This window comes from Phodopus roborovskii, unplaced genomic scaffold (assembly GCF_943737965.1).
Source record: "Phodopus roborovskii unplaced genomic scaffold, PHOROB, whole genome shotgun sequence".
Taxonomy (NCBI): Eukaryota; Metazoa; Chordata; class Mammalia; order Rodentia; family Cricetidae; genus Phodopus; species Phodopus roborovskii.
In genome coordinates, this window is record NW_026126558.1 from 4,276,583 (window position 1) to 4,419,301 (window position 142,719).

At 45.9% G+C, this 142,719-nt stretch overlaps 4 protein-coding genes and 1 pseudogene across 16 annotated transcripts in view; 4 read left to right on the top strand and 1 right to left on the bottom strand.

The window, feature by feature from the left end:
• The first annotated feature begins 28,140 nt into the window (after positions 1-28,140).
• On the top strand, positions 28,141-41,709 carry Fam89a (family with sequence similarity 89 member A). The gene is made up of 2 exons (XM_051201684.1): positions 28,141-28,473; positions 41,386-41,709. The coding sequence occupies exons 1-2, from the start codon at positions 28,201-28,203 to the stop codon at positions 41,644-41,646; spliced, it is 534 nt and encodes a 177-aa protein (XP_051057641.1). The 5' UTR covers positions 28,141-28,200; the 3' UTR covers positions 41,647-41,709.
• A 6,234-nt stretch (positions 41,710-47,943) lies between these two features.
• On the bottom strand, positions 47,944-60,521 carry Arv1 (ARV1 homolog, fatty acid homeostasis modulator). The gene is made up of 6 exons (XM_051201683.1): positions 60,347-60,521; positions 57,611-57,730; positions 54,737-54,890; positions 51,725-51,949; positions 50,053-50,197; positions 47,944-48,258 (listed from the first exon to the last, which is right to left on the bottom strand). Exons 1-5 carry the CDS (start codon positions 60,503-60,505, stop codon positions 50,055-50,057), a joined length of 801 nt encoding a protein of 266 aa, XP_051057640.1. The 5' UTR covers positions 60,506-60,521; the 3' UTR covers positions 47,944-48,258; positions 50,053-50,054.
• Positions 60,522-60,681: 160 nt separating this feature from the next.
• Ttc13 (tetratricopeptide repeat domain 13) lies at positions 60,682-115,535 on the top strand. 13 transcript variants are annotated; one of them, XM_051201658.1, is made up of 23 exons: positions 60,714-60,966; positions 70,723-70,817; positions 72,362-72,437; positions 74,992-75,062; positions 85,971-86,036; positions 87,317-87,409; positions 89,719-89,835; positions 90,547-90,657; positions 95,374-95,456; positions 96,291-96,432; positions 96,803-96,977; positions 99,271-99,427; positions 101,616-101,746; positions 102,208-102,340; positions 103,202-103,294; positions 104,877-104,960; positions 105,838-105,922; positions 109,405-109,514; positions 110,549-110,684; positions 112,070-112,149; positions 112,810-112,888; positions 113,020-113,099; positions 114,668-115,535. In XM_051201658.1, the coding sequence occupies exons 1-23, from the start codon at positions 60,729-60,731 to the stop codon at positions 114,780-114,782; spliced, it is 2,550 nt and encodes an 849-aa protein (XP_051057615.1). In that variant the 5' UTR covers positions 60,714-60,728; the 3' UTR covers positions 114,783-115,535. The 13 variants fall into 13 exon arrangements, with proteins under 13 accessions (XP_051057617.1, XP_051057618.1, XP_051057622.1 ...); XM_051201659.1 differs by having other exon boundaries at positions 109,408-109,514; XM_051201660.1 differs by lacking the exon at positions 87,317-87,409 and having other exon boundaries at positions 60,682-60,966.
• Positions 106,906-107,666, top strand: LOC127234641 (dynactin subunit 3-like; annotated as a pseudogene).
• Positions 115,536-124,391: 8,856 nt separating the features above from the next.
• Positions 124,392-142,719, top strand: part of CUNH1orf198 (chromosome unknown C1orf198 homolog) — a 24,765-nt gene continuing 6,437 nt past the window's right edge. The window contains exons 1-2 of the mRNA XM_051201868.1: positions 124,392-124,754; positions 135,698-135,748. Of these exons, the coding sequence (XP_051057825.1) occupies positions 124,431-124,754; positions 135,698-135,748 (375 nt within the window). The 5' untranslated portion in view covers positions 124,392-124,430. The remainder of the gene's footprint in view (positions 124,755-135,697; positions 135,749-142,719) is intronic.

Consider the following 142,719-nt stretch of genomic DNA (forward strand, 5'->3'; position numbering starts at 1 on the left):
TAATATTTTGATCCAGCAGGTTAGAACAATGAATGGTCATGTATATAAGTCAGGCCTTTACCATGACCTTATATTTTATAATCAACTTTACATTGCTCTTCAGTCTAATGTAAGTTATTATGCTAAAACTACAAAGAAGCCAAAGATTGTGTGGGCATATAAGAAATAATGCCTAACATTCATTAAAATGCAGGAAATTGATCTTAGATAAAATTTAAAATTTTCTGTTTTTCAAAAGGCACTATTTTGTTTGTTTGTTTGTTTGTTTAATGAAGAAACACTGGGCATAGTGGTGCATACTTTCTTATTATTTAGTTTTTGTTTTTATATTTCAAGACAGGTTTTCTCTATGTAGCCATGGCTGTCCTGGAACTAGCTCTGTAGACCAGGCTGGCCTCAAACTCACAGAGATCCACCTGCCTCTGCCTCCTGAGTGCTGGGATCAAAGGCCTGTGCCACCACTGCTTGGCAAGTGGTGCACACTTACAATCCAACACTTAAGGGGCAGGTGCTGGAGGATGAGGAGTTCAAGGTCAGCCTTGGCTACATAGCAAGATCTGGACTGCAAAATTCAAAGGGCTGGGGATGTAGTTGGGCAACGGAACTCCCGTAGCATGGGATCCATCCTCTAGAACCACAAAAACAAACAGATCAAAAATACGAAACAGAAAATCCATTATACACCCAGTCCTGGATTGAGTAGGCATATTCTGGGGTTCTTTGGCCTGCCACAATAGCTGGATAACTCTTTCCTGGAACATTAGGTATCATATAATCACACATTTCCATTGTTGCTCTTTTGAAAAGGATAAAACTATTTAAATTTGGGACCATCTTGGAGAACCTTGTTGTTATGGGGTCTAGTGGCTTTGTGCTATATGTTGGCACAGGATGAGGAGGCACCAGACCAGCGTAGTTTGAAAGGCTACCTTGTGCCAGACACATGCTAGACATCTTGCACATACTGAGTATCAGAGGCAGCTGATCCACAGGATGTGGGAGGAGCAGAGCCAACAGGGCAGGGACAGGTTCCAACTCATAAAGCTGGTATGTGTGTGTGTGTGTGTGAGAGAGAGAGAGAGAGAGAGAGAGAGAGAGAGAGAGAGGGAGGGAGGAAGGGAGGGAGGGAGGGAGGGAGGGAGGGAGAGGGAGAGAGGTACCGGGTACCTCTGCATTTCTGCCCCAACACAGCAAAGGAAAGAAGAACTAGAAGAGGATGACAGCAGTGAAGCCAAGAGTGGTCCCTATTAAAGATTAATTTCCAGCCCCCTCTGTCTTCAAATGTCATCATTTACCTTCAGTTCTGGTGCAAGGTGTAAGACAGTCCCTTGAGGATGTGAGAAGGGGCACCAAGGATGATCCCCTTCCTGACAGAGCCATACCTACCTGCAGAGGTCTCTGGGGAGAAGATTATCTGTTCTCAGTCCCCAGGGGAGATCAGCATATCTTTTTAAAATGTATTACATTTATGTAGTGTGTGTGTGTGTGTGTGTGTGTGTGCGCGCTACAGCACATGTGTAGAAGTCAGAAGACAAATAGAGGGGCTTGGTTCTTGCCTTCCATCATATGGGACCTAAGGATCCTACTCAGGTTTTCAGGATTGAAGGCAAGCACCTTGACACACTGAGCCATCCCTCCAGACCTAAATAATTTTAATTTTTTATAAACTGACAAATGGTATGTATTAATGACATGCAACATGATATTTTTGTATACCTCTGGTGGGCACCTGAAACAGCACAGTGGTGATCCCTGTACGGGGTGAGTTTTCCTAGGCACTGTAACATTGCCCTGGAGCTGGGTCTATACTGAACACAGACAGACTCTTTTCTGGTTATAATTGCCAGGAGCCATGGGTTCTTTATTCCTTGCTCATTTCACCTCATCTCACCCTCTCCTGCATCACCTCCAGCATCACTGGCCACCTTGCTACTCCAGGGATACTCCAAACATTTTCTGAATACTTGTTCTGATACTTGAGGTTCCTTTGCTCAACAATCCCCTGTCCATGCAGCCTCCATGATCACATTGCACATGGGTCAGCCTGCCTTGAGCATATGTGTCACCTCCATTTCCCTGCTTTATATTAAGATGGTTACTCTGCTCTGTCATCTTGACTGGATCTGAGAATGCCTAGGAGACACACACCTGGGTCTGTCTAAGACAGAGTCCGGAGAGAGATAACTGAAGAGGGAAGACCGACAGTAAAGCTGAGCACTATCCCATAGGCATAGGCTGCAGTTTTAGACTAGAGAAAAGGAGAATGTAGGTGGCTGCTTCCAAATTACCACACTGAGGCTTATATTACTTATAAATGCTCAGCTGATAGTTCAGGCATATTACTGACTAGCTCTTACAACTTGAATTAATCCATGTATTAATTTACATTCTGTCACATGGCTCCTGGCTTTACCTGTCCCTCAGTATTTCCCTCTGCAGGTGGCTGGCAATGCCCCAGACTCTGCCCTCCTTCTTCCCATCATTCTCAGTTTAGCTTTCCCCCTAACTTCGTGCCTGGTTACCAGCCTATCAGCATTTTATTAACCAGTGAGAATAATATATATTCACATTATACAGAAGGATTATCTCACAGCAGGAGAAATCAAGCTGATCACCAAAATTCATTGGTCTCTGCTGCCTGACTGTGGATGCCACATGATGTCACAGTGTCTAGAAAGCAGCAAATGCACACATGTTTCCTTGGGGTCTTTTCATAGCCCACTGTCCTGGCTTTCTGGTATTTACTTGTCTGTGGTTTGTTTCCTGACAAAAACGTGCCTTTTGGAGAGCAGAGAGCATGTTGCATGCTGGGGCATGCTTTCAGGCAGTATGTGGACAAGAGCAGATCCTTGGCACTGAGACCAAGGCAAACATTCCTGTGGATGAGTCGGAAGGAAGGCGCTGCCTGTGGCTTTGCTGGGGACTGGCACATTGGCCCCTGCAGTTGTTCAACACAAGGGACAGGTTAGTGTGGGCTTGGGAAGACACCAGGGCTAGGAATGCCCAAGCCTTCCAGGAGTGCAGAACACACTCCTGGGTCAGGACCCAGGCAAAGGGAGATTTGTCAAGCCAACACCCAGACAGAGATGAGAACTCATTGCTGTGGAGCCCACCACTCAGTTTACCCCTGAATCTGAGTGCCAGACATTCTACTCACCCTTTTCTTTGTCTTCAGTAGTGACAAACCTATAAGGGTCTCTTTTACCACAGGTCTGCAATCTGTGTCCCTGCTCAAGGCTGTTTAAGCAAAGTCAGACTGATCACTTGTCAACACTGATGTGAATCTATGTTCACAGCCTGGTGAGGGCTTCCAGCCTTAGCCTTGGGTGGAGGACACCAGCCAAGCCTCAGCCCCTGGAGCTCTGGGTAACACTGCGTAAGAAGTGTGCTTTACAGAACTGCTGACTGCAGCTCTTTGGATAGGCCTGTGGTTCCCTCCATGTCTCAGTGTCTCAGGAAAAGGATATTCTCTTTACTCAAAAATAAAAAAAAAAAAAAGCACTTTTATACAAAAAAAAAAAAAAAAAAAAATCCCAAAGACACCACTAAAAACTCAGTTAAAATGAACAACAAATTAAGCGAAATTGCAAGATACAAAACTAACACATTACAGCCAGTTACATTTCCTTTTTTAAACTTTCTTTTGCATCTATCTATCTATCTATCTATCTATCATCTACCTATTGAGAGGGTCAGAGAGGATGAAAGAGACAGTGCAGTGCCCTTGGAGGACAGAAGAGGGTGCTGGATCTCCAGGAACTGGAGTTACAGGTGGTTGTAAACTGCCCAATATAATACTGGCACTGAGAACTGAACTCCAGTGGTCTAAAGAGCACAAGTATTCTTAACTACTGAGCCATCTCTCCAGGCTCCCTCTACCCAATAGTATTTTTACATAAATAGAAATAATCTAAAATTCATATGAAATCTCAAGAAACTCTGAACAGTCAAAACAATCTTGAAAAAGAACAGCTTGATGTCTCACATTTTCTAATTTCAAAACTCACTCCACAGCTACAGGATTCAAAACAATGTAGTGCTGGCAAAAGGACAGACCAAAGAGATGGGCACTAGGAACCGAGCCAGAGGAGCCTCCTCAGCACCACAAGGGACACTCAGAATGAGAGGGCACCAGGGTCTATATGCTCCCAGGAGCCCAGGAAACCCAGCGTGGAGCTGGAGCAGTGTGTGTGTGTGTGTGTGTGTGTGTGTGTGTGTAAGGGGTGGGCTCTTTGCTCTGCTGCTTCTACAATGACATTTTATGCTGCTCCCTGCTCTTGTCACAATTCTTCTTCCTGCCCCACAGGCAGAGAGGACCATAAGAAGCCCTAGGAAAGCCAGTTGTGAGCCAGGCTCCAGATTAGGGGTCCAGTAACCTGAGGCATGACTCTCCATTTGTGGTCTAACATGTGATGGATGCCTTCAGGCCTTCAGGGTTGCATCACCAGAAGTCTGAGAGCAAATATGCAAATAATGACAGAGAGAAGAGGCAGATGGGGGTGGGAGTGGGTGGTGGGTGGGTGGGGGCATGACACAGACAGGGACAGAGAGAGAGAGATAAAAAGAAATAGAGACAAAGAGAAAGAAATAGAAACAATGGGGAGTCAGAGGCAGGTGGATTAGTGTGAGTTTGAGGCCATCATGGTCTACAGAGTGAGTTCCATGACAGCAGGACAAACTCCAAAGCTACACAGGGAAACCCTGTCTCAAAAAAAAAAAAAAAAAAAAAAAAAAAAAAAAACAACAACAAAAAAAAAACACACACACAGATAAATAAATAAATGAAAGATATAGAAACAATGAGGCAGGTAGATAGAAATACACATACACAGAGAGAGTCAGAGACCAAGATACACACAGAGAGAGTCGGAAAGGCATGGGGCACAGCTCAGCATTACAGTGTTTGTCTAGCTTGCACAAGATCCTGGGCTCCATTCCCAGTGCCATAAAAACAGAAAGAAACACACAGAAAGAGACAAACATAGAGTCAGACACGGACAAAGGTAAAGACAGAGATAAAGAAACAAAGAGGTAAATACACAGACAGGTGGAAATAGACAGAGACAGCGGGCCAAGCCAAGGAGGGTGAGGAGGGCAGTTCGGAGACGTCTGCTGTGATTCCGTTCAGTGGCACTGTCATCACAAAGGATCAAATCTGAATTGAGAACAGCAGCACCTCCAAGAGCAGAAATGCTGCTGACTGGGGAATGACCTCATTAAGAAGCTGCTGTCTGAGGCTGGGTTCTATTTATAGCTGAGCCTGAACCTTCTGACAGGGAGACAAATTGCAGCCTCTATGTCACCAGGGAGGCCAAGTGTGCTTCCTAAGTCAGGGGCTGGAAATGGAGTCAAGCTCTTTTTGATTGACAGGCCACTCCCTTTCTCTGCCTGAGATGAAACCCAGGGGATGTAGTCCTTACACAGAGCTCCGCTGCATATCATCTTAGCAGAAAAGAACACACACTTCATGGTGCTTCATGGTGCACCCCAGCCTTGGTACCTCCGTGTCAGTGACCACTCCTTTGGGGATCACTTTCAACAACCTCATACCTTCCCTGAAACCATGCCCACAGGAAAAGAGAAATTCTAAGGAGCCACTTGCAAAGGTCTAAAGAAAAGACTGAGTCAGGGATGGTGGTACACACCTTTATTCCCAGCACTCAAGAGGCAGAGGCAGGTGGATCTCTGTGAGTTTTAGGCTAGCCTGGTCTACAAAACAGGACAGCCTGAGCTATTACACAGGGAACCCTGTCTCCAAAAAACAAAAGGGGAGAGAGGAGGAAGGGGGAGGGACGGAAGGAGGAAGGGAGAGAGAGAGAGAGAGAGAGAGAGAGAGAGAGAGAGAGAGAGAGAGAGAGAGGAAGAAGGAGGAGGAGGCTGGGCCCGAGAGATGGTTCAGCCTGTTAGGGCTCTTGCACGAAGCTTAGTTCAATTGAACCTACGTTCAATCCCTAGGACCAACAAGGGTGAAAGAGAGAACTGACTCCTCTAAGTTGTCCTCTCACCTTAGCACCAGCATGTACAACATGGCACATACGTCTTTACCTAGTTGTGCACACATAAGAGCACACAGTAATACACATATGTGCACATAAGCAGACATGAACACCAATGTACACACTCACACACCCACATAGCACACAAACACACACATGCACGTATACGCACACATGTACAAGCACAAGCTCTCAAGCAAGAACATATGTGCAGGTAAACACACACATGTGTATGTACACAAGCACTTGCACAAACATGTGCACACACATGTACACATGCTCCTACATACATACTAGCAGGAACACCTTTGCATATGTTCACATACACACTCACACTTATCTTTACTCATGTACATTCATGCAAATGCACACACATAGTACAGTACACTGAGCAGCACACACTCACCCCAGATTGTCTCTGCTGCCTTTCCAAAGAAATCTGGGCTTTTAGTTTTTAAAGGTCATTTCCCATCTGGGCATCCATCAACATGCTGCTGAAGGTTAGACAGCTTCAGCCCAGCTTAGTGCCTGCCAGCTAGCTCCTGCCCTCCCTGCCCAGCATCTCAGGGGAGTTTCTGTCACAGTGGGACCTCAGGACTCAGGCTGCAGAATGGTCAGCAGTGCCCAGGAAGGGGCAGTCAGCAGGGACTGGCTGAGCCTGCTTCAAAAAGCACCCATGTGAAGGCAGCAGGTTCTAGTGAGTGGTGGGGAGTTTGTCCCCTTCTTTTATTCTTTATGTCTTTTATGAAGGTGGCCTTGGAAGATGTTCTCTAGTGTTGCTGTCCTGACATGCCATTTCTCCTAGATCTGGGAGTCAGATGACCCACTTAGGAGGTTTCAAGGGGACAGAAGTAAAGGAAGTCATGTGATGCTTTTAGCAGCTTTATTTATGCAACATCCCCTTCCTGGATGAGGGGAGAGGACCACTGAGGAATGGACCCCTTGTTTAGCCACAGGAAAGCCATGTCCTTAGAAAGTGTCTGGGGCTGAGGGTGTGGCTCAGTGGATGAGTGCTGTCCACATATTTGGGACCTTGGTTTTGGCCTCCAGAATGGCACAAAACAAACACAGGGCTGGGAGATGGCTCAGTTGGTACAGTGCTCTCTGTGAAGGCATAAGGACCTGAACTCAATGCCTAGCACTGATGTAAAAAGGCTGGGCATGGTGGTGTGTACTCATAATCCCAGCGCTGGAAAGGCAGACAGGAAGATCCCGGAGCTCACCAGCCATCCAGCTGGTGGAATTGGCAAATCCCAGGTCCCAGTGAAAGACCCTGTCTCAAAAACTAAGGTAAACAGCTACGAGAGATAACATCTGAGCTTGATCTCCGGCTTCCACATGCATGCGCTTGCATGTCTACACAAGCACATGCAAGCACACACAAAATAAATTAATGTGGGCATATTATAATTTCACTGTCTTGGTCGCTTTCCTATTGTTATGAAGAACACTATGAGCAAGGCACTTTAAAGAAGAAAGTGTTTAATTGGGACTTACAGTTTCAGAGGGTTAGAGTCCAGGACCAACAGGGTGGGAGGCGTGGCAGTAGGCAGGCAGACATGGCACAGGAACAGTTCCTGAGAGTTCATATCCGATTCACAAGCAAGGCAGAGAAAGAGCTAATTAAGGATGCTGTGGCCTTATGAAACCTCAAAGCTCACCCCAGGAATACACACCCTTCAGTAAGGCTACACCTCTTCCCAAACGATTCTACTAACTAGGAACCGAGTACTTAAGCATATGAGCTTAAAGGGGCTGGCTATTCTGTTTCAAAGCACAACAATGACACTGTCCAGAAATAGTTCTGTAAGAGGACTGACTCTCTTAGTGACCTCTGTCTGAGAGGTCATCAGATATGTTGGCACTCTATTCCAGCTCTTTGGAAACACCCACCTGTTAGCCTACACCGTGTGACCTAAATTGCCCTCTCCCCATCTGGGAACCCAGGACTTTCTGCACACTAAGCAAGTTTTCTACCACCAAGTCCCACTGCAGCCTCTGTATTCTTTAAGAGTCACATTGAGCAGGGCAGTGGTGGCATACACCTTTAATCCCAGCATTTGGAAGGCTGAGGCTGTTGGATCTCAGTGAGTTCAAGGCCAGCTTGATCTATAAAGTGAGTTTCAATATTGCTTGCCTCCTGCTACCACACCCTGGGGTGTGGAGCAGACTCTGTGAGCCAGGTGTAAAACAAAAAGCTGATTTCATTTATTGAAGGTATGGGCAGGCCTTTCTACCTCCTCCTGGGCCCCAGAGGTGGTACCAAGCTGGAATGCTGTGTTGTCTCTTCTCTCTCTCACTGGCCCATGTCAACCTCCAGGCAGACTTCAGGTTGGCTTAAGAGGAAGTTGTGGATGTACATGCTTGGCTGGTCTTGAGCCAACTGTTAGCCTCCTCCTATATACCCCTTTTTAATTGTTTTTGTGAAGGGAACTTAGTGGAGTCATGGAGCTATTGCTCCAGCCTTGTTGACCCCACCTCAGGGGCACCCAGCAACTGAACTGTGCCTATCTTCGGTTGGCTTGCCAAACAAGACCTTACTCATCATTGACTACCAGCCCTTTAAAAGTGTTGGTCCTGGAGAGCATTCCCAAGAGGAAGGAGGGCCAGTCAAATGCAGGCTTCTTGGATCTCTGTGAGCCACGCTTGGCTGGCCTCAAGGAAACTGTTAGCCTCCTTCTATATTCCAGGACAGCCAGAACTGTTAAACAGAGAAACCCTGTCTCCAAAAAAAAAAAAAAAAAAAAATTCATTGAAAGAAAAAAAATAATTTCTTTTGGGTTTGGAGAGATGGCTCAGGGGTTAAGAATGCTTGTTGCTCTTGTAGAGGTCCTGAGTTTGGTTCCCAGCACCCATGTTAGGTGGCCCACAACTGCCTGCAACTTCAGTTCCAGGAGATCAGTGGAAATAGCTATCTGTCCTTGTCATTCTTGAATGTTATAGGTGGTAGTTTTCAGAACTATAAATTAAGCATGCCTTGTACTGTTTTACATATGGGGAAACAGCAATAACGATGAAAGCCAAGCAAAGGTGAAATAACTTGTCGGTTCGCAGAGCTACAGAGAATCCAGGACTCTACTGGCAGTGTTGGCCACCCTCATCCTCTCTGCCTGCTGCCTTTCCTGTATCAGTCAGGTCTGACTCCATTCATTCCTGCACACACTTGGACTTACATGAAACCCTTTTGTCATTCTAGTGTAACCCTTTTTTGTTTGTTTGTTTGTTTGGGTTTTTTGTTTTTGTTTTTGTTTTGAGACAGGGTTTCTCAATGTAGCTCTGGTCATCCTAAAACTCCCTCTGTAGACCAGGCTAGTATTGAATTCACAGATATGCACCTGCCTCTGCCTCCTAAATTCTAGGATGAAAGATATGCACTACCACCATCTGGCTCCCCTTTTTCCATTCTGAATAGCCTGAGGGGACATGGACATCTCAGCCCCTCTCTTTACAATGCCAAGAGGAAGGCCATGACTGAGGATCTCAGGGCCCTGTGGCTATGAATCTGTGCTGGGAGCACAGGATTCTCCTGAGAGCCCAGCAGGGGGCACCCACAAGCACTTGCTCGATTTCTCTAGGCAGCAAGCTGACCCCAACCAACACAAACATCAATTAACCTACAGAAGGAAAAGCAAGGGCTTCCTCCATCAGACTAACTGGCAGCCAGCCAGGGTTCAGTGCTGGTCATCTGTGAAGGTGACTTGGAGCTTGACAAGGACAGTTGCTCAGACCAGCAGATCTTGCCTCGCTGCTCCTGGCCATGTGGGATTTTGCAGCAGATCTCTGAAGCACCAATCTCCCAGGACCACCTGGTACTAAACAAAATGCTGAGCTGCCCAGCAGGATGCCTGGACATCAAGCACAATCACAAGTGTTACTTTCAAATCCTGGAGAGAAAAAGCAATGGGTAGAAAGTTAGCCTCTCTCCTGCATCTCTGGGCCACATGCAGCTGCTGGAAAGATGTTTATGCCCAAGGCTCTCCCTTACTGGTACAGGCAGGTTTGCACTGCCCAAGGACTTTACTTGCCTGAGGCTCCTTTCCAACCTGGGTGTTGACCCATCCCTGGACTCCCCATAGGACTATCCCTGCTCTATATGGCCACTGACTGCTGGGAGGCAGCAGCAAAGGTTGGTGTTTGTTTGCTTGTTTATTTATTTATCTGGAATAGGGCATGCCTGCCATTGCAGGTATGTGACTAACTGTGGAGAGCTTTCAGGGATCAGTGCTTTTCCTTCCCCCCATGCGGAATCTGTCTGGAGGTTGAACATATATAGTCTTGCTGGGTGGCAGGCATCTTTACCCACAGAGCAACCCTCAGGGAAAGACAAGCAGGCTTCCTTATGTCCAGCAGCAGAGGAAACTGAGTCATTGTGTGGGCATAGCTGTGAAGGTGTTTCCAGGGAGGAGTAATTGAAGGAGGAAGTTCCCAAGACCAGCTGGCTGGACTTTTGCAGGAGAGCAGGTAACGGGTCCTGCTGTGGTCTCTGCTCTCAGTCCAATAGCGGCCCAATCCCTTTCTTCCCAGGTTCCTCCTTTTGCCCTTAGGGCAAGTTTCATCTTGCCCAGCCTTTCCTCCAAGAGCTTGTGGTGGACCATTCCTGGGAGCTTTCTGTCTGCAGCTGGCCCTTTGCCTGGTTTAGGAGAGATTTTTCCAGGCCCCTGAGAGTGGTTCAGGAAATACGTGAAAATGGGCATTTTTAGAAACAGAAGTCCTGGGTCAGGAGAGAACATCGGAGCTGGCAGTGTATGAACTGAAGATCCCAGAAGAGGAGGCAGGGAGGGAGAGGGGAGGAAGGGGGCAGGGAGGGAGGGAGAGGAAGGGGGCAGGGAGGGAGGGAGAGGAAGGGAGGAAGGGAGGCAGGGAAGGAGGGAGGGAAGGAGGGAGGCAGAGAGGGAGGGGGAGGGATGGTGGGGGAAGGAGGGAGGGGACAGGAGGCAGGGAGGCAGGGGGAGAAAGGGAGAGGGAGGGAGAGAGGGAAGGAGGGAAGAAGTACACTCTTGTCAAAGATTCTGTAAGGCCACATGCTTGGATTGAGAGATTTCAGGGATTAAAATGTTTCCAACCAGAGCCAAAGAATCAGGCTATTTTTAGTTCCTTTGAAAGTCATCAACTGCCCATCCCCAAGTCTGACCTAGTTTAATGAAAAAAAGAAATAAGAAGGAAAAGGAACATGACTGGTCCTGGGTTTTGGCACCAGATGAATGAATGAAAAAAAAAAAAAAAAAAAGGGAAAGACATAACTGCTCCTAGGTATGGTGGAGGAGAAAGTCTATTACAGATATGTGGGGATATGGCCAGACTGAGCTGGTTCCTATGGGAAGAGGGGTGGGGGGAAGGGAGAGAAGAGAAACAGCCACAGCAGCCAGGAGGTCAAAGGTACTAAGAGAGCAGATAACCAGAACAGTTGAATTATATAGGAAAGAGAAGCTCAGCCACCTGGGCTGCAGAGTTCAGGGTAGGGGGTGGGGTATGCCAGCCAGGAGGATCCTGTAGAAGCTTTGGACTGGGGGGGGGGGGGTATAGAGGAAGAACCTGGCAGCCAGTGTCCACTTTGATATGTTAAATAGGCACCTCAGCTATTTGTCCCAGGTTTGAGACCTAACACTAATATTATTGTGGCTGTTGTATTCATAGCAGACACTAGCTCTCCGATAATCCAAACACAAGAAGGCCATCACATAGCATCTGAAACCTATAGCAAGAGTGTCTTTGTTACTTTTCTATTGCTGTGACAAAACACCATGATCAAGGCAATGTATAGAAGGGTTTATTTGGGGTTTACAGTTCCACAGGGTAAGAGTCTAGCCCCATCACAGCAGGGAAGCATGGGAGCAGGCTGCCATGGCAACTGAAACTGGAAGCTGAGAATTGAGAACTTATATCTTGAAGGGCAAGCAGGAAACCAATAGTCAAAGCCTGCCTTCAGTAACATACTTCCTCCAACAAGGCCACACCCCCTAAGCCTCCTCAAAAAGTGCCACCAACTAAGGACCAAGTCGTCAAATTCCTGAAAATATGGGGATAACTCTTCAAAACACTACACAGACTTCCCTGCTCTACTGTACCCTACATATCTGTGTCCCCCACCATTGTAATTGGCAAACACTTTGATTTATGACCTTCTATGTTTTACAACTAATAATATCTTTGGTAATGCTTTTCACAGTGGAGCATGAGATTTTGGGGACACTTGAATCTGTGTTCCGGGGCTATGCTCATTCATGTTTGGCTCAAGAATGAACGATCTGTTATCCACTTTGAGATGAGGACTGTGTTTTTGCATGCAAGAAGCCCTGGGACCTGTCCCTAGCACTGCACAAACCAGGTGTGGTGGTGCATGTCTGCAACCCCAGCATTGGGAGGTGGAAGCCGAAGAATGAGAAGTTCAAGGTCATCCTTAGCTACAAAGTGAATTTGAGGCTTGCCTGAGCTACAGGAGACCCATATCAAAGCAAGAAAAGAGAAGGAGGAACCACAAAAAGGAATATTTGACAAGTGGCTCTTGGTGGCCACCCCTTCCAGATCCCTTAGCATCTCACAGTGCTATATCAATATTCTGAGACATCAGATCAGTCAAGAGGCAACATGCTAGGGTCCCTTCTCACCATGTCCAAGCTGCTTTAGGGGACCCCTCCTCTAAGTGGATGGGAGTTAAGAGGCAGTGCAGCTGGAAGCCAGGCAGGGTAGAGTCTTGATTCTCTGGGTGGGAATTTTAAAGTTACCCAGATAGAAATGGAAGGGAAACGGGATAGAGGGAGGAAGGAGATAGGAAAAGAAGGAAAGGGGGGAAGAGAAATAAGTCCAAAAATATACAGAGGAGAAAATATGTTACATCCCAGGCCACCACACCTGCGCAAATGTTTCGAAATCAAAGCCCCAGTTTTTCCATAGCAAGCACACTCAAAGACAGCAGCAATCAGTTAGAGCTCCTTCCGGCTTCTGAAAAAAGCTTTAATCACACCAGCTGGAAGATTCACAGAGCCCTCTTTCAGCAAAACTGACTGGAGAAGCTGGATATTTTGCCCCAGGCCAGGCAGACAAGGAGACTATCTTGGCACTTGCCCACTGACCACTTCATCCCCTCTCCTACCACCAGCCTCACAGAGTCTGAGGTGCCAGGTCACCAAGCTTCTGCTGAAGAAAATCTGAGAACTGGAGCAGGAGGCGAGGTGTACTGCAAACACAGCTGCCTCTATCCGCGCCTTTACACAGATGGCAGTGTCTGCCAGCCCACCCTTAAAGGCAGCTCTGTCTTCCTCCTGACCGAAGCAGCCACTTCCTGTATCGCATAAGGATGGAAGGCAGCCATCTCTAGGCTGGCTCCACTTGAATAGATCAGTGTGAAAACATAGCTGGCCCTACCCCACCCCACCCCCATTCCAACCACTGGCTGGGATAGAATCCTTGTGTTAGTTATTTCTCCTGTAACTGTGACCAAATACTTGCCAAGAAGCAACGTAAGGGGAAAAGGTTTGTTTTAGCTCACGGATTCTGGCTATGTAACCTTTCGTGACAGCAGGGACATGAGGCATCTGGTCACTTGGAGTCTTTAGTCAGGAATCGAAGAGAGATGGATGCTGGTGCTTATCTGGCTTTCCTCTTTATTCATCTGGGAAGTCCAGCCCATGGAGTCCCCTATATTCACAGTGGGCCTTCCTCAGCAAGCTTTTCTAGAGACACCCTCACAGACATAGCCAGGAGGTATGTTTCCATGCTGATATTGGCTGGTGGCATCCTCACTGTTTACACAGAGTCTTCTCTCTGCAATGTCCAAGTTTCTCTTCACAGAAGGACACGGGTCTTTCTTCACCTTGATGGCTTCCTGAAGATCCTGTCTCTAAATGCTGTCCCATGTTGAAGAAATGGGTGACAGCTTCAGTAAGAATTCTATTCCTACTGAGGGGGAGAGAGATTCCAACCCTTGACTTTGGGAAAGTTAGAACTTTCTTTTGACTTTAGCCCTTTCTAATGTGTAGCATGCCTTTGGATGCTGAAAACAAAAGTCCATTTGAGCAGCTGGGCACCCACAGCTGGGAGGCCTTCCATCTGTTCTATGGGAACTAGCCGTCATAACCATCAGAGGAGGTCTGAGGAGACGATTTCATTGGTAAAGTGCTTGTTGTGCAGATATGAGAAGCTGAGTTCAAACTCCAGACCCCATATAACAAGCTGGGCATGGTAGTGCATGTTCGTAAGCTCTGCCCTGAGGGGACAGAGGCAGGAAAAACCCTGGAGCTCGCTGCCTAGCCAGCCTAGCTAAAGTGATTAGCTCCAGGTTCAGTGAGGGGACCCAGAGAGTGGACAATGACCACGAAAGACACCTGACTGTGATCTCTGGCCTCCACACACAAATACACAGACACACAGAGATACATAGATAGAACCGGGAGATGCATTTCTCATGTGATGTTCATTTCAAGGCCTCATATGACACTCAAGAATGAATGTATGGAAACAATAACTAAAGAGAAAATGGGTTCCCTAAGCACTTAAGGCCTCTGCAGACAGAAAGCCTGGAAAAGCCACCTGACGGGCTCCAGACTCAGAAGTTACAGCTTATGGGGTCTAAACGGATGTCTGTCTGTGATTGGCAAGGTCTCATAACTTTTTTTTTTTTTTGAGACAGGGTTTCTCTGTGTAGCCCTGGCTATTTGGAAGTCACTCTGTAGACCAGCCTGGCCTTAAACCCAGAAACCCACCTCCCTCTCTCCCTCTGCCTCCCTAGAGATGGGATTAAAGTTGTGCACCCCCACCTCATGGTTCATTTTTTCCCCTTCTTGCTGACACTTCTCTACTCAGGCTCATAAAAGACCGGGAACGAAGGCTTTGTGTGACGATTACATAGCATAGAGTTAAGAGAACTCATTACGTGTGGAGTTTCCTCCCTTCCTCTCTCTCTTCTCCCTCCCTCTTTTCCTTCATTTTCCTTCTGTCTTAGTTACTGATCTGTTGCTGTGAAGAGACTTCAAGACTAAGACAACTCTTATCAGAGAAAGCATTTAGTTGGGGGGCTGGCTTACAATTCAGAGACTTAGTCTGTGATCATCCTGGCAGGCAGCATGGTGGCAGGCAGATAGGCATGGTGCTGGAGAGGTGCTGAGAGCTACACCCCCGCAGGCAGCAGGCAATGAGATAGACACCTGGCATATTATGGGCTTTTGAAACCTCAAAGCCCACCCCCGGTGACACACCTCTTCCGACAAGGCCACACCTCCTCATCCTTCCCAAGCAGCTCTACTCCCTGGTGACTAAGCATTCAAATATGAGCCGATGGCCACCTGACAGTGGTGGCGCACACCTTTATCCCCAGCACTCGGGAGGCAGAGGCAGGCAGATCTCTATGAGTTTGAGGTCAGCCTGGTCTACAGAGCAAGTTCAGTATAGCCAAGGCTACACTGAGAAACCCTGTCTTGAAAAAATAAAACGACCAAATGAACTAATAAAATTGCATAAATGTATAATTAATATTTTATGTATTTATATACGGTTACATATAAATATATCTGTAATATAATTAAAGAAATATTCTATATTTATGTTAACATATATTAGTAAAATTTAATATATGCGTCTACCAGCCTATTCTCATTCAAACCACCATACCCTTGTCTCTCCTTTCTTCTACTTCTCTCTTTCTTTTTAAGCAGGGTCTCCTGTATACAAGGCTGACCTTGACCTTAAACCACCACCACCACCACCACCACCCCCCCGTAACAAGGGATGACCTTGAACTTCTGATTCTCCTGCCTGCACCTCCCCAGTACTGGGATTATAAATCTATATCACCATACCCATTTTATGTGATACTGGAACTTGAGCCCAGGGCTGTGTGCACACCAGGAAAACACCACATCAGCTGAACTATATCCCCGACCTGAAAATCAATTCATTCCCCCACTCCTTCTCCTGCTGGAGGTTGAACCCAGGGTTTCTCACATACTACATGAGTCTTCTACTGAGCTGCATTCCCAGATTTCTGTTTGCTATTACATTTTAATATGGGGGTTCCTGTCTCAGCTTCCCCACCAGGCCAGCTCTAATTTCTTTTTGTTGCACTCCATAAATACTGAATCTATTTTGTTCTCAAAGAATTAAAAAAACGAACAAACAAACAAAAAACAAAACAAACCTTCTTAGGCACTAGAAAGATGGTTCAGAAGTTAAAAGCACCCACATGGTGGCATTTGTAACTCAGTTCCAGGGGTGTTTATCACCCTCTTCTGACCTCTGCGGGGACCAGGTGTTTGTGTGGCACATATACTTACATGTAGGCAAATACTCATATACATAAAATAAAAATATAGAAATCTTTTAAAAAAAAACAAACAACTTCAGTCATCAGATCAGATTTGCATAAGCTTTAGCTTGCAGAACCTTCCTCACTGGTGCTCGCCACCGACGACGCCACATTTTTGGTGAAACAAAGCTAAATGATGCTGAGTGGCTGGACTGTCAGCTGGGCACAGTAGCTTATTCCTATAACACCAGCACTCAGAAGACTGCTGAATAGAAAGACTTAAGTTAAATGCCAGCCTGGGCTGCATGCTAACACCCCATCTAAACTAAATACATGAATAAATAAATCTAAACTAAGTGAAAGAAGGCAACTTCCAAAGGCCATCTGTTGCAAGATTCTGCTTCTGTGAAATGTCTAGGCAGTGATTTGATGATCTGGGCTTGAGGAAGGATGAGAGTAACCACAGAGGGATGAGAGATGTCTTCCTGGGAAGGTGGAGTGTTCTAAAGTTGAATCACAGAGGTGCTTGCAAAAGCATACTAAGAAACATTCAACTATACACTGGAATAGTGCATAATATATGCCTAATGTTGTCAATTACCAATGGCTGAGTGGTTTATGAGCAACAGAAATTTGTTTCTTGTGGCCCTAGAAAAAGAACCCTGAGTCTAGGGTGCAGCTCCTAAGAGACCCATCCTAGGTACAAGCTGTTAACATCTTGCTGTGTAGTCACAAGGCAGTGAGAGAATGAGTTAGTGTCCTTTCCTCTTACAGGTCCTAGACCAGTGGTTCTCAACCTTCCTGATGCTGCAACCCTGTAATGCTGTTACTATTATGAATCATAGTGTAAATATCTATGTTACCCAAATGGTCTTAGGCGACCCTTGTGAAAGGGTTGTTTGAACTCCCAAAGGGGTCACCACTCACAGGTTGAGAACTGCTGCTCTAATCCAACCCTTGTTGAATCCATCCTTACACATAATCACCCCCAATAGTCCTATCTCCCAAGAACACCACTTTAGTAATTTTAGCATCTGGAGATGGAGAGATAGGACTGCTTGCTGTTTGTCCAGATGAGCTGATGAGGGGGTTTGAATGAAAATGGTCCTCATAGGTTCATATATTTGAATACTTGGTTCCTAGTTGGCGAAACTAATTTTGAAAGGATTAGGTGTGGTCTTTGAGGTTTCAAAAGCCCATGCCAGGCCCAGTCTCTTTTTTTCTTCTTCCTGCTTCTGTATCAGATGTAAGCACTCAAAACTTCTCCAGCACTGTGCCTGTTGCTACACACCCACCATGATGGCCCTAGACTCACCTTCTGAAATTGTAAACAAGGTCCCAATTAAATGCTTTCTTTTGTAAGTTGCCTTGGTTGGTGTGTCTCTTCACTGCAACAGAACAATAACTAAGACGCTGGAATTCAGTTCCTAGCACCCACCGTAGACTTCAGTAACTCAGGGGACCTCTGTGGATACCTGCAACACATGGCATTAACTCAGATAAGACAGGAATAAAAATGTGAATAAAACCTTTAAGAAAGATAGCAGTGTATGAATTGGGAATGGAGCAGAAACCTTTAATCTGTGATACTGTCTAAAGCTGTTCTCTTAAAATCTTCATGAGATTTCCCCAATGTTACTATGTTCAGAGGGGTATGTCTAAGTAGGTAATGGGCTGAAAGCCTGTCCTCTGGTTTGGGAGTCAAGAATGCCACTTTTACCTGTCTTTAAAAAGTAAAAATAATAATAATGAGAAGGAGAAGGAGGAAGAGGAGGAAGAGGAAGAGGAAAAATAAAGTTAACTTCATTTAAAAAATCCCCGAGAGTCTCCACTTTTACCTGATTCCCTGAACCAAGCCTGAACCAAAGGTATCAAGAAGATATAACAGAAAAAAGTAATCCATGCAGGAGTGGGACCTGGAACAATTGAGGTCTAGACTGCTGCTTCTAACCCAGTGGTTCTCAACCTGTGAGTCACAGCCCCATTGGAGTAGCACAGCAGATATCTACATTATGATTCATAACAGTAGCAATTGTGTTACTTGTTGGGCATGCAAGGCAAGCATCAACCAGCACTCTCACCTCCTGTGGAAAGCTGTTGGTTCCTGCCCACTCTTGTCCTCTACTTTCTGACATCGTTTGTTGTTATTGCTGTTGTTGTTTTTTCACGGGGTCTCTCTGTGTAGCTCTGGCAGTCCTGGAACTGGCTCTGTAGACCAAGCTGGCTTGGAACTCACAGATCCAACTGCTTCTGCTTCCTTAAGTGCAGGGATTAAAGGTCGTGCTCCACCACATCTGGCATACCCTGTGAAATCTTAAGCCTTGCTTGGTACTTGAAGAAGGAGAGACTCCTACTGGCTAGCCCAAACCACAGATTGTCTGTGCAATGAATAGGTATTTCTGGATGTACACTTCCTCTTGCAGATGGCGGGCCATGTCTTAAGACCAGAACAGGATGCTACCTGGCCAGATAGTTACTTTCTTTCTCTTCAGAACCTGAGTTCAAATACAGTATAGTCTGCCCATAGGATGAAAGTGTCTGTGATTGGCAGATCTTGTCTTCAGCTCAGAATGAGGGTTAACACAGTGGGAATGCAGAGGCCATGACAGTTAGTATATGGTTATGGAAGACTTTGGGAATGAAGATAGCTCTTGGCCTACCAGATGCTCCAGTTAACAATGGCAAGCCCACCGGAGAGTGGAGGAGTCTGGGAAAACAAGAAGACCTTCAATCCCAGCAAAGGGGAGTTGACTGTGCAATCCAGGCATTTCTTTATGTGTGAATGTTGGTCCTTATGTAAAACTTCTGGGTGTGAGATTGCTTGTTTATTGTGCTTTGCTTATATATCACCCATCCCATGCCTCCATGCTGCTGACCTCCATGGGTATCTGAACAAATGACATACATATACACAATAATAAAAATACGTCTTTTTTTTGGGCAGTGGTGCCACACACCTTTAATCCCAGCATTCAGCAGGCAGAGGCAGGTAGATTTTTGAGTTTGAGGCCACTCTGGTCTACAGATCGAGTTCCAGGACAGCTAGGGCTAGGCTACACAGAGAAACCGTGTCTCAAAAAGCAAACAAACAAAAACAAAACAACCGATGTCTTTTCTCCTTTTTAAACCACAGCCAGGGAAGGAGCTGAGGTGTCCAGACTTGCCCACATTGTACTTAAAGGTCACGAAGACTGGAACCCTACTTAAATACTACTAACAGAATGACTTAGCTTTAAAATGCAGATTTGAAAGTAGAAGTGAAATTGCTGGGGAACAAAGGAACTAATGAGGGATCTGGAGGAAGAAGGGGGGCAATGGAATATGGGGGAAATATGCCCAAATTATATTATGGATGTACACAAGAATTGTTTAAAAAAGCAAATAAGTAAAGAGGCTGCAGAGATGGCTCAGAGGTTAAGAGCACTGGCTGCTCTTACAGAGGTCCTGAGTTCAATTCCCAGCAACCACATGGTGGCTCACAACCATCTGTAATGAGGTCTGGTGCCCTCTTCTGGCCCGCAGGCATACATGCAGGCAGAACCCTGTATATGCAATAAATAAATAAAATCTTTTTTAAAATGTTAAAAAAAAATATTAAAAGTTGTTTTGAAGCAAATTTGGGAGATGTCCTAGTTCTCTTAGCTTTCCAGAATGACCATGTAAGTATCAGGACCTCCTGTTACCATTTGACTTCTGGGTGCTTAGTAAGCACTGTTCCACTGAGCTACAACACCAGGTCATCCTGGTGTAATTCTTAGAATGTGGAGAGCCTTGCTCTTGTTGTGCCGAGACTCTGAACCCCCCAAACCACCAAGAGACCAGATCTGATGCAAAAGCAAAGGATATTTTTACTTTACCAGTTAACTCTGGTCCTCTGTTCATCCAATACAGCAGGTGGAGTAGGAGGGACCCTGAGCAGCAGTAGGGCAGGGCATATATTGGGGTAGAGAAAGGGGAGTGTCTGGGGGCCAACTAGTTGCATAGCAACAGTCTCAGGATTGGTACACCTCCAGGCTTGGGCAACCTGTCATGAGTTGATTGGTCAGCTGGTAGCTGTAGAAAGGTTGCTCTGCCTAGAGACCATCCCAGGACAGTTGCTACGCCCTACATTTCACTATTATCAGTAAGGCACATCCAGAGCCCATCAGCTAACTTCTGATTGGTTCCTTACCACATGGAGGGTATCTGATGGTTGGTTCCTAGTGATTAGGGCAAGGTTGGGCAAGGTCCCAGGCTCAGCATATGCTGCTGAGTCAGGGACCTATGTCTTGCTGGGTCTTTTTGCATCCTGTGATGGCTGCCAAAGCAGGGGCCTGGGTGAAGGTCTGAGCCCTTCACTCTCTGCAGGTTGGAAATCACCTTTATTGTGAGTAGTCTATAAGCTCTGGTATTCTCTAGCGCTTTGGACACTCCCATATGGAATAGAGTGACACTCAGTCTCGGCTTAACTTAGAGGAAGATGACTGGGTCAGCCACTTTTGTGTCTTGTGGCCACAATGCCTGACTGAAATACCTTCATGGCAGAAAGATTTATTTGAGCTCACAATGTCAAGATGGTTCCAGTCTGTTGTGGAGGGCACAATAGTTGAGTTCACAGTGTGGGACGCAGACTATAGGTTAGTCACACATGAAGGACCAGGAAGCAGACAAGGCAGGGATAATACATCCTCTGGAGCCCTCCCCACTCACCTACTTTTATCAGTAAACCCCCAGCTTTCCAAAGTTTCCAGAACCTTTCCAAATGTCGAATACCATCAGCTGGAGACCAAGAATCCACACACAAGCCTGTAGGGGACAGTTCTGATTCAAAACACAGCAGCAGCTCAGGGACAATGTCGTCTTCTTACTGTCCTCAGGGTTTTCTCTGAGCCTCTTAGGGCTCCATTGCTATTTACAATGCAAGTGTTCTTGGCCTGTTTGCACCTTGTGGGCAAGGCTAAGAGAAGACAGTACGGGCAAACTCCCCTGGGGACTGTGTCTGCCAGAGCCTAGATGCTTCTGTAGTCAGGGTGTCTGGCTCCAGATCTGGTTTCCCGGCCTTGTGTCCTCAGACAGCCACATAACTTCACTTATGGGATGTCGGTAATGGCATGCACTCCACCTTCTTAGTCATTACCACGATGACCAAGTGAGATAATGCATGGAAAGTGCCCCTTCAAAAGGGCATGAGGAATGAGTGGTTATCTGCATGTAAATAGTACAGGCTGTCTTTGTTTCTTCTTCATGTTATCTGTGATTGGCACCTAAAATTATTTTTTTAATTTTAATGGTACATATTTTAAAAGGAATTTATGTAATAACAAACACATAGATGTCATTTACAAATCTTTCTAGTAGGGCATGATGGCTCACACTTATAAACCTATGCGATGGAGATAGGTCATCTTGGTTAACATAGCAAGTTCTAGATTAGCTAGGGAAACATAGAGAGACTCTGTGAATAAATAATAAATACATACATGTTTTATTTTGGTGTTAAGCCCATCTTTCTGTGTACATACATCTTAGTTAATATTCACTGTTAATTTGGTTGCTTTTTAAAGGTTTGTTTTTATTTTATGTGTTTGTGTGTTCTGCCTTGGATGGATGTCACCATGTGCATGCAGTGCTTACAGAGACCAGAGGAGAGCAGCAGATCACCCAGAACTGAAGTTACAGGTGAATGTGCGCTGCTGCATGTGTGTGTCAGAAGTTGATCTTAGGTTTTCTGGAAGAACAGTAAGTTCTCTCAACCACTGAGCCATCTCTCCAGTCCTAGGGTTGTTTTTTGAGACAGTGTCATGTAGCCCAAGCTAACTGAACTGTCTGCGTAGCCAGGAGGACCTTGCACTCCCTATCCTCCCCGTCCCACCTCTTCAGTGTTGGGTTACAACCATGAATCACTAGGCAGTTTATGCCGTGATGGGAATCAAACCCAGGATTTTGTGCAAACGAGGCAAGCTCTCTATTAGCTCAGATGCCCAGGCTCTGAAGGAACATCTCCAACATGCATTTTCTCTATAAGTCTCATGTCAGCATCCTGACCCTCAGGAGCATCAGACAATGAATGGCCACCATAAACAGCAAAATAACCAACAAAAGCACAAGGGTAAGGAAAATGTGGCACTAAAAAGCCTGGAAGGGATATTTGTTTACAGTCTGTCAGCTCAGCTGGGAACAGAAACAGCAGCAAATAAATAAATGTTCATTACTCTATCCTTGTCCACAGATGAGAACATTGCACCGGCCTACCTTGAGTCTTGGATGTTGGTAAGCAGGTGAATTCACAAAAGCAAAACCTGTAAGTACACAATCTGTGGATAATGTGGTTGTCTCCATCTGGAAACTCCCCTGCCTGCATTCAGCATCTTACCTTTGCCCTGAGGGGACCAGGCCACATTTTTGTCCCCATTTCAACCACAAGGACCAATTCAACTTGTGTGTTTAGATCCTGGTTAGTAAATAGTAACCAAGAAAATAGGCAAAAAAGATTAATTATAGAAAAAGCCCTCCTTTTTTCATCCTTGCTCATGGCAACAGAAGAAAAGGCTTCTTTGTGTGGTTGGTACTCTTTTGGTAAGAATGGATGCCCAGGGATCCCCTGCCCATGGCCAGTTGCCTGATGAGGAACATGTTGTTTGTATTGTTTTAGAAGATCAGGCTTTTTTTGTGAATAAAACTGAATGCATGTTTGTGTCATTAAAAAAAAAAAAAACCAAAAAACAAGATTAATTAGTGGGCCAGCAAGATGGCTCAATGGGTAAATGTGCTTGCCATCGAGCCTGATGACTTGAGTTTTATCTTTAGGACACGCATAGTAAAAGGAGAGAACCATACCTTGTCCTCTTAATTAAACACATATACATCATGGGGCATGCATTATGGGTTTGCCTACAGCTGGATCTTTTGAAGGCATTTTCTCAATTGAGGTTTCTTCCTCTCTGATGACTCTAGCTTTTGTGATGTTGACATAAAAACCGTCCAGGCCATAGTTAATCAAACTTTTAAGGCGAAGAATGAAGAGGGTGGAGACCTATTTGCTGAGTCACATAGGTCTTTATTGTCATCAGGGATTGACAGCAGAACCTAGTCTGGCTAATCCATGGAACTGCACAGGGCAGTTTCCTGTGCTTTGCCATGTGGAATTCTGATTACTGTGTCTGAATAAATTCCGTCTAGTCTTCCAGTTCTATTCACAGCCCAATTCCCTTGGTGTGCAAATTCCCAGTGGGTGGATGCTGGAAGCATCAGTGTGCCTCCATTGTGGATGGGCACTGGGAACCTCACCCTCCCTCTGCCTTCTGTTTGTTCCCATAACCTGGTTGGTGTTTGTTGAAACTGTGAGTGATGTCTGGTGGGGATCTCCAAGCTTTCAGTTTCTACAAAGCTGTTATCTAAAACAGGGTTTGCCAAGCATCTAAAGCATTTTTGGACACAGTGAGTGAGTTGGTGAGGGAACTTTTCAAAGGCTGGCCTTGTGTCAACTGAATAACTTTGAATTTTGTCTGGGACTATCAACTCTGTTTCATTCAGGATTTTCAATGGAGAATGTAAATAGGCAGAGTCTGAGGATAATTCTCACATCTCTGAATGCAACCTGCCAAACATGGACTAAGCTCTGTAAAGCATCCCTCAAAACTCTCCACCCACCCCACAGCTTTGGCTCCTACATGGATCCTACATGAGCTTACTAGCCCTCCTTACTAGAGATTAAGCCCATTAAAAAATAAGCAGATGAGATGAAAAGATATTTTAAGAGTATCCAGTTTTTTTGAACATGCCATCAATATAAAAAGGTGCTATGAAGTCATCTTATACTCCTTATTTGGCAACCACTATATATCCTGTACAGCACATCCCAGCGAGGATCAGCCATATCTCAGGACTCAGTTGTATCTCCTGGTTGGTCACTGTCTCTTTGGATGATTCAGTTTTGGGCACTATTTTTGCCCTTGTTGTCAACAGTTAACTGACAGCTAATATACTCAAAAAAGAAAAAGGAAGAAAGGGATGAAGAAAAGAAGAAAGGAAGGAAGGAAGTAGCGAAGGGAGGAAGGAAAATAAAAAAATAGATAAGAGTAAACAGGTTGAGTAGATCACAGGTCCTGCTACATGTTCCAGACTTGCCCCAGGCTTGTTGGTCATTTCCATGGATAATTTTGGAGGTGCCATGGCTGGGAATGCCTGTTCTCTCTGCTTGGTTTCACAAAGTATGAATGGGAATCACTAGACAGACCTCAAGGAGGAAAGAGGGAACTTGATGCAAAGATGTCTCTGTAAAACACTCGCCACGGAGCACAGCAAGCCTTAGCGCAGCCAGTGTTGCCTCTGTGACTGTCACCATAAATGATGAATTCAGTAATTCAGAGGACAAGAATTCAAGAGAGGATTGGCATGAAAATAGGTTAAGAGTCAAAGTTCAGGGTGTGATAGTGTTAATGCCAGCTCTACTGGGCTGAGGCAAGAGGATGTGTATGAGTTCAAGGCTATCCTTAGACACATAGTGAGTTCTAGGTGGGTTTAATTACAGAATAAGGACTCTGCCTCTGGCAAAACAAAACAATAAGGGTTCAAGTAGCTTTGCCCAGTCAGGACTCAATAAGGCAAAGGAAAAAATGGTGGAAATCAATATGGAGAATGTCAATGATAAGTATACTCATCCTTTGTAGGTTTTTAACACTTTGGGTGTAGACTATTGTTCCTTTGTATGACTTCCCAGGAAAGGGGTTAAACTAGAACTGCATTAAAGCTCACTGCTGTTCAGAAGTGTGAAGCATCAAACCAAGCAACATGGGCTTAAACTTTGAAAGGAGCTAGCTCACAGTGAGGTACAGGAGGAAGCCTGGAATGCTCAGCACTTGTTAAATATAGCTGGAATCTTTCTTACACCCACCTCCCCAAGCAAGTGACTGAGCTGTTGGTGTCTAGAGGAGAGTGAGGAAGCAAAGAGGTGACAAGCAGTGTCTTGCCAGACAGCTGTAGGGCTTGCCTAAAGACACTGGGAGGTGTGTGCTCTGGCTGCTCTGTGACAGAAGGGCCACTCTGGCAGCCTTAAAGCAGACGGCTCTAGTGCTTGGGCTGACTAGACTGATGAGAGTGAGTAAGCTGTGAGGCGGGAACCTCATGAATGGAATTAGTGTCCTCTGTGAAGGAGGCTCCAGGGAGTGCCCCTCCACCCTGTGAGGACACACCGAAGGCTGTCTATGTGACACTGTGTGTTGCATGTAGGCTCTCTGAATGCCTTGATCTTGGCATTCCCAGCCTCAGAACCAGGAGTGGTAAACTTGGTTGGTAATAAATAACTAAGCCTGAGGTATTTGGTTAGAGTAGCTCCAGCAGACTGAGACGAGCATATCAGATGAAAACAAAGACCGCATTTTCCAGCATTCTCCAAAGTTGCTTTAATACCCTTTTCTTTGATAAGCACAGACATTAAAAGCAGGTACTAGGAGAAGACTGAGGAGAAGGCTCAGTCGGGAAAATGCCTGTCACATAAGCATGAGCACCTATGTAAAGACCTGTGCTGGAAGGCACCCATAAACCCAGCACTGGGAAGACAGAGACAGAAAGACCCCTGGAGCTTGCTGGCCAGCCAGCCCAGCTGATTGGGCATGCTTCAGGTTCAGTGAAAGGCCTTGTCTCAGAAAAGGTGGAGATAAAAGTGCTTGATGGCAAGTCCAGGGACCTTAGTTTGACCCCTGGCATCCGCACAGTGGCTTTCCTGAAAGTTGCCCTCTGACCCCAACATGTGCACATACACAAAAATAAAATAAAAAACAGTGGAAGATACCTGACATTGATTTCCTGGTTTCTGTTACACAACCCCACACCCAATACACCACACACACACACACACACACACACACACACACACACACACACACGAGTCCTGATGGCATAGTTAAGCAGTGTAACACCTTTCCAGCAGGTACAGTGTTTAATTCCTGTCATGGCTAAACAAATACATAAATAAGTGGAGCAAGCAAGCATTGGCACTTCCCACAGGTATCAAAATATTTGGTTGACTGTTGCACAATTGTGTCTGGTTTATTCATATAGTCCTTATCAGTATTGAATTAATTGTGTAGTGATGTCTATCCATCTTGGGGTATTATTACCTGATGGGGATTTTAATATGTTCACTACCTTGAGTACATACCAGAAGGTAGAGCCCACCTTTAAACCCCATGGCTGCCACTGACCAGGTTGTCCTGACACAAAGGGTCCTAGGCTGTTTCCTAGCCGGCTTCATTCTCTTTCCTTCAGCATCCTCCTGCCTCAGAAGGATGTCTTTAAGATGATTTCAGTACCTCAGAGGCTTCAAAATGCTTCTGTTGCTCTGTCAATTTACTTAACCGTTCTGCTAGGTCTTCCAGAGAGGCAGTAAGGTGGCACATGAAAAAGAATTCAGGCCAGATTGTGAAAGGCAGGTTTAATGTTTTCTGCCCCTCCCCTTCCCGCTGCCTCCCACACAGGTCATCTCAGACTCTCCATTGCTGAGCAGGTAGATGGTGAAGGGCTGCCTAGGGTTTGGAAAGGTGGCTGGGTAATTACTGAAGGCGGGACAGTGAATGCATGGGAACTTGTAAGCAGGTGGGTAGGTGGTCTCCGGGGCCCCCAACATCTCACTGCCTAACCTACAGCTTCTCGCTGTCTGGCTGGGTCTAACATCAACTTCCCAGACTGATTTTGGGGTGAGCTCCATGTACAGCTGCAGAAAGCCCCCAGAGCGAGAGGGTGCCCCTACTGAATTAACTCAGAATCATTCGGTCCCTTCATAACTGAACTCAGTGGTCATGGGCCTTAGCGTTCTCAATCCTGTCTCTCCAGGTTCCTCTGCTATTGAACTGAGCTCTGATTTCCTCATCTTGAATCTGAGTTGGTGGTTATCTTTTGCTAAGGTTGAGTCTTTCTGGAAAGGCAAAGCCTGTCCCTGATTCATTTCTCTTTTCTTTAAGGTGTGTAGTTTTACTTATTTTTGCTGAAGTTGGCAAAGAGTTCCTAAGATTCAATATCTCTCTCTAACTCACCGACACTTCACTTTTAATTTTTTCCACTTGGTTATTTTAGTGTGTATGTATGCTTGTGTACACTTGTGGCCTTGGTGTGTTTAAATCGGATCACAACAGTAGTCGGGTCTCTCCTTCCACCAGGTGGAGCAGGGTCGTTAACTCCTTGCCATTTCTATTTAGAATTCTTGGCTGTGCTGTGAGACAAGTTGGTTCATTTCTTTAAAAGAGTGAACAAAGCGAGCTAGTGCTCTTCTTGACTACTGAAGTTCGGAAAACCTTGACGTCCACAGGGACGGCAAGCAAGTCCCTGTGAATGAGCACTGTGTGCAGTTCTGGCTGTGGCCAGCACTCCTGGTCGTCATGCCCACACTGGGGCACAGGCAGTCCTGAGATTCGGTGCTGGAACTGGGCCCCCTTGGTTGATAGATGCCAGTGAGGCCAGACTCATCCAGCCAGGAGCATGGACAGGGAGTGGAGCAGAAGCCTGCCTGGAATGGAGACGGGAATACCCCTAGAATGCAGAATAGGTGTTGGGGGCAGGCTGGTCGGGTTGGCCTGGGGCTGGAAGTGGGGCTCAAGAAGAGGGGAGGTGGCTAGCTGGAGGTGGGGTGCACAGGGCTGGAGTAGGACTGGAAGGTGAAATATAGGGAGGTGAAGACCTGCTGGAGGTGTGGTGAAGAAGTGAGGGGACTGACTGAATGAGGGGATTCACAGAGCTGAGACTTAAGGTGACCCGTGGGGGCGGGGGAGGCTGGTCCTGGACGCAGATGGGTGGGGATGAAGCTGGAGGACAACCGGCCTCCAGGGCGCCACCTCAGAGCTGCAGGGAGCCGAGGAGTGGGGCGGGCCCCAGGAGGGGCGGAGACCAATGGGTCGGGCCGCGGGCGGGACTCGGGCGGGCGGGAAGTGGGTGGGGACCCGCGGGCTCCCGGGACCTCGGCTGAGCTGCGCGCGCTTGTGTCGGCGCCGGGGCGAAATGAGCGGGACAGGGTCGGCGGGCACGGCCCGGGGGCTGCGGGTAGACGGGCTGCCACCGCTACCCAAAAGCCTGAGCGGGCTGCTGCACTCGGCGGCGGGTGGCGGCGCGGCGGGCGGCTGGCGGCACCTGGAGCGGCTGTACGCGCAGAAATCGCGCATCCAGGACGACCTGAGCCGAGGGGGCGCGGGCGGCGGCGGGGCGCGGGCTGCGGGGACGCGGACCAAGCCCCCCAATCTGGACGCCGCGCTGGCGCTGTTGCGCAAGGAGATGGTAAGGACCAGGCGCCGTGGGTCCCGTCGGGGGACTGTCCCCTCTGGTCCCGGGGAGCCGGTGCTTCCCTCTTGGACTTCCCGCAGCTGCACATCCACGCGCAGGGCAAACCTTAGATTCTGGGGTTTTCCTGGGCCAGCCCAGGGCGCGGCGTGGCCTGCCTGCGTGGTCCCAGGAGGAACAGGCTTCCTGAGAGCCTGCGGGTCGGTGTGGACAACAGATGGATGGCCGGGCCCCTCCCAGGCCGCCCGTCAGGAATACTATTACCGGCTCGGAAGCCGTGCCCTGGCTGGCCTGGTGAAGCTCTTACGTCTGGTCTCAAACAATGGGTTTTAGTTTTTCTCTGTCCTGCGAAGTGCAGTAGGTGTTCCTGGACCAGGACGCACAATTCAGGGTGACGCCAGGGCAGGGATTTGGACCTCAGGGAGCCCTGTCCCAGCATGCTTCCTGTGGCAGGCCAGGTAGGGAGGGACAGAGACATCTACCCAAGACTCTGCCTTCTTTCCTTTCTCCTAGTCCAAGATCCACTGGGCCAGGTAAATATTAAAGAAATCTAAAGTAAGAAAACTTTTTTATTCTAAGAACACATTTGCCAAAGAAAGTTAGAGGAGTTGACTCCTTTAATCATCTAGTGCATCTAGTGATTTCTGCCTTCTTAAAGGAGCATAATCTGCCCTGCAAACTAAGACTTAATGGAATCCACTATGTAGTCTTTTTATGGTTTTCCGAGACAGGGGTTCTCTGTGTAGCTTTGGCTGTCCTGGAACTCCCTCTGCCTCTGCCTCCTGAGTCCTGGGGTTAAAGGGTGAGCCACCACTGCTGGCCACTATGCTGTCTTAACGCCTTTTCATCATGGAAGTGATGTCTAATTCTCTCTGAAAAGATTTCCTGTGTTTCTTTTCTTTCATCCCCTTTTCAGGAGGGTTTCTCTGTGTACCTTTGGAACACATCCTGGAACTCTGTAGACCAGGCTGGCCTCGAGCTCACAGAGATCTGCCTGCCTCGGCCTCCCAAGTACTGGTACTAAAGGTGTGCGCCACCACCGCCTAGGTAGTTTACCTAGTTTCTTACAGAGCCTTTTAAATTCCAAAGTACCCACTTTTCTTTATTGATAACCACTATCCTGAACCTAGTAGCATCTGGCAAGTTGCTTTTGATTAGATACACCCATACCTAGTGTGTTTACAACCCGAATTTGGACAAAACATGAACCTCTTGGTGAAATAAGAAGACTGCCCCCCCCCAGGTGTTTGAGGGTTTTTTCTTGCATAAGATGCAGAGTACAGGGTGACTCCTGGCTGTGAAACTCTGCTTTATAAACATGCTAGGGAAGCTTGGGAGCCCTGCTGCATTCCCCAAGGGATTTCCTAGGTCCCTCCTGGTGTGACTAAAGTACAAACCTTATAATTATGCCTTGGGCGGTAGCTCCCTGTAGCTCAGCTATAGGAAATGAGGGAAATGAGCGGCTGTCAGTCTGCCTGATAACAGTGTTAAAGGTAGGGTTTGGCTACAGGCCCCGACAGGCCTTTCCAGAAAACCATCACAAGGATATATTCAGTCTGTCTTCTAGGTCAAGAGGCTTACTGACCTGGGGGGGGAACAGTGAGGTTTCTGTGACAACTCATGTTTTGCTTAACAAGAATAGGTTTTCATTCCAGAGCCTTCTGCAGAATGTCTGTGTTGATCTATTTAATTTGAAGGTCTGAGGTCAAATCCGTGGTGGGGATATAATTCCATATCAGTACAGAATGTGACAAATGGCTGAGGGGGAAAAGCCCCGGATGAGCATAGAAAGAGGGAGTGACCCCCCCAGATTGATGGATTGATTGAGGGATTCCCTATGGGGTTGCAGAATCATCGGTGGGAAGGTCCCAAGTGACAGGAAGAGAACACCAAGATAGCAGAGTGGAGCAGTGAGCTTCCAGCTTGACTGACAGGAGTTTGAACCACAGGTGATTAGGAGGGTGGCCATGTGGCTACAGGAAGCTTGGGTTACAGACAGGTCATCTGCAGTAGTAGGAACTCTGGTGTGCAACAGGTACCAGAGGCTCCTAGAAAATGTCCTAGGCACACCTGGGAGTATTAGGTACAATGGAAGACAGTCTATTGGCAACAAAACACCAAAAGTCACAAGACTTGCTAATGGGTTCTCAGAGCTGATAAGGAAAAAGTGAATTGAAGATGACTCAAGGTTTTTGTTTGTTTGTTTACTAATAGGAAGTATTTTGAAACACAGCAACTGAAAACTACAGTCCTAAAACTGGAATTGTTGCTCATTGGTAGAGTACCAGCAGAGTGTGAATGAGGCCTGTATTAATTACTTTTGCCATTGCTCTGACAAAAGTAAAGTAAGGGAAGATTTATTGCGGCTCACTGTTCTAGGATACAGTCCCTGGTGAGGAAAGCATGCTGGCAGGGTCATGAGACTGGTGGCATTCTGTCTGAAGTCAGGATTCGAAGAGATTGACTACTGGTTCTCTCCTGATGGTCTCCTTTTTTCTTCAGCCTGAGATCCAAGGCCATGGGATGAGTCTTCCCAATTAGTTAATTAACCTCAATAAACCCAATCTAGATACTCCCTTAGGAATTCCCTTAGGAATTTATCTCGTAGATGGTGGTTCAAGATCCTGTTGACAGTCAGCATTAATCATTCCAAGGCCCTGTGTTCAGGTTCAACACAGCGAATTTCCCCATATCACAGTCTAGCACAGAGAGAGGTGATCACTGCTAATAGTTTCAGATATGTAAATATTCTGGTTGTATGAAAATATTCTGGATTATATATATATATATATATATATCCTGATGTGGTAGGGTGCACCTGTGCTCTCACCAGTAGGGAAGCTCAAGAAGGAGGATTCTAAGTGTGAGGGCAACGTTGGCTATCCAACAAGACCCTATCTTAAAAAACAAACAAAAGACAAGTGCTCTTTATACATTGTCTAAATCCTTGTGCTTTAGTTTTATCTCTGTTGCAGACAAGTGCTTTTTAAACATTATCTAAATCCTTGTGTTTTAGTTTTATCTATGTTGCTGGGATAAAATACCCTCAAAAAGCAATTTAAGGAAGAATTTATTCAGCTTACAATTCCAAGTTACAGTCTATCATTTTGGGATGTCAAAGCCATAAGAACTTGAAGCTCCAAGCAGAGAATAAATGTATGCATGCTGTGCATGCTTGCTAGTGTTCAGCCTCCCTCCCCGCTCTACTTATACTGTTCAGGATCCTCTGCCTAGGCTGGGTCATTAGTGTTAATTCCCACACTGATTAACATTCAGGACAATTCTCTACAGATACTCCATTAGGCCAATCTAATCTAGACAATGTTTGAGACTTTCTTCTCATGGGTACTAGGTTGTGTTACATTGATAATTAGAACTAACCATCACACTTTGTAAATTCTTCATGGGAGAGCACTCTATGAATTTTATATTATTTTTCCTCCTCTTCCTCTTTCTTTTTTGAGGCAGGGGGTCTCACTGTGTAGCCCTTGGCTGTCCTGGAACTCACAGAAATCCACCTGCCTCTGCCTTCTGAATGCTAGGATTAAAGACATTCACTACTATTCCCAGCTTATTTCCTTTAGAAAACCTTTTAGATTTATTTTTAGTATTTTTAATTAAATGCACAAATGAATGTATATATGTATGGGAGTATGTGCACATGAGTGCAAGGGCCGTTGGAGGCCAGAAAAGGAACTGGATTTAAGGTGGTAGTGAGCCATCTGACCCAGTGTTAGGAACCAAACTTAGGCCCTCTGTCAGAGCAGTGTGAGTTGTTGATCTCTGAGCCGTCTCTCCAGATCTTAATTATATTTTCAAAAATCAGCTGCTCAGAGTTTATCTCCCATGAGCTCTCAACCTTCTTGGGGTCTGCTGGGCTCCACAGCCCTGTTTGGTCATTGCACCGTATGATCTGTGCACACATGCACATGAAGCAAACATACCTGGGTCACAGTGCATTCTGCAAACATGTTTCTGTCAGTATGCATTGTTGGTCTTCAGTGAATGTGTAGTGTGGCTGTGCTGTGTCATTTTGGACCTTGTTAATGGGTCGAGAGGAAATTTCTTATGGTATTGTGGGTGTTAGGAGGAGGAGTGACAACCTGATGGGATGTTCATGACCTCCCATCAGTAGGGGAGGGTGCTAAACATTTCAGAGGCAGAGTTGGGGGCTGGAAGATAACTGGTTGGAGCTGAGGGCACAAATGTCACTTCAAAGGAGTGACACTAATGATAAGAGTTAGGGGAGCTGTCACACAGACTGGAGAACGCAGGAGCCCCTTGTGGGCAGAGGCTCAGTCCCATGACTGGTTGTGGCTTCAGTACACATGACTTCCTGTTCTAGTAACCCTACGTCTGTGAAGCTTGTCACTCCCAGTCTCTCTAGCCTCAGGGAAAGAGTCCACTTTGAAAGATCCAGAGGTCACACCAGTGCTGACATACTGTAAAAGCAATCATTTTTTTTAAAAAATCCTTTTATTTACTGAATTTTTGTGGTTGTTTTGTTTTTTGAGAGGGTATTACTGTATAGTCCTGACTGGCCTAGAAGTCTCCTTTTTTTGTGGTTTTAAATCTCATATTTATTTATTTGTTGTCTTTCCACTAGGTCTCTTGCACTGCAGGCTTGTCTTAAGCTCACTATAAAGCTGAGACTGACCTTGAGGTCCTTGTCCTAACTTTGCCTCCTGATTGCTGAAACCCTGGGTTTCTGCTTCTATACCTGCCTCATTTCACATTAGAAGTCTCTTTTAACGATACTTATTTATTTATATTATTTTTTAGATGGGATCTCAAATAGCCCAGGTTCACTTTGAACTATGCAGCTAAACTAAGGCTGACCTTGGATTTTTTTCTTTTTTCTTCTTTTTTTTTTTTTTTTTGTTTTTTGTTTTTTGTTTTTTGTTTTTCCTAACAGGCTTTCTCTATGTGACTTTGGAGCCTGCCCTGGAACTCACTTTACAGACCTGGCTGGTCTCAAACTCACAGAGATCCACCTGCCTCTGCCTCCAGTGTGCTGGGATTAAAGGTGTGGACCACCACACCTGACTGACCTTGACTCTTAATCCCCTTGTGGCCCTAGGATTTTAGGTATGCACCATTTTAGCTTGTTTGCTTTTGTTAGCCTGACTGAGAACTTGCTGTCTCTGCCTCCCCAAATGCTAGGATTTTAGGCATGCAGCAGAATGACACCCAGCCTGAAGAGGTCTTTAAAAAAAAAAAAAAGCATTGGTTATGGGGCTGGGAAGATGGTTCCCTGGGTATAAGGTATTTGTTGTGCAAGCATGAGGACCTGAGTTTGGATCCCCAGAATGCACAGAAAAGCCACACATGACAGTGTGAACCTGTAATTCCAGCTCCAGGGGTAGGGACAAAAGAAAAGAATCTGTGAAGCTCACTGGCCAGCCAGTCCAAAACAGTCAGCTTCAGGTTCAATGGGAGACTCTGTCTCAGAAAATAAGCTGGAGACGAGAACTGAGGAGACATTAATGTCAACCCCTGACCTCTGGCAAGCACACAGGCAGGCAGCACACACACACACACACACACACACACACACACACACACACACACACAGAGTTGTTATGTTCTCAGCAGAATGATAGAGTCACATTCTTTATGTTCACCTAGGGAGCCTCTGTAAAATGCTGCAGAGGGCTAAAGGCAAACAGGAAACTGGGAGATGTGAGTGGATATGGGAGTCTTTGCACGTTCCAGACTGCTAGACTTTGACCTAGTTACCTCAGTGTGGAGCACCTCAGGCTCATGTTTACTGACTGAACTGCCAGTGCTTCATCAGTTGCTCATGCTTCTTCCTCTTTAGTTAAAGCACCATCTGTTGCATGTAAAGGTCAGAACGCTCCAGCTCTTGGCGCACTGGGCATCTTTTCATCTGCTAAGATCTCCAAGGAGCAGCAGTCTAGGCAGCCACTGCTGCATCTCAAGGATGCTGGTGACTCCCACATCCGCCCCTTTGTTCTGGAGCTTGGTCCCTGTATTACTGTGGCTCTTTACCACTGGGTAAGGAGTGGGAGGTGTTGGAGGAGCAGCCATGGCCCATTGCAGGTCACTCCAGCTAGCAGCAGCTGAGAGCTTTGAGGTTTTGCTCTTAAAGTGCCAGCGGAAGCTCTCAGTGGATTCCAGACTTCCACGGTCTGTGACAGAAACCACACATGCAGACTGAGCAGGAAGCTAGCCAGTCAGATACATGCCCAGTGTCCCTGCTAGCTGAGCCTTCAGACATTGTTGCCTCCCTCCCACTCCTTTCCATAAAGGTCACTTACTGTTTCATTCCTTCCTGTGCTGGTCCTTGTCCCTGTAGAATTGTAACACTGAGATGGCTGTTCTCAGAACTCAGGAGACAGAAATCCAGGCCTGCTTCCAGGGTAACAAACTCACTAAGGCTTGTCCATTTTATTCTTTATTTTGTTGTTGTTTCTAGACAGGGTTTCTCTGTGCAACCGTCCTGCCTGTCCTGGAACTCACTTTGTAGACCAGGCTGGCCTGGAACTCACTGAGATCCACCTGCCTCTGCCTCCCAAGTGCTGGGATTAATGGCAATGTACCACCACTGCCAGCTCATTTTATTATTCGTTTACATTTAAGTCTGTGTATATGTGTGCATATGTGTCCTGTGCAAAAATGTTTTGTTGTGCTTGTGGAGGTCAAAGGACTCTTTGCAAGAGTCTTTTTTTCTTCTACCATGTGGGTCCCAGGAATCTAACTCAGGTCATCAGGCTGGGCAAGAAGCATCTTGACTCACTGAGCCATTTTGCCAGCCCAATCCTGTTCATTTTTATTTGTTCTGTTAACTTCTTTCATTGGCTCTGAGAGCCATAGCTGGTCTTGCAGGCCTATGTATGACGAGAGTCTTGTTTTAGGGATGAGGAGTGGTGTCCTTGATTAGAGGGGCAGGTCTTAACTCTGTGACCAGAGCTCCATAGTGCAGGATAATCTATGGGAAACCAAGTATGTTCCATCCAGGAACAAATAGACAGAAGAAGGTGACTGAGGAACATACTGAAGGGAAAATGTGGAAAGAGGCTGTTTAAACTAGGCCTGGTGACTCATACCTATAATCTTATCAACCTGGAAGCTGTGAGTTTGAAACTAGCCTGAGGTACACAGTGAGGCCCTGTCTCAAAACAAACAAACAAACAAAAAATAAACAAACAAACCCCCCCAAAACAAACAAACAAAAAATAAAAAACCAAAACAAAACAAAAATGAGCCAGGCGGCGGTGGTGCACAGCTTTAGTCCCTGCACTTGGGAGGCAGAGGCAAGTGGATCTCTGTGAGTTCGAGAAAAATACTACTAGTGATAGAAGTAAATAAGCACCATTGAAGATAAATTATAGTGCTCAACATTCTTTGTAACTGCTGACAAAAATGACTGTGCTGTACCTAGAAAACTAGCAAAGACTTGACAGGGAGATGGTGGTGGGGACTCTCCTGTCTGGCTGGCAGAGGCTGTTACACTTTGTTTTGGAGCAGTTTCACAATACCCATGAAACTGAATCTGAACCTGCCCTTTGGCCCTGTAACTTCATTTCCTTAAAAACTCTAAGACGGAGTTTTAGCAAAATGCAAGGGAAAATTTTGGTGTTCTTTTGTTCATGTGAGTGGGGTACGCTGCACGTGAGTCCACATGGAGGTTAGAGGACAGCCTCTGGTGTTGTTCAAGCGGCATCCACCGTTTTCATTCTCGACACGGGGTCTCTCACTGAAGAGGCTAGGCTGGCTGGCCATCCCAGGGGTCTTCCTGCCTCTGTCTCTCCAGGGTTCTGTGCTGTTGACTCCTGTCCCACACTAGCTTTTTGCACATGGGTTCTTTGCAGGTCTTTCGTCTTAAAGAGATGACTCTTAAGCAGTCATCCCCTCAGCCCTGTGTACTGGTTCCAAAGGCGTGAGAGGGGACAGCCAGATCTCCGTCCGTGCTCTGGCCTGCTTTTATAGCTCTATAGACCTGGGACTCAGCAGTGACTAATCTCTCTCTTAGCTTATTAGACCATCTCCTTCCAGGCCCATCTCACTTCTGTTTTAACCTTGCTTCAGATTTGAGGCCTGAGGCTGGGGAGTCACTGAAAGGACTCCACTCTGCCCTCACTGCCACTTCTCCCAAACTTGTCATTTTCAGAAATGCATCTTACAGATACAGTCACGCGAGGGAATAGCAATTTTCCTACATGGGTGTATTATAGTCTTGTTTGTTTTCCAGCTGAATATTTGTTGTCTGGTTTTTTGACACAGGATTTCTCTGTATAACAGCTCTGGCTGTCCTGGAACCTGCTTTGTAAACCAGTCTGGCCTCGAACTTACAGATGTGCCTGCCTCTGCTGGCCTCACGCCTATTCATGGCTGGGATTAAAGGCATGCCCACTGCTGCCCGCCTTCGTCCTTCAGTTGAATCTTAATATATTACCCAGGCTGGCTGTGAGCCTTGACCATCTTGCCTCAGCCTCCTAAGTTGTTAGAATTACAGGTATGTACCACTGCACCCAACTGCTGGCATTTTGTTTGTTTGTTTTGTTTTAAACAAATACTTATTTTAGGCTGGGTGTGGTAGTACAGGTCTTAAATCCCAGCACTTGGAGGCAGAGGCAGGTGGATCATTGAGTTTGAGGCCAGCTGACCTACACAGCAAGTTTCAGGACATAGAGAGACCTTGTCTCAAAAACCAACCAATCAACCAACCAATGTCTATATGTGTACCTGAGTATATATGCAACATACACATATCACATGATTTTGTGTGTGCTCATGAGTGCGTGTGCATGCACATGCACTTGTGAATATGTCTATGGAGGCTGGGGATTGACTTTAGATATCTTCTGGAGTCCTTTCTCACCTTATTTTTTGAGACAAGTTTCTTACTGAACCTGGAGTTGACTAAAGGGGCTTTTCCTATTTCATCTAAAACAAGAAAACTTTTCCAATTGTATTTCCCTGCCTTCTGCTTCCTGTGCCTCTCTCTGTCCCCGACCTTCTGACTTCCCCTCACTATGGTCACTTCCAGTCAGCTGGTTGCTTGCTCTGCCTCTTGACCTATGGTTGATTTTATTTTAACGCAATCTTGGGTTCATAGTATGATCAAAATCCTGCAACAGGTGTACACCACCATGCCCAGCTAAGATATCTTAATATTTTAATGTTTTGTTTTGAGTCAGCAAAAAATTTTTCCCAGTTAGTATTGTATATGTGTATGCTCCTTTGTGTGTGTGTGTGTGTGTGTACATCCCAGGTGTATATACATCTTCTGTGTGAGTGTGCATGCTCCTGGGTGTGCATACATCCTGTGTGTGTGTATACAATCTGTTTGTGTACATCCTGTGTGAGTATGTATGCTCCTGTGTTTGTGCATCCTGTATGTATGAGTGCTCTCGTGTGTGTGTGTGTGTGTGTGTGTGTGTGTGTGTGTGTGTGTGTATGCTCCTGTGTGGAGGCCAGAGGCTAAAGGCTAGTATCAGGTGTCTTCTTCCAGCATTCTCCATCCTATTTTTTTGTTTGTTTGTTTGTTTAGGGGTTTTTGTTTTGTTTTTGGAGACTCTGTTTCTCTGTGTAGCTTTGGAGTCTGTCCTGGAACTCACTCTGTAGATCAGGCTGGCCTTGAACTCACAGAGATCCACCTGCCTCAGCCTCATGGGTGTGCACCACCACACCTGGCTATGCCTGCCTTTTCTAAGTGTGGGTTTTGGGCATACAAACTGAGGTCACCATTTTTTGCATGGGAAGCACTTTACAGACTGAGCCATCTCCCAAGCCCCAAAAGGGTCCTTTAAAGTCTCCTCTGAGCAGAGGATTGTGGTGAGCACCTGTCATCCCAGCACCTGGGAGGTAGAAACAGGAGGATTGGGAGTTCAAGGTCATCTTCACTCTAAAGTAAGTTGAGGCCAGCCAGGGCTCCATGAGAACTGGTCTAAAGAAAGAAAAGTCCAGGCACCTAGTGATGAGCCCCTCCCCCTCTCCTACCCCAACCTCAGTGAGTTTCTGGGACTTTAGGGACCCTCAGCACAGCAGGGAGCCACCATCCTGTCTGAGACTGTTTCTACAACAGAACCTAATGTTTAATGTCCCTAGGACAGTGGTTTTCAACTTTCCTAATGCTGCAACCTTTTAATACAGTTCCTCATATTGTGGTGATCCCAAGCATAAAATTATGTATTTTTTGCCACTTCATAACTATAATTATCTGATATGCAACCTCCAAGGGGGTCAGGACCTACAGGTTGAGAAACACTGCCCTAGTGACAGGAGGCAGACTCTGGTGGGAAGGATGTGCTGGGCCCACCTAGCAGCAGGAGGGTGAGGAGAGACAATGGCAGACAGGAAGCAGGCGCCTGAACAGAGGAGGGAAGGACAAGCAGCTTGCAGCGACTGAGCTAGCTGTTACCATGTCTTGTAAGTCACAATAAAGGAAGGGAGATCACAGGTCTGAGGTGACTGATTTGTTGAAATGAGCCTAGATTCAAAATGCCTCCCCAAGAAAGCTGTCATTCCTAAATCCTGCAGAGTTGTCCTTCAGGGACATGAGTGTCAGGTGATGGGCTTGCTTATGGGTAAGGATAGGGACAGTTTCTTAACACTTTTTTTTTTTTTCCCCTAGAAGGGCAAGCTGCTCTTGCTCATGGGTGATTTGATTATGTCCTGTAGTTCAGTCCTGGGGCATGCTCCCCTCCTTGTTCCTATCCAGACTCTTCAGTTAAGGGTCTTCTGGAGGAGCCCAGGCTGGCCCACTGTGTTCCTCTCAAGCTGATGACATGGCAGGAGCCATGCTGTGAACACACAGCACTGCCTGTCCAGCCATGGCCTCTGGGCCCACTCTAACATGACACTAAACCTTAAACCAGAACAGATCTTTGTATTCATTGTCATGTAGGACCAGCGTGCTGAAGACTACCTATCATGGCTAGAATGTCTGTTTCACTCACCTCCTGTACTTAAGGGCAATTCTGCCTAATGGGAAGAAGTGAGTCTGGTGTCTGGAGCAGTTGCTGTGAGGAGCTGAGGCAGATGATCATGGACTACTGTTAAGGCGAAATCTGCCTGTGCATTGGCATGTGTTCAGCTGTGTCTCGAGGTGGCTCAGTTGTTTTTAGGACACCATCACACCCAATGACAGGGCAGCTCTGTGAATCATCCCTGTGTACCAGTACAGGGAGGTCCGGTCCATTCAGATTCCCCACTTACCATCTTGTGCTAGGCATGTCCTTGGGTATCCAGGAAGACTTCACTTGGAAAAACCTGGCACCATGAGTCTTGGGTGGCATTAAGATCATGACCTTGTCATACAAGTGTTTAAGAGCCAGGGAGCTGAGGCTTTTGTCTCCTCATGGCCCCCAGAAAGTGAACATTACCATCTGCTCAGAGCTCCTTCAGTCTTTCTGTGGTCTGTTCTTGACATGAGAAGTAGACTCTTAGTGTCTTTCACTTGATGGTGAAGCAAAGACTAGGTAGGATATGTGTCATATGAGCCTCTTAGATGTTTTAAGCAAACACAGGTATGAGTCTTGGAAGGTGTGGCTTTATCAAAGTTAAATCTGGGAGGAGACAGGCATATTTCACTTACTTAGTCAGAACCTTGAGCAATAGACTCTTGGAATATAGGAGCCATGCAGAGGAAGGATTTGGCCAGAATATCTCAATGAAAACAGGCAACAGGCTGTTTTGTCTTCTGATGCTATCACTATGGAGCTCAGGCTGGCCTCAAATTCACAATCCCCTGCCTCAGCTTTCCAAGTGCTAGGATGTCAGCCATGCCCTACCATGCCTGAATTGACTGTTTGCTCTTTTTAGGCTATACGGTGTGGTTAGGAAAGAGTGACATTAGGTCTGTTTGCATGAGGGGTGGTCACTGCTAGTGTTGAGGGCTCTGCAGGATGGACACCTGAGAGATTGTGACTTTATGTAACAAGATTACAGCTGATTGAACTCCCATAGATAGCACTGGTGAGCTGCCCTCCTTGAGCCTGAGGTTGGTATCCCAAAGCTGGTCCTACCCGGAGGGCTTTCTCTTTCCCTGGGCCATTTTGGTGGTGGCTTTTATCTTGTCTGACACAAGTGGTTGCTGTGTGAGTGGGCGAGTCCATACCTGCTTTTCAAGCCCCCAACGTGGTTCTTGACTTGTGAAAGGTTCTGGCAATTCTGAGCATCATTCCCTTCCTGGGCTTAGGCTTGATGGAACACATGCTTTTCTGGACCTAGCTGCTTCTTGTCATAAGGCAAGCAGTAGGGAGAGAGGAAGGTGAAGATGAACAAGTGCATGACATCCCCACATGTTTCTTGACCCCTGCCACTTGTTTTTGTGGTTTCCAGAAGGTTGATATAAGGCTGCATCTTCGGTTTCTTCATAGTTCATTGACTTGCGGGAGGGATCACAGTAGCCGGGTCTAAAAGAGAGAACATCTGAACTCTACCATGCCTGGAAAAACCCTGAAGCAGATGGGGTTGTTACAGGCTACAGCATGTCACACTGACCATTGAGATCCTGTGCTTGGCTAGGGGTAATGTGCTGCCTGAAAACAACAGAATGTGGGGTCTTACCATGTGTGGGGCTTCTCTGAGGGTGGTTGTGTGAAGCAGTAATGTCTCTGGGACCTGGCATCCACAATGAGACCAGCTGAGGAGGGCAGAACATGCACTACTGTTGCTTCACTGGGTGTGCCTGAAGCACCAGAGCAAATTCAGTTCATGCCCCCCAGGTATGGACTCACCCACTTCAGGTCTGAGGTATGGCATGACACAGTGGAAGTATGTGTCTACCTGGACTGGATTCCCACAGCATCCCATTGATGCTGCCTTAAGCCTTCCTAAGGGAAGGAATGTGCCGGCCTGGGCAGATTTCTAGTTGGGTGTTCAACTAAAATTAAATTCCAGCACTAACTTGGGTTTTTACTTCCCCTCCCTACCCTCAAGGTTGGCCTCCGACAGCTGGACATGTCCTTGCTCTGCCAACTGTACAGCCTCTATGAGTCCATTCAGGAGTACAAGGGAGCATGCCAGGCAGCCTCCAGCCTGGATTGCACCTATGCCTTGGAGAATGGCTTCTTCGATGATGAGGAGGACTTCCAGGAGCAGGGCCCTCTCCAGGAAGGCCAGGGCCGAGGCCCTCCCCGGGACTTGTCACTGCCTGTTACTCACCTCTCCAGCAGTGACTGGATTCTGGAGTCTATCTAGTACCTCTGGAGTCCACTGACACAGACAGACTGGCAGCACCTGTTTGTTTATCTCTCGCAAGAAAGTACATCTGCTCCTCATGGTAGACAGTCTATGGGGGGCGCACATGGGGACATGTGCCACTAGTTTATCTTGTGGGTATGGAGTGTGTTACCAAGTGGGACAGCCTGCTTAGCTGGCTGCAGGGTCTCCCCCCCACGTTAGAATATCTTCGGCAACGTTAGTAGCACCTGCTGGACACTGACAAAGTTCCATGTGGAACGCCTTTGCTGGTATTTTGGGTGAGGTTGCTCTCAGTCAGCTTCTTTGTAGGTGGCAAGTGTGTTATACCCTTGTTGGTTTAGGAATGTCATGCTGACCTGTGAAATATGCCCGGAGTCCCCAAGGCAGCCTGGATCTTTCTGTGCTGTTACGAGCTGTTAGCCTCTTCACTCAGATGTATTTGAAAGTTGCATCACTGACTCGTGAGAGCGTTCTAGAAGCTCTGGTCAACTGCTTTTCTGCAACTACCAAAATTGACATCAGGCATAGGTAGAGAGAAAAAAAATGAATGAATATACATTGAATAGAGAGAAGAAAACATGAGACCAGCTAAGATTTGTATTACTCATCATAAGACGGTGACTGTTTATGGTTACAGACTCTGTGAACTTCAGTGTTAGAAAGCAATCTTTCCAAACAGCAGTTACCCGAAGCCTTAATATATTTATTAAAACACATTATGTATGAGAATTTCACACTGTAGGTTAAATATGTATAAAATACCCAACTGTCTCTTGCAATGTATCATTTTGCTTGGGGGTCTGGGGATGTGGCTCAGTGGGTCCAGTGAGTCCCTACCATGTATGAAGCCTGGGATTTGACCTTAGTGTAAGTCAACTGGGCATGGTGGTGTATGCCTGTAATCCCAGGACTGAGAGAGAGGCAGGAGAATCAGAAGTTTAAGGTCTTCCTTGATTACCCAGACAGTTTAGGGCCATTCTGGGCTATCCTTTCTCAAACAAAACAAAAATTATATTCTGAGTTCAGACTTATTTACAACCTGCACGTGGTTCAATATAACAAACATTGAAAGAAGTTTAGGACTTTTTTTGGCTATTAGATGAATTATAGTAGATAGATTTATGCCAGGCAGTGGTGGTACATGCCTTTAATCCCAGCACTTGGGAGGCAGATGGAGGTGGATCTTTGTGAGTTCCAGGCCAGCCTGTTCTATAAAAAGCAAGTTCCAGGATAAGCTCCAAAACTACAGAGAAACCCCTCCTTGAAAAACAAAAAACCTAAAACAAAAAAACCCAAAAAAGATAGATTTATTTTTCTGTTAAGTTTGGACAGTCATTTCATTGGTACCAGGACACATTTACACCAAGATTTCACCTTTTTTCTTGGAGAATGCCAGGTTCTTTGGTTCTCTTTTAGTGAGCAGTCTGCTCAAACATGCCCTCTTGAGGTGAGCACGGGGAAGTACAATTTAACAATTGTATGAACTTTCCCTGGGGAGTTAAGGTATCTACTCACCTCAAACAGGGCTGGGCCCTCCCACATCAATCATCAATCAAGAAGCACCCCAGATATGCCTACAGGCCAGCCTGATGGAAAAAATTCTCAACTGACTTTCCCTCTTCCAAGATGACTCAAGCTTGTGTTGACAAATTAACCAGCACACTGTCCCCGCAAGGTACAACAGCCAATGTCATCTTGATCAGAGCAGCTATACCATCAAATCCTGGAGATCAGACCTATTGCCAGTCCCTCAGGGGTCTAGCGATCCTCCTCCCTGAGATTCCTTTCTATAAAGCCCTCCCAGCTATGTGGAATTCTGTCCCAGCTACATTTGGTCCCCTGGTCTGGTCTTGGAGGTGAAAGAGTGTATAGAATGTGAGAGGTTTTACCACAGCAGCAGAAAGCCAACACAGGACAGGCTGCATTTAATTACATAAGCATTAACCTGTCTGCTATAAGGAACTAGGTTAGACAGAGTAAGACAAGAGCCCCTGTTCAGCATCTCTGTTGGCAGTAGTCAAAGGGGGGGGGATCGGTGAGTTGCTACCAACCCATGGCAGAATGGTTCAGACAGGACAAGAAATTGTAAACAGCCCTACTTCAAGGCTAAGTCCAGCTTAGCTATGAGATAAACCCTAGGTCTGCTGCTTTCAGCCCTGATTGCATTGAGGTCTCTTAGAGAGCGTTGGGAAGAGCTCCAGCAGCAGTGCCCCACCCCAAATCTCAATCTTAGATGATGGAGGGTCCGAGCCCACTGGCAGATGGGAGGAATAGGTCAGTAAAGGCACATCCCACCATGTACCTCTCCATTGTAAACAACCTGGGATTATCTACAACTACCTTTATTCCCCCCCAAATTACCTACAGTTGCCTTAAAAAAAATTCACTTGACACAATAAAATTGCTTTTAGTGCATTTTGTTTATTTTTTAAAAGTGTGTGACAAGTCAGGACAAAGGCAGGTCAGATAAAATGAAGCCACTTTGGAAAATGGCCACACTGTGGGGAAGACATCTTGTTTGTTTTAGGGTACTTAAGGCAGCTCTGACCTTGACTCCAATCAAAACAGGGAGAGGGGATGGGGGGAGAGTGCAGACAGCAGGAACTTGCCTGTTTCCTGCCAAGTGTGTCCTCACAAGGTGTCCTCTGGGAAGTGCAGAGACAGTTGCAGTAGAAACCATTTCACTTGCTTTCTTGTTTGGGATTTTGAGCAAGGTCTCACTCACTCACTCACCACTCACTCACTCACTCACTCACTCACTCACTCACTCACAGGCTAGCCTTAGACTCATGCCACTCCTCCTCCAGTCTCAGCTGTCCGAAGGTGGAGGTTTTAACATTTGGATCTGCCCCCTTGGTTAGAATGGAGTACACCCTGCACCGCCGGCCTTGAAGCTCACTGGCTGAGGTATTATAGTTTTGTGCACTGCCCTTACACCCATGGGGGAAAACCCTGCTCACTTTGGCAGAGAGCCAAAGTGGATGGGCACAGCCCATCACCTGGGTGTTTAGCAAAGGTGAGAAACAGCTTCCCAATGTTGCCTGAAAGTAGAACCCCAGGAGTTTGTATCTGAAGCATGTGTGGAGAGGGCCTTTATAGAGCTAATTAATAACCTTGAAATGGGACTACTTTGTATTACCTAGATGGGTAATGCCACCAGTGGTATCTCATAAGGAGAGTAGAGGAACACCTGTTTGGATGGAGACTAGAGAGATGCTGGCCAGTTATAAGCCAGGGAGTGTGCACAGCACCTGTCCCTACAGCAGTGTGTTCTCCCTTAGTACCCCCAGGGGGTGCACAGCTTGGGGAACACACACACAAAACTGCTTAGGTTCCCTGCCTACCTTCCTTATGCAGGAATGAGCATGTCCCAAGCTTCCTATCTGCAGGCACTTGGTATAGATCCCTGGGCATCTTTCTCTGATAGCTCATCATCAGCCAACATTTAACCCAACACTGTCTTCACCTTCCTGAGAGCCATTGAGGTCATCAGGTTTCTTCTGGTCATTATGGGGAATTAATAAGCCATAACTGTAACACCCTTAAAACTGCCTGGCACAACTCAATAGGACATGCAGCCATTTATTAAATGGGAGTAGGCAGGTCGGATCCTATTTCACGTCCCAGGTTCTGGCTTTGGTGCTCTTCCTTTGTTGATGCTTCAGAAGCCAGCATTAAACTTTCAGCTAGAACACTTCCCTTCACAATGTTTTCTCACTGTGATGGCAGGTGAGGGTAGGCATGAGTCGCACTGGTAACTACTGTCAAGGGTCCCAGCAAAACGTTCACTCCCTTTCCTCACTGCTTCCTTCAGGCACACACAGACGTACACTGAACCTGGCTCCAGCCACCTGGTTTCTCTACTTATCAAAACTTCTGGTCTCCCCTCCCCGCACTGTATTTGAAGAACAGTAAACTGTTCTTTCTTAACAAAGAAATACGGACCACAAGAGACCATCACCAGGCTACAGTTAGAGGCTGCCCATCAGACCAAGAACAAGGGACCTTGATCTTGTCACTTCTCTTGTGTGACTATGCAATCCCATTAGCAATTCTGTGGTTTCAACATTATCTGATTAATGCAGCCTTGCAGATGTCTAAAAATGCCCTCTCATGGGCCCCTGTGTGCTATGCTGCCTCCCCAGTTTGGTCCAAAGCACTCCAGACACTGGTATCAAAGAGCACTTGTCCCACAGGCTGTGCTGTCTGCAGCACTCATGAGCAGCGTGGTCTCTCTTGGCATTGAAAACAAGAGCTAGCAGTGGGCTCTTGTTTCTTCCTCTGCGACAGGGTCATTCTATGTGGCCCAGGCTAACTTCAAACTTTCCATCCTCCTGCCTCAGCCTCCTGAGTGCTGGGATTACAGGGAATGTAACTCTTGGCTTCAGCCTGTTTATCTTTGTGGTCACGAGGCAGGTTTTTCTGGAGTGCATGTGCCTGTCTACCTTCCTTGCTTCCTTCCTCCCTCCCTCCTTTCCTTCCTTGCTTGCTTCCTCCCTCCCCCCACTTCCTTCCTTTCTCCCATTAATATTTGGTGTGTTAACAACTTGCGGAAGCTGGTTTTCTCTTTCCAATATGTGGGTCTTGAGGATGGGACTCTGATGGTCAGGCTCTGCAGCAGGACCTTTATCCTCTGGGTCATCTCACCAAATGTTTGTTTTAGTAAATCACATGCAAGTCCCTGTACCCAGGACTGTAAAAACCTGAAACCAATGAACAAACTAAAACAGACCAAACAAAAGGTCAGAGCAAAATGAAGCTAACAACTGTAGTCTAGTACAGGTGTGCATTTTTACTAAGACTTTCCAACATATTTGTCTTTCAAGGTTTTCATTAAAAATGCTGAAAAACATTGGGGGCTGTTAGCTGACAGTATAGTTGAGTGTAGGGAAAGCCCCTCTCACACTGACAGCTCTCACCTCTTCTTTGGTTAGCCCATAGGAGATTCACGCATGTTAGGCAAGTGTCTAGCACTAAGCTACATCCTAGCCCTTTCTATTTTGAGGCAGGGTCTTGCTAAATTTCTCAAACTAACCTTAACCTCACTGTGCTGCCTAAGCTGGCCTGGAACTTACTCTCTTACCTCAGGCTGGAGTAGCTGGGATTACAGCGTGTACCACACACCTGACTCTAAATTCTTGTGTAAAGTTCTTTGAGTACCACTCTCAGTACTCAGAAGACAGAGGCAGGCGAAGATGCTGAGCTCAGATATTTGAAGACTGGTATGGATGAGACACTGAAACTTGTCTAAAACCGGAAGGGGATTAAAGAGATGGGACGGAGCTACTGCTACAACTATTTTCAGCAATAGCTTTTTTGCGGGGAGTGTGGGATATAGTTCACCTCTGGGTTGTACCATTTAGGTTTTTTTTTTTTTTTTCCCCAGTTAGAATGAGAATAGTCCCCATAATCAATCCATCAATCAATCCATCCATCCATCCATCCATCCATCCATCCATCCATCCATCCATCCATCCACCCACCCATCCACCCAGGTTTTCTGAGACAGTGTTTCTCTATGTAATAGTTCCTGAAACTCTGTAGACCAAACTGGTCTTGAACTCATAGAGATCTACTTGCCTCTTCTCCTGAGTGCTGGGATTAAAGGAATGCTCTACCATGCAACAGTTGGTTGAACTGTTTGTGATGGGAGATGCCATTATGTATATATGCTTCTCATACTGGTTAATAATAAAGCACTGTTGGCCAATAGGAAAGCAAGATAGGAGGGACTAGGAGACAAGGAGGAAAGAGGAAGGAGTAAGGAGGAGTCAGGATAGAGAGCCTGGAGAGAACAGAACTGCCATTCCTCCGCTCTTGGTAAGACCACGTGGAAATACATAGAAATGGGTTAATAATTAAGACAGAGCTAGCACCTGGCCAACAGCATAATATCAAATACAGAGTCTCTGTGTGTTAATTGGGGCTAGCGCGGTGGCAGGACAAGACCAGGCGGCGGGTGGAAAAACCGTACTCTTTACCTTTGAAGAATTCAAAGGTGTGGCCTTGTTGGAGGAGGGTGTGTCACTGGGGGTAGGCTTTGAGGTTTCCAAAGACTCCTGTGATTCCCAGTACTCACTGTGCCTCCTGCTTGTGGATTAAGATGTAAATTCTCAGCTGTTACTTCTCTCTGCCATCATGGATTCTAACCCTCTGAAACCATAAATTAATTAAACACTTTCCTTTATAAAGTACCTTAGTTGTGGTGTTTTATCACAGCAATAGAAAAATAACTAAGAAAATTGGTTATTTCTAGCTCAGGCAATTCAAAAGATGACCATAGTTACTGAATCGGAAATGTATAAAAATTGATTTATTCTGAAAGTGCTTCTGTCAGAAAAACGCAACATATGACTTAAGCCAGCAATGTAATATTTATAGGACATAAACACACCAAGGAAATGGAGCTGATGGAACCACGGTGCCTGCCTGTGTGTCACTGTAGTGCTCTTAGCCTTGTGTCTGGGTGGTTCAGATCTTCCTGGGGATGGATGGGTGAGTTCAGAAATCCCCAGGCTTGACTTCAGTCACAGAAAGCAGGAACCTTGGTTTCTCTTGTGCCTTCCCTTTTGAGGTAGCTGGTCTTGGCACAGAGAGTGAAGAATAAAGCTGCAGACAACAGAGGAAGACTTTGAAAGGCCTGTTCTGATCACTATAGAAGACTTGCTTCCAAGGCTGGCTGGCAGCCATGGAGGACACAGGAAGTCTGAGGCAGGGTCTCTCCTGGTGTAATTTCAAGGAGACACAGACAGAACAAAGTACAAGATAACAAAGCAGGCCATTGGCTCTGTAGTGGGTTCTGAAGACTCACGAGCTGACTTTTCTGCCTATAAATTACAGCAGACAGCCAGATACACAGAAGCACGGAGGGAACACACAGCCCTGGGTAGCCTAGGGTAGAATTTGGAAGGCAGCTGCTGTGAGGTGCCAACTGGGTAGAAGAGCCAGGATGGAGTGTGGAGAGGTGTCTCTTCTCAGGAGTGAATGTGGCATTCTGTAGAAGAATGTAGAAACCAGTAGCAGCTGGCATGTGGGCACATGGGATGGAGGACCACACTCTTACATTCACCAAGTATCAGGCATTGGATGGACCCAGCTGGGCAGAGAAGAGGGATCTGGGAGGAGTAGGCCCACCTCTTGAGGTGCATAGATATAGTAGCCCCTGTGACGTTTAGGACTGTGGACCAGGGCATGGAAAGGGCTGTTCACAAAGGGGGAGGCAGGGAAAGCAGTAGCTCAGACAGAATGTCCAAAATAGAGCTGGATACACACATGACGGAGGGAGCACAGGTCTAGCAGTGACAGAAGGAAGATGAGGGGGCTCAAAGCACATCCTCATGTGGAGAAATGGGGCCGGCAAGTCAGAAACAGTCCCAAAGGGAGCTGCACACAGCAGATAACAAGACAAGAGAAGAAAGGAATAGCATGGATGACAGAAGAGGGCTTTCCAATGAAGAACAAACTGAAGGAGCCTATAGCTACTGCACTCTCCACACAGGGGGACTGGCTGAAGGGAAGCGGGGAGGGCTCAGGTCCACAGGCAGGAGAGTTCTCATTTGAGGCCACTGAATCCTGCTGAGATCATGTGACCAGCAGAGACCACCCACTCAAGAATGGAACCTGGTGTAGACACAGGGCTCAGCAGGCAAAGTGGAAGGCAGGAAGCATAAGTATCTCAAGGGCCTGGCAGAGAATCACTCAGCAGCTTCCTTCAGGGTCCATGTGTGGTCGAGAGATGCAGAATAAGTCAGAAGTAGAGGGATTGGAATCTGGAGGGGAAGAGACTGGGAGACAGGAGTTAAGAGGGAAGGAGAGGAACAGCTGTAAAGGCAGCAGCCAGCTATCTATGGATGGATGGAATCAGATTCTGTAAGCCCAGCAAGGGCCAGAAAGAGCTGGGGACAGGTGGGGAGAAATAATAGGAGACAAGGGAAGGACACAGGGAGCCCAGCATCCAGTCCTCCTGGAAGACAAGACAGCCTGAAGCAGAGGGAAGCCAGGGGAGAGGTCATATGTAGCACCTCAGCCACACTACCCTGCCATCTAGCAGAAGAGGACCCATTGTCTGGTGGATTTTCATGGAATGCTGACCTCTAGGCATGACACAGCCACTGTCCTCAACTCTCAGCAGCTATGATTACTCATGTTGAGATAGGCCTATTAACATTCACTTATGGGGAGAGGTTCACAAGAGCCTCCCCCTCCCTAGGAGGAGACTTTCCTTGGTGGTACAGCTGCCTAGCAAATTGCCATGTTCCTGTCAGTAATCCCAATTCACAGGACTAGACTTGGATGGAACCATTTCTTTAGCTTGTTGTTGGTGCCTCATGTGAAATAAGTAGATGAGATTATTCACATCTCCCAGGAAAAGCTATTTCAAGAGAGACTAGATGTTTCCAGTACCTTCAGAAGTCCTGAGATTTGTAGACTGCACAGTCGCTGCCCACATCCCACTCCATCCTCTGGAAGAAGTAGACCATGACGCTCTCCAGCAACAAGCCGCTCAGCACAGCCAGCAGAGTGAGCCTGCGATTGGTGTTCAGAGTCACTAGAAAACAAAGGTAGCACGATGTCCTCTAGGAACTGCCGAGACAAGAGAGCAGTGCTTGTGTGCTACATGGTGCTGAGAACTGGAAATTGCTGTGTTGTGTGATGTTTTACTCTTTTGGTTTTTGGATGGACTTTTTGGAGGACCTGCCACTCAGCTCCCAAATAAATCTGGAGTCTTAGTCTTAGTTATGAGTGCCTGGCCTTAGCTTGGCTTGTTTCTTGCCAGCTTTTTCTTAAATTATCCCATCTATCTTTGGCCTTGAGGCTTTTATCTTTCTCTATTCTTCCTGTACACCTTTCCTTTCCTTCTTTTGTTTTTTTTTTTTTTTCAAGACAGGGTTTCTCTATGGCTTTGGAGGCTGTCCTAGAACTAGCTCTTGTAGACCAGGTGGTCTCCAACTCACAGAAATCTGCCTGGCTCTGCCTCCCAAGTGCACCACCAACGCCCGGCCTTTCCTTTCCTTCTTCCTCCATGTCTGGCTGTGTAGCTGGGTGGCTGATCCCTGAAGTTCTCCTCCTTTCCTTCTCTTTCCCAGATCCTTTTCCCCAGAGTTATCCTCATATTTATCCTCTTTGCCTGCCAGTCCCACCCATTTCTCTCTCCTGCCCCACTACTGGTCATCCAGTTATTTATTAGACCATCAGGTGTTTCAGACAGGCACAGGAACACAGCTTCACAGAGTTAAACAAATGCAACATTAACAAAAGTAATACACCTTAAAATAATATCCCCCAACATTGCTGCATGAAGCTGATTTGAGGAAACTCACCCTGCTCTACATGTCCTATAACAATGTCTCTGCTTCTAACACAAGCATTAAGTTTTTTTCAAGCAAAAAGGCAGAAGCCAATGATGTAATAAAGGGAAAATAAAGCTGGATGTCGTGGTCCTTGCCTGTAATCCCAGCACTTGGAAGGTTCATATAGATGGAATGCAATGAGTTTAAGGGCAGCCTGGTCTACATAGGGAGACTATCAAAACAACCACAACCATTCAACTTGAAGATTTAAAGAGACTAACAGAAAGGACTTTGCATTTGCAACATCATAGTTCAGGAAAAACAGCATTGTGACAAGAAGTCCAGGCAGTAGCTTCATTCACAACAGTGCTTTTCATAGTGCCTAAAAAGTGAAGACTCATCTGGCAGACGGGGACTATCTTCGTATGGGAGGCAGGCACTTAGCATTTTCTCTTGGCTAGACAACTGTTCAGTCTTGTAACTTTGGACAAGCCATTCACTCATCACAGCCCCTTAAAACCATTTATAAAGTGGAGATAACAAAGGCTGATACCTAGCCCACAGGAGAGATGGTGTGGATGATGTGCTCTGAAGTCAAGCAGCACCATATGGCTGAACTGAATGATCCTGAGTGTCTGCTGTGTGTAGGGCTCTATAGACACACTCAGGACCAACATGAGTCTGTGCAGAGCTCACGTTCAGCAAGTCTGATGCTTCAGGGCCAGGACTTTAGCCTTCCATAATGGCTGGAAGCTGACATGTCAAATAAAAAGGCACACACTCACCTCTGATTGCCTGGAAATTCGATGTCAGGACAAACACTTTAATGAGCCTGAGGCACAAAGGTGTGTAGTCATGTTCCCAGATGACAGCTGGGATTAGCAGGAGCTTCCCATAGCTGGACAACAGCAGTGCTTTCAGTAGTAAAACAAAGTTGGGCTTTTTTTTTGCTGTCATGGGTAGCTCTACCCACAGGAAAGCAAAAATGCCAGCAAAAAAGGCAGCTTGTTCTATGGAGCAAATGAGAGAAATACAGATGTCTCACCCAAATCTAACCCTTGAAAAACAAAAAAATGCTAATTTCAACACAAAACTCAGTTGATGTCATAAGAAACACCTTAATACTATCATTATCTTTTATACACATGCATAACCTTTCTGTTAAATCCTGCTGACATGATTTAAGAAAAACATTTCAGAATAGGTTTTACTTTTCTTTTGAGGCTGGGGGTGGGGTGCCTTGCTATGGTACCTAGATTGGTCTCAGAGTTCTGACCTTACTATACCCCCAAAGTTCTGGGGTCAGCCGGGGGGCAGTGGTGTTCATCTTTAATTCTAGCACTTGGGAGGCAGATGCAGACAGATCTCTTTGAGTTCAAGGGCAATAACAGCAACAACAACAAAAAACAAAACCAAAAACAGTTCTGGGATCCTATCTGGGATTATAGCTGTGAGCCAGCAATCCTGAGAAAGCTTTCCTTTAAAGCCTGAAATGATGCTATATTTTAGCTCTTGGGTTGGGTAAAATGCTTGAGCATTTTTTTCTCCTAAGGTTTACTTTAGTTTTAATTATCTGTGCCTGTCTGTGTGTGAGTATATATACATGAGTACCAGGTCTGTGGAGGTCATTAGAAGTCATCTGATCTCCTGAAGCTGGAGTTACAGGTAGCTAGAGATACCCAGTGTGGGTGTTGGGACCAAACTCTGGTCCTCTGCCAGATAGTTACATGCTCTTAATCACTGAGCTATCTCTACAGTCCCCTTGAGTAGTTTTTCCTATTACTGTCTATAAGATGTAAATGGTAATAAATCCTGTGCATTTAAAGTTTTAGTTAGACAGACAATACACATACACATTAAATTTTTGAAGTTGCAACAAAGTTCAAATTATATTTTAAATACAGACTAAATATGTATTATGAAAATAGTCATAAATCCAAGTAAACAAATCACAATCCATCCTTGATTCTAAGCTCCCAGAAGGAGAGAACATGTGTTTTGTGGTTTATTTTTCCTTTGAAAATGAATACAGAATAGTTCTTAAGTAAGCCAGCAATATTAGACAGTGAATGAGTAATCCCAGTCTGATGGGACATGCTCAGGTTGGACTGTATGTCCACCTGCATGCAACCCTTCATTTAGATACTCAGACAGATGTCTACTAAGCAGTTATGATAGGCCAAACACTCATTGGCTATAATGTAAGTGGGTAAAGGCAAATCAGTAAGAATAAGTTAAAAATAATGACAACATTTGCACTAGGTGAGATGGTGTGTACCTTGAGAGAGGCATAGCACAGTGGGACAGGAAATAGGGCTGTCATGGAGAAGGTAGAAGTGTTGTCAGGATAAGTGTCACCAAGATGAGGTTGAAGCCAAGACCCCAGAGACACGAGGATGTCAGACATGGGGACATCACAGAAAAGTTCCAGAGAAAAGGGAAAAGCCAGGTCAAAGGCCATCAGCTGGAGGCTCACTGAATATGCCTAAAGCACCTGGGTTGGAGTGAGCCTGAGTGGTGGCAGGAGGTACAATGAGATCCATGTGGAGGAAAGGATTTATTCTCCTGCAAAGACCATCAGTGTTCAGAAAGCAAGAAAGAGCTACATGCATATCCATACATGGACACTGGATTTATCAGAAAGGGAGCATTTTGTATGAAGAGACCTTGGGGTGCAGCACCAGGTCTGAGCCATGTTATTCTAGCTTGTATAAAGTCCCAGCCAGATATGGAGGCAATGGGAAGCAGGTGTAGAACTATCCTGAAGTTAGAATGAATGAGGCTTTCAATGACTGAACTGAGGGCTCCAAAGAAAGAAGTTTCAGGCAGGAACCCAAGGCTTTGTTTGATCTTGGCAACCTGCAGTGAGAGGCTGTAAGCAGAGGCAAAGCAAGACCAGGCTTAGAGATGGCAACTTAATTAGCTGTCCAGTAGGGCTGGTAAGAAGCAGGTAGATATAGGGTCTAGAGGTCAGGAGAAAGGGTAGGTTAGATCTGGATACCTGGGAGTTCTGAGCAGACCCATGAGATGCAAGGGTGGGTAGGGATGAGGGCAGACAGAGAGGTCAAAAGTAGGCAAATGGTCCACAATATGAAGTGCAAGGCATCATACTCAGAGAATTCCTGAAACAGTGACTTGTGATTAGCTGAAGGGCTATTTTTATTTTATTTTTGAGATGGTATCTCATTGTGTTGCTAAGACTGGCCTCAAAGCTTCTGGATTCCAGCAACCCTTCTGCCTCAGCCTACAGAGCAGCTGGTATGCCAGAGCCTGGCTTAAGTCAAAGACCTCTGAAGCAGAGAAGGATGGAAACTAAGAATAAAGTTGTCACAGAAATTAACTCAATGCAATTTGGACCCAAGAAAACCATGGATTTCAATTTCAATGGAAGGCGCTTTCCATACATAGGTAAGTTTGGGGAGGAGTAAAATTCCTTGGACACAGTCCCACCAGCAGCAAATTTACTGTCAGACATCTGTATGAACCAGCCTAACACACAGGGAAATATCCAGCAATAATTAATGTGTTTTCAGCAGAAGAACTGACACAATCTTCAAGGTGGACAATAATAACAACTTAAAAACGGTTTATTTTACAAAATAGCCCAGTGTGATAAATATATTTTATTATTATTTTTTCTACCATATATTTAAGGCAAAGCAAGACAGTGATTCAGACAAACTCCCCAGGCAGGTTAGTGTCAGAGCTGAAGATGTGGTCTCCAGTCCTATATTAACTGTCTTACCAGTGTCTTAGCTTTCATCAGAGAAGCAAGCTGCTAGTTAGCATCTGCTTACCGAAAGAAGCAATCACAAACATTCTGTAGAAGTCCCACTCCTTGGCATATCGGATCAAGTCATCGGGAGCCGTGTTCTGGCTTGAGTCTTGCAGCTGCCACCACCTCAGGTATGCTTCACAAAGCAAACAAAACATGCAGAGTTTCCCATGGATCTGACAGTCAAAGACAGTGTCCTTGGTCAGGTAAAGCATTTGGCTGACTGCACACCAACAGGCACACTGCAGCTAAGCAGTTGTAGGGTCTATTCTGTTTTTTGAGATAAGGTCTTGCTATGTAGCCAAGGCTAGTCTGAAATTTCAGACAGCCCTCCTGCCTCAGCCTTCCAAGTACTAAGACTATAAATGTGCACCACATTCTGCTCAGTAGTTGTACTGAGAATGCCCCATGTGGATTTTCCAACATTATTAACTGGTTAATTGCATTAGTTATATAAGTCAGAAGTTCTTAATAGCAGTGTCTATTGGAACCCTATTAGGAATTCCAAACTTGGACCATCAGAGGACCCAGTCTGGAGTCAGTTTTTAAGGAGTAAAACCTGGGGAGGTGTATTTTGCAAAATTCCTGGAGAGACCCTAATGTGCATCCCTAGCTAGAATTGCTCCTAACAGTTCACCTCTCATTCACACACAGCCAAACACAACATTTATGTGACTGACATAAGGAAAAAGTCAGAAGAGAATGAATTTAATCTAAAGGGTTTTTTGTTTGCTTTTTTCCAAGAAAGGATTTCTCTGTGTAGCCCTGGCTTTCTTGAAACTCACTTTATAGACCAGGCTGACCTAGAACCACCTGCCACTGTTGGAATTAAAGGTGTGCACTACCATGCCCAGTTAATCTAAAGCTGTCAGGACACCACATAAACTATTACTCTGAAAAGGAATTAAAACAAAGCACACATATGGTAGAAATAAGATGGAAGCTGTTAAGAGCCTAAAATTTTTATCAAAGTAGAAAACACTAAGTGGTAAGAATTGGCCTTTCCCCAATCTATCTTTACTGCAAACTGAGCTTTCTCCAGTACTTTATGGTAGGTACAAGAAAGCAGGTATGTGACCCTGACCTGAGACCTGATCCAGTCTCAGATTCTGAGGCTCCTCAGCAGGCACCGGTCCTTTGGTTGCACTCTGGAAACATCTGGGGAGAGGTATGTGCCATCTGCAAAAATGCTGAGTTGGTCTTCTGTACCCCACTCAGGAAATTTTCAACAGATGAGCAAGTTTAAAAATGGGCACTTTGGTCACTTAAAAGGCCTTGATTGGGTTGGAGAGATGGCTCAGTGGTTAAGACCACTGGCTGGTCTTCCAGAGGTCCTGAGTTCAATTCCCAGCAACCACAGGGTGGCTCACAACCATCTATAGTAGTGTCTGATGCCCTCTTCTGCCATATAGGCATACATGCAGATAGACCACTCATACATAAAAGTAAATAAAAATTTTTTAAAGCTTTATTATTTGAGAGGCAGACCACTGCACTGTGTGCTTCAGCCCAAATGTAGTGGTGCCAGATTAAGCAAATATGAACACATATCCAGTTAAATTTGAATTTTAGTTTCACAACAACTAATCTATCATAAGTATATTCCATGCAATAACCAGGACAGATTGAATACTACAAAGTATGCACCATTAATCCAAGTTTCAAATTTAAATGATGTCTTACATTTTTACCTGTCAATTCAACCTAAACTATTAAGCCATTTACAGTGCAGTATGTCAACTGCACATTTTGAAAAATCCAACCTTAAATATTAGTAGCTCTCTGACTTGGTATTGGTATTCATTTACTGAATTCTTTTTGCTTTGTTTTTCAAGACAGGGATTCTCTGTGTAGCCTTGGTTATCCTGGAATTCGCTCTGTAAACCAGACTGGCCTCAAACTCAGAGATCTTCCTGCCTCTGTCTCTCGAGTATTAGGATTAAAGATACGGGCACCACCAACAGGCTCTTGCATTTTCTAAACAGCAGAGTGTAAACACATTAAATCATGTCTTTAAAAACAGTTTTCTTATAATGTTTCCTTCTTAAATCTAGGTATATTTGTCTCCTTTATGTGCTCAATTGTTAAGTTGATTAGATTAAAAAAACACCTAGTGCATTAATAAGGTACAATTCCAATTTGACTTATGGGTGTTTGCAAACAGGACTAACCTAGGAGGGAAGACTGAATGTGGACAGCACTATTCCACTGGCTGGGCCCCTGGCCTGGAAAAGAGGTAAAAACAGAAAGCCAGCTAAGCCCTGGCATTCCCTTTCCCCATTTCCCAATGTACTAAGCAGTCCCACCCTTTCACTGACATGTCTTCCCCATCCAATGGACTCAACCTGTAAGGCCAACCGAAGCTACTGCTTCTCAGCTATTAGGTTCCAGCAGAGAGGTATAACTATACACCCACCCAGATATGTTTAGTTTTTCTGCTCAAAATCAGCATTTGACAGGCAATTCAGATTACAGTTGTCTACTTCTTGCTTGACTACATTCTCAAACATAGTCACTAAGCACTGCATAGTCTTTTACATTTGTACCTATTACTTTTAGAAAACTTCCAGACATGATGAGTGGGAAAAAAAATCCCCCAGTTAGAATTAGTATATATTCTTGAATTCTGCTTGAAACCATTATTATTTCTTTTAAGGCAAAAGCATCAAGTAATGTGGAAATTTTGAAAACAAGGTTGGAGGTTGGAGAGAGGGCTTGGCAGTTAAGAGGGAGTATTGCTTTTGCATATATGTGTTCCCAGCATCTATGAAAGGAGGCACACAACTGCCCGTAGTTTCAACTCCAGCTTCACAATGATCTATAATCAAGTGTACATATCCTTCCTCCATCAACATACATGCAGAATTAAAAAAAAAATTAAACCATCTCAACTTACATTTATTTTAGTGTTGAAAAGAATATGCCTATAGGCCTGGGCTTTGCATAAAATGGCATTAATCAAGATAATAACAGGATCATACTCAATATATTTGTCTACTGGTTTCTGGCAAGATTTCTGGAAAAAGAAAAGCAAAACAAAGGGCAAACAAGTTAACACATTCTGACTTTAAAGGACTTGAAAATTGGAGTCTGTTTTAGACTTTCCCAGTGACAAGATGTATAAACATCTATTTGAAATTCTCAGATTAAAAATGTTCACAATGACTAAATATTAGCTTTTAGCTAGAAATACTAATACTTTAAATTTATATTCAAGAATCCAAAAAGAAAGACAGGTGTGTTAACACATAACTGTAATGCCAACATTTAAGACACAGAGACAGGAAGATCCTGAGTTTGAGGTCAGCATACACTGAATAGATAGATCCTGCCTCATAAACCAAAACAAAACAGAAAACAAGAATTTAAAGACCCACAGCAGGCCCAAGAGTACTTCAGAAGATCCTACTTTCAACTCCACTTTGGGTTTGTACGATTTTTTTAAAATGCAAATTTTTGCATTTTTTGGCTGACAGGCTGTGGTATAGACTGTGGCTCAGGATTTGGAGGAAGGTGTTCAATAAAGTTATCTCCCAGCTTCTGAGAGCTACAGCTGAATGAAAGTCAGGTACAATGTCAGTGATCCAATGCCTGGGCTTTTCTCCAATGAGATCAAGAACCTGGTGGAAAAAAAGGTTTCTCTCTCTCTCTCTCTCTCTCTCTCTCTCTCTCTCTGATACCACAGAGACAGTGGAGCATGCTATGCTGTGGGAATGAACTTGGGTTGTGCAGCCTGGGTATGTGTCACCCAAATCAAGACTCCCTCAGCTTCCAAAGTGGACATTCTGAAAGACTGACAGGATAAAATAGAAACTGAAATAACAGGCACACAAACATACCAGGATCACCTATTAGTTACATCAAAACCTAGAAGAAAAGTTAAGTGCATTGGAGAATGGTAAGCCTGTACTTCAATAATAAAATAGATTCACTTTCACCTAGAAGAGATTCTCTACTTCATGTATGCCACTGTAAGAAATAACATGCTTTTCCAGCTATCAGGTCAAACAGTAGTTGTGCTATTCCCTCAAATGTCAATCTATCTGTCAAAATGGAGGCACAGAGGTTCACATTTCTTCAGATTATGGGAAGTTCAGGACAAAGGTTCTTTTCCCAGATTCCCCTTCCTTTGTCACGGATGTGGAGCCTGCCTCCTCACCTCAGGCATGAGGTTCAAGCCCAAAGATGCAACATTATTGTTAAAAACAAAACAAAACAAGTCCAGTTAAGTTGCTAAGTCCCGTTCTCTGCCTTTCAATAGCAGAAATCCCACTTTCAGAAAGCATCCCAAATTTAAGGTTAGGAGGTAGACCACTTTTGGAAGCAGAAGGGGAAGACAAACACCAGGAAACACAGAGCTCAGCATCATTTGTTAGCCAGATGCCAGTGAAGTGCAGGGGATGTGACAATATCACAAGAGCTCTCCTTCCTCAGAACTTCTAGGGTTCCAAGAAGCTAATTACCTGGAGCCACTATTCTCTAATCTCCAGGTTAGAAGGGCAAGAAAACATGCCACCATGCCTTCTGAAGACTGGTACAATGAAATGATGCTAATGAAACCAAAGAGGCTACTTCTAGTACCAGGTGGCATGCTGTATGCTGTCCATCCTTTCACAGTACCCAACAGATAGGGAGATCACTTAAGTCAGATGGCCTTCTCCACCAGTGGGACCTGCTTGCTCTTCCCTCAGTATTCCTCTCCACTCTTTCCTCTTGCCTTTACTTTGAACACAAGAAAACAGCTCCTTCCTTTCTCTGTCTCTCTCTCTCTCACACACACACACAGAGCAGAAAATCTAGCTGGAAATTCACTACTTTTAGTATAAAAAAAACAAAACAAAACTGAGGCAGGGTCTCGGGGCCAGGCTAGCCTCAAAATCATTGTGTAGGGGACTAGAGAAATAGCTCAGCAGTTAAGAACACTTGCTGTTCATGCAGGGATTTTGGGTTCACTTCCCAGTACTCACACACCTGGTCATAGCTTTGAACATGGCCCTCCTACCTCTGCCTCTCAATTGCAGGGATTATAGTGTATACCACCGTGCCTCATGGGTTTATGCAGTGCTGAAGATAGAATGTAAGGTTTCATGCTTGCCAAGCAAGCACCCTACCAACTAAACATCATCCCTGGCTGTAGTGAATGTTTTCTAGCTTGCTTAAATTGTTCCATTCCGTACATTTACTATTTAATTGACAAGTACCCCGAAAAGGCAACAGTTTTCTAAGAAATCTCTACAGCACCATCTCCTCAGGCTCAATATGAAAAGGACACGCTTCCTGCTACAATGCCTATTTCCCTACTGAATCACATCACTCTCCATCACTCATGCATTTGTTTGAAACAGGTTCTCTCTAGGTAACCAAGGCTGGCGTCGAATTCGTGGTTTCCCCAACTGCCTGGCATACGACGAGTAGAGTGCTGAAGTCACATAAATGCGTCAGCACTCCTGAGTGTCGTTAAGTCTCAGAAAATCAGTGGCCTCGCTTAAGGTCTCATGAACTCGCTTTCTCTTTCCCATCATCATAAGAACTACTCCTGTACGTGCTCAAGAGCCCGCGCCTTGCCCCCAACCGCGGGGCGTTCGGGTCCGCCCGCCTCTCTGCTCCCCGGCCCCGCCCCCAGCGCGCTCACGCAGATGGTTATCTTGAGTACGCCGTGACTGTAGTCCCGGAACAGCTCCTGGGCCTCCCGGTTGCATTCGATACAGCGATACAGGCAAGGAGAGGCAACCGTCGCTGCGCCCTCGGTGCCCTTCCCGGACCGCATCCCCCGACGCCCTCCCGTCCCCATGGCCTCTCTAGGGCTTCTACTTCCGATCTGTGGAGGAAGTTGCCTGCACCAGACGGGGGACAGGCACGCCAAGAGGTTTACTGGGAGTTGTAGTCTGGATGCTGGATACAAGCTTGAGACTGAGAGGGCGCGGACTACGACTCCCGGGGGTTATTGCGGCAGTGCGCCGCGCCCACCTGCCCGCGGCGGGCAGAGCACGGCCGCGCTTGCGCCGTGCAGGAAGATGGCACCTGCCGGCCGCGGTTGTGGCTGCGGCTGCTGGGGCTGCTCGTGCGCCGGGGTGGTGGTTCCGCTGCTGCTGCTGCTGCTGCTGGGGGCGCTGGCCTGCGCGCGGGCTACTGAGCACTACTCTCCGCTGTCCTTGCTGAAGCAGGAGCTTCAGCACCGGCAGCAGCAGGAGGCCTCGGCGGGCGGCGGCTGCCCGCAGTCGGGGGACTGGGCGGACCAGTACCCGGAGTGCGGTGAGTGGGCCGGGCTGCCCTCTCCCTGCGGCCGCCCCTGCCCAGCGTGGAGGCATTTGGGAGATGGAGAGAGCGGGGATGGGCTCAGGCGGGCGGTGGGGACGCGGACCCGCCTGGAGGGTGCCTGCTGGCGTGGGCCAGGAAGTCCAACTTCCTTTCCACCTGCCCAGGTGGGTGTCTTGGTCTCAGTCCTTACCCTAGGAGTCCAACCCTGAGAGGTGCAAACCAGTTGGATCTCCGGGGTGACATCAGCACTTACCGGTGCCCCTCAAATGTACCCCCGAGGATAGAGCCTCAGGCCTGGATCTTGCGTGCTTTCCAGCCGCTCAGGCTCATTCATTGAAGTGAGATGCTGTAGAAGTGTAGAATAAGTCATGAAAGACAACTCTGGAGCAAAATACACATACTTTTTTCCATCCTGAGTTGTACAGTGGGCATCTTTTACCCACCAGTACCCTCTCCACCATCCCTTCCCCTCGGTGGATTACCCTATGACTTGTCTTGGTAAAGGCCTGGGTCTTCCAGATCTGCTAGCAGCTGACTTTTAAGACACCCCACTGATGTTCAGCACCTTATGCCTGCCCACACACTACCTAATTTCTTAGCTGAGATGAAAATCCCAAGATGAGCCTAATCTGATTTTCTTTGAGCACCATCTGGCTTCTTGGATAAAGTCTCAATTACTGAGTGTGACTTTTGTGACTTATTTTGTGGCCAGCCTTGGCTGCCAATAGCCTGGTGGATGTGGACTTATTGAAATGAATGACCATTATTAATGTCACCTCCTGAATCTGAGCAAGGGAGTTACCTCACTGTGGATTTGTCAGTAAATAGGAGATTCTATTCACTTGAATGTGAGGTTTTATTTTCCTCATTTAGCCTTGCTAGTTTGGCGGATTAATTTACCATAAAAGCAGTAGCCACCCTGTTGGATGGCAGCTCCTCATCTCAGAAGGGAAAACTGAGGCATGATGAAAATGCTAGCTCCTAAGGTCTCAGCTGTAGAAGGAAGAACAAAGAATACTTTTGCCGGCAGTCGTTGCTTTGCATTTTTTGTTTTTGAGAAAGGGTCTCTCTGTAGCCCAGTCTGTTTCTCCCAACCCTGTACACTTAATGGATATTGGACCCTGTGAAGCCTTCCTTAGGTACCTGTTCTAGACTGGGGACAAATTCAAGATAGGCAAATAAGCATGTCACAGCCTGCTTCAATACCACTAACACAGTGGTCTTCTTTTGAGGATGCCTAGAACTGATCAGGTCTCCCAAATTATGTAGGTCTGACCCTACCATGAGGTCACCTTTGATTGTAGCATGATCATTTGCCTGCCACATCAAACCAGACTGTAGACTTGGGGCAAAGAGCAATGTAACTATCTCTTAGAGTAGTTCTCAGGTGCAAGTGATGCCTGCTTGGTTTTCTGTCTGCAGCTGATGAGCCTTTCTCATACTTGTTCCCATACTGCAGAGATCCCAGTGGTGGAAGTTACAAATGGCTCCTGAGAGCCCATAGTCTGGAGGGGTCTATCAGCAATGGCTGGCCTGGCTTGTCCCAGGGAATAGCCTAAACTTCAAACCTACAAGCATACTATGTGTCTCTGCCTTGGGTTTACGTTTCCCAGCCTACAGTGATGCTTTGTCTGCCAGTACATTTTTATGTTTCTTACTGAATATAACAATGTTTATGATCCTTTTCCCCCATGAAAAAAAATATTAAAAAAAAATTTACTCATGTCTTTGTTGGTGGATGGTAGGTATGGGTGGGTGATCACAGAGGCCAGAAGGGGGCATCAGATCACCCGAAGCTGGAGTTACAGGTGGTTGTGTTTGCTGAGAACCAAATGTAGGTCTTAACCACTGAGCCATCCTGAGAAAGTAATCTTGCTCTTTCAAAAGAGAAGAAACCATCTGGTATATTACTTGCTTTTGCTTTTTTTTTTTTTCTTTTTCTGTTTTGTTTTGTTTGAGACTGGTGTACACTAATTTAAGCTAGCTTGGCCTGGAACTTAATATGTAGTTCAGACTGCCCTTGAGTTTGTGACAATTTTCCTGCCTCAGCTCCCTGAGCCATCAAATCTGAAAATTTTATTTTCAAAATAAAAGTTAAAAAAAAATTCTTTTTCATGTGGCTCTATTTTTAATTTATATGTGTGGGAGGAAATACTGAACAAAGCCTTTTCCCAATTCTCTTACCTATTCCTGTTACATAATACAAAACATTCTGTTCCTTTGGTTGACACTGAACTAAGTAGTGTTTATTGCCATTTTACCCAAGCAGAAACTGAGGCCAAGAAAGCTAAGCAGGGTTACCCTGCAAGGAATAGAGCCAGGTTTGGAATTAATTTAACTTTGGGTTATATTTTCAGTAGTTTTTTGTATATTAGCACAATTTCTATAAGCATTACTAATAAGCTCTATACCTTAAGCTTGTTGAATAGAACCTAGGTACATCTCCATCTGACTCCTTCGTTTTATGGATCTAGTAAGTTAGGGTCTGTGTCAATTAAAACTTGCTCACTGGCTAAAGAATTTCTTTCCTAAAAACCTGCATTGTGTATCATTCAAATGGGACATTGATTAGTGCTAATAATCTGTGAGTTCTTTACAGACATCAGAAACTGCATGTTAATAATCCAATTCAACACATGCATTTCTAGTAATTTCCAAATGCATTTGGTTTCTCTTTCTTTGCAGTAGTGATGAGCTAAGGTGAGGCTTTTGCCTTTTTTTTTTTTTTTTTTTTTTTTTTCTTTTGAGACTGCAAAAACAAAACCACCAGATGTGGTGGCACATACCTATAATTCTAGCTAGCATCTTGGGAAGTAGAGGTAGAAGCATCAGGAATTTAAAGTCATATTCTGCTCTATAGAGAGCTGGAGATACATGTTTTTGCAGTGGTGGAGCTTTGTGCTAGTAAACTAACTAACTCAGCTACATCTCAGCTCTTATGTGAGGTTTTAAGTGACAGCCTAGGCTGTTTCTAGATGACAGTCCTGACTTCATGGTAGATTTCAAAAAAGTACCTCCATCTGGTTGATGACCAGCACAATCCAGTTGTACACTGCACTTAAAGCTTATAGCTTTAAGCATGTTAAGTTTGTTGTGATAAATAATCCTAGAAATGAGCCAGTGAGCTAGCCCACTGGGTGAAGGTGCTTACCTCAAGCAGGACTTGAGTTCTTTCTCAGGAGCCACATGGTGGAAGGAGAGAACTGACACTTATAGTTGACCTCTGACCTCTACATGCATACCACATATACTTGCACACATAATAAAGGAGTATATATATATATATATATATATATATATATATATATATATATATATAAAGGTCAGCCTTGGCCAGGTGGTGGTAGTGTGCATACCTTTATTCCCAGCACTTGGGAGACAGAGGCAGGAGGATCTCTGAGTTCAGGATGAGCCTGATCTACAAAGCCAGTTCCAGGACAGCTAGGACTGTTTCACAGAAACTCTGTCTGGAAGGGGAGAAAAATTTCAGCTTTAGAACTGAGATTATTTTACCATAGTTCTTTGTGTCCATCTGTCTAACTTGGGGGCTGATTACCGTGAGAGTAAGAGGTAGCCATGAGCCCAGCTCTAGTTCTGACAGGCTCAGCAAGGCCTAGCTTGCCTGTGTGTTTCTTGGGTGGGACACAGGAAATTGATCTTGCTCACTATGCTTAGGTGTGGGGAGTGTCAATGGAAGGAAGCATGGAAAGAGAACAGCTTCCTTTTTTGTTTTGTTTTTTTGTTCTTGGAGGAAGTTAACCAAGTTTTGTGTGCAAGTTTTGCTATGCAAGCCCTTAATGTTAGTGTGCTGAGGTGGGGATACTTCCTCAGAACTGAGTGCCAGTGGACCTGCATCTGTTGGCCAGGGCAAGGTGCTTCTTCCTGTGTGTATAGGGACTGGCCACTGTGGCATTGCCTTGGGAACAGCATCCTTCAGAAAGTCATTAAGTTTTTTGATTTAACTAGAAATGGCATTGATTACTTTGGGCCCTGTGAGAGTAGATAGAGTCTTTGCAGACAGTGTGTCTGTTGTAACTGTTACTTTTTTTGGGGGGTGGGGAGGGTCTCACTCTGTAGACCAGCTGGCCTGGGACACAGATCCACTTGCCTCTTTCTTCCAGGTGCTGGGATTAAAGGTGTGCTCCCATGCCCTGCTATAAACTATATTCCCTTTGGGAAGTCCAGGAACCACCAGACACATTAATAAGGGGATTTCACATCTGCATTGGCAAAGGACGCAGCCTACTAGCCCTGCAGGTATTCAGGTATTCAGACAAGTCCAGGCATTTTAGAGCTTTTGGGGAAGCCCTCTCAGGTGTTTGGGCCAGCCCTGGGTGAATCTCCCTTGTGTAATATGCTGCTATGCTAGGCTCACCTTGTCTTGAGAGACAGTTAATTTTTTACTAAAACTTGACATATGCAGGAAGTGTACCTGACACTATAAAGCTAGTTTTTTTTTTTTTTTTTTTTTTTTTTTAACAAGTGGACCTCTTTGTGTGATCAGAAAGGACCCCAGTCAGTATGCTGTAATAGTTGTGACAAGGCATCTTATTTGGATGACATCTTAAGTGGCATCATCTTAGTTGGGACCAGCATGGAGCAGTGGACTTAGGTTGACGGACATGCTTGAGTTCTTTCCCAGACCCTCTGTAGGTCTTTCTCTCTGGGTCCATCTTCTGCTCAGGACCTCCAACACATGTAAAGGCTGCTTGGCCGCTTGTCACTATTTGTGTAGGTTGTGCAAGGGGCTCTACTTCCTGGGCAGGAATCTGTCTGTCACTGCCTAGATCTGATCCACAGTTCTAATCCACTTGATGTCTGACAGTGACTGGAATTATGGGGAAGTTGACTTTTTAAAATGCAAGTGGTTGGGCTGGAGAGATGATGGCTCAGCAGTTGAAAGAACTTGCTATTCTTGAAGAGTACCCCCACTTCATTTCCGTACCCAGGTTTGATGGCTCACAACTGCCCAAAACTCCAACTCTAGGTGATATGACACCCTTTTCTGGCCTCCATTGGCACCTGTAATATGGTGTATAATCACATGTTATTTATTTGATTAAGACAGTCTCACTGTGTAGCCTTGGCTGGCCTGGAACTCACTCTGTAGACCAGGATGGCCTGGAACTGAGATCATCCGGTCCCAGTTTCTGACTCCTGAATACTGGGATTAAAGGAGTGTATCCCAGAGTGCATGTGGCCAGGAGTGGCAGAACAGGACTTTAATTCCAATACTGGGGGGGGGGGGGGTAGAGGCAGGTAGGTCTCTCTGAGTTCCAGACTGTCCAGGACTACATAGACATTGTCTCAAAAATAAATATATAAACAAAAATACACATTGCTTTGAACAGCTGATTTGTCCTTGGTCTCCTTTACAGCCAGGCCTGTGTCTATGTCTGTCCTGTCACCTGTCCTTCTCTTAAATTGTGTCCTCCCCCCACCCACGTTTGCTTCTTCTGGGCAGCTGTCTCTTCCCTTCAGGCTTCTCCCTTTACATGTGATGCCCTTTATTTCCGTGAAGGTTGGTATTGACTTGATCAGGTCACATTCAAGCTTTCTTAAAAATTCTATTTCTTCAGAGAGGCTGAGTGGGTCCTCATTCTAATACACCCTTATCTAATCATGTGATTGCTTTGTCACTGGCAGTGGAAAGCTTCTACAGTAGCTTTGAGGTGGCTTTGTTTTGTTTTCAATGCACTCATCTGGACATAGAGGTTCTTAGGTTTGTAATCTCACTAGGAAGACCGAGGTAGGAAGGTTTCAATCCAAAATCAGCCTTTGCTTTATAGTAAGTTGCAGGCCAGCCTGGGTTATATAAGATTGTATCTCAAAACAAACAAACAGTTCTGGCTATCCTGGAATTAATTTTGTAGACCAGGCTGACCTTGAACTCACTGAGATCCCACCTGCATCTGCCTCCCAAGTGCTGGGAATAAAGGCGTGCACCACCACTGCCTGGCTCAAATACAGAATTTTAAAATCCCCAGTCACTGTGCAGTGATGCTGCATACCTTTAGTCCCAGCACTTGAGAGGCAGAGGCAGGTAGATCTTTGAGTTTAAGGCAAGCCTGCTCCACAGAGTGAGTTCTAGGCTCGCCAGGGCTCCACAGAGAAACCCTGTCTTGGAAAACAAAACAAAATCCCCAGTCTGCAGCTGGAATGATGGCTCAGCAGTTAAGAGCACTTGCTGCTCTTGCAGAGGACCCAGGTTCAATTTTTAGGATCGATATCATGCCTCACAACCACAATTTCAGTTCCAAGGGAGTCAGTGCTGTCATCTGACTTCTGAGGATACTAGGCACACACATATAGTGCACATTCAGGCAAAACACTCATACATATAAATTTTCTTAAATTAAAAAAATGATCCTCAATCCAAAACACTTCCAGTCCAGGCATTTCAGATCAAGAGATGTGCAGCTCAGTGGGTAAAGGCAGTTTCCACTAAGCCCGATGACCTGAGTTAGAATCTTAGGACCCACATGTTAGAGAGAATGAGCTTTTTGATGTCCACATGCACACTGACACATGATCACCCTTATATATTCACTAGCAAATTAATCATTTTAAAATAACACTCAATCTGTGTTCGGTAACAGCTATTTTCTGTAAAGCTGGGCTGTGTGTCCTTAGCAGCTATATATGGCCCTTCCTATCCTAAATAATGGGGCACAGAAGTAAGGCCACCGAGGGTCGTGTCCAGCATTGGACAGCCATCAAAGTGCCTGAGCTCTGAGCCAGTATGACATTGTCTCCAGAGCAGTCAGATTAAAATCAAGGAAAAAGCACAATCAAATATAAGACCTAGTTCTCTGAAAATACTAAATACACGAAGTTATCCAGCAGCCTACCTCAGGGAAGTTGGAGAAACACAACACTAGTTGGCTTTAGAAGAGTTTGATGTAATCTGCAAATTTCTGGAATAGCTTTGTGTGTGGCCTTAAGAGTGAGATGTAGACTGTCATCAACTGGACAGTTGTTTAAGTAGGTAAGTTCAGTCTTTCTCCCTGCCTTGGCATCTTGCTCTTTGCCTGTGTTGGCTCTTTATCTTATTAAGTGAAGCTTCCCAATCTACCGTGGTGGTCCCTCCTCCTAATGGTCCATCATAAGATCACATCCAGACAACAAGCATTCCCTGAACATGTACCACACTGCTACTGCTTCTGCTTGGCCCTTGCTTATGCATCTGACATAAAAGCAGATTTACCATTTCCCTTTGTCTGGACTTTCTGTTTCCTTGGTGCCACTAGTGACTTCTTCCCTATGTCACAGCCAGATGCTTGTCTTTTCCTTCATGTGTGTAACAGAAAGTCTTTTCTCTTTTTCCTGTCCAGATGTGCTCTTTGTATCTGGCTACTCTCTGTGCTACAAGATCACCTCAAACAAATGAAACTCTAACCTAGAACCAAACCTTTCTTCTGGGAGCCACATGACATGGCATTTGCCGGTCTTTCCCTGTGCCAGAAACTCCACCTGCTGTGTGTGTAGATGCTTACTTAATTTGCTCAGCCACTCCTGAAAAGCTAGTGGGCATTGGCAGCAAATACAGTAGTTCTTGGGCTGTTCCAAATGCCTTAATGTCTTATGCTTTATACTTCCTTCACCTAACAAGAATTAGTATGGTATTTTTTAAAAAAGGTATCCATACAGAGCTTAGACTTCATCTGTTGGTGTTATTACAGAAGTTGATGAGTTTTTGTTTTGTCTGTTGAGATACAGTCTTGCCATGTATCCCAGGCCGACTTTGAACTTTTGGCAGTCCTCCTGCCTCAGCTGCTGTCTTGAGTGCTGGGATTACAGGGATTCTCACTTCACCTGGCTTCAGTCGAATTGAAGTAATCTTAGAGATTTCACTGGGGCCAGGATGGGGTACTTAGAACCAGACTGCAATGGCTAAAGTCATTATGTAGATGGCAGGCAAATTGATAATTAGTCATCTTGGACAGCAGGCTAGCAATTAGGGAAATAGGGGCTGGGAATTTTTCTGTACTATGTTGGAGTAGCTTTAAGTGGCCAGAAAGGGAGCACAAATTTGAGTGTGGTGATGAACACCTGTAACTGGAGCACTCTAGGGATAAAGCAGGGGGATTGATGGTTCCAGGCCAGGTTGAGCTGGTATCGAGGCCCTGTCTAAGGAAAGCCAAAGGCCCCAAGAGCTCTGACACCCTGCCTCCTCTTCAGCTCCAACAGACTGCATTCCATAGGATCATCTGCAGTGTCCTCACCTTTGTCGCTCTGACTGTGGCTCTCATGGCCATGATATATTGTTCAGAGGTGCCTCAGATGGTCCCTGGGGCAAAATTGGATGCCCTTTAATTACCATGGATTCGAAACACACTTTTTAAACAGCTGACGGGGGTGACGTTCTCATGCATGAAACAAACTGTCTTGGAGTAACTCCTCTGGCACTTGTATTTCCTTTGCTCTGTAACTACTTCAAACATTTCTGTCTCCTCTGGGAGGTTCTTTACCCCATAGGCCAGTGGTTTTCAACTTTCTTAATGCTGCACATGACTCTTTCATAAAGTTCCTCATGTTTCAGTGACCCCCCCCACCATAAAATGTTATTTTTGTTACTTCTTCACAACTGTAATTTTGCTGTTATGAATCAAAATGTAAATATCTGTGTTTTCTGATGGTCTTAGGTGACCCCTCTGAAAGGGATGTTCAACTCCTAAAGGGGTTGTAGCCCACAGATTGAGAACCACTGCCACAGGCACTTCTGGTCTACTTGCTCTCTCAGCCCTGAGATGCCATCACTTCCCATTCTGTCTCCATAGTTACCCATCTGGATACGTGTGAGTTGTACACTCTGTGCTCTGTTGTGTCTTGCTTCTGTCACTGAGCTGCATGTCTGATACATTTTCCCTGTTGTTCTGTGTACTTCATTTTTGTGGATAATCCATCGTGTGTATCTATCACAGTTACCTGCTCATATGCTGTGAATGCTTGAGCTGTTACCACCTTTTCTGAATACTGCTTCTACAAACAAGTATACAACATTTGTTTGAGTTCCCTGTGTTCAGTTCTTGATGTATTCAGAGATGGAGTTGCTGGGCTATGGTAGTTCTATGGGTGACTTGAGGAATTACCAACACATTTTCTGCAGTGCTTACCATTGTACAGTCTTTCTGTCAGTGCCCAGAGTTTCCAGTTTTTTTTGTAGCCATCTTGTGGGTTGGGAAGTTCAATTGAATGCAATTGAAGTTCAAATTGCATTCTTCTCATTAATGATGTTGGCCCTCTTTTGTGCTCAGTAGCTTTTGTTTATCTCTAGAAAGGTGTCCTTTCAAGGCCATTTGCTTATTTGTGATCTGATTGTGTCTTTCTCAGTGAGTTGTAGGACATGTTTATGTATTTGGGGCTCTGGACCCTTAGTGCATCTCATCTATTGTTAGGTCTCCCAGCTAGGCTTTGTTCTTGTGTGTTTGTGTTGAATTTGGCTGTTCTGCAGCCACTGACTGTATCTGGGTTGTAGACAGGTGTTGACTCAGATAAGTCATTGCTTCAGATAAGTCATGACTTTCCTCCTGACCCTCATCTCATATCAGGAAGCTCTGCTGTTGTTTGTGACAGTGGTGGGGCATTTGTAACCTGTAGAACACCATGCAATGCAACTAGAGTGCAGGGAGCCTCTGAGCTTTCTTAATTTGCCTCTAGTTTGGGCTGGGGCATCTTAGGATTTCAGCTTATGCCAAAACACCTAAGGCCTTTGAGATGAGTGAGTGACACAGAATGTTTGCTTTGCAGAGTCGTCGTTTTTGAACTTCCATGAGTCTGACTGCGAACTGAGAGGCTCAGCACCCTGTGACTCCCTGCTTTCTCTCAACACTGAAAAGATTCTGGTATGTGTCCCGCCACTCTGTGTTTACTGAACACTGGCCAGGTTCCCACCTGTGGACTTTGCACTAAAAGTTTCTCTGTAACCAAGGCTTGACCAAGAGCCAGAATGAGAACTATTCCTGTGATTCTGGGATTGTCTCCTAAGGTGGTACCCTGTGTCTTGTGTGAGTTTGGATCTGAGCTAGCTTGCTCTTGACTTTATAGGTAAGCAGAGCACTGCAGTCTGTGACAAGAAGGTCTTGTAACCGTTGTGGCTGGCAGTAGGGCTCATTGATCACACTACATTATGTCAGATGTTTAGTTATGTGTGCCAGTGGGCTGTGCACTATATATCAAGAAAAGACAAGCTTAGATTTGGAGCTGTCACCACATTCCCATCCTCTAGGTTTGTCCAGGTACTCAACCTTTAGTCCTTTCTGATTTGGATTTTCCTGTATATATGCCTAGGAGTTTGAATTGTGTCTGTGGCAACTCCATTCTGGGACTGATTGTTTTAAATTTTTTTTCATATATGTACTTACTTATTTTGTATGTGTGTGTGTATACATACATATACACATGTTCCAAGGTGCATGTGTAGGGGTCAGAGGACAACTTGTAGGAATTGGTTCTCTCTTGTGTACTGTATGGCTCGAACTCAGGTAGTCAGCCTCCATGGTTGTTTTAATGCAGGTGCTGTAGACCACCTGAATCACCATTTGGTGCTGGCTGGCAGAGCATCTGGAAAAGTGGCAGCTGTTTGTATACCAAATGTGATTTGTCTCCAGAAACCATTAGAACCATCTGTTTGTATATTGGCTAAATATGACATATAAGAGCATTCAGCCAAGTGTGGTAGCATATGGCTATAATCCCAGTGCTTGAATGGCTAAGATGGGAGGGTTGCCAGGCCAGCCTGGGCTATATAGATTTCTGGCCATCAAGGGCTACATAGCAAGATATTACCTTTTAAAGAGTCTTTGCTTCCAAGGCAACTTATTTCCTTTGTTTCCTGTAGTAGTTTGTGCCCTGTCCTGGCTTTCTGGTCACACATGATCTCTGTGTCAACCTTTGGTCAGCCTCACACTACACAGCTGTGTGCACTAGTTGATGGGGAAGCATTTAGTCATATGCATTGTTTCTTGGGCATATTGTTTTAAGCCTTTATGTCTAACATGTAGCTGTGGATTTTGGAATAGTTGTATGCTTTTCCTGTATGATGTGTTCAGGCCACCTTGAAGAACTGGTGACTAAAATGTGATCATGTCAACACACTTTAAAAGCACTAAAGAGCCTGTGCAAACTTGAAGGGGGCTCATAGTAGCCAGCAGGGCTAATCCCATGAAATAGAGAAGATGTTTCCTCTTGAAAACCGAAGTGGCTGGTGATGGGGGACCAAAGCATTTACCTATAAACCATGTTCTTGAAACTCCGTCAGCAGACAGCGGCACATATGTTCCTCTTCCATGGAGCTCAAACAGCTCCAACATCTTAAAATACAGGCTTTCATGCAGGGCTTCCATCATTTGTCAGAAGCTAAAAGATATGTTTGTTTATTTGTTTTCAGAGCCAGGCCAAGTCTATTGCAGAACAGAAGCGATTCCCATTTGCTACTGACAACGACAGCACCAATGAAGAGTTAGGTGAGAATCCAGGCTGGGAGCGCTCTGCAACATCTGCCAGAGCTGTGATTGGATGCAGAGCAGGAAGCCAGGTGGGAGGCAGAGCTAGAAGACTGGCACTGCCACCCAAGCCAGATAGGGTTCCCTGGCCTTCCTGAGATTCTGTGTGGTGTGCACCATGACAAAAGTTTTGGGTGGGGTCTGAGGATGTATTTCAACTGATGGAGTGCTTGCCTGGCATTCAGGAGGCCCTGGGTTCAGTCCCAGCACAGCATAAACTAGGTGTGATAGAATCTCAGCACTTGGGAGGTGGAAGGAGGAGGGTCAGAAGTTCATGGGTATCCTTGGCTAATTAGTGAGTTTGAGGCCTATAGGTACAACCTGGCTTCCAAACTATAGATATAGCCTGATGGCCCGACAAGTCAGGATACCTTTCCCTCCAAAATTATAGTTATCCAGGATATCTTCCCTTCTTAACTTCAGATATAGCCTGAGTTCCTGACAAGTCAGGATACCTTTCTCCTCACAACTATAGGCATCCAGGATACCCCCCTTCACAGCTAGAGATGTAGCCTGACTTCCCAAGAAGTCAGGATACCTTTCCCTCCAGAGCTATAACATTTATAAGGCCAACCTGGGATATAGGTGATCCTGGCTCAAACAAAGGAAAGGCAGGTAGGCAGGTAGGCAGGTAGGCAGGCAGGCAGGCAGGCAGGCAGGCAGGAAGGAAGGAAGGAAGGAAAGAAGGAAGGAAGGAAGACTTTTGCACAGTGGTTGGTAAGGACTATTCTAGTCCTGGTTTTCTATGGAAATTAATAGTGAAGTTAGTAAGATCAGCTGCTCTGATACTGTGCTAGAAGATTCAGGTGCCATTATCATGATCAGCAAGGAAATAAAAGAGACTCTCAGAGTAGCATCTTAGGTATGGTGACATAACCAGGCCTGCATTTATCTCCCACAGGAAGCAGATCACAATTATTGAGTTCAACATGGGTATAGAACAATCACACTCACTCAGGTCTACAAAGGAGTTTCATGGTTTGGCCATTCCTGGTGTGCTTTAAAACAGGTGGGGTTCACCAGATCTAATGTGTGTTGGGGTGCTTCCCATTGCCTAGTGAGCACACATGTGAAGAGTGGACCCATAATGAACATAGGGACAGGCAGAGTAAATGGCCTCAAGTTTCTACATTTGGCTAGCTTTCATTTGACTGTGATCATTTCATCCTAATTGTGGCCATCTATTCTTCATGATAAGACTCACCCTTCCTGTACTCTGCTTTATTACTGCAGAACATTGCCATTATTTGGAAAGTGCCCCTTTTTGTGCTGTTCTTTGGGGTGACTTTGAGAACTAATTGTCCTTTCAGGCATCAGACTGATCTTTGTGAAATGACTGGCATCTGTTTAGCAGCATATTCCTTTAGTAAATGGTACTAAAGCCCTGGTGTGGGGGCTGGGAAGATGGCTCAGCTAAGAGAACTATCTGCTTTCCCAGAACACCTAGGTTTGATTCCCAGCACCCACACAGCTCCCTATACTTGTCTGTAACTCCAGTTCCAGGTTATCTGAAACCTTGATCTGGCCTCTGACTACCAGGGATGTGTGTGGTACACTGACATACATGTAGTCAAAAGAAATTTAATATCCAAGGCCCAGACAGATCTCTCTTCCTAAACCAAGGGTTTTCCAGAAGTTATGTTTCATTTTAATTTTTTTAAGAATTAAAAAAATATATTTCTTTTATGTGAATGAGTGTTTTGCCCACATGTATGTATATATACTGTGTACATGCCCTTGGTGGCCAGAACAGGTGTTGGATCTTCTGGAAATAGAGTTACAGACAGTTGTGAGCCATCATATGAGTGCCAAGAACTAAACCTAGGTCTTCTGCAAGAGCAGCCAGTGCTCTTAACCACTGAGCCACCTCTCCAGCCCGCTGTCCCATTTTATAGCTCATTTGTTCGTTCAGCAGAGTGTACCAGTTATGGGAAAATAGGGACTTCCAAAAAAATGTACTTTAAGAAAAGTTATCACTGGCTTATTAGGCAAGAACCAGCGAGTTTGGAGAGGTTTCTGGGGGTTCCTACCCCCATATAGCCAGGCAGAACTGAGCCTGCTCTTCAGAAGTCTTCATCGTCTTAGTTCAGAGAGCTGGTCCCATGCCTGGGGCCTGCTTTTGTGGCCTGGCCTTGCACAGTGCCATTGTTCTCGGGTGGCCCTTTAGCCACTTGTGCTTCATTTCTTTGTCAGCAAGTGGAGGAGATGATTGTATTATCCACCTTGCAACCAATCAGAGAATAAGAGCCTTCCATTCCTAAAGACTGGGACTGCTGGTGCCTAAGAAGAGCTAGGAGATAAGCCTTTGCGCTGCCATTCAAGTCTCCACTGCCTGAAGGCTGCCTAGCCAGTGCTGGAGGGCAAAGGTGGGAGGGCCCATGGCATTTTGTCTGCTTCTTTTTAGGTCCTTTAACTGCACCCCCTCCTCAGAGCTGCATTTTGAGACAAGGCAGAATGGACTTAGTAACTATAGTCTGCCTGCCTTTCTCTGATATTTTTCTGTTTTGTCTCACAGCTATTGCCTACGTGTTGGTCGGCAGTGGTCTCTATGATGAAGCAATAAGGCATTTTTCAACAATGCTCCAGGTAATACTCTCCTTGGGTATGTGAGTATGAGTGTTTAATATGATGCAAGGTGAACCCACACATCTGCAGGGCTGCAGTGAAACATGATGCATGGTTGCAGGGAGTGGAAGAAGGCAGCATTGACCCATTACAGCACTTGGTGCCAGCCCTTGAAGGGTCACTTTACTCTACAGGATGTAAAGGGAATCAATGTTGGCTGAGTAGCCTGTATTGTCTGCACCATCAAGTAGTAGATGTGGCCTTTTGCTGCCAGGTTGAACAGAAGTAGCTCCAGGTCACTTTCCTCTGCCACGGAACCTCTATGAGACACAGACCCTCCATGAGACTTAGGCAATTGAGACATGGACCCACTGTGAGAGGTGGATATTAAAGTTGTGTCCTTCTAGGACAGAACTTGAGGTTAACTTGTTACTGCTCATGGATCTGCTTCTCACTTTAGCAGGGAATTGTGAATTGTGAAGCTGCTTGGTGGAAGGCTCGGCCATGGCTTCTTAGCAAATAGTTACAGTGTAGTTAAGAGAAAAGAGCCTGGTGTAGCAGTGCACACCTGGGATCTGAGAGGGGATTGGGAGATCCAGGCTGGCCCTGGCTACAGAGCTAAAATCCTGTATACACATGCACAGAGAGAAAAGAAGGGGAGAGAATCTTGTGGAAGTGTGCCTGTGCATGCTGTGGAGGAGCCCTGCTGCGGAAGTTCTATCCTTCTCACAGCATCGCTCACTTGTGCTGTTTGTTGGAGTTGGTCGAATTGTTGATGGCTCTGGTCAATGCTCTACAGGAGAAGGGCCTGGACTCCACTGTTAGAAACTCCCATGCCCACAACCTCTGCTCTGTGCCTGCATATGTGAATCATAGTGACCACCTCTAGAAATGTTCTTTTTGGTTTAGATGAAATACCCTATAAAGAACCTAGTGTCTAATACCTTGTACATAGAGTGCTCAGTAGGCAGTCTGAGTTTTCACTACTCAAATGTCATTGTTGTAAATTTGTCATTGTTGCTTAGAGGGGCCAATAGGTGGTTCATAGTCCAGCAGATAGACTTCACTTTATGAAACTTCAGCTCTGCCTGTGTTAACAAAACAAAACAAACCCCCCAAAAACCCCGACAACTGGATTATGCTGATAATTCTATATTTTCAGAAAATTCATGAGATAGTTTGGTTATTACTTTGAGGTCCTTAAGTCAACCGCTCTTGTTTGGGGGTGGTCACACAAGCTTTTGTTTTTCAATGGAATTTGAAATGCAAAGATAGATGTCTAAATAGGTTTTCAAATTGCAGTTCTTTTTAGTGTTGCAGTATTACAAACGGTAAGTAAGACTACCACAGTAAACACTGGACCCAGTTTAGAAGGGAGATCTGAGGCATTTTTCTCCTATTAGAGTGTGAACCAGGCCAGATTCTGTTCAGCTTCTGAGATCAGATGAAATTGGACTCCTTCAGGGTAGTCTGGTCATAGACTTAAGCATACACCTGCCCCCAACATGGTTTCTCTGTGTACCCTGGTCTGCCTGGAACTTGCTGTGTAGACCAGGCGGGCCTAGAACTCAGAGATCTGCTTGTCTCTGCCTCCTGAGTGCTAAAATTAAGGCATATGCCACCACAGTCAGCGACTTAAGGCATTTTTTATGAACAGAAATCAGTTCTTTTATGATGCCAACTGCCTGCAGATGTATAATCATTTAGTTCAGCTTTATATATATATATATATATATTATTGTGGTTGATGATAGTACTAAAACATTAAAATAAACAATGTCCTCAATCTACCATTCTAAGGTCATTTAAATTGTAAACCTATTACTGTTTGGATTTTATGATCTGAATACATGTACTACAGATTTTGTATTAGTGTTTAAATTAGTGCTGTAATCAGTCTGTGGGTGCCACCTGGAGCTGTAGAACACGCTGGTCTTCTATTAGTCAGAATTTCTCTGTGCAAAGAAAGCACAGTGTTTTCCTTAGGCTGAGACACAGCCAGTGTTTACTGTAGGTCATATCAAGTCTGGAAGGCAGGACCAGGGGGTCCTTTGAGTGCATTTATCTCAGGGCAGGAGAGTCCAGCTGCTACTTGCAGTCTCCTGCTGGCTTCCCTGGTGCTTCTAGACTTCTCCATTTCAGTGAGAAGTGTGCACATATGGGTGGGAACAGAGTGGAGTGTCCAGGTTGGGCTTATGATTTTTTTTTGTCACGTTTCTTTGTAACATGATTATGCTAAGTAGAAAACTCAAAGATTCATAACAAATGCTACCATTTCCAGTCATTTTCTGCCAAAGCTTTCCTATATTAGGTTTGTTTTTAAGAGTTGATCCTTTGGATGCCCTGTCAACAGTGCATTGTGACTCTGGACAAGTAGGTGGAGGCAGATGGAGGAGTAGCTGCTGTCAACTCCATTTAGCCAGAACTACATGGGGGGTGGATTTTGCATACATCAGTCTCTTTAGGTTGAATGCTGACAGCATGTTTGCCCTTTAAATCAAACTGTTTTTGCATTCTTTATATTGGCAAATGGTGTAGTAAACCTGACTTTTATCCCATGATCCTTGTTCCTATCCAGAATTTTAGGACCTTGAACTTCTCAAGCTGCTGGTGCTCGGGTTCTTTGCCCTCTCCAAATTGTAACTGACTAAGCATCTCTAGGGACCTCTTTCTGCTATGCTGGCACTGACCAGTTCTACCTGTTACTGGTGGAACCCTCCAGATGTACAGCGGTTGTTTTAAAGCTAGTGACCATCCTAAATAAATCACACTGTGATATCTACCCTCACACAGATTTTGGTTTCCTTTAGTTCATGAACAGATTTTTTAGACAGCTGTGGACTATAGCACAGAGCAGCAACTTCTGATTCCACTTATGGGCAATGACTAGGGTGACCATGGGGGCTTGTTGTACAGTTGCTGCATGGATGAGATGGTGTGTGTGTGTGTGTGTGTGTGTGTGTGTGTGTGTGTGTGAAGGTTGAGTTCCACAGAACTTGGATGAAAAGTTTCATGTCTTCCCATTATCTGCTCTGTGTCATCAGGATACAAATCTGAGGTATTCCCATGGTCTTCATCTGTGTGTTCATCCCAATGCTTGTCACAGAAAAATGTCCTCTTTGTGTCTAATGCCTTTAATTGATCAGTTACCTGTTTTCTCTTTCTCTCCTTCCTTCCTGCTTGCTTCTTCTCCCTCTTCTTCCTCTTCTTCTTAAAGATCTCACTATGTGGCCTAGACTCTCAATCCTGCCACAACTTCCTGAGTACTGACTGGGATTACAGGTGTGGGCCATCATATCCAACCAGCCTCAGTAAGCAGGCTTTGTAAATGTCAGTCTGCACTGTAAATTGCTCACTTATCTATCCATCCATTCATTTTGAGGCAGTGTCTCACCTTGTAACCTGCACTGGATTTGAACTTCCAGCAACCCTCCTGTGTCTGCCTCCACAGTACTGGAATTAACGTGTGAACCATCACCAAGGACTGAAATGCTGATTTTAGTTTGAGTTGGGCTGACTTCATATTAGAGTGCTGGCATCACTTCCATGTGTATCTGTGTACTACAGTGGTGATCTTGAATGCTGAGCGTTTGTTTGTGCAGTTGCTGTGCCTCTTTGTCCCTGGTGGAGCAGGTACCTGGACATTTAATGCAGCAGTTGGACCTCTGTGTGGATCAGATGAATTCCTAATGCAACTCTGCTTCTCACCTTCCATCCACAGAAGAACTGCAGACACCATATGGTGTTTGTAACATTTTATAAACACCCTCTAAGTAAATGAGCACCATGGAGGCAGAGTTTAGCCCATACCGCACCCCAGATGTCTTGCTTTTTCTGACTTGACTTTGAACAGAATGACTTTCTAGTTTGGATTCAAAAGCCAGCTTTATGGTAGAAAAAAAAAAAAAAATCACCTCTACTTTATTTGTTGTATGTGTATATGTGAATACTTGCTGGTATGTACCTGCACCAGTGTGTGCTTGGTGCCTAGACAGCCAGAAGAGAGTGTTAGATCATTGTGAGCCACCTCATGGAGATGTCAGGAAGGAACCAAAGCCAGGTCCTCTTCAGGAGCCAGTGCCCCTAACCTCTGAGCTGTGTCTCCAGCCCCTCATGTGTAAAATTAGAGTCACTACATCTGTAGTGACTGCCTTGGCTGAGCAGTTGTTTTCTGTTGCCATGGCCAGCCCCCAAGATGCTATAGCTGCATAAACTCAGAAAGGTTGGGAAACTTAGTTTTCATGAAGTGCACTTAAAATACTCAAGAGCCTATTAAAAAACTAAACTGGTCGTATTTGCTCAGTAGTCTCAAAACTTATGCACTGATCTTAACTTATTTTTAGAGACAATGTATTTTGTTTTGTTTTAGTTTTTTGAGACAGGGTTTCTCTGTCTCCTGGCTATTCTGGAACTCATTTTGTAGAGCAGACTGTCTTCAAACTCACAGAGATCCACCTGCCTCTGCCACTCCAGTGCTGGGAGATTAAAGGCATGTGGCACCATTCTGAACTGTTTTTTTGTTTTTGTTTTTGTTACAAAGATAAAAGCTTTGTCTTATTAATAGTGCTAAAGATAATAGGAGTATATATGGTTGTATCTCCCCCCATCCCCTTTTTCCAAGACAGGGTTTCTGTGTAGCTTTGGAGCCTGTCCTAGAACATGCTTTGTAAACCAGGCTGACCTCAGACTCACAGAGATTCACCTGCCTCTGCCTCCTGAGTGCTTGTATTAAAGGCATATGCCACTACCACCCAACTATGCCACTACCACCCAATGGTTGTACCTTTTGTTTTGTTTGTTTTAATGTACCTAGCCTATCTTGGAATTCGGCTTCCTGAGACCCTCTAATGGGACTCTTCCACTTTGTGGGGCCCAGCATGGCTTAGCCCAAACCAAAGGCCACATATAAATTGGACAGGTAGAAACAAATGGTCAAGTTGTAGCATGTTGGGAGCAGAAAGGTTGCTCAGCCTGTTGCCTATGCTACCGAGTGCCTGAAGGTAGCTAGTCCTGCTGGCCAGTGTAGTAGTACAAAGGGAGCCAAGGTCCAGAGATTTTCCCGAAGCAGCACATCCCAGCTCACACTCAAAAACGACCGCTGGGAGGGCGGATGCACCTATTTTTAAAACTAGTAATATCTGTACTTAAATTTAGGAGGATTAACACAAAATTCCAAATAAAGTTGGAGAATTGTCATATGTCCTTCTGTGTTGTTACTAAGTGTTTCTTAAAAGGCAGGTTCAGTGGACCAGAGAAAACCCCAGTGCTGCACAGCTGCACACAGGGATTGCAAATGTTAAAGCTCCCGAGGGAAAGGTATCCAGACTTGTCAAGGAGGTCAGGCTACACCTGAACCTGGGGTATGGTGGGGATGGTCTCCCTGCAGGATGTAACAATCCTGCTCCTCTCAGAGCCATCGCAGCTGAGCTCTTCTCCACCCCCCTAAGGCAGCTTCCCAGTAGAGGTGTTGGTTTCTTCCCACTCTAGCCCAAGATTTACTTCTTCTATTTCACTTTGCTTAAGGGGAAACCTCTACATCAATCTTCTCCAGCTCCAGTGAAAAGTTGTTACAACTGCTCGGTTCCCAAGGGAGTTTCTCAACAGAAGTATCCATTTCTTCTTCTGCTCTGCTCCCAAGGGAGCTTCCCAGCAGAGACTGCTCCTCATCTGTGAAGATCTTTACCTAAAACTCTTTTAAGAAAGAGATTTATTTGAGAAGGAGGAATCCAGGAGAGTGGTTGCCTCTGCAGGATGGAGGACAGCTGATAACTGAACAGGCAGAAGGCCTTATATAGGGCTTCTTACGGGTGGAATTTTTTTCCAGAGAGAAGATTTTCTGGAAGAGGATTGGTCAGATTTCAATTCCCTTGAGCTTGGACAAGCTCATATTGGCTAGTTATCCTGCTCAGGGATTGTTTGCTTTTGTGTTCAGTTGTTCAGGACAGAGTTGGCTCTGGTTTCAGGGCTGACCTGTGTTTCTTTCACTGGCCCTTTTTAGCCTTTAGGTTCTAATTTCAGAGCCAGGGCATATTTCTTTAACTGGCTCTGGTTCCAGGGCCAAAGTGTATTCTTTGGCCCTGGTTTCAGGGTCAGGGTGTGTTTATTTGGTTCTGGTTTGGCTAAATTGTTTCTTTCACTGGTTCTGGGTTCAGAGTTAGGGTGCTAGATTTTGCGCTCAGGGGTTGGTTGGTTTTCTGCTCAATGCTTGGTTGATTTTTCTGCCCAGTTATTGGTTGGTTTTATGTTCAGTTGGTCAGGAGCAGAGTTGGCTCTGGTTTAGGACCAAACTATATTTCTTTTCACTGGTTGTTTTTAGCTTTTTTGGCTCTAGTTTCAGGTCCAGAGTGGGTTTCTTTCACTGGCTCTGGTTTCAGGGCCAGGGTGGGTTTCTTTGGCTGGCCCTTTTACCCTACAGGCTGCAATGCTGGGGATAATTAGACCTGGGAAGAGTTTAAGAAGAGGCCTGAATGGGGGCTGCATGTGGGCATACTTTACATCTCAAAGCTCAGCTGAAGGTGGCTGAAGTTGTCAGTGTGCCTGTATTTCAGTTAGCACTTAAATGCTACAACTTTTATCAGCTTTTGAGCAGCATTTGTTTTTAAAGTTTGAAATATTATATTGCTATAAAAATGTCCCTGCTGAAGTGGCTAGAAGCTCCCATGAGCTATTTCATGAGAGGCATCCATGATAAAGCTCTGTCGGCTTCAATTTACCCTGCAGCTGGTCCCTATTCCATCAACCACACTCTACCATGTCTAGCTAAAACAGGCTTAACAGAGTAAACCTCAGCCTGATGACTTTCATCCCCTCTGAGGCTTCTCTAGCTATCCATTGCATGCATGCCTTCTGTTTGTTGCTAAATAAATCTGACCTGTGGTTAGACTCACTCTGTGCTAGGTTCTCTGTGCTTCAAAGACACTGGGTTCCAGTGAGTGACAGGTATGCAAATGAAAAATAACGATGTGATACTGAAGCTATACCCTCTTGCAGGCCCTTTGCTTGCTTGCTTGCTTGCTTGCTTGCTTGCTTGCTTGATTTTTTTTGAGGCAGATTCTCACTGTGTATTCCAGGTTGACCTTGGGAGCCCCATGCTTCAGCCTCTCCAGGGCCAGGGCTGCAGGCTAGAACACCAGCTAAGATACGTTAGACTTATAATTTAATATTTGTAGGTCATATGATACTATTAATTTAATATTTGTAGGTCATGTGATACTGTCTTTTGACTTAAAATGTAATCTTAAATGTGACTTCAGGCTGTGTTTGTTTGTTTGTTAGTTTGTTTGTTTTTTGAAGAGGTAGGGAAAGTGCCAAGGATGACTCTGGTCCTGCTAGGTAAGCATCACCATTGAGCTACAATCACAGACCTGCCAAAATCTGCCAAATTCTTCTTCCCATTTTTGTCCCCTTTTCCTTTTATCCTTTTCATTTTCTTCTTTTTCTTTTTTCCTCTTCTCCCTATAGGAAGAAATCCTCCTGCCTCAGCCTCCAAGTGCTGGAATACAGACAGAAGCCAACATGCTAGGTTCCGACTCTACTTGGATTTACTTATTTATTTACTTATCTATGTGGTTAGCTAGTTTGGTGGATTGTGACAGGGTCTCAAGTGTCCCATGTTGTCTTTTGACTTGCTATGTAGCCGAGATTGTCTTCAAACTCTTGATCTCTCCTTCTCTACCTTCCAAGTGTCCCACTGCTTGGCTTGCACTTGGACTTCCAAAAGGCTGTCTTATTCAGAATCCCATGTCTTTCTTCTGCCGCCTCACTTGAGTCCCATCCAATCACCCAGTTCTGCATTCCCTTCCAATTTAATTCATGAGTTCACACTCCACACACCTGCTCTTTGCTCCATGTCACCCAGCTCTGCTGCAGCCGAGATCCAGACCCCTCTGCTTGTATGCTCTGTTCTAGCCACACTCAATGATCCCCTTTTCCAGGGACCCATGGGATGTTTCCTGGCTTACCTTGCCACTATTCCAGTTACACCCCAGAGCAATATGATCCCTTACCTGTTCCTCCCTATCTTTGTAGCCTTGCACTGAAGCTATGGTCTTGCCTCCCAGGCTGCCCTCTGTCTGGGTGGTGATCTGGGCTCTTCCCCAGACTCTACCCCCTCCACTGTCCTCAGTGGGACAGGCAGCTCTTTCTTTCTTAGGGAGTCCTTCTGTTCTTCCTGAAGGCACACTCACTTCTCAGTGAGATGTCACCTTGTTCCCATATGTGTGATTCTTTGGCTGTGTTCCAAGAAGACAAGAACTCTTCCCCTTCTGTATTGTCTTTACTTGCTCTTCCTAGCACACAGCAGGAGTGGTGTAGCTATACATTGTCTCCTGGCTTAGAACCCGATTCATCAGCAACAAGCTCCAAGTGACTGAATGACTAATACCCACACAGCATATAGTGGGAGTGGAGGAGAAAGCATATTTCATTTACAAGGGTTCTGGAAAGAGTCAGGAAAGATCTTGGCATGGAAGATGATTCTTGGGTCCAGGGCTGAGGTGTGTCCCAGGTGGACCCGGGACAGATGCTGTCACCCTCAGCCAGGCTAGTTGCTGGGAAATGACTGGGAAGTGGTTCTGGTTTTCTGAGCATGAAGTGGGCTCATGGAAGGTAGAAGGAACAGGATGACCGGTGAGGTCAGAGACAACATTCTGCAGGGCTCTGCAGTGTGGTCTTACTGCTACTGCTTTCAGTGAGTGAGCATGTGTAGACAACAAGGATGAGTCTGATACAGTGATTTTTCTGTGATCCCCATGTGCAATGTGCATGTGTGTGTTACATGCTGTGGTGGGCCCATGGCCACACTGGGTGGCAGCGTGAAATACAATGTTGTTGGGGTTGGGTGATGGCACAGGGGAGTGGCACACCTCAGACATCTGGGCATAGAGAAGAATCCAGAAGATGGTGTGTGTGTGTGTGTGTGTGTGTGTGTGTGTGTGTGTGTGTGTGTTTGGGGGATGCGGGATAAGGTGGCACTCTGAGAGCCAGCATCAGCTCTAGGTGAGGTCAGGCACATTCATAAGGTAACTGTTTATTTGTATCTCTGTTTCTGATTTACTTTGTGGTTTCCTAGAGTAAACTATTCAGCGCAGAACTGCCTGTTTGGTACATTTGAGTCACACGAAATCAGCCTAGGTCTGTTGTCCACTGGGATGTTGTTTCAGGTTTGAGGACAGGATGCATGGAGTCCAGGCCTCCTGTGAGAACTGTGTCCCAGACCCTCTCCAGACCCAAAGCAAAGCAGGCATGTGGTAGCTTTGTCCTGCTCTTGTACCATTTCTTGTCCTTTCCACACCTATCTGTCCCCACTCAGCAGTCACCTGCTCTGCCTTCCTGCTTTAGTGAGGGGTTAGATCCTTGGCGCCCTTTACAGTTCTTCCTAAGCCCAGGAAAGGTTTGGTTCTCCTTGGTTTTCTATCATGTCTTGCTTAACATGTGCTTTCTGTCTGTGGATGAATAGACAGAGGTATGTTTTAAATAACTGACAGGAACACATAACTCTGAGGAACATGGGTCATGTGTAGCAGTCACCTCTGCCAGAAGAGTGGCTGCTGTCCTGCAGTTTCTCCTGTGTGTACAGTGCCTGTAGTCACCTGCTAGGACTAGCGATTGCTCTAAGATGTCATTACAGCCTGCGCTCCTGTGACCCTGTGGTTTGGCTCTCCTCCTTATATACACAGACAGCCTTCATGCAGCTGCACATGGATTACATATGACAGGCTAAGACTTGCATGGGAGCTAGGAGAGAACCCGAGAGAGTTTTTACCGCGGGAAATGATCGAAGAATGCTTGCTCTTGTTGGCTCTTTATAGTTTTCATTTGTTGTTGTTTTGAGATAGGATCTTACTATAAAGCCTAAGTTTGCCTCAAACTCTGGTTTCTCCAGCCATATTCTCCCCAGTTGCTGGTGTTAGAGATCTCTCTTTTTTTTTTTTTTTTTTTTTTTGTTCCCTCCACAAAGGTTCCAAGAGAAACTAGTAGGGCAGTTGTTGGGTTGAATTTCTGTGACTTTTTGCATATGGTTTGCCAGATTGCTGTCTGGGCCCCTGGACCACAAGGTCCTTATTCTATGTAAGCAGTCTAAGAATTGAGTGCTGAGTGTCCTCCCCTTCATTTGTCTGTATTCAACAGCATGGATGTTGAGGTGCTCTTTGTCAGTAGTGGGGCAGACACAGGTCTTAACTGAGCAGAGTATTTTTCTCTGACGGGCTTAGCCCAGGGTGATTCTGTACAGCTCAAGTTGCACCGGGACCTTGGACCTTGTAGCAAAGAATCCGAGAATGAGGTGAAAGAGCAGAGACCCAGCATAGACTGGTACTCCTCCCACCCAGCTTAAGAGAGGGCATGCCTCTAGCCTGGGGCAGGGCCTCTGTGGAGGGACTGCAGTGGGGTTGTCCTTACCTCTGGAGGTGGTTTGTAAGCCATGGAAGAATGAGAGAGCAGGCCACAGAGTCAGCTATTTCATTCCCATGGCTCCTCAGCACACTGTGGGGTGCATTGCTGCCCTTCCTTTGTCTGAGGAGACTCCTGCCTCCACAGGTTAAGGATGGGCATATGCAGGGCAACATGGAGGGGCATTAGAAAGCCACCTGCTCACATTCCCCCACTTCCTTGAGCTCAGGTTTTCTGTGAGATAGGGTTGCCGTCGTGCCAATCGTGGAGTGGCCGAGAAGGTGGCATTTGCACTAAGATGGCTCCATGAAGGAAATGATAGTACTTGGCAGTGCTGGGCCCCTCCTAGCCCTAGTTGTGTTTCAGTGCACAGCAGTCCTCAGCATGTCTCCTTCAGCCAGCTTTCTGGTCACCTAGGGTCACTAGTGTAAAGCTATAGAGTTATCTCTTGAGGTATTACTTAGCTTTAAGCAGAAACTGACTCTTGTTTTGTTTTGTTTGTTTCTAGTTTTTGACGTGTTTCTGTTTTGGTCTGACTAGGAGGAGCCTGATCTGGTTAGTGCAATTTATGGCCGAGGGATAGCCTATGGAAAGAAGGGACTACATGTGAGTATGTACTAGTTACGCTTGCCACGGTGCCCACATGGCTTGATGCACCCAAGCCTTTGTCCAAACTGCTTCTCGTTCACTCAGCTCTGCCAGGACACAGATGAGAAAGGGGTAGATGATCACCCCAGGTGCCATGGCTAGAAGGCAGGCAGCCAGGCTCCCCTGGGTCTTCCCAGTCAGTGATGAGCTGGCCACTGGAAAAGCCGGGGATGGAACTGCTTTCCCAGACCAGTCCCTGAGAATGCAGAGATTAGGCTAAGTTGTTACAGTGGGATCTACAGCCTGAGATCCATTCACCGTGGTGACAAGTTGGTAATCATTCCCTTTATTTCCCTAAGGAAGGCAGTGAGGCAACGGTTAGCCCTGTTCACTAAAAACAAAAACAAAAAATCACAGGCTGCCCTTAAGATCAGTGTGCATAGAGTATGTTGTATACAAACCCTTCTTATGATTCTTAACTAATGACAGTCATGTGAAATAGTGCTTAGAGGGAGAATCATTACTTTTGTAATTTTTTTACATTAAAAATCACAGTTTTTAACATTTTATTAAATATTTTAAGTAAAATTTATTAAAGTTTAAAATACTTTTGCTGTGCTAGTACTGGCTTGGAAAAAATGGATGTGACACTTATAATTGTACCCTTCTGAGACACGGGGGACTGGGACAAACTTAGCCCTGGTAACCATAGCGTTGAGGGCACAAAACTGTTTCAGTCATAGGTCAGCAGGGACCAGGTTCAGGTTGCCACATAGCCTTCAAATAAGTGCTACTTCCTGCCCCTGTCTGTGTAAATTTTGCAGCTCAACGTGTAACTTATTTTTGTCTTTAGTAGAAACTTAAGTGTGTATTTTTAAGCATAAAATCAGCCTATACATGCTCAAGAGAATTTAGCTAGACTGAGTTCATGGTTTTGATCCACACTAGGCATTTTCCTGTTTCTCACTCACTGGTGGGTGTCATTCTCCAGGCTGGCAGCCATGTGTTCACCCCGGGGATTAGACAGGTTATGTTTAGATAATATCTGCCATCTGTGAACTTGTGGTAAGCATCCAGGATCAATGTGCCACTTCCTGAAGGGTGGGAGGCTTGGGTGAATTGATCAGATGACCTGAGACCACTCCTTGAACAAACATGGCAGAGCATTTGTGCAGAATCGAAGTTTCTGTTCATCTCTAAGCAGCACTTCTCTGGTGACTCCAGTGTTAGTGTCTCAGAAGATCTTGCCACTGTTCCAAGCAGCAGTGTGTCTCATACTAAGCTAATACCTTTTCAAGGACATTAAGAACGCTGAGCTTGCTCTGTTTGAACTGAGCCGAGTAATTGCCTTGGAACCTGACCGTCCAGAGGTATTTGAGCAGCGAGCTGAAGTGAGTGCGGTTTTCTTTTTCCCTCCGTTATTGAATTAGCTGAAATTCGGAACCCTTTCGTATGATTTTATCATTATAAATCTAATGCTCCTTTATGCCGAATTGTGTTCCTACCTCTTTTCTAAGGCCTGCAAATATGGTGGTAATTACTAGACAGCCATGGAATGAGTGATGCTCTTGAAGTAACATGAGAGTGATATTTAGTGTGAAAACATGTGGTTATATTGTCTGCTTCTTCAGTGGATACTCATTAAAGAGATATCATTCACAATACTGCAGATATAAATGACACATTTTAACAAAACTGACTGTACAGCCCTTTGAAACAGTTGTTCCACTGGTATAGAAGGGAGGAGAGAGAATGAGAGAATGAATGAATGAATGAATGAATGAATGAATGAATGAATGAATTGCTTGAGTATATGTACCCATGTACTTATATATGGTTCTTATGAGATGGACCTGCCTCCGTAGACATTTAGAGCAGGTAGGTTTGTTGTAGAGCTCAGAGACAGAGGTATGGGAAGGGTACCTGCTGATCTTCGGAGTGGACATCTGTAGGTGGCCTGCACAGAAGTCCATGGGGGTGTGCTAGAACAGCAGGAGGAGGGTGTTTTGCAGAGAGAGGAGAGTGCCAAAACTCCCTTTGTGGCTTTAAATCTGTATGTTCTTCAGTAGTGCTGGGCTGTCAGGGGTCAGGTGTGTGCTAGTGTGTGCATGTAGTCAGTTTGATATGGGGTGACTTTTTCTCTCTCGAGAGGGAAAAGTAGCAAGTGTAGGAGCATTGAGTGCTCAGTCACTTCAAGACTGCATCTAGAGGTCTTGTCCTCAAATTGTAGTGTCTTATACTTCAATTTCTTTAAGTGCCTTTGCTGTGTTGGTGACTTGGTCTTAATCTAATTTTTCTCAGTGATGTAGTTCCTCACCTGTTCATTTTGGATCTCACCCTTGGGCTAGGAGGCTGGAGTTCTGCCCCCACAGTAGGAGGCTCTTGTATAGTGGTTGGACAGGTCACTCTTAAGTCCCACCAAATCTGGATGAGCTCACTGGTGTCTCTCTCAGGACTCTAGGGCTGCATGAAATGATTCTGATAAACCAGGCATTCAGTTCATACTTGCAGGTTTTTAAATTTTGCACATCTTAAAAAGCTAATTGCCTGTCTAAAATCATATTGTTGATTAGAACAATAGCTTTCCATTATCTGAAAAATAGATAGCAATATTTGTGACACTGTTAGCAGTCACTACATCATGATTTTCACAGCTAAATTGCAGTCTGCTATGTCTGCCTCAGAATTAATTTGTGAGGTGTTTTGCTTTTGTGTTTCCTGAAATAATCTGTATTTGATGAAAATATTTTAACCCATTACTATGGATATTAGCAGTTGTGCCAAGATGTGATAATTTTTACCTAGGGGTTAGTAAAGCAGAGAAAGACATTTTCCCTCCCACATGATCGCTCCACCCCACCTGTGATGAGTTCCAGGCCGTATGTCCATCTCTTTCTGCTTTGGAAGCTACTGCTAATGTTTGGGATGGGCCCACCCAAGTGTTCTCCCAGGCTGTGCTGAACTCCTGCAGAGCAAGTGACCAGATGTAACCCAGGGTGAACATGACCTTTCTTAGAGCACCCTGGTTAGAAATTGCTGGAATGATGATTGCTTGCGATCAAGTGCATGGATTTGATTGCATGAACACTGGGACCCACTGGGACTTTTTTATATCTTGCTGATTTCCCTTTGGGTGCTGGTTGTCATGCTGCCTGGACCACAATGACTGCTGGCTCTAAGGGACTTTTCAAATGGGCAGACAATTTCCCCTGTGATGCTGAGTGTGGTTGATGAGGTAGGGACTGACAGAGCACCTGGGATCCTAGTAAGCATCCTTCATCTTTTGCTCCCATGGGGAGTGGAGCTAGAGACCATGAAAGACTGTAACTGCTAGGACTTGTCTGTCTGTCCCAGTGGTTGAATGTGCATGTGCCTTTTTTTTTTTTTTTAAACTTAAAAAGTGAACATAGCATAAGAAAAGGGGGTCTGATTTCAAGAAGAGCCACATCTGGTACGCCTGCCTAGAGTGGAGTCAGTGACAAGGCAGCTGCTGGAGCCACATTCTGTCTCCTCTCACTGAACTGAGCCTAGTGGCCCGTCTGTGCATCCATCTGCCTGTGTGTGCATGAGACCGTAGGTCACAGCCTGCTACAGGGAGCTTTGTGAGTGGTGTGTGGTTCAGTGGAATTGAAAAACTAAACACTGACAGTGTAGAGCTGGCCATAGGAAGTTTTCCTGATTGCATGTTTTGGATTTCTAGATTCTGTCCCCTCTGGGACGAATTAATGAAGCCGTAAATGATCTCACTAAAGCTATTCAGCTTCAGCCCTCAGCACGGCTGTACCGGCACCGGGGGACCTTGTACTTCATATCTGAGGTGACTGCCCCATAAAGATTGGTCCACACCTCACTTCTCCCACCATTTCAGAAGCCACTCTCTGCTAGATTGGGTTCAGTTTAATGTCAGTGCTACAAGGCAGCCATGAGAGCACTGTCTTGAGCAGAAATTAAATGCAATAGAGAATTATAAGGGCAGGTTGAGTTTCCATGTTTGGGCCTTGGGCAGTATCAAATTCTCAGCTGGCACAAAAAGGTTACAATTTGTTTCATAGCTTCTACTTAGAGGTAAAACTTGATTTTGTTTGCTTCTCAGTCTGAGAGCTGTAATCTGAACCTATAAGGCTTCCAAACCATTCTGTTTAGGTGGGCTGATCTAGCAAGTCTGTTTCTATCCCAGTGGCTCCTATATCGCAGATGTGTGTGAGCTTGCAGTACTCTAACAGCTTACCACAGTGAGGATGCACCCCAGCCTAGGCATTTCAGAAGTGTCCAGTGTGAGAAAAGATGCTCTCATTGGTATTAGAAATGATACTTTTCCTGTGGTTGAGGCAAAAGGCCAAAAATTAAGCCTCTGTGAACTCCAGTTAGCAGTTAGTAGGGTGAGGACTTCTAGTTTGGTGGGACTGCTTCACCGTGGCATTTCCTTCAAGGCCAAGAAGGTCACAGGACCCGATGGGGTTTTCCCCCTCTGCCCGTTTAATTTCTAGTAAACATAGTCTTATCTTTCCTCCTCCTTTCCTTTCCATAGGACTACGCGACAGCCCACGAGGACTTTCAGCAGTCCTTAGAGCTGAACAGAAACCAGCCCACAGCCATGCTGTACAAAGGCCTAACTTTCTTTCACAGAGGACTTCTGAAGGTGAAGCCGCGCTGCCTGCGCCTGCGCTGCTGTGCCTGCTTCGCTTGGGGTGGGGGTGGGGGTTGGTTAGTGGGATTGATCTGATGCATCTCATCTCAGAGTGTCACAGATTTCTTAGCTGTGTGTGTGTGTGTGTGTGTGTGTGTGTTCATGCACATTTCACTTGCTGGCTACTAAAAGTAGGTCTTCCTCTGGAGCAGTACTGAGCATGGGCCTAGAGGAGCTGCGCATTGTGACTTTGGGGGAAAATCATAATGGGTACCAAGTCTGTGATTTACAAGTTGGTTCGGACAGTGTAGTCCAGGTGAGAAGGACAGGAGACCGATAGGAAACATCTGTATGTCCTACTGGGGCTGAGGAGACTTACTTGACCCGGTTATTGGAGCCACAGGAATGGGAGGGATAGGCCACTGTAAACAATCATTCACCTGATGATGAGAGGTGTTTGTGTGGGGTTGCTTCCTGCTGGGCACTCCCTTCCATGTCCTTGTGTCTCTGTGGGGACCCTGCAGTGCAGCAGGCTCTACCAGTAGCTAGGGATCACAGAGTTGTTACCTCCCCTACCTGAGCCATAGTACCCCACAAGGCCTCAATTACTCTATTACAGGATAATCCAAGCCACTAGATAAAAACTAGGCTGGCCCAAAAGCTATGCACAGCCAGCTGCCTTGTTAGAGAGCAGTCCTGTGTAGAGATGGTGGTCTTCAGTCTAGTGTTGAAGACTGACAAGCTTTGACAACTCAGGATGAGGAATGTCTTCAGCAAGAATGATAGTTCTGCCATGGAGCAGGCCCTCTGTGTCCACTAGCTGCTGTCCTTAGATCTGCCATCCACTCAGGGGGAAAGGGTACAGGTTTTGTTCTTGTCACTCTTGCCTAGACAGCATGACGTAGTGACAGTATCTATAATAGCTGCATTATAATAGCTGTCATAGGCCATCTAGAGAACTCTGAGAGAGCTCAGAGGATGGATGTAGAGCCCATGAAAATACTGGACCAGAGATCCTGTGCATTTTAGTATCTTCAGGGATCCCAGAGCCATCTCTCTCATTCCCAGGGAGGACTGCAAATGTGTTTGAGGATGGCAGAGGCCATAAGTAAGTTCTCAGTGTTGAGGGTGGTACTTGTTGCATAGCCTGTGTTGAGAAGTGACAGCGACCGACGACATGGCCTTGGAAGCCATGCTGTGCTCTTGCTTTGAGCCCTGCTAACCATCTGCAGGACACGTAGCTGAGCTTTTTCAGCTTCTTGCACACCCATAAAGCAGGCACGGCCCTCTGTCTAGTTTATCAGAAAAAGTTTAATCTGTGTTTTATAGATGCTTTAAAATAACTCCCATCCCGCTGAAAGCCAAAAGACGAAAAGTTTTTACTAGTTCTTTGTGTGTTTCTCACATCTCATGTGCAGTAAGTGCCTAGAGTGTACAGAAGAAAGAGTTCCTGAGGCTTGGAGCTGCCCACAAGGATATAGGCCTTAGTGGGCTCTGCCCACCCACTCTCCGAATCTCTTTCATTCTTCATCTTTTCTTACAGCCTCTGTATGTGAAAAGGTTCAGACCACCATGTTGCACTTAGGGGCAGCCTCAGGGAAGAGAAGAGACACATGGAAAAGACCACCCACTATGTACTACGAATATTTTTTAAAGGAGAGCATATACCAGCAAATGCACTCATTTGTTAGATAAAGCTGGGCACAGGCACAGGGCAGTCTCCTGAAAGGCTTGAAGAGTGAGACTTGGTTTGGTTTATCCAGATCTCTAAGAACCTGCTCAGTGTTTTCGTGGTCTGAGCATTTGAAGTCCCTCAGTGAATGGCTCTTCCCAAATCACTGGGTCCTCCCTCCTCCCCCTGTACTCTGAGCCCCATACATGGGACAATGGGAGGAGAAGTGGAGAGGGCCCTTTGTGGTGGTTTATCTGTGCTGTCCAAGAAGGTCAGGGGGTTGCACTTTGTCTCTCTTGTCCTACCAGCATCCTTGTGAAGTGTAGACAGCTATCTATGTGAATTATGGAGCCAAAGAGTAGCCCTTGCTATTTATAGACACAAAGCATTAGACTCCACGGTGGGCTTGAGCTGACAACCTTAAAGTGGGTTTGTTCAGGGCAATGGCAATTTAGGAAGTTATCAAGTAGGTGGCTTTATTTTGTAATTACCTTTTATGGAAGAACGTTAAACATTTAAGAATGTTCACTTTATGCAGTTTGTTGCAGAAAGGGCTTGACTATGTAGCTCAAGCCAGTCTTCAACTTGTAACCTCCTTCCTCAGCTTCCTAATAGGCTGCTTTGTGAGCCCCACCATACCTGGCCAGGTACATACACAGCTGTTCCGTGTGGTGGATAGGGCCCTTGTGATACGACAGCAAGAACTTGACATCCATTTAGTCCATATCATAAGGACATTTTAAGCTCTTCACCTTGAGCTTTCTGGTGGGAGCAGCCAAATGGTGGCTGCCCAGTGACCAGTGAGGACGGTGATGATGGAGTGGAAATGGTGACATCTGCCGAGCCAGTGGCTCAGAAGCAGTGTGTACACAGAGGTTGCCTCGTGTGAGCTAGTCTCTTGTTCCCAATGGTGTAAAATCTTGATTCTGCTGTGTCCCTCTTTGGCAGCTGAGGTAGAGAGCTGAGCAGTGCTTAGACAGGAACCCTGAAACCAAAGACTCTTAAAAGCTGAAGAGAATCAGACTTTGAAGAACTGTGGCGTCCACGCATGCTGTAAGTGGAGTGGGCAGCAGATGCCCACTGGGCATCTCCCCCTGGATGTCCACAGACACTGCAGGCTTAACATGCCCCAGCCCCCTCTCCCTACTGTCCTCCTGTTCTCCTTGTGGTAGCCACTGCACTCGTCCTCTCCCAGACTCCCCAGCCTAGAAGCTCCTTGCCTTATCTTCCTCACCTCACTATCACCAGATTCTGTCTGTTTGCCTTCCGAAATGGCCCTGTACCCAACCCTTCTTTCTCTCCTCAGGGACACTCACCTTGAGCTTTCATTATCTCTTGCCCAGATGCTCGCTGACCCAACCTGGGGCCTGCTGCCCTGCTCTACCCTGCACAGCTGCTCTGCCACGGTCACCGTCCTTTCCCTGAGGCCTGGGGTGCCTGCGCAGGTACCAGCCAGGTTCTGGCCTTGTCTCTCCACTCACACCTCTGTGCACTGTCCTGATTTCTTATCATTCCTGGCTCTGAGCTATGCCCACTATAGCACTGTGCCCCTCCTCACACTACTGTTGAGCTCCTAGAGCACTTGGCTGTCACTTTCTTCTCTTTATTCCCAGGGTCTTGCTCCTATCTCTGTTTTAGCTCTTAATGTTTATGCTTATAACTCCCATTACATAATTGACTTTCTATTCTAACTAGACTGAATGTTCTTAGAGGACAGAGATAATGACTTGCTCATCTTGTACCTACCCCTCAATTCCTCACACTGACTCTGGTACATAGTAGGTGCTCAATATGTGTTTGTTGAATAAAAGTATCATACAAGCCTTAAAAACTAGGCCACTTTAGTCTTTAGTAGCTACATTCAGAGTTGTAGGAGCCCTTCACCAGCAGTTCATCTTCCCTGCCATTGCTTCAGGAGTCTGAAACCAGCCCCTCTGGCCATGCTGTCCCCACCCCCATCTACATAGGATCTGGATACAGAGACAGTTGGCTTTTTGAAGTCTTGCAGCTGTGCTGTGTGCAGAACTGTCTTACGCCTGCAAATCATCAAATACTTATTGAGTGCCTACCATGTACAAGGCATGTGACACCAGTAGCTCTTTCCTACCAACATCTAATTGAACAGATGTGATGTGTAAAGTTGTCTTTTTCTTCAAGCTACAGCGGTTACTTTAGTGCCATTTTGTCCTGTCTTTGGAAAAGTGTGAAGTGACTGTATTTTGTTTTTATCACAATAACAGTAATATCATGTGGAAGTACAGGTGTAGCGGGTACCAATGTTTAGGTAGTCTAGCCTTGACCAGGACTACCCTCCAATAGCAGTACTCACATTAGGATTTGGGTATGAACAGGTGTGCTCTAGATTCCTCCAGGTGGCTACAGCACTCTGGCCTCAGCTGCATGCCAGCTGCTACGCTGCACCAGCTGTGCCCAGTCCCCTAGTCTTTATCCACATGTCAGCTGCTGTGCTGCACCAGCCATGTGTGCCCAGCGCCCCAGTCCTCAGCTGTGGGTCAGCTGCTACGCTGCACCAGCCGTGCCCAGAGTCCTAGCCTTGTTCTGTTTTCTTTCACTGTTTCCCTGTAGAACCAAGGAATCCCAACTGCTAGACCAGGAGCCTTTTTTTTTTTTTTTTTTTTTTTTTTTTGGTTTTTCTATGTGTAATTTATATCTATCTATTTTGTTGATTGAGTTTAAATGCAGCAAGCTGTCATTTGGAATAATCTCACAGAGCTGTTGAGTTTCTTTGGTCCACTGGGCTGTTATGGATTGAAGAAATGATGTTCTTATGAAGGTGAAATCATTAGCACTCCAGCACTACTGAGTTAGACAGGACAACAGTTCTGTCGCAGTGGGAAGCTCGAGGCTGTTTTTATAGAAATGCCTTTTTTTACTGTTAGAATTACAGCTTCCCAACAGTTCATTGGATTGCTTGCCTCATTTTTTGGTCCTGTTTGAGACAATTCTGCCAGAGATGGGTGTGGCATACATGTAAACCTTTAGCAATGCAAGTAGAATTAATGTGAATGGGCTCATTTTCTGCACATCTTCCACAGGAAGCCATCGAGGCCTTCAAAGAAGCTCTGAAACAGAAAGTTGACTTTATCGATGCATATAAAAGTCTAGGACAAGCCTACAGGTAAGTGACAATGGGCTGAAAGGAGACTAAGACATAAAAGGCTGCATCTCTTAGAAAAGATGTCCACTTTAGGTTTGAAGGCATTGCTACATCTTCTGGCATCTCCTCTGTGATTCGAGTGAGCCCTGTGTCAGGGCCTCTCGTATGTGTCACCATATGGAAGCCATGTCAGCTTGCACAGCTGTCTGAGGGTCACTCTTTCAGGGTTATGATGTTCATAGTGGTGTGTAGGTGTAAGTCCCTGTAGACTGGGTGATAGACACCATCACCACTTGCCAGGCTCTATGGTGGTGAATTCCTGATCATGGGAAAGTCAGTCCATTGCAGAAAGCTAACTAGGTCCTCACCTCTTGGTTCTGTGCATTGCTTCACTATTAGAGTATTCAACTTTGAAGAGCAACCTTACTCCGATCAGAAAGGCAGGTGACAAGGTTGATGTGGGAACACATGAGCTAGGAGCTGCTGAGACTTGAACCTTGCAGGTGTGCTACTGCGGGCTCTCTGGGCTGCCAGTGTCTTGCCTGTAAAGGAGCCATGGTGGCTACAGGGGAAAGGCTGTTAGAGAAATTCCACCCTCATATGGAAGTTGCATTTGGTTTTGGGAATCAGTAAGTTAATTTTTCCTATAGAAATCCAAAACTGCGAGCATCCTGTAATGCTGTATGTTAAGATTCCTGTAATGTTAGATTCCTAAGTGGGGTGAAGACTGTGCAACTGTGTGTGTGATGTTCAGGTAGCAAGAGACACACACCTCCCTCGAGACCTACCGGAACTGAACTCCAGGTCTGGTGTCACTCACCTACCTGGTGCTCATCACAGTTGTTCAATCCTTAGAGAACTGGGCAATTTTGAAGCAGCCACTGAGAGCTTTCAGAAGGCCCTGCTGCTCAACCAGAACCATGTGCAGACCCTGCAGCTCCGAGGGATGATGCTCTACCACCACGGCAGCCTGCAGGAGGCCCTGAAGAACTTCAAGGTGAGCCTCACCAGCAGGTAGAGCCGAAGCTGAGGTTCTTGCTGGTTCTTCAGAGAGTTCTGTGGAGGAATCTGGACATGGTATATTCCTTTAATCCCAGCACTTGGCAGGTAGAGGCAGATAGCTCTTGGTGAGTTCTAAGCCAGCCTTGTCTATATAGTAAGTTCTAGGTCGGCATAGTGGCCTGGATAGTGAGACCCTGTCTCAAGAGGGGGTGGGGGAGGGAGAGAGGGAGGAGGCCTTTGCTTTGGCCTCTAGACTGATTTAGAAACATGTCGTTTGACTCAACCTGGAAGGAGAGCTTCTGGACTGAAGGATAAGCTGTCCTAACCCGTGTGACACTGATACAGCCTTTTGTCCTAAACTGTAGCGTTGCCTGCAACTAGAGCCATACAATGAAGTGTGCCAGTACATGAAGGGGCTCAGTCATGTGGCAATGGGACAGTTTTATGAAGGAATTAAAGCACAAACAAAAGTCATGCTGAACGATCCTCTCCCCGGTCAGAAGGCTAGCCCAGAGTACTTGAGGGTGAAGTACCTCCGAGGTAAGCAGAAAATAGTGGCAGTTTTCCACTTCCATGCCCAGAGCTGTAGGTGTCTTGCTGCCTCTGTGTCGTGGTGGAGTTAAAGGTGGGCATCCTGTCCCTTGCATCTCTTGCTAAAACTGGCAGTTTCAGGACTGGGGACCTCCATATCCTCCAAGACAGGTCTGATGTTCCTTCTACCTTACCTGCAGGTCTTCTAAAACTTCACAGAAACTTGACCTGTGTAAAAACACATTTATGGTTGGATGTGAGGTTCTTTGTGAATAGTGTGTTTGGTGCCCTCTCATTTCACTGAAGGACAGGAAAGTACCCTGCATGGGGTTTTCATTTTTGAGAGTTACCTGATCCTTCATTCCATTCTGTCACAACCTTCTATATCAGAAAGACCCAGTTTGGTGAGAAAAGGAGTAATTCTTGTATTAGTCACAGACTTGCTTTGTCTCTATATTACATCTTCCAGTATGCATATACATGTACCACATCTTGCTGTACACACACACGTCTTTTTATTCATATATACACATAATCATCCAGTGTACGCACACACACCTCTTAATGTACATAGACACACCCATCTTCTCATGCTTGCTTACACACACACACACACACACACACACACACACACACACCCCTTCCAGTGTACACATACTTCTTCCAGCATACATGCATGTTGTCTTTGGGTTTCTATTGCTGTGATAAAACACCATGCCCAAAAGCAACTTGTTGGGGAAAGGGTTTATTTGTTTCACATTTAGGTGTTAGAGTCCATCACTGAAGGAAATCAGGGCAGGAACCTGAAGACAAGAATGAAAGTGGAAGCCATGGAGGGGTACTGCTCACTGCCGTGCTCCTCACAGCCTGCCAGCCTGCTTTCTGATATACCTCAGACTACCTGCCCACAGTGGGTGGGGCTCCTCCACATCAGTCATTAATCAAGAAAATGCCATACAAACTTGCCTACAGGCTGATGTTATGGAGACATTTTCTCAATTAAGATTTCCTCTTCCCAGATATATATAGGTTTGTGTCAGGTTGACAAAAACCAGCCAGCACATACATATATCCTCCAGTATACACACACTTGCATCTTCCACTATACACACTTGTGTATCGTTTTACCCATTTATTTAGGAAGATGTTTTTATTGTCTGCATACCCACATATTTTACCTTTGTTCTCATTAGCCCTTGAGAGCATTATTGTAAAACTGAAAAAAAGATAGAATCCATGTAGTAACAGCCATATTAAAATGTAAAAGCATAGGATCTGCAAGATGGCTCAGTGGGTAAAGACAGTTGCCACCAAGCCTGTGTACCTGAGTTCAATCTTCAGCACCCACGTGGTGGAAAGGAAGAACTCATAGACTGTCTTTAGACTGCCACACACAATCTGTGGCACACACATGTCATCCTCCAAATAAGTAAAAATGAAAAATATTTAAAATGTTTTCTATATAATTAATAGAAAATTATTCATTAGACTTTGTAAAAAAAAATTCCCCCCTTTGGTCTTTTTGAGATAGCATCTCATCTTGTAGCCCATTCTGGCCTAGAACTAATTATGTAGCCCAAGCTGGTTTAGAACTCATGGTAATCCTCCTGTCTCAGCCTTCTGAGTGCTGAGATTACATGCATAAGCCACCACGACTGGCATCCTTAGAAATGTTATAGTTTAGGGCTGGGAAGATGGCTCAGTGGTTAAGAGCATTGACTGCTCCTCCAGGGGACCCGGGTTTGGATCCCAGCAACCATATGTACCAACTCAGAACCACTTGTAACCAGCTCAGGGGTTACATCTGTTCTCCAAGGTCATATGCACTCATATGAATATATCCACATTTACACACACACACACACACACTTTTAAAAATAACCAAAATCTTTTTTAAAAATCATACATTCCCTGATTTTTGCTCTAGGTCTTTGACCTCTGGGATGTATTTTGCAATCATAGCATATCTTAGTTTGAATGCTAATCTTTTATTAGCCATAACTGATCAGAATATGAACTTCATAGACTTTATAGTTGGAAAACTAGATTGATATGTAATTGTCACAAACACACTGAAATTTGGGTATTTTCATGTAAAGGTGTTTAAAATATAGTCAAAGAGACCCAAGCAGACTGATGTATTCTGACCCTGTGCTTCAAGTCAGGAGCAGGCTTCTATCATGCCATCTTTCAGAATTCCTACATTAATGACAGCGTGGTTCACAGCATCCATGTGGTGACTTGTTCAAACAAGGGCTTCCTCAGCAGTATATGGGTTTGGCAGCTCCTTTCTTACCTACAGAGTATTCTCGGTATCTGCATGCACACCTCGATACCCCCCTGACGGAATATAACATTGACACGGATCTACCAGGCAGCTTCAAGGACCACTGGGCCAAGAACCTACCTTTTCTCATAGACGGCTATGAAGAGCAGCCAGGCCTCCAACCCCATATCAAGTAAGTGCTGTGTGGTATAGCTTTCTAAAATCCAACTGGGAGCTCACCTGTTTCCCATTTGTTTGGAGGGATTGGGTCTCGGTATGTGTTCATTCCAGGCTGACTTCAAACTCATGATTCTACTGCTTCAGTGTCCTGAATGCTGATATTTCTTGATCAATAAATGACTTCTTGCCCATGTTCCTATTACTTTCTTTTTGCAGTTTGTATGCCATCAGCTATTTCTCTTAGTTTATAAGGTACCTTGAAACTGTCCTACAGATGTTGCTTCTCCTGCTAGCCTGACTCTGCACTCATTTTATGCAGCCTTTTCACTCCAGATCCATGGAGGCTTACAGGCAAACTTTAATAAGCATTATTTTCACTTGTTGTTTGCAAAACAAACTGTTGCAATTTGAAAGTTTGTTTAGCCAGGTGTGGTAGTGCACAATTATAATCCCAGCACTAGGGAGGTAGAGACAGGATGCTTAGGAATTCAGGGTCAGCCAAGGAACATAGGTTAAAATCACAGTGCTGGACAGCTGGTGCTGTAATAGGCTAATGCAGATGTGCTTAAAGGCAGTCAAGCCACAGAACAGAGCAGAGTATGAATAATTCTCAAATCACTAGTTTGACATTTCTGTTCTCTTTAAAAGAAGGAGGGAGGTGAACTTTCATGAGAGAGAAGCATCCATCCAGATAATGTGTCCACCAGCCATGCATGGAGTAAAGAAACCTTTTAGGAGTTAATATGACCCCATATTGGAGGCATCCTAGGAACTCTGCAGATGTAGTTGCAAACTCCTCCTAGTAGGAAAGCTACATCCATTTGAACCCCCATAGTCTCCTAAACTAAGACCATGGGAATGAAATCCAAACCTCAAGACTCCCCACATCACATGTATGAGTTAGAGAAGGAGCAACTGGCAAGCTTGGACCTTGAGGACTTCATATACTGAAGTTGCTGAATACAGACAGAAAAGAACTGAATAAAATGCTAAAAGAAATTAATTAAGACTAAGTTGCCAACATGAACAAGAAACAAGAGAGTATCTGATGTGGCAAGATTGATTTTAAAATGAATGGCAAATTTTAAGGATAGAAGGTATTGTCACTAAGTAAAGACTTTAAGGCAGTGGTGTCTGCAAAGAAACAGCACAGTTGGAAAGAAGGTGGCAATGACCAGCAGAGTAGAATTTAGAGGACATGAGGGAAAGGCGACATCGAGGGCCTGGAAGAGTAGGTATACCTAGACTCTAAAGGAATGAATAAGCAGCAGTGTTTGAAAGAATTGTGGCCAAGAATTGTTTAAAGCTAACGAGTCATATAAGTCCACAAGATGCATTTTTAAATTTTATTTATTTATTTATTTTTGACACAGAGTTTCTCTGTGTAGCCCTGGCTGTCCTAGAACTCACTCTGTGCCAGGCTGGCCTCAAACTCACAGAGATCTGCCTTCTTCTGCCTCCTGGGTGCTGAGTGTAAAGGTGTGCTGCCCAGTGCATTTCCAAAAATTTAATTTCATTATTTTTTGTGTATGGGTGTTTGGACTGTGTCTTAGTTTGGGCTATTATTGCTGTAATAGCCCAAACTAAGCTAATTTCCAACTTGCTCCCCTGGCTTGCTAGCTTGCTTCTTAATAGAACTCAGAACTAACAGCCCAGGGGTGACCTCACCCAAAATTGTCTGGATCCAACCCCCTTAAGTCACCAAATAAGAAAATATCCTACAGGCTTGCCTACAGTTCAGTCTTGAGGCTTCCTCCTCTCAGGTGACTTTACCTTGTGTCAAGTTGAAATAAAAACATTCAGCACAGGGGAACAAATAGGAAAATGGACTGAAATCAGTTCAGATCTTTTATAACTGCAATAAATGCCAGCAGACTGAGAATCAGTTAAAAGTCATAGGTTTGACACTTGTTGGAAGGGGCACTGCACACAGTGTATCTGGAAAAGTTCACAGAATAAATGCTAACAAGAGGACAGTGGGTCCCCACCTACGCTCCTTACTGTGTACTGACCTGCATGTGGTAGTAGCTAATGGTGCACATGACTTGCATTGGGAGATTGCTTCTTGTAATTGTGTGTGATGGGATGTGAAACACTGGGGAATTGCCTGGTCCTGTGTGTGTCTTTGGTTGAGTTCCAGTGGGGGATGGTGCAAGTGTGTGCTACAGACGTCCTTAGCTCGCTCATGGTGTTTCTTGTAGGGATGTGCTACATCAGAATTTCGAGGGCTACAGGCCTGAAGTACAGGAGATGATATGTGTAGCTGACCGCCTGGGCTCGCTGATGCAGTATGAAACACCTGGTTTCCTTCCCAACAAGAGGATACACAGAGGTACTCTCTAGAAATGGAGTAGTTCTGGCCTATGAACAGAGACTTTGGGCCATGCTGTTTTTCTTTAGGAATTGTTATTTGTTGTACTTACTCAGCTTCCATGTGGTCAGAATAGAATTGTGTAGAATAGCTCACCGTGAACGCCGGTGGAAGCTGCTTCCTCCAGCTGGGCTCTGCATTCTTGAGGCCACGTAGATTTGGAGCAGGGCTCTTAAGCCCTTACTGAAAGTCAGGCACCTGATCCATGGCTGTCTCCTTCCTACAAGAGGGAGGAGGAACTTGAGGCTCTCCTTGTTTCTGTAGGAAGCAGTGTTGGGTCAACAGCAGAGTCTCAGTCCAGCTGTTTCACCAGTACGTCTGGTTCTTTATGTGGGCACCACGGCTTGAGAGAAAAGATGAGAATTGGCCTCTCAGAAAGAAAGGGCTTTGGTGAGCTCTGTCTTGCTATTTCCCTCCCTTAGCCATGGGCTTGGCAGCACTGGAAGTCATGCAGGCTGTACATCGTACCTGGACCAATTCAAAAGTTCGCATGAATGGGAAGACAAGGCTGATGCAGTGGAGGGACATGTTCGACATTGCCGTGAAGTGGAGAAGGTAACCAGTGGGCGACTGAAACACAGTGAGGAGTGCTCCGTGTGTCTTTCTCACCAAGAGGTTTGAATCCACACTTTCTTACACGGTTGGGCCCGATAAGTTAAGGTACTGAGTTCTTTCCTCCTAAAGTTTTCCAGAACTCACTGTTACCTTTATTCTCCAGAACACACTCAGTTCATGCTCTTCAAGTAGGAATGCGGCTTGCCAAGTTTCCAAGCCCCTGTATGAGCAGTGTTTCAGATGAGGTCTTGGGAGTAGCTTTCCTTGCCTGTGGCCTATCCCGTAAGGTGCAGGCCCCCTCTGGATTTCAAGTGCTCATGTACCTGCCCAGTGTATTGGTTTCTTTTCACATTGTTGTGACAAAACACCTGACAAAAAGCAGTATAAGAGAGGAATGTTTGTTTAGGCTCAGGGTGTCCATCGTGGTGGGAAGGTGTGGCAGCAGGAGTGTGAGGCGGGTGCTCACCTTGCATCCAGGGAGGGAGCAGAGATGACTGCTAGGGCTCAGCCCACTTCCTCTTGACTGAGTGTGGGCCCCTAGGCCACGGGATGGTATCAATTACACGTAGAATGGGTCTTCCCCCATCAGTTAGTCCTCTCTAAAATCACCACTGTAGCTGTGTTTCCTGGGATGATTCTAACACCCATCAAGTTGACAGTTTAGACTAACCATTACAGCTCATCAGCCTTTGCTGGCTTCTCACCTGGTAAGGCCACACTGTGTTCTGAATGTACTGGTCTGTGTGCTCTTTTCAGAAGGTGGAGCCAGCAAGGGCCCCTTGCTCACTTTTGCAGACCCATCCTTGGTTTATCCTGCAAGTGGTGGGTAAGGTCTCAGCCCTCATGAGCTCTGTTTCACAGGATCGCTGATCCAGACCAGCCTGTACTGTGGCTGGATCAGATGCCAGCACGAAGTCTCAGCAGAGGTTTCAACAACCATATCAACTTAATCAGGTGGGAACCTTTTGTGTCTTGTTCCTATTGGCGTAGGGGTGCAGCAGTATGAGATGTAGCTTGGTGGCATTGATAGGGGCCACACCCACGGTAGCTCTGCACTCACAAGTTCTATGGGTCCCTTCCTGTTGCTTCAGCTGCATACAAGCAATGTATGCCATGTACCTCCACTGCTGAAAGTGGATTCATGAGTCATGGACTAGGGTGTCAGTTTTCAAGAAGTCATGAAATAGCATAGGAAGTGATTAGACAGAGAATTCAGTGTTTGCCATAGTATCCTCATGGATCTACTGTAGCCGGGGACCCCAGGTCCTCCCTGAGCATTAAAGGCCAGTCACTGAGATTGCTCCCTGGTGAGAGTTATATAGACTGAGAGCCTCTGTATTTTCTTGAGCCCTGCAGTTAGGTACTTGGGTGAATGTTTGCCTTTCCTTTCTTTATGGGCTACCCTGAAAACAGGCATGAACACATACTGAAGAGCCCTACTTCAGAGATGCTCATGGTGTTTGCCTGCCATTTAGTAACATGACTTTAGATAAGATTGGCAGATATGGTGCTGTGTCATATCTAAAATACTTGTAGCTCCAGAAATCTGGACCAAGAAAATGTTACTCTACCTAACATTTGACATTTAAATTTAGGTTTTGGTGTAAATGTCTTTTTTATACTTATCTTTTTTATTTCTATTCCATTTGGGAATAGTGAGCAGAGAAACAGCAGGGGCAGGTGTGTACATGTGAAGGGGTCATGGTGGCAACAGATGAATGAACAGATTTGTGAGGGGGCAGTAGGCTGGGAACCAAGGAAAGAGTTTGAAGTCTGAGACCATGTATAAAGGGGTGCAGATCATGCGGTCCCTGCAGGGTTGGAGGGGAGCTGCAGATGCTTTGAGATGTAGTAGGGAACTCTGCAGTGACTGACTCAGAGCTGGCTGGTAGAGTAGCATTAGAGGAATTCATTCAGCCTCTAGCTTAGGCCATGACTATTCCCTGTCAGCCTGAGAGTAGCAGGAGAGAAATTGAGGGGCGAGGGCAGGGAGGGGGCTGGAGACCGAAGCGCCCTGATGGGGAGGAAAAAAATGGAGAAAGAAATCCTAGTTGAGTTGTACTTTTATACGAGGGTGCTGTAGGAATTGGGGTGATATTTTTGAAGCAGCAGGGCTCAGACATGAACACCTTGCAGAGAGTTTAGAGGAAGAAAAACAGGGAGTGGGAATGTAAGGAATATAATGTTTACAGTGGGTAGAGGGAAGGAAGACTGTTAAACAGCAAGGAGAGGCATCGTCAGATATTCAGACATGCCACACAGAGAGCCAATAATTGCCATCAGGTCTAAATTCCATTTAAGCTGAGGGTTTTCCTTCCACTGTGGAGGGGCTATCCTGGACCCTCTCTTCCAGGACAGGCTCCAAGAGCCCAGGCTTCCTGCTGAGATGGCACTTGCTTCTCCCATGGTGACAGAGCCAGCAACTTTCTTGCACTCTGCCACACTAGTCTCAGCTCTTTGTTTTCAGAATTAACAGATATTTACATTCCTTTGTAAACTGATGGTTAATTTTTATCATTATTTTTTTATCTTACAGGGGTCAGGTGATTAATATGAGATATCTGGAATATTTTGAGAAAATACTTCATTTTATTAAAGATAGAATTCTTGTTTATCATGGGTAAGCCTTGGATCTTCCCCTTCAATGTAAAGGATTGATTCCATACATTTCATGTGTGTTATATTTGTGAAATTTGAAATCTGAGCCACTGGCAGACAGAACATTCTAGATCTGAAGTTTAGAGCCTTTCAGTCACTTGCCTGCTCCTGTGTAATGTCATCACAGAGTGTCCGGCCTTGGCAGTACTTTTAGCCTGACACTCAGCACTGTGATATTCCCAGTTGCTGACCAAGCTTTCATCATTTGGGGAGTTCAGTGGTGGAATCACCAGCTAAGTGTGAGAACAACGTGGAAGCCAGCAGGGTACTTCCCACCACAGACTTGGAACAGGACGGTCAAGGTTTTGCTGAGAAACCTGTGCCTGTGCATGGGATGCTGCTGGCCATCTGCCTTTCCTCTCGCCACCTCCATTCTCATCTGCAGCCCCCACCTGTTAGCTAGGATTGACTTACCTTGTTGCCAGTTTGGATACTGTTTATCCTGTGTCTGGCAATGGATTTCAAGATCTCTGGGTGCTCAGGTCCTTTCCTTTAAATGGTATGACATTTACACAAAATCCACACACATGCTCTTGCATGGTTTAGATTATCTAGACTCCTTATAACAACAACACTTGCCCAATGCTGTGTTGCTTAGGGGGATACCGAGCAGGAGGAAGATCTGAACAGTTACTCCGGACACAATTTTCTCACATGTATTATTGATCTGGGTGGATGAACCCTGTCAGTGATGAGCCCCAGGCTGTCTGTACAGGCCTACAACATTGAGCTGTTGCCATTAGGAACAGTTGTTTAAAATTTAAATGAGATCCACTTGCCATATTTTGGCATTAATCTCCGTTGCCTTCTCCCTTCTGCTTTCCCCCTCACTCTTCAAGAGCAAATAATCCAAAGGGCTTATTGGAAGTCAGAGAAGCTCTGGAAAAGGTACATAAAGTGGAAGATCTTCTTCCAATTATGAAGGTAAGTTTATCACCAGAATCACAGAGGGGGCTGGAACAATGGCTCAGTGGTTAAGAGCACTGGCTTCTTTTCCTGAGGACCTGGGTTCAGTTCCCAACACCCATATGGTGACTCAGAACCATGTATAAGTCCAGTTCCAGGGGATCTGACTCCCTCTTCTGACCTCTGCTGGTACCAGGTGTTCAGAGTACACAGACATCCATGCAGACAAAACACAGTAACACATAAACAAACTAAAACAAAATATATCTCAGGAGGAATTGTATGAAAGAAAACCAGCAACTTAAGAAAAAAAATATGTTTTAATGTTGTACTGTTTTAAAATTTATAAAGGATGCCATCTGAAATCCCTACATAAACACATTGTAAGCAGTAACCAAAATCAAGTGCAACGCTGAACCAGACTTAACCAGAACTGATATTCCAGGAAGCAGGTGACTCAGGAAACAAACAGATTTGAAATATGATGCACTCAGACTAGACTTGTGGCCACAATTGAGGGCTCCTCGGTTGCCCTTCCACATGTGAGAACCCAGGACAGTGTGGTTACACTGATTCCTGAAAGAGAGAAGTTGAGGAGCCCCTTCCCCGCCCCCGGCTTCCTTGGAGACTGTTCATTGTACCATGGGACAGGTGGCCAGCAGCTGTAGAGGAGGAAGAGGTGCCTGAGGCAGGGGTGGAGGGATCCGTGTTGCATGGCCATCTGTCTGCAGTGAGAGCCTGCGGTACAGCAGGGGCTGCTCAGAGAGCCCTGAACAGAGTTGTGAGAGCAGTGTTGCAGAGCTGAGACCGAGACTGAGCTGTGGCCTTGAGAGTGGGCAAATCCTAAGTGCACCTCTAGCTTCTTTTGGTCCCAGAAGTGACTCACTGTGAATTATGGTGGAGCACACTAGGTTTATCCTTGATCCCTGGCACTGCACAAACAGCAACAGCATGAATTTTGATGTCTATCTTGATTTGAAATGCAATCTGAGGCAGAAGTGATGGCGGCTTTGACTGATGTGCAGGGTCTACAATCCCAAGTGGAGGAGCTGGAGTGCTGGGTGTACGGGCCGGGCGGGGCCTGAGGCTCCAGGAAGGTGGCTAATGGTCTGTCTGGTCAAGGTGCAGGTAGCTTTAGGGAACATTGCCAGTAAGAGGGAGAGGATGAAGAATTTCTGCAAAAAGATTGAAGACCTGATCAAATACCTGGATCCTGAATACATGATCGTATCGTCATACCTGATGCCTCAAAGTTGCAGTTCATCTTAGCAGAGGAGCAGTTCATCCTTTCACAGGTGGTACTCATGAAACAAGTGAATGCCTTGGTGCACATACTGGACAGTGCTTCTATCAAAGCTGTTCCTGAGCACGCTGCCTGCCTGCTTGGCCCAGATCCACATTCAACAGATCAACAGGTGATCTCCTGGAGATCACCGAAGAGGGCAGTCCATTGCTCTCCTGGAGGAATATAACAAGACTACAATGCTTTTCTCCAAGCAGTTAGTGCAGTGGGATGAACTACTCTGCCAGGTAGAGGATGCCAAGCAGAAGAATGACATTTGCTTACTGTGCCAGGCCAGGGAAAGGGGGGCCAACTCCAGGGCCATGCGCCACCCTGTCTTTGTGAGGCAGAGACAGCTTTGTATTTATTCAATTCAAAGACTACTTGTCTGCTCAACTGGGGCTCTGAGGTCAGGGATCAGGTGACCTTAGAGTTGTGATTTGCACTCCCCATCAGTATATTTATTCCAACGACAATAAAGTATAGAGAAAAAAGAAAAGAAAAGAAAAAGGACGAAAGGAAGGAAGAAAAAGAAAAGAAAGAAAAGCACTCTGAAAGAATGGACATGACATAGAAAGTCAGAACCAACGAAAGATGTCAGTCCAACTGAAAGCTCACCAGAGAGAGAGAGAGAGAGAGCATAAGCTAAGGAGGAAATCCTTAGCTGTGACAAGTCAGTTTGACATGGGTAATGACAGATTGGTTGAAAGAAGAGTCTCAGATGACTTTAGAAGTCCATCTGTGTTGTCTCATGGCAGTTACTCCCACGACTGAGGGTAGCAAGACACGCCATAGAGAAGAGCCTGAAACTGCAGGGTTTGGCTTCTGGGTCGGCTTCTCCGTTATTTAACTGTGGAATTTAGTCAACAAAATTTAGTAAGATATCAGGGGGAAGACAAAGTCTGCTTATACTAATAGTAGAAAGGAGAGCAAAGTGTACTGAGACAAGTCCCATAACACTGCCAGAGGATGGCAGCATTGCCTGTGTTACGCTGTCTGTAGGAGCCTGTCCTGTGGATGGGAGCATTTTCAGCTTCACCCAGGTTATGGATGTGTTAGTCTGTGTGTGTTTAAAGTATATAGGAAATATGTAGCAGCTGCTTCCTCTGAGAAACGTGGCGTACCACTGGAAGACTTGGAGAAAAGGACCTGTGCCCCAGTGAAGCCTTTAGCCAGGCTTCACTCCTCCCCCCCCTGCCACTTCCTGGCCCAGTGGCTTGGCCAGGCTTGTTTCCTTTCTTGCAAGTATACATTCTTACCTGGTCTTATATGTGTCAAGGCTTCAGCTGGCATATATTAAGTGCCTGACCTGTATTTGTCTTCTGAGAGCCATTCCCTGTAAGCAGGCAGCCCCAGTAGCCTGCTCTGTCTGTCCAGCTGTACCTGCTCTGGGCCTCTAGCCAGCACTGCTGTGGCCTGCTGTTGAAGAAGCCCTCCTGCTAGAGCCCAGAGAAGGCCTTTGTCATTGCCCGTCTTACTCGAAGTCCATCCATCCCAGAAAAACTTGGATGCCATCAAGTACCCACATTAAGAAGGCATTTTTCTAAAGTAAAGGCAGAACCTGTTTCCTTGGTATTTCAGACTGTCGCAAGTTTTAACTCAATGCTGGCATCTGAAGCTGCATTCCTAGGAGACACCCTGGTCAGCTCTGAGGAATTCCTAATAACCTGTAGTCTGCAAGGTTGGAGTCTGTGCAGATAAAACCTCCCAACTGGAAGAGGAATACTGAGCACCTCTCAGGCCTGCAGCTCTGGGCACTGCTTGCAGGAACACAAAGTGCTCTTTCAGGATACAGGATGCTGGCATTATTGCTCTGTTGGCAGACAAGATTGTTGCCTGCTGAGTTGGGAGGAAAAACAACTCCAAAGCAGCTGTCACAGTGAGCCAGACCTTGACTGGTAGAGGTACCACTCTATAGGCTTGTGGGATGTGAGACTGAGGCTCCTGGTGTTTGTGCTGCACCTAAAGAGAGGAGAGGTATACTTGGTCACTGCCTGCCAAGAGAGAGCACCTGGTCTCTCCGTTTGAGTGCATTAGAAAAGCCCAGGGCTGAGTCAAAGTTCATTTTGCATCAGAACTAGACATGACTGGCCTGCAGCCTGTGGGCCATGTGCAGTCCAGGGTAGCTGTGGATGCAGCCCAACATACTTGCAGATGACAATGCCATGTTGCAGTGTCAGAACTGCAACTAATGTAGATTTTTGTTTTCCCTCGAAAGCAGTTTAATACCAAAACAAAGGACGGGTTCACTGTGAACACCAAAGTTCCCAGCCTCAAAGATCAAGGGAAAGAATATGACGGCTTCACCATCACTATCACAGGAGACAAGTATGTGCACTCAAGTGTGATATGGGGCTGGTGGTGGCCAGTGGCATGTTCTGAAATGAACTGTGTTGGGGCCCTACGTGTACACACAGTATATGCATCTTTCCTGGCCAAGTGCACAGCCCATTGTGTTCCTGTGACAGCTCTGCCTGGGTGCTCAAAGGCTGTGGGGAGCTTGTCTAGCAGCAGGAAGATAAGGATCTGTGGAGGTCCAGTGCTGCCATGCCAGGATTGCAGATGTGTGTATTGCAAGGATGGTGCCATCTTAGTGGAAAGAGTGGAGGAACAGATAACCAAAATTAAGAAAGTAGAAGTGCAGCTTTAAAAATCTGAAGTTGTAATTGCCATTTGTGACCCCTTCCTCTGCCCTTATTCTCACATCCTCATGGCTTTTTTTGCAGCTACTTATTTAGAAGCATTTTAAAAAGTATTTTTTCTTTGACTGTTTCATATATGTATACAGTGACTTTAAGTCCTCACTTTGTATTACCTGTCTCATCCCACAACCATTCTACTGAAGCCCTTCTGACCAACAAGGCCCCTTCCTGCTCCATGTTGTGTGTGCACATGCATGCGTCCCACTGAATTTAAGTAGGACAGACAGGCCACTTCCACCGTGAAACTTTCAGCTTTTTCCTGTCTTCCAAATTATAAATCCTCTTCCCTTTCGAACAGTTACACAGCTATGATATGTCCACAAGCCAGGTCTTAACTCCCCCTCCCTCCAACTAAAGGATCAAAGAACTAGAAGGTTCTACTGATGATATCATGATAAATACATGCTACACAGAGCTGCAGTGGTGTCACATGCAAAAGCTTAAACATGATACCTAGTACTGGCTGCATAAGCCTCCCACAACTCCTGGTCCTGAATAGTGACAGGGTGGCTAGGAACGTGATGACAGAGCCTGGAGCACAACTATTTCAGTTGCTCAGTGCTCTGGGCAGACACCGTGAGCACACACACACACCACTTCTCCAGTTTTCTGTTTGGGTTATTTAATCCATGCCTTTGACAGTGCTGCTTATGTTTTCAGGGTTGGCAATATTCTGTTTTCTGTGGAAACTCAAACCACAGAAGAGAGGACACAGCTGTATCATGCTGAAATAGATGCCCTTTATAAAGACCTGACAGCAAAAGGAAAAGTACTGATCCTCTCCTCAGAATTCGGGGTAGGTTTTGCTCTGTCTCATTTTCTATTCTTGGAGAGAGAGAGAATCTGTGTGTATCTGAGTGTTTGTAGTGTGTATCTATGTGTGTATGTATATATCTCTGTGTGTCTGTATATCTCTGTGTGTATGTGTGTATCTCTGTGTATGTATGTTGCTGAGGATGGGACCCAGAACTCCACTGCTGAGCCACACCCCAGACCTGCAATTTCTTGGTAAATATTCCACATATATTCCCACCCCTGTTTTACTGAAGCTGTATATCTTGTGCCTAAAAGTAAATGTAATTGTCTTAATCTTTTTCTATATTATGGGACAAAAAATGTCTAGGGTTTAAGAAGCATAGTAATGGGGGGACAACACACTTGCAATTTGTATCATTAGCTCTGTGCTGCATTAATGCAAGCTTAGGGTCAGGAGAGATTTACCCAAGTCGGTCACAGTAAAAGTCTGTATCTTACCCCTTCTTCTATGTTCTTCCCTTCATCATGGTTGCCGCTTATTGTGAGGCTGTTATCTTGACTGCCAAATTGAAGGGTTTTAGGTTGACCTAGGAGGCACCTCTGGCGGTATCTGCAGAGTGTTTCTAGAGAGGTTAACTGAGGAAGGAAGACCCACCCTGATGTGGGCTGCACCATCTTGTGGACTGGGATCCTGGACTACATAGGAGGTGGTGGAAAAGACAGTGACCTTAGCACCATCATGTGCTCTGTCTGAAGCCTGGGTGCAGCTATGATGTGAACAGTCACATAGTGCACGTTTCCAGCAAGTTCTCATGTGAACTAGCTGGTGCATGCTAGCTGGCTCCTGGCAGTGGAAGAGCGCAGAAGCTGGGCATTCTTTGGTCTGTGACTTCTCTCCCTGTGCCTGCTGAGTCAAAAAGTGACTCCTTGCAGGAGAAAGACATTCCTCTCACACAGTGGAGGCCACTGACTCCCAGAAGCCATTATACTTCCTTGACATTTAGTCAAGGTGTAGGGCACCTTGGCCTATATAGGACTAAGTGCTTCAGCCTCTCAGTCTCAGCCCTGAGGGAGGAAAGCAGCAGCTTGTGAGAATCTTCTGGGGAAGGGATGCACATTCTAGAAAACATGTTAAGTTTTGCCTCATGCTTTGTAAAATTTTAATTTCAACATGCATTTTTAAATTGCAAGTCACTGTAAAGGAAACTGATCCCTGTGTGTTAAAAGGTGTAGCCTAAGAAACAGCTGGGGGGAAATGCTGCTGTAGTGACTAGTGTAGACACTAGAACATAGCACATAAGCAAGTAGTCTTTTGGGAGAGGAGGGGAGACATTCTTTCCCACATAGTGATCAATGTCTCTCACCTAGCACAGCAGTAGTTTGTAATATGGGTTTAAATTCATGAACCTCTTTTCTTTTTCATAGGAGGCTGATGCTGTCTGCAACTTAATCTTATCCTTAGTTTATTACTTTTATAATTTAATGCCATTGTCTCGAGGATCTAGGTAAGTGATACCCTCTACTATGATGGTTTCAAGTTGAAAACTGTTGCTATGGCTTATGCTTCCTGTTACAGAGACAGACTCTAAATCTTACCACAAATCTTAGGAAGCTTCTGTTGTTTCCTCTAAAATCCCCCCCCCCTTCTGCCAAAATCACCTCCTTTTGAGTATAGTGGTGCATGCCTTTAATGCTAGTCCTGGAGAGACAGAGGCAGGTGGAGCTCTGTGAGTTTGAGGCCATCCTGGTCTATATAATGAGGCCCTATCTGAAGGGGAAGGAAGGAAGGAAGGAAGGAAGGAAGGAAGGAAGGAAGGAAGATAAAAATCACATCCTTGATCAGCCATCAAGAGAATTTAATGTAAGTTTAAGAGGGAGAGACTTATGTGTGTTTGTCTCATGAAAGTAGAGAAAGAAACATAAGGCAAACTAATGGAAATACATTTTTTTCTCAGAAAACATGTTTCTGTTGACAGTGAAGGTTCATATGCTTTTTTAAGCAGAAGAGTAGAAAATAAACACAACAGAGTTCTTCTGTTAACTAAACCTTTAAGGTTTTAGTTCAAGGACTTCTTACGTAAGGTTTTGTTCCATGATGGAAGCCCACAGGGAGGTTAGTATGGTAACCATAGACCAGGGCTGACTGAATTGTTCTGTCTCAACAGTGTCATTGCCTACTCAGTCATTGTGGGAGCGCTGATGGCCAGTGGTAAAGAAGTGGCTGGGAAGATCCCCAAAGGGAAGGTATGTAGGGCTGGAAGGAGGTATGTGCATGGCCGCATCATGTCCTGGGCTTCTGGTTATGGAACACTTGAGTTAGACTTCACATGGTGCCTTCCTTCATTTATTCCCATCCCGATTCTCTTCTTTTCCAGTTAGTTGACTTTGAAGCTATGACAGCCCCTGGCTCAGAGGCCTTCAGCAAAATAGCAAAAAGCTGGATGAACTTGAAAAGGTAACTGTGGCTTTTATTGGTGCAGGCCTTGCTGGGAAAGGGAGGGGCTCCTTACACCATACTGGGCAGAAGCCCTGTCAAGGTGCTCATTTTCATAGGTTAGTGCTTCTTGTCCTTCAGTACACCACTTTAAGGCAAAGAAATTTTGCTGTAGGTAAAAATGAGTGATGATGGGGTTGGAAAGATAGCTCAGTGGATAAAGCATGTCTTAAAGATCCAAGTTCAGATCCCCAGAACCCAAATAAAATGCTGGGTACTTGTGGTAGCTCACTTGTAAATTCAGAGCTCAAAATACAGAGATAGGATCCCAAGAACAAGGTGGCTAGCTAGGCTAACCTGTATCTGTGAGCTCTGTGTTCAGCAAGAAACCCTGGCTAAATAAATACAGTGGAGAGTGATTAATGAGAGTCTTGATGTCAGCCTAGAGCCATCTCACTCACACACACACACACACACACACACACACACACACACACACACACACAAATCTAAAATGAGTGATGATATTAAAAAAAATATGGAAAATGGTATGTGAAGCAAAGTTTACTGATATCTCTAATTTTTGTGGTCATGTTCTCCTTTCTCTCCATCCGTTATCCCAAACTCAGGCCCAGGGTCCATGAGTGGGTTGAAACGAGTCATTTCCCAAGATCCACATGTAGCACAGGCTTGGTGGCTTGTATTTTTATGACATTCCATTTCTGAGAAGATGGTACTTTGTTGCAGCCTAGCCAGGGGCTGTGTGTGACCAGCATCAGCAGGGATCCCCCCTCCCCTCTTGTCACTGTGTGCCAGAGTCCGGCAAGTTGCCTTATAGCTCTAATCTCTAGAAACATTGGGGAATGTGTACAAGCTTGAGGTCACATTGCTTTAAGAATGAGTAAGACACTGTTCGTGTCTCTTCGTGCCTATATGACAACAGCCGTTCTCACACCTACTGGGCCATTTGAACTGTTTAAAGCTGAGAAATAGGTATCTATCATGCACAGTGCTTAGCTTGTCCCATATAGTCTTGTGTTGAGCTTCCTGGCTTACACAGGGTTTGGCAATGTGACCACAAGGTGGAAGGCCCTCCTCCCTTTCCTTAGGTAACTTTAGCAAATCTTCCCACAGACCACACAGCCACATGTTGTACAGAACATGACAAACCTGGTATGTAATGTTTCTCAGGGCTCATGGTAGTTCTGAGTGAAGGATTTTATCTACTGCTGCAGATGATGGAGGTGGGGCTTAGAGAAATGACAGTCAGGAAGGGGCAAGACCAGGTTTGAGGCTAGCATCCTCAGAGTCCAGCATGCATGGCAGCCACAGCAGATGTGTGCTGTGTGGTCCTGTACACATTTAAGGGGCATTTCTCTTCCCAGAGTCCTGGCTGAGCTTCCAAGCTGCTCACTATATGAGGTTACTACTATGGAAGTGTCTGCCATGCCTTCTACCTTTTTGGTATTGTCCCTCAGGAGAGACTCGAGGGTCTAGAAGATTTCCTCATATGAATGCATATACCCAGGCTCTGGCCCTTCCTATAAGGCAGTGGTAATAGTCACAGTTTCCCTGTGTTTCTCTTCCAGTATCTCCCCTTCCTACAAGACCCTGCCATCAGTGTCAGAGACATTCCCGACCCTGAGGTCCATGATGGAGGTGCTCAACACGGACTCCACCCCACAGTGTCTAAAGAAACTCTAGCTACACCAGAGGATTTGTACACATGAAGGGCCAGGCCTCCTGCTTCTTAAGTTATTTTTTAAAACATGGAATTATTATGGAATTAGGTCCTTTATTACTTTTGATACCAATTTTTGATAGGAATTGAATACTTGAAATCATTTTCTTTACTTTTCTGAACCATAACAGAAATCATGAAAACGGGTTTTGGGAGAAAGCTACTTGACCAGGAAGGGAAGTGTGTGTATTAATGGTACCTAATGGTTCCCATGTATTAAGGCATACTGTTCCTTCCTTACAGCAAAAAAATGTTTACTTCAAAAACCAAAAATTAATAATTATTAAGATGAACAAAGCCAGCAACAAGCAGGCCTTGTCTTCACTCGTCAGAGGTGTAGATGCTCCTCAGACTTCCTTCCTGTGCACCTTTGTGGGGTGCCTCGCTACTGCCATGCCGCCACATGTGGACCCTCCATCCTCCCAGAACAGTGGAAGGGCCCTCGGCACCTATGGTTCCATGGCTTGTGCAAACAACACAGACAGTATTTGCCAATGTCCCGACACTGAATCACTGAACCATGTTCCACTTTCTTTCGCTGAAAGAATAAGCCAAGGTGATTTCTGTAAGTTGCTGAGTTTGGGCACTGGATTATGTTGTTTTTATGTGTGAGCTAGTTTTACTTTTAGGTATAAGAATATTTAGAAAGTCTCTTGTTTTCTCAGACAAGGTGAATGATGCAGTAAGACGGTCCATTAAACTGTTGCAGTTTCAAATCATGGTCAGTTTTTGTAGTTTTGCTCTTGCCAGTGTGGCTTTTTTTTTTTTTTTTTTTTTTTTTTTTTTGCCTTTTATTTTATTTATGTATTTGTTTAGGTGCTAGAGGTAGAAATCAGGGCTTTGCACATTGTAGGAAAACACTCAGCTACTCAGCCCCAACCCTTGAACTTCTGGTAAGAGCTGGGCAGTATCGGTATCTGCAGTCTGTACTGTGGCAACTCCGTGATCCTTGAGTGAGTGGGTCACCGTGGGCCTCTGGAGGAGGCAGCATGTATGTCTACACCCACCATCAATAGTACCAGTCCAGGAACTGGATGGTGCTTCAGAGCAATCCCAGAGATATGGCTTTCCCAAGGGGGTTACAGGGATGAGTCAGAACCCATTCTGTAGCCAGAGTCTACATCAGTGGTCTGTCTTCTTCGGAGGCGATTGCACTGAGACAGGCCAAGTGACACACCCTTGCTTCCCGGGTGGAAGTCCACACTCTGAGGGGTCTCTGCCTCTCACAGCCGCCTGAAGGCTAAAGGATGGTGCTGGGGAGCTCCTACCAGAGACTCACTAGGACCCTAGGGCTCAACTCTCAGTGCTTGTTCCAGTCTGGAGCCATATCTCTATGTGCTACTTTAGTTACTTTGCATGCTTAGCTTCATCCCTCTCTGACAAATGGCCCAAAACCAAAAATGGGACCTAGAGAAACCCCTAAACCCAGTGGGAAGAAGCTGAGCCTGAAATAAGGGACCTGGTGTGGTGATGCTAGGATAGGATCCTGGACAAAGGGTGCCACAAAGCCACACCCTGGTCCAAACCTGTGTCCCTTGACAGGCCAAGTGTACTCTGAGGAATGTGTGATACCTCATGCTGTCCGAGTTAACTCATCCTTCCCCAGATGAACTTCAAGCACAGGGGGGGCTGCCTGCAGATGGACCCTACAGTGGTGGGAGGGTAGCGTGGGAAGCACAGATGGAAACAGAAAACCCTGGGGCCTTTAAACTTCCCTTTTGCTTAAAGTCAAATACTTCAGTTTCATTAGAGACTTTTCCTACCTTTATCATGAAACCATCGTGATTCGAATTGAGGTGTGTGGTGAGAGCTGCTCCTCAGACTTCACAGTCCAGCTTGTGTCCACATGGTAGTAAGGGCTGCCATGCTATTTCACTCTTCATGTACCTACCAACCCCACTGATTGGATTTAGAATCACTATGGAAACATGCCTCTGGGTATGTCTGTGAGGATGTTGCCTGAAAGATTTATCCAGTGTAGGAAGCTGCAGTCTGAATTGGGGCAGCAGTATCCCTTGGGCTGAGGTTCTGGACTGAACAAAAAGGAGAAAGCTTGCTGAACACTCCCTGTACTTCCTGACTGTGGATGCAGTGTGACCAGCCACTCCACACCTACCCTCAAACTGCGAGCTAAAACAAGTCCGTAAGTTCCTTTTATCAGACATTTTGTCCCCCAACATGCCCATCCTTGGGGAAACACACACACACACTTAGATCCTAGCAGCCCATATTAGAATATGGTTCTTTATAACTCAGTCCATTGACTCCCAATACCTATATCTCAATTTCTATGTTACTAGCCCAATTTCGGCCCATGCAGGTGATGTGATGTGATTTGATGTTACAAGTCCTGAGAAGCGGTGGGTCTGTGTCTGCAATGGTCAGAAGCTCCCTGAAAATATGGGCCGATTTCTCCAGAGTCCAACAAAACATCAGGGCAGTTGTGTTTGGTGGTGAAGAAGGATCATCCTAGGGTACCCTGGGGACTCTTGTTCCAGGTGGACCATTGGGATACGTTTTTGTGTGGTTCTTTCATCAACTTGAGATGTCCCTTTAGAAACCAGGCACACTCTGACACAATGGGGCCCTGCTCATAGCTTTCGTCTCTCCAACTTGAATCTGTTCCTTAGAACTTCATATTAAGGGACTGGAGAGATGGCTTAACAGGTAAAGCACTTGCTATGCAATCGTAAGGATCTGAATTCAAGTTCTCATGACACACGTAAGAAACAACATGGCTATAATTGCCTCTAAATCAAGTCTTTTGGGGAACAGAGGCAAGAATTGCTGGTGCTTGCTGACTGCCAGTCTAGCAGGAAGCTGACTACTCCAGGTTTGGTGCAAGATGCTCTCTCAAGGATAAGACATAGAGTGATAGAGCAGGAGGCCTGACATCCTCCTCTGGTCTCTGCATGCACTCACAAGTGCACATAGACTACACACATGCTTAAAAAATAATAATTAAGAAGACAAAAGTGTAGAGGGTACCAGTAATCCCACTAGGCAAGAGGACCAGGAGTTCAAGGTCATCCTCAGCTTTGTAGTGAGTTTAAGGCCACTCTGGAATACTTGAGACCATGCCAGAAAGAACAAAAAGGAAGGATTCCAAGCCAGTTGTGGTAGCTTATGCCTATTATCCTAACCAGCAGGAGTATTACTGCAAATTTGGGACAATATGAGTTATATAGTTCTAAGTCCGTCTGGGCTACACTATGAGACCCTGTTTCAAAAATACATACACACACATGTATACACGCATGTTTCTGTGTTCAACTTTAAAAACTGCCTCCAGAGAAAACCAGCAATGCAGTAGGAGCATTAAGGCACTCAATGTCTCTTTCCAAGGGAGCTGTGTGATGTGGACCCATAAGACTACTGGGTAAATAACACCCCTTCCAGAGCGTGTCCCTGAGCAGTCCTGACTGGACCCCTTTTTGGTCTTGTTAGTCCTGGGGTCTAGGGAAGGTACTTCTCTATTCTCTGAGCCATCCATAGAGGCTGTCCAGATGTCACTTGGCAGCTGCCTGAGAGGCCCACAAGCTGCCCAGGAACTTCTCCTCTGAATATCACCAAGGAAGGTAGCCTGTGCTCAGTGGACCTGTCAGATTTGATCACTTAATTTTGCTTTGTTGTCCTGTCAGAGAGCCCAGCTGTTAAGCTAACAGCTGGTTGGAACTCAAGCAGCAGATGACAGAAACAGCAAGTGAATCATGTACTCTGAGATTGAAAGTACTCAGACCCAGTGTCTGTGGCCTCTAGGGAAAGTGTGACTAGGATCCCTTGGCAGATCTTTTCTGCTACCTCCTTTCCAGGGAAGAGCCAGTCCAGAAAGGAAGGGCCCAACACTTGATTCTAAAAATGTATTTGCATCAGGAGCAGGGCCATGTGCTTGCTGCCTCCTTACAAGCTGGCTTAGATACCTACAGCTTATAGAAAAGCCCTACTCTACATTAGTTAGGAAAATTACCCAGGCCTCAGACTCTCCAAAGGAAAATGCCATGTGTCCTTGGCCTGCGCTACGTTTCCTCTCCCCTCCTCCCCCACCACCACCACAAGCACAAGCTATGGTCTGGTGGCAGAATACATCCACCTGCAAAATGCTGGTTTAGTTCAGTGAACACTTTATAAGTGGGCACCTCATCTTCCTTAGGGCATAAGATAGAAGAGAATATTCTATGCCCTGTTACCAGCAGGTTTTCCTGCTGGCCTACCTGGCCCCACAGTCACGCCACCCCAAATAACACACAGAGATGCTGTATTAGATATAATGCTGTTGGCCTATTACTAATGCTTCTTATTGGCTAGCTCTGTCTTAAATATTAACACATTTCTATTAATCTAAGTATTTCCACGTGTTCTATCTTACCAGAGAGAATATCCAGACCTCTGTTCTCTCAAGTCCTACATGTTGAATCTCCTCCTCCATCTCCCCAAAACCTCCTTGTCTCCTAGTCCTGCCTATCTTGCTTTCCTATTGGCCAACAGTGCTTTATTCATTAACCAATAAGAGAAACATATTTACAGAATGACATCTCCCATCAATGTCCCATGAGGCCCTGCCTCTCTCCATGGATCTTCATAGGGTGAAGGACATATGGGTACCATGCATGGCAGATTGCCTAGGTCCAGGATGGCAAAAAATGGCCTGATTAGATCAAGAAGACACCCTGAGATCTTCAGAAAGATAATAAGAGGCAGGCTGTCTTCCTCTCCACTGCTGAGGTGAGGGCTAGACATGAGAGGTGAAGCACCCTGCCCCATTCTTACCAGCCCAGCTCTTGAGCTGTGAGGTAATACACTCATGTGCAGTGCAGACACTGGCTTAAAGTTAAATGTCCCTGAAAAGCGGTAGCACCAGTTTTGTCCCTTCATAGTCAGTGTCCCCCAGGTTAGTCATGGAGGGCACCCAGAAAAGTGAAAGCAAACTGTTCTAAGGCACCTTATTTATCTTCCTGGGCTGCTGAACGCCTGGTGCCAAGGTTCTCAGTGTGGTCCTATGCAAGTGGCCACCAGCAGTGTGGAACTTACTGATGGTGTTAGACTAAAGACCAACCTGATCAGAAATCTGGGCCCAAGAATGCCCAGATCTCACTTTATCAGTGAAATTCTGCCAATTGAGAGCAATGGGAAGCTCTCAGATATAAAGATGGTATGTCTGCTGCCACATATTAACCATTGTCTGCACCCTGTAGTTCATGGAGACTAGGTAAATGAAACCTAGGAAGTTCTTTGATAACTAAGGTTCTTGTTCTATGTAGATGCCAGCATTCCAGGCCACCCTGGCTACAGAGCAAGACCAAGTCAAAAAAGAAATTTAATCTTGGCATGGAGGTGTACTCCCAAAATCCTAGCAATCTAGAAGTTGAGGAAGGAGGGCCATAAGTGAGGCCATCCTAGGCTACATGGCAAAACCCTCATCTTCATAGCTCAGACAAACCAAAAAGGAAAATGAAGCATGGGATGTAAAAATCTTAGTGGTGGAAACTGCAACTAATGTGAGCAGAATGCCACTGTGCCCCTCTGTGCTGGCCCTGGATGAGCAGAGCACATTGGCTGGGGGGGGGTGTGCTTCTGTCCCACCTACCTCATATCATTGCCCTGCCACAGAGATCCCCTTACCATCTTGAATCAAGTGGCTATGCATTTCGTCGTTTCTCTGGCATATGTGTTTATGTGTATGTCAGTTACACATACATTTGTGACAATGCAGCTTAAGGCCCATGTTTTGAGATATAACCCATCATGGCTGAGAAAGCATAGCAGCTGGAGAGTGAGGCCACTTGTTCATGTCTTGATGGAATGGGAATGGAAGAAAGTTGAAGTGAGTCAGTCTGTGAAACATGAAAGCTAGCCCTGTGACACCAATCTTCTGCTATGACCTACCTCCTGGAGGTCCACAGCCTCTAACAGCACCACCAGATGGATGAGCATGTGTACATACAGACCACAATACATGTTCTCACATGTTTTTTTCTCCCAACCTGGAAGAATAAGGCAGACACTGTTGGGCTCAGACAGTGAGTGCATGGGACTTTGAAGTGCTGAGTGCTTGGTGGGAAAAACAGCCTTGGACCCAAGGTCTTCCTCTTTCTCCTTTTCAGCCATCACTCATTGTGTAGCCTAAGCAGTCCTGAACTTTCAATTCTCCTGTCTCAGCCTCCTGAGTAGTAAGGGTTAGAGGCTTATGCCATTACATCTGGCTTCAGATTTATAATACTGTAGAAAGTTGTCTGGCTATAAATTGTATTTGCTCCAAAAACATTTAATGAAACTTGGGTTTTTTTTGTTTGTTTGTTTGTTTGTTTGTTTGTTTTGGAAACGGCACTTTGTAACTGCTTTCTAAAAATAAGATTTGTTCATTGTTATGTGTGTGTGTTTGCCTGTATGTATGTAAGTGTACCACATGCATGCAGTGTCCACAGAGGTTGAAAGAGGGTGTCAGATCCTGTAACTAAAGTTACAGGCAGCTGTGAGCTGCCATGTGGGTGCTGGGAACCAAACTGAGGTCCTCTGCAAGAGCAGCCAATCTGCTTAACCAGGGAGCTCTCTGGCCAGCCCCATATCTGCTTTGAAAACAGCATGAGGCCAACTTTTCGAAACCACAGACCCTTCTTACCTATAGTTTCAAGGTGAGCACATGATGTTAATTAAAACATAAGGAGTGAGGCCAACTTGGTCTGCAAATCAAGTTCCAGGACAGCCTGGGCTACACAGAAACACTGTCTCAAAAATCAAAAACAGAACAACAACAACAAAAACAAATAAAAAGCAAGGAGGCTTCCTTTTTTATTTAAATTTTAATTATTTAAAGTTTATACACTTATACCATGTATTTTAATAATACCTATCCACCATCACCTTTCTCCAATTCCCCTCAGTGCCCCCAGCTTTTCTCCCTCTCAACTTCATGTCTTCCTAACCCTGAGTCTAGTTAATGCTGTCCATGTGTGAATGGGTGTGGCACTCTCCACTGGGGCATGGACGACCTCTTCCCTAAAGGAGAGTGACTATACCTCCCTCAGAAACCACTAACTGCTAATGGTTTCCCCACCATGCACGGGGCCTTGAGGGCCCATGTCCCATTCACACTGGTATTTTGATTGGCTTGATCTTGTGCAGGTAATCGAAACTGCTGAGTTGATTTGTGCAACAGCCATGTCATGTCCCAAAGTGAGCATTTTGCAGCTCTCCTTATCTCTCTCTCCACCTTCTTTCTTCCTGTTCTTCTGCAGTGTTCCTGAGCCTTGCATGGGGGTGGTTAATATAGATGATTCATCCACAGCTGAGCACTCGCAATTCAAGAACAGGTCTTCAAGCACCATTGATGTCAGTAAAAGGGAGTTAGTGGAGATAAACTAGGAGATAAACAGTCCCATTTAAATAGGTAATAACAATACCAAAACTCAGCATCCCAAGTCTGGCTTCTTAGGGAATCCTTCACATATGGAAAGACTCAACTGGCATCTGATGGCTTTGCTTTTCTCATTTCTTCAGTGCGTTTTACTCATGAGACTTTTGTTTGTTTTTAGTTTATGTATATTAGTGTTTCGCCTGCATGTAATTGTACCTCATGCATGCATGGCTTACAGAGGCCAGAAAAGGGTGTCTGATTTCCTAGAACTGGAGTTACAAGTAGTTGTGAACTGCCATGTGAGTGCTGGGAAGTGAACTCTTGCCCTTTGGAAGAGCATCAAGTACTCTTAAACACTGAGCCATCTCTCCTGGGAGATTTTTATTTATTCACTTATTTATTTTGAGGCATAATCTTATACTGTAACTCAGGTTGGCCTGGAACTCACTGTACAACACTGGTTTGTTTCAAACTCATGGCAATCCTTCTGCCTCAACCTCCCCAATCCTAGGGCCACTGGTATGAACCACCATGCCTATCTATTTTATGTCAAATGCATGCCCACTTAGAGACAGGTTGTTATATAGTACAGGCCTGCTTTGAACTGACTATGTAGCTAAGAATGGCCTTGAACATCTGATCCTCTTGCCTCAACCTTGCTGGAGTGTTGGGATTACATGTGTGTGTCACTATGCCTGGTTTATAGGGTACTGGGGATGGAAGTCAGATCTTTATGTGTGTTAAACAGGCACTCTACAAACTGAACCACATCCTCGCTATCCTGATAACATCCTTGGTTGTGATATCTTTTATTACAGAGCCTGCCACGTTTGTGACATTCCATTTAGATCAAGGCCTTTCAAGTTATTTCTGCACTTGCTTTAGTGTTGGGCAAGAGCTACTTAAGAGGCAACCATGCTACAATGGGTATTTAGCTGTTTTTCAGAAGTGGACATAATGCTTACCTGAGAACCACTAATCTTGTGAAAATGACAGTGGGGGTGGGGACATAAACATTCCATAGCTGCGCATAACTGTGTGGTCTGCAAAGAAACTATCATGGCAAGCCTGGCCCCTTTGGGGACCCATCGCCTCTGCTTCCCTGTGGAAACTTTCCATCCTCTTCAGTTTGTTTGCAGACAGCAAACCTCCCAGAGTTCCTGTAATTTCTGAGATTCCACGATTAGCTTGGCCATTTTTGGAAGTTTAAGCTTTTAGTTAGCCTGTCACTTAAGTTGACTGCATCTAGGTTTCTTACACTGACCAGAGTCTACTGACTAGAGTTCTTTAATTCCTGCTTAGGACACTGAGAGATGTTTAAAGACAAAGTCCTGAGATTTAATTAACACGTGTGTGTGTGGGGGGGGTCGCTGCCTTGTCTCATAGTGGCAATCATCAGAAAAAGCAAAAGCTCTGTGGGCATGGAGAGGCCTTTGTGTTTAGCTCTCCAGAAAAGGGAAAGACCTTTGGAGCCACTCCCCCCACGCTCGCATCTTTTAGCAGGGGCTTTTTTTTTTTTTTTTTTTTTTTTTTTTTGTGTGTGTGTGTGTGTGTGTGTGTGTGTGGGGATAGGGTGGTAGGGTTTCACTATGTAAACCAGGTTAGCCTTGAATTTACCATGCCTAGGCCTGCCCAGTACTGGTATTACAGATCAGTGCCTCCGTGCTAGACTTGATAGAAGTTCTCGGCTCGGCAGATCGTCCAGCAAACAAAGCGGTAAATCCGAAAATGCACTGCGCAAGAACGCAAAGGAGCGAGCATGATTGAGAGCCAGGTTGGGCACGTGCTGGAAGAAGTTTCCTTTGTCATCAGTGCCACGTGGCGACACGGCGGTCTTTGCCCATTGTTAACCCCAGTAGGCATCTCCAACCGCGTCGCGAGTACTGGGAACGCAGTATCTGCCCCAGAGATGCCCTAGGGTCCGGGAAAGCACCCCCACAGCAGGGAACTTGAAGGGCAGTGAGAGGAGGAGCACGGGGGTGGAGCTCAGGATGGGGGCGGGACTCCAGGTGGGGATGGAACACAGAGTGGAGGCGGAGCCTCGTGCTGTTGGGATTCATGGACGATTCACGGTCCCGACCTGTACCAGGTTGGGGCATAGGTGGCCCAGTGGAAGGACATCCCGGGAAGGTCTGGGGGCGGTGCTCAGACAGGGGCGGGGATTAGGGATCGAGCTTCGGGCGGAGACGGAGGCGGAGCTCCGGGGCGGGGCGCGGGAGGCCCGGGAGGCGGTGCTCGGTCCCGGACGCGCGGGCCGGGTATGGCGTCGATGGCGGCGGCGATCGCGGCCTCGCGCTCGGCCGTCATGAGCGGGAACCGGCCGCTGGACGACCGGGAGCGGAAGCGCTTCACCTACTTCTCGTCTCTGAGCCCTATGGCTAGGAAGATCATGCAGGACAAGGAGAAAATCAGGGAGAAGTACGGGCCGGAGTGGGCGCGGCTGCCGCCCGCGCAGCAGGACGAAATCATCGACCGCTGCCTGGTGGGGCCGCGCGCCCAGCCGGCCGCCGACGAGGGGGACCCGGCGCGCTTTCCCGGCCTGCGCGGGCCCACGGGCCAGAAGCTGGTGCGCTTCGGCGACGAGGTGGGTGCGGCGGGACTGGCACTCAGGGCGGAGTGGGCGGCGAGGGGGAGTTGAGAAATCTCCGGGAGAAGGGGCCTTTAAAGACAAAGTGGAACAGCAGAGAGGAAATGGGTTTTGATAAACCTCTGCCCTTACCCTGGCCCTCGATGAGTTTAAGACTTAAGAGCTTCAGTTTTCCGGGTGTGAAACAGGAATAATGTCTACCGTTCCCGAACATCAGGCACTCAGGGGCCGGCAAGTGTTTTGTATGAGGACCTCAATGGGGGAGGTGGGACTGCCAGGCACCGTCGCACTGGGATGCGTCCCCAGGAGACCACTATGGGGGTTGTGTTTGGGTGTGACATGTGAGTCGCGGTTCCCACCGAAACACCGGAGAAGTTGAGTTAACTCCAGCAAGCCTGTGTACAGAAGCCTGGGCTCTAGGCACTAGGGGAAGAGAGGAACTATTGAAATTGCTCCAGCCTGACCCTGCTCTTGGACACAAAGGCCCCGTAGTCTGCGCTGCTCAGAAACCTGGTGTTTTACTTGGAGATGTTTTCTCTGCAGCCCTTTGTGCTACGAGAGTGTACTTGGACCTCAGGGACTCAACTTTGCTTTGAAGGACAAAATCAGTAGCAGTCAGAGTTGTGAAAGTCTTTTGGGTGGAGTCAGTTTTCTAGGAGGCAGGGAGGAGGGGCTAGGAGAGCCCCCCTTCTGGGGTAGGGGGTGGGGAGTTATCCTGAGTGGAAGGAATACCAGCCAAGAATGAGATTTCAGTCAGATTTTTCAGGCCAGGTATTCATCGATGTTTGTTACTACAGAATCTTGTGGTTCCAAAGCCACTTTTCTGCCAGGGAATTGTGCGATGCCTTCTGCTCTCCATCCCACTTAAAACTCTGAGGGCCTTGCCAGGAAAAACAAGGGTGTGGTAGGAGATGAAAATATAAGTCTTAAAATATATTCCTGGAGCTGAAACATTTCATTGTGAAAATATGCATCTCCTTAAAGACATGTGGACAGAGTTTGTGCTTGGATCTGGGTGATGAGCAGGCAAGCAGTTCCTCTTTGGCAGTGTCTCAGGTAAATAAATCTAAGAGGAAGCAACCCTGTCAGTACTTAACAAATGCCAGAGATTGACTGTCACTGGACCTGAGTCTATGGAGAGGCCAAGCCACATCGGATCCAGGGTCACTAATAAGGAGAGGTGTGACCACTTTTCTTTTTACTCTAGTTCCTCACCTTGTGCCAGACTGCCCTGTGTCTGGATTTGTGGACTGGTGTGATTTAAGGCAAAAAGAGGCTAGAGAGATGGTTCCATCAGTAAAGACTTGCCATGCACACATGAGGATCTCTGGCAACCATGGAGCTGTGGCATACACTTGTGATTCCTGTGCTGGGAAGCAGATACAGGCAGATCCCTGGGGATCACTGGCCAACCAACCTAGCCTGTTTGTCAAGTTCCAGACTAATGAGAGCACCTGTCCCCCAAAACAAGGTTGACAGCATTTTGAGGGACCTAATGTGGACCTCTGACATATATTCATATCCAAACATTTGCGATAAATGAAACCGTGCAGAGCTGGTTATCCACATAACCTTCGGTAGCACCCAGCCTGAATCTCAGCAGTGCAAAATGGGCAGAATATATACATCTCCAAAGTCTCTTGAGCGGTGACAAAGGGGTAATCAGCCTTGAGTCCTAGGTGGGGTCTGTAGGACATCAGCTGGGGTGAATGGGGCTTTTTGCCTGTAGTAGTGTGAGGTTTAACAGCACAGGGGACCATAAATTCCACTAGCCTGAGTGAGGGGTTGGCACCAAATTGAAGTCAGTCAGTGGTCTCATCGTTGCACCCAGATCATTCATGTAGGAGGCTAGTGCCTGGCCATGGGACTGACAGATGGAGATACAGTGTGTGTATGGGGTGACTCCTAGCTAGGTGACCCCAAATTTGAACAAAAAACCCAGGTCTCTGTAGCCCTTTCTACTGCCCCAAAGGATACTGTCTGTTTCCTTGAATCATGTCCTCCATTGCCAATAAAATTCTGTAGCCCTCATAGTAACACTGTCTGGTCTTTTTTTTTTTTTTTTTTTTTTTTTCTTTTACTGTCATCTACTATCATTATTTTTAGGGTTATCTATTCATTTCATTTTTATGTTTCTCAGGAACAAATGGGGCCCTAACTACAGACTGGTGACTGTAGGTCTTGGTGACTCTCCATGCAGTAGGGGCTCCTTTGCCTCTGTGCACAGGAAAGTTGCAGCAACATGGTGTGTGTGTGTGTGTGTGTGTGTGTGTGTGTGTGTGTGTGTGTGTGTGTGTGTTTACCCTGATCTCCATAAAGCTGGATGGCCTGGGCAGAACTCAGATCTCCTCTTGCTTTGCTAATTTAATCTGGGCTCCTGTAGAGATCGTGGTCTCTGCTTTTAGTTCTGAAACAAGGAAGCCACTGTCAATATTTTAGCTACTTCGGAAATCAACTGAACAAGTATTTTTTTAGGCTGTCATAGAAACTAGAGGCATCCTAGATTAGAGTGCTTAACCCTCCCTCTCCCCCCAGTAGGCTTCACCAGGTCATTTAAAATCCCTGCCTCATGAACTGATTTCAGTGGAGATGCGTGGGGAACTTAGTTGTGTTTAAGGCTGCCAATCTCCTACCCCGATTCCAACAATGCCTTAATTCCTCCACCACTGTCCAGCAGCAAAGGAGAGGGCTGGGAGCCCCCAGGCCCAGGTTCAAGTCCCACCGTGTCAGCAGCAGGGTGCTGCTCTGATACTGTGAAGTATAGGTGAAAAATAATGTGGAATGGATGGTTGGGAACAGGCAAGGCCCTGAGGGCGTTTCCTGAGCCTTGTGAGTTTTCTCGAACATTAAGGCATGCTTTTCTGGATGATTTCATTAGGCTGACAGCTCCCTTCCTTCTCTGGAAGGTTTGTTCTTTCAGCAGTGAAGTTCTGGGAAAGGCTTTCTTTGAGAGATAAAAGGTTTTTGATTGAGAAGGGATCACCTGTATACTCTACTGTTGTCATGGGAAACAATTCAACAAACTCAGAACTATGAATTTTCAGGAATTGGTTGCAGCTCTGGGATTTTGAGTGTGTACTACCATGCTCTGCTTTTTTACCTGAGTCCTAGTAAACTAGGTCCTCCTGCTTATGTAGCAAACATGCACTTGATTGAGTTATGTTCCTAGCTCTCAGCCTTTTGAAAGGTGGGGATGGTGATTTGAGAGTTGATTGCTCAGTATTTTGGACTTGGTTTTTAAGGAAGGTGGAATGTGTGAATCACCATTCCCTCCTGTCTGGCATATCCATGTGTATTTTAGAAATGAGGACAAGGTAAATTTGGCCTCTTGTGTCCCTCTGCCTGGGCTCTGTGCTGGGCTGCCAGCCTAGCTCTTAGAATTGTCCAGATGCAGCAGGCTATGAGGGGAGGCTCTAGCCTGTCCCTCCTGCTCCCTTTGCAGATTGATGGTTCCCTAGCCTGATAGCACTTGGCCTGGTGCCTAGAGCTGAGCCAGCAAATGCCCTGCTGGGCGCCTCCATTGCTGGCTTCCATGAGAGGAGACCCAGTGGCAGTCTGGAAACTGGTTTTACAGAGATGAAAGGATCAGTTTGAACCATTCAGGGAGGGCAAAAAGCACATGGGCAGTCTTGGAGTAATCTTTTGATTGACAGGAACCACACCCCAGAGAAAAAGTTCCCATGGTGCTAGAAGAATGTAGCCATTTCTCAAAAGTAAATAAGTAACTACAGAGTGATGGCTACATTCCTGCTAGTCCCTTGATCTCCCTCCTCCCCGTCTATTCCCTGTTCTCATCACTATGAGAGATGGCCCTAACCTTGCCCATGCCCATGATTCTGAGCTTGTGTCCCTAGTGGAATGTGTCACAAGCTAAGTTACCATGGCTTTCTGTCTTTGGAACTGCAGCTATGAACTTCCAGTTATAGACCCTTGCTTCAGCAGAGATAAATATACTGCTAGGCTAAGAGACTGTTGCCACTTCTATAACTGTATGCACAGTTACCGATAGTTTTGTTTTGTTTTTTCAAGACAGGGTTTCTCTGTGTAGACTTGCCTGTCTTGGAACTTTTTTAATGGTGTGTGTGTGTGTGTGTGTGTGTGTGTGTGTGTGTGCAAGCAAGTGTGTTCGTGTGTTCATACACAGGAGAATGGTGTGTGTGCATGGGTGTACATGACACAGTACATGTATGGAGGTCAGAGGACATCTTTGGAGTCATTGCTTTCCTTCTGCTTCTGTGTGGGTTCTGGGGATTGAACTCAGGTTAGCCAGGCTAGTTTGGCAAGTAAATTTACTCACTGAGCCGTCTCACTGGCCCTCATTCCTGTTTGTTTTATTTTTATTTTTGGTTTTTCAAGACAGGGTTTCTGTGTATTGCTTTAGAGCCTTTCCTGGAACTAGCTCTGTAGATCAGGCTGGCCTCGAAACTCACAGAGATCCACTTGCCTCTGCCTCCCAAGTGCTTGGACTAAAGGCACGGGCTGCCAATGCCTGGCCTGTTTGTTTTAAATGATTTTTATTTGTATGTGTATGGATGTTTTGCTTGCATATGTGTCTGTGTACTATGTGTGTGGCTCATGCCCACAGAGTTTTGGGAAGGATGTTGGACTTGCTGAAATTGTGAGCCAATATGTGGAGCTGGGATCTAACCCAGGGCCTCTGGAAGAGGAGCTGGACCTGAAAGGGGTTGCGAGCTGTCCTTAGTATACCTACAGTTGTGTCATGACATAGGCTTTGGTGTCTTTGAGTACTCTTGAGTGTCCAGGCCACCCAGCATCAACCCAAGGGTGACTGTTGTCAGCACAGGGGACTTTCTGTTCCTTTCCACAAGGTCTGCTGTCATATCTTGCTCTCTCTGGCTGACAGTGTTTCTTAGCCTGGGCCACAATACCATTGCTTGTCCCCCAGGAATGCCCCTGATCCTGGGCTTTAAAGGCAAAGTGACCATTTGTGGTCCCCAAGGCACCTTGAAACTACAGACACTGCTTCTGAGTCACCAAGGAAACCGGCCCTATTTCTGGGACTTAATAGATGGGTTTCCCGCTTTTGGAAGCCAGGCAGTCCTTACAGAGGTGTCTTCTTTGTGGTCAGGGTGGGTAGAGTTGCCAAGCAGTGGGGACTATAGTTCTGAAACATTGTGATTAAACATGCTTTTCATGGTTAGTGTGTAATCTTCAGGTGCCACCAAGAACAAAGACACCCTTGCAGGACTAGGAGGCCACTCATTTGCCCTGGAACTTCCTTGGAGGGCTGTGTAGAGTAGTTCATAGGAAGCTGGGCAGGGTTTGTAGAGGGTCTTTGCACACAGGTGGCTTTTACACAACTGGTCACATGAGCTCTAATCTTTTTTCCCCAGAGACTTGGAATCACAGACTGCAATCTGCCAGGTTGGCAGCTCCCAGCTAGTAATTAGCATCTTCAGTTCCTTCTTGTCTTTCCAAGACCTCGTTATTGCTGTTCAATATACATAACACAAAATTTGCCGTCACAACCAGTCCTTTTTCTTTTTTAAGACTGAGTCTCTTGCCTTTAATCCCAGCATTCGGGAGGCAGAGGCAGGTAGATCTCTGTGAGCTTAAGGCCAGCCTGGTCTACAGAGTAAGTTCCAGGATAGCTAGGACTAGAGAGTGAGAGAGAGACCCCATCTCAGAAACTAAACAAGACAGGGTCTCACAATTCCCAGGCAATCCTTGAACTCATTATGTAGCTGAAGTTGACTTTGTACTTCTGATCCTCCTGCCTGTACTTCCTGAGTGCTGGGATTACAGATGTGAGCCATGCCCAGTTTCTGTTAATAACATTTTTTAAAGAGCCTGCTTCCCCTTCCCATGTGTGTACCATCACACCCTGTCTATGCTTAAGATAAAACCCAAAGCTTTTATACATCCCAGGGAAGAATTCTACCAAATGAGCTCCTGCCCCAACCCCATTACAACCATTTTTGAGTGTACAATGTCATTCCACACATTTAAAGTGTATGCAACCATTCCCACTATCTAGTTCCAGATTATTTAGTTATTTATTCTTAGCAGAGTCTTGTTATGGGACCCAGGCTAATCTGGCACTCACCAGTCTTCTGCTTTAGCTTCCTGACCATTAGGATAATAGGTGTCCTTTGCGATGCACAGCCATGTTTATTTATTTGTTTGTTTGTTTGTTTTTTGTTTTTTAGGCAGAGTTGCACTTTGTAGTTTTGGCTCACTTAAAACCCATTATGTAAATCATGCTGGCCTCAAACTCAGAGATCTGCCTGCCTCTGCTTCCTGAGTGCTGGGATTAAAGGCATGTGCCACTAAATGTCCACAGACATGTTTTGTTTGTTTTTAAATTATTTTTTATTGTGTGTATGCATGATGTATGTATGTGAACATGTGTGCCAGTGTTTATGTGGTGTTCATAGGGAGCTTTGTGGAGTTGGTTCTGTCTTTCTACTTTTACACATTCTGGGGGATTGAATTTAGATTGTCACACTAAGCCAGCTACTGTTCTGACCAGATGTTTGTGTTGTTTTGAAGTGAAACTTTATATCCTTTAGGCAGTAAAACAGTACAGATTAACAATAACTGCTTTGGGACTGGAGAGATGACTCAGAGGTTAAGAACACTGCCTGTACTTCCAGAGGTCCTGAGTTCAATTCTCAGCAACCACCTGGTGGTTCACAACCATCTGTAATGAGATCTGGTGCCCTCTTCTGGCCTGCAGCATACATGCAGACAGAACACTGTATACATAATAATAAATCTTAAAAACAAAACAAACAAACAAACAAAAAACCAAAAAAACAATAATTGCCTGTTCTCCCACCCCACCTCCAGCCTCTAGCAGTTTCTGTTTTCTGTCACTATGATTTTTCATTCTCTAGTATTGCATGTCGATAGGACCATAAAAACAATATTTATTTTTGTGTCTGGCTTATATCACTTAGCATAATGTGAAGAATATGTTTATCTGTATTACACACATAGTAATACTGCTTTCCTTTGGAGACACTGAGTTGGGTCAACATTTTACAGACAGCAAATGCACCTGAGATGGTAGTGGTCTAGCTAGTTTTCATGCCTCTGTCTGGAGCTCCTGAAGACCAGTAGACCCTCCTGTGTAGTATGTACCTGCTTCTGATTGCTGCCTTCTGTGGTTTTCTGTGGTTTTCCATGCTTCTATATCCTCATAGTTTTGTCTCTTGTGGTTTTCCGTTCTGCTTTGGCTGTTCTGACTTGGTGAGATGCGGGTAGGCATACTCTTACTCTGTGCCCTACAGAGGCCCAGCCAAATTTCCAGTGTCTGTGCCTCTTTCAGATGGGATTCTGGACTCTGAGGGTAATGGTTGGCCAGCGTGAAGGCCACCTGTGTTGTCCTGAGATCTGAGGGACATGAGTGTGTTGTGCTTTCAGATCTGGGTGCCTGGGAGGCAGGAGGAAGCTTTCTAGCAGTTCCAGAGTGAGAGTGCATAGTTGCACTACAGGCCTGCACCTGGCTGTATTTTGGTTGCCTCTTGGTTACTGTGAAAGCAGAAGAAAAAGGGGAAACACTGTGTGTGTGTGTGTGTGTGTGTGTGTGTGTGTGTGTGTGTGTATGCATGAATGTGTGTGTGTTTGTGTATTATGTATGTTTGTGCTTGTGAATGTTTATGTGAGTATGTGTGTATGTTTCTGCATACAGTTGTCTATGTGCAAGTTAAGTACATTAATATAAGTACCTTAAAATCTGAGTATGTCTATGTGTGTGTATCTGTGGGAGTGTGTCTGTGAGAGTGCATCTATGTGTGGGAGTGTGTCTGTGTGGAAATGTATCTAGGTATGGGAGTGTGATCTGTGTGGGACTGTGTCTATGTGTAGGAGTGTATCTGTGTGTGAGAATATGTTTGTATGGGAGTTCTTTGTGTGAGTGTGAGTTTGTCTGTGTAAGTGAGTGTGTTTCTGTGTGTGGGGGCAGGAAACGCTTTGAGATTCTGCTACCATTTGTGCTGGCAGCCTGGGAGCCTGCTCTGATGCCAGCACGGTCTATGGCTGGAGGCACCAGCTGACGACAGAGCTCCCATCACATTTTTGTTTGGCAGATTTATTTTTGCTAAGTGCATTATTATTTTTTATGAGCTCAGAATTGCAGAAATCCAAGGAATCTGCCTCTTGCTTAAGCTTCTTGCTGAAGCAAACAAAAGACTGTTGACTCTAAGTTGAGGGTAAATCTCAGTGACCTCTCCCTGCATGTAACCCCCCTTCCCCCATGGAATTCCAGGAAGTGTGTGCAGCCACCCTGGGGCTCAGACCCACCAAGCACTGGGCCTGACTTTTGCTTCCTGGAGCCTTGCTCACAGTTGCTTCCTCCCACAGCCAGGAGCCTCTGACTTATCTTTGGAGATTCAAAGGGACTGACGTTACAGAAGGTATTAGAGTCAGGCCAGGTGACACATAAGTGGATGCAGCTCCTACCCACCCTTGTGCTCCCTCCATCCTTCCTCTGTTCACCAATGTGGCTTGGGATGGTGGCCTCAGTGTGAAAATGCATTAGCCAGACAATGCCCTTCACCTCTCACACAAGTCACATCTAGAATAAGAGTATCTATCTGTTCCACTGACCTGCTTCCCTTCCCACTGAAGGCTGAGAGGAGTGCATAGCGTCCCGAGAGCCTGGAATTTCAGAGACTTTTGGGTCATTTAACTTGCTATCTCCTCCCTCAGTGGCCTGCAGAGCTGAGGACAGGCTCCAGCTGCGACTGTCGCTCCCAGGCATTGACTCACATTCCTCCAGATAGCCATGGCCATTTTTGGAGGGGCAGAATTTAGACTTTGGAAGTAACTGGGACTTAGCTGAAATTCCAAAGTGGAACGAACCAGTGACACTGTTTTCATTTTTAGAAGTTCTGCCTAACGACAGTGTAGTGCAAAATAGCCCAAGTGGGCTGGAGAGGTGGCTCAATGGTTAAGAGCTTTGCTGCTCTTGCAGAGCACCTGAGTTTGGTTCCCAGCACCCATGCATATCCATACACAGACACACATACACACAAGTAAATATTTTTAAAAACGCAGTGCAAGTCAGTTCTGGAGCCAAGATCCCCAACAGATGTTGCCAAATGCACATTACCGCTGTGCAGGATCAATGGCTATTTATGGTGGACTTTATTGGCTGCACAGCTGAGGTGCCTTTTGGCTCTCTTTAATGCCTGACCCCACTTTACTGCTGCAACCTATCCAGGTCTGGGGTATACTCTCTGTCATGTGGTCTTGGTATAACATGTATCCATGTGAACAGGTTTTCTCTGGTGTTAATGTGCCATCCTTGAACCCTCCTCACACCCACTGGAGGAAAGGGCCTAAGCATGAACTTGCAGCCCCTCCTGCTATGCCCAGCCCCCAGCCCCAGGAGCCACAGTAGCTTAGCCCTTACTGTTCAGCCACCAACTACTTACTCTCTATAAATGGCAGCTTTATTCTTGGTACCTCCATCCCGATGCTTTGGGAATAGGAATATGTGAGGTGTGTGAGTTGCAGTATGTAAGGACTTAGCTTGTGCAGAGGACCTGAACTATGAAACCTGGGCTTCTCTAGCTCTGAGGATAAAGCAGGAAAGGCTCATTATGTTATTGTACCTTGTGAGGTTTCCTCATTCCATCACTCTTAGGAACAGGCTGTCAACTGCCCAGAGCCACCATGCCTTTGTTAATATAGTTCTTAACTGGACATCAGCCCTCCTCAACTCAGCAGGGGTGTGCCTGCAGAAAGCTGGCTTGCAGAACAGATGGCTGCTATGCTTGCAAGCATTCTCTAGGAGTTCCTGCCATTTGTGAGGCTGGTCTGAGGCAGAGCTGTGTCAGCATCTGAAGAAGGAGGTGTGGGCACAACAGCTCTCTCTGTGGAGATTAGAGTCAGGTCACCTGGCCACTAGGTGACAAGGGGCATAATTTATTGGGTACTCCATGGAGTGATGTAAATCACCTAGGAGTTGTTTGGGGACAGTGGGAGATGAACATAGAATTAATGTCACTCAGTTTGCATATTTTATCTGGGGTTTCAGACAAAGCTCTGTTGGTATAGTGCTTACCTACCATACATAAAGTCTTGAGTTCAATCCCCTGCACTCCATAAAACAGGCATGTTGGTATATGCCTGAAATCTCAGCACATGGAAAGTAGAAACAGGGAGATCAGAAGTTCAAGGTCATTTCTGGACACTTAAGGGTCATCCCTGGACACATAGTGAATTTGAAGCCAGACTGATACACAAGACTGTCTTAAAAAAAAAAAAAATGAAAATTTATCTCATATTTTAGAGCAGCCAGGTTCAGACAGGTACTCTTGTGGAGGTAGAGAGGAGGCTCAAACCCTTCAATCTAGCAAACAGGATCTCCCAGGGTCTGAGTCCAGGATGTGCTCTGAGGAGTTCTTCAGAGGCACTGTGTGTGCTGAGTCAGGAGCAACATTAGTGTTGTTATTAGATGCTTTCATTACCCTGATGAAAGCATCATTGTTTCTGCTACCAGTGCCTTTCACGTGGCCGGGAGGAGGGGGCACAAGTGTGTGGCTGGCTGTCTTTGCACAAGTTGCCAGGCTACAACCTCACAGCAAGCCTGCAGGGCATGTGAGCCTTTCAGAGAGCAAGGAAACAGATTCAGAAGGCTGTGCCCTCATGCCAGAACATAGTTCGCCCTTGTTGGGCTGAGACTTAACCCCGTTTTTCTGAGGACAGTAGCCCCATCCCATTTCTTGAAGCTCCTGTCTTGGGGTGAGTCTGCTGAGGTTTCACTGAGATGCCTGTGTGGCAGGAGAGGACCAGCAGCCTGGATGCCTCAGTTTCCAGTGCTGGCCTTGTCAAGCACTGAGACATCTGTTTTTTTGGAGCTGGAGTGTTTTGGAGTCCTGTGTGTGGGTCCCTCGTAGCTCTGGATGGATATCAGCACGGGGTTTCGAAGTTTGGGCCTCAGACTTATTCTTGAATTTTTATTTCAGGACATAACTTGGCAAGATGAGCACTCGGCCCCATTCTCCTGGGAAACAAGGGTAAGTTGAATGAAATTTAGATGTGTTTGTCCCTTTTGAAAATATGAGTGCCTGTATATTTTCTTTCAATATTTGATGGGTGAAAAGAGCTATGGTTGGTCCTTAATGCTGGACTACAGTTGGCAGCCCATGTTGGTAAGACAAAGTGGGGTGGGGGAACTGAATTTGTTTACGGGTCCCACAGTGTCCCATGATATCCCCAAGGCCCATGAGTTCTTTGATGAACTCCAGCCATCTTAGGTGAGGGTTGCTCTGTCAGGATACTTTTTCTTTATACTTTAGCCCACCAGTATTTGTCACTGTGGTGGTGGATGCCCCTTGGGATAGCCTAGAGCTCCTGGTTAGCTGACTTTGGTTGGTTTGTGTGCATGCACACATACACAGACACACATGAACACATGGAAATGGACCCTCGTCTCCCAGTCACTCATGTACTGGTTGTTATCACTGCCAGAGCATCAAGCCAGACTTCAGGGCATGTCCCCATCTTCCCTGTTGTCTAGGAGAAGGACCTTAGTAAGCAGCAAGACCACCAAGAACCAAGTGTCTGTCCTATAGCCAAGGAGAGGTGAGAGGCCAGGATTTTCGAACTCCACAACTTTCCACATGGTGGTGCTTCTGAAGTGGACAGTGCTGTAGAGGAGGCAGCTGTGTGTGGAATGGGCTTTTCAGGCACAGATAGTTTAAAAGCCTTGCTTCTCGGCTTTTCACTATTCCCCACTGCTTCTGATCATAGCACTTGTCCCAGCTAACCCTGGTACCAGGGGACCTGTGGAAAGGGAGGTTCAAGATTGGAGAACATTGATGGAGTCCCAGTGGACCTTGAGAGGCCTCTCCTTCAGACCTTGGCTTCAGATGCACCATGCCCTTGGAGGACAGGCACAGCCGCACCACCTCATGCCATAGACCGAGTCTAGAACATGGTGGCTGACCTAAGGGAAGTGATCAGTCTTGACACTGATGCCTTGACATTAGAGGTTGTTCTCATGTTTAGCAGGATTGGATTGTGACTGGAGGACACAGGCATCCATTCTCATGAACACATTCAGAGAATGAATGTGGATTCCTCCATATACACATGCCTTACAGATCCTGACTGTACTAAAGAAGCCGACTTCTACATCACATAGGTCTTTAAGACTGAGATTCATTATGTAGCCTAGGCTAGCCTCAAACTGAAGTCCCTCTGCCCTTGCTTCTTCAGTACTGGGATCACAGGAGAGTGTTACCTTGCCCAGGCCCTGGAGGGCTTTGTAAATTGTAGATTAGTGGAGAACCCAGGTCTATGTGGAGGGCTAGGGTTGGAGGCAGTCAGCTGGGAGCTGGATTGTGCAGAGTCTCTAGATTGTGCAGAGGCTGACAGCAAACCAGACCTGGGCTGCCTGGATGCTGCCTCTGCCCTCATGTTCTCATTCATGCTGATTCAGTGCTGATGTTTCTAGAGGCAAAGCAGGGCATATACTGTACGTGGAGAAGTAAACTTCTGCCCCTTCCACTCCTCAGTCAGTACAGAGTTGCTCCTCAGCCACAATCTTGGAGGACTTTCACCTCTGCTTCTATAAAATGGGCTGCAGTCTTCTGAGGGACCTTGGTTGAGAGCCACACACAGGAGGCAGCTTTAGTAAGGGTGGAACTTCAGTCTCTAGGAGCATGTTGGAAATCAAACCCCATGGTCTTCATACCCTTGTGGATACTGAGCGCACATTATCAGTTGTCACCTATCCAAACACTTTCCCAGGGCCAATGGCGAAGCAGCACCATTCAGCATGTGATGCCCTGGGTCAAAGCAGAGCTTAGCTGGGCTGGCCTTGGTGGTCCTACCAGGATTGATCCCTGTCATCCAAAACCCCAGGAGAGCTTCAGTGACATACCTGGGTGGTGCCAGCCACAGTGATCCAGCCTGGGTATTCACCACAGTGACCCTTGTGGGGGTGTAGGTGCCCGTGAGGCCCTTTGGTAGAACAGAAACTGCTCAGCAGTGAACCTGCTTTGTTCCTGGCCTGGCCAGTGTCTAGCCTGCTGGAATGAAGGTGTAGGGCAAGAGGAATAGGCGTGCCATTTGCAGTATGAGGAATAGGTGCGTCGTTTGCAGTATGTTTAATGCAAGGTTTGGCCCTTAGAGTGGTCCTCTCGCCACTGTTAATTCAGAGGCATTTCTTGCTACTCTAGCTCTATCATCCATTGATTTTGAAATTTTTCATATTTGTTTGCTTATTATGTGCACATACATGCACACCATGGCTTGTATGTGGTGGTTGGGTGACAGTTTGGCGGACTTGGACTTGGTTTTCTCCTCCCACTTTATAAGTTCTGGGTATTGAACTCAGTATCAGGCTTGGTTATTAGTAACTGTACCCTCTGAGCTATCTCACCAGCCTCAGACTTTTTTTTTTTTTTTTTTTTTTTTTTGAGACATCGTTTGTATATAGCTCAGGCTAGCCTTGAATTCACTATGTAGCCTAGACTGGCTTCCAACTCCTGGTGATCCTGGCAATGCTGACAACCCTTCTGCTGGGCCTACAGGTGTGGGTAAGGCCACTGCTCTTGGCATACTTACTTGTTTTTGTAGTACTGGGAATTGGACCTAGGGCCAAATATTAGGTGAGCTTACTACTGGGCAATATCCCCAGCCTATAGTTTTTATTAATTATGATAAAAAGTCACATAATGTAAATTTTACTAGCTTAGCTTTTAAGGAGGGGTGCTGGGCATTGAACCTGGGGATTCACACATACCAAACCCTCTAGCCCATTTACTACTGTGTGTGAGTGTGTGTGTGTCTTTCAGTGTGTATGTATATGTGGGTGTGAGTGCAGGTACCTACAGATGCATTTGAGATCCCCCGGAATTGGAGTTACAGGCAGTTATGAGCTGCCCAGTGTGGTACTGGGAACCAATCTTGGGTCCTCTGGAATAGCAGTGTGCATTCTTACTTAACCATGGAGTCATCTCTTCTGCTCCCTTTTTTTCTTTTTTCCAACATGGGTTCTGAGTGTGAACCTTAGGTCTCTGTGCTCACAAGGTGAGTTCTTTACTGATGAGCTATGCCTCTCTCCAGTCCCAGTTAACCACTTAAGAAAACTGTTTTGTTTTATTTCATTTTGTTTTTTAAAGATTCATTTATGTATATGGTACTCTGCATATACAACTGTATGCCAGAAGAGGGTATCAGATCCCCTTATAGATGGCTGTGAGCCACCATGTGGTTGCTGGGAATTGAACTCAGGGCCTATGGAACAGCTGCCATGCTCTTAACCGCTGAGCCACCATCTCTCCAGCCCACAAGATACACTTTTTAAAAAACTAATGTGTGTATGCGTGTATGCCATATGTGTACAGCTACTCAGAGTGGCCCGAAGAAGGTGTTGGGCCCCGTGGAGCTGAAGTTGCAAGTGGTTGTGAGCTGTCAGACATGGGTGTGGGGATGGAATTTCTGAAAGAGCAGTGCACACTTAACTGCTGAGCCATCTCTTCAGCCCCCATTAGCCACTTTTGAGTGTGCAGTTCTGTGGCGTTTAGTACCTTCACATGGCTGTGCGTCCATCACTGTCTATCTCCCATACTGTCATTTTATTACACAGTTGCGTGTGCTTATGGAGCACACGATATTTTGCTATTTGCATATGTTAAGATAATTGGATCAAGCTAATGAACATATCCAAATTTTCCATCATGGGAGACATATCCCTCTACTTCTGACAGTAACTGCCCTGTCCCCTATACACACTCCCACAGGGATATGGTCACCACTGTAATCTCTCCCACTCATCTATCAGCTTGGCAGGCAAGTTGGGGGCTGGTGGGGAGGATACCCATGGGACTGTTGCATTCCTCTCTCAGGCTCCTATATTTCCAGAGGAAAAACGCAGCACCCAGAAGGCCCCAGACTAGAAGGGAGGAAGGAACGGAGAAGATTCCTTGCATTCCCAGGCTGCTTGGGCTACAGACAAGTTGGGGAGTCTATGGGGAGGCTAGGCCCTTGGGACTTGTCCCCAAGGTCCCTCTCCTCCTAAGCTGTCTGGCTTCTGTCTGTCTGTCTTTACTAATGTTCAGCTGCCTGTTCCAGTTCCTAAGGAGACCAAGGAAAGTCAAACCATTGATGTCCAGGCCTGGTGGACTGCTTAGGGCAGGGAACCTTCCAGGCCTTCCTCATGAGGAAACAGCATCCCTGTGAACACACACTGTCACCCATATACACACTAGCACATCTTCCATCCTCCATCCTCCAGACAAGGTCCTTCCCCACTACCCATCTAAGTTCCTCCCTCCTGTTCCTGTTCCTGCCGTAGGTGCGAAGGTCACATAACCGTCTGGTTAGAGAGCAGAATGCCTAGTGGCTGTGGGTCATAGAGTCACTGCCAATGGAGGACAGAGGATCCTCTTGTTCTCAGCCATGGCCTTGCATGTAGCTCCTCAGTGTTATGTCAGTTTTTGAGGGGCGTGACCCCATAGGCTATCCTAACCCCTCCTGAAAGCTAGAGCTCAGCTTTGTGGTCTTCTGCCCAAGACTCCTTCGTGTTTTCCCTGAGTGTGGAAATTGTCCAGTTCCTTTAGTTCAGTGGCCTCAATGCTGCCCCTGAGACCCTGGCTCCTACAGGTCTCCCTGAAGCCCCCCTCACTGCTTTCCATTGCCTGTCTTTCCTTACCACAGTGTCATTGCTAGATTCCACCCACCCTCCCCCGAAGATCCCCCCACCCTCCAGCTGCTGTATAAACCCCATTTCTGACTGTCCCAACCACTGTGAGAACTGTGATGAGCTTTCTGACTGTGTGTGCCTAGCCTTTGTCTCAATGGTTTAGCTTTGCCAGCAGCTGCCAAGCCAAACAGCCCTTTTTAGTGGCATGTTCTCCTCCCTTTGCTGAATATCACACATTCCTCTCCAGTGAGTAGGACATAAAAATAGACACTGGGCTCTGTTGTGGTCTTGCTGTTTTTAGAATGGATGTGGCCAGCTGAGCCCTGTTCCCCACATGGACTGACTGATGCCCACTCTGCTGACCAACCAGGTTGTAGAGAAGTCAGGAGCCCTGGGAATGGAGGGCAAGTGGGGTGCTGCCATGAGCTGAGGAGATTCTTGCCTTCCTTTTCTGTTTCCATGTCTCTAGGATCATAGAAGACACTAAGTTGAGCCCTGACCCTTTCTGGCCTCAGCCCATGCCATAACCATGACCTAGTGGCAACTGCCCCTTCCTGTTACCTTCTGTGCAACATCCTTCTGCAGGACTGGCTCAATAGCCCGGGCACTGAAAGAAGGCTGGCATGACCTCACTCCCATGTCTGAAAAAGATAGGCCGTTCTGAGAGACTTGTCCCTGGCATCCACATTCTTCCTGTTTTCCTCCTTGGCCTGTGTGTGCCCCAGGTGGAGGAGATCTGGTCTGGCCTCTAAAACCAAGGCAGTCTCTGGAAAAGTCAGGTGAGCTTCCGTGCTGACTCCTCTGTAGTGAAAAAGGGACAGTGAGTCCGCTTCTTCATGTGACTTTGGGGAAAGGCTTCCATGCCAGGCACATAACACATGCTCTGTCATCCAGAACTTCTGGACTGTTCTTCCCAAGTGTGTGGTATGAAGTCAGCTAACTTCTGTCTCTGGGATTAAGGTACAGGTGGCTGCAGTGTGTCCCTGGTGGCTTCCCAACAAGGTATTAGGCTCTGGTCCCTGGGGACTTAGTACCTGTTTTCTCTAGGTGGGACCAATGGCAAACTGAACCTGGAATAGAAGAGCTGAACTGTGGGTCTCCTCTGGGCACCCCCTCTGCCTCCCAGAGCTGAAGCTGTGATGCTCCCCATGGGTCCCCTTGTCCAGACACCGCCCTGCTCCATTAGCTTTCACTGGGTCTAGGGGTCCTGGGACTGCCAAAGCTCTGCCCTCTTCACCTCCCGTGAGCCTAGAATTATTGGGTTTTATCAGTGGTCATGAGAGACAGCTGTAAGGGAGGCCAATTCCCAGCAGGCTATGAGGGAAACACACAGAAGGAAAACCCGGGGTCACTGACCCATGAGGGATGGTGGTCCTGCAGTTTTACATGGCCTCGTTGAGCCCATTCTTTGGTTCTTCAGCTGAGCCAACATAGACTGAGACGGGGAAGAGGTTCTTCTCCCCACCCAGCTATCAGATAGTGTTTGGGTATCTTGGTTCACAGTACCTTCACATCTTATGGGGCAGTGAGCGGTCCTTCACTAACAAGGAGGAGGAGTTTGACTTGTGAAAGGAAAACAGTCACACATTATGTGCAAAGTAAACATGAGCAAAGGGGGGCAGATAGTTTAGGAGCCGCTGCCTCTCCTTTCCATCCCCTCCTTCCTCCTCTCCCCTCCCCACCCCTTTTTGTTTGTTTGTTTGCTTTTGGTACAAGATGTTGCTGTGGCTTGTTGGCCTGGTAATTTCTTTTCTTTTTCAAATTTAGCTCTTTATTGATTCTTTGGGGATTTCACATCTCTATCCCACCCATCTCCCCACCCCTTCCCACCTGCCCTCTGCCCTTGCCACTCCCCCATCCAGGATAAAACAAGATAAATTTTAAAGGAAAAGAAAAATCTTGTTGTAGGAGCTGTAGTCTGACGCAGTGAGTCACATAGTCCTTTCTTTAGTCCATGTGTTATTACTTGCAAATGTTCATTGCAATGAGTTGTCGGCCTGATTTGAGGTCTCTAGTTTTTGCAACAGCATCAATTTAACACTGGGCCCTCACTGGGGCTCCTCTTGGGTATCCTGTTGTTTTTCTGTGTTGTGGAGATCCTGTAACTTTAGGTCTGCAGGACTAGCCTCTGGTAATTTGATTGGCCTCAAACTCACAGCAATCCTCTTGTCTCAGCCTCCTAAGCACTAGGATTATAAACAAGAACCGCTATACCCGGTCTCTCTCTCTCTCTCTCTCTCTCTCTCTCTCTCTCTCTCTCTCTTTTTTTTTTTTTTTGTTTGTTTGTTTGTTTTTTGAGACAGGATCTCTCTATTGTGTAGCTCTGGCTGTCCT

Coding starts and splice junctions, on each gene's coding strand:
- Fam89a (XM_051201684.1), top strand. CDS start 28,201: ATGAGCGGGACAGGGTCGGCGGGCACGGCCCGGGGGCTGCGGGTAGAC. Junction 28,474..41,385: donor CGCTGTTGCGCAAGGAGATG/GTAAGGACCAGG, acceptor CCTACCCTCAAG/GTTGGCCTCCGACAGCTGGA.
- Arv1 (XM_051201683.1), bottom strand. CDS start 60,505: ATGGGGACGGGAGGGCGTCGGGGGATGCGGTCCGGGAAGGGCACCGAG. Junction 51,950..54,736: donor GTTTGTGATTGCTTCTTTCG/GTAAGCAGATGC, acceptor TTTGCTCCATAG/AACAAGCTGCCTTTTTTGCT. Junction 50,198..51,724: donor GAATTTCCAGGCAATCAGAG/GTGAGTGTGTGC, acceptor TTTGTTTTCTAG/TGACTCTGAACACCAATCGC.
- Ttc13 (XM_051201658.1), top strand. CDS start 60,729: ATGGCACCTGCCGGCCGCGGTTGTGGCTGCGGCTGCTGGGGCTGCTCG. Junction 99,428..101,615: donor GGCCTCCAACCCCATATCAA/GTAAGTGCTGTG, acceptor TGTTTCTTGTAG/GGATGTGCTACATCAGAATT. Junction 112,889..113,019: donor GGAAGATCCCCAAAGGGAAG/GTATGTAGGGCT, acceptor CTTCTTTTCCAG/TTAGTTGACTTTGAAGCTAT.